The sequence below is a fragment of the Esox lucius genome, chromosome 9 (assembly GCF_011004845.1).
Source record: "Esox lucius isolate fEsoLuc1 chromosome 9, fEsoLuc1.pri, whole genome shotgun sequence".
Lineage (NCBI taxonomy): Eukaryota > Metazoa > Chordata > Actinopteri > Esociformes > Esocidae > Esox > Esox lucius.
The window spans coordinates 12104881-12249059 of record NC_047577.1 but is presented as its reverse complement, the minus strand read 5'-3'; the positions used below and the strand labels follow the sequence as shown (position 1 = coordinate 12249059).

The 144179-nt window shown below is 44.3% G+C and overlaps 7 protein-coding genes across 17 annotated transcripts in view; 2 read left to right on the top strand and 5 right to left on the bottom strand.

Annotated features, from left to right (window-relative positions):
* rbfox2 (RNA binding fox-1 homolog 2) overlaps positions 1 to 3895 on the bottom strand; it is a 29173-nt gene extending 25278 nt beyond the window's left edge. For 2 of the 7 annotated variants that reach the window (XM_029122231.2, XM_029122232.2), the window contains exon 1: positions 2821 to 3892. In XM_029122231.2, coding sequence (XP_028978064.1) covers positions 2821 to 3078 — 258 coding nt within the window. In that variant the 5' untranslated portion in view covers positions 3079 to 3892. Of the gene's footprint in view, positions 1 to 2820 lie in introns of all 7 variants that reach the window. The other 5 variants (XR_003782180.2, XM_029122235.2, XM_029122233.2 and 2 more) reach the window with 5 other exon arrangements.
* Positions 3896 to 4728: 833 nt separating this feature from the next.
* On the bottom strand, positions 4729 to 13580 carry LOC105007384. The gene is made up of 18 exons (XM_029121883.2): positions 12846 to 13580; positions 12574 to 12738; positions 12260 to 12378; positions 12003 to 12159; positions 11817 to 11929; positions 9491 to 11672; positions 9274 to 9398; positions 8761 to 9007; positions 8339 to 8463; positions 8149 to 8248; positions 7849 to 7971; positions 7428 to 7600; positions 7032 to 7129; positions 6672 to 6799; positions 6143 to 6323; positions 5787 to 5934; positions 5227 to 5308; positions 4729 to 4902 (listed from the first exon to the last, which is right to left on the bottom strand). Exons 1-18 carry the CDS (start codon positions 13240 to 13242, stop codon positions 4874 to 4876), a joined length of 4692 nt encoding a protein of 1563 aa, XP_028977716.2. The 5' UTR covers positions 13243 to 13580; the 3' UTR covers positions 4729 to 4873.
* Positions 13581 to 20587: 7007 nt separating this feature from the next.
* On the top strand, positions 20588 to 25065 carry emp1 (epithelial membrane protein 1). Its single transcript, XM_010866295.3, has 5 exons — positions 20588 to 20694; positions 22850 to 22933; positions 23188 to 23290; positions 23698 to 23838; positions 24269 to 25065. Exons 2-5 carry the CDS (start codon positions 22859 to 22861, stop codon positions 24424 to 24426), a joined length of 477 nt encoding a protein of 158 aa, XP_010864597.1. The 5' UTR covers positions 20588 to 20694; positions 22850 to 22858; the 3' UTR covers positions 24427 to 25065.
* On the bottom strand, positions 24926 to 29180 carry zgc:101679 (uncharacterized protein LOC450058 homolog). The gene is made up of 12 exons (XM_010866293.4): positions 29097 to 29180; positions 28703 to 28749; positions 28424 to 28496; positions 27550 to 27709; positions 27374 to 27442; positions 27137 to 27257; positions 26700 to 26792; positions 26506 to 26570; positions 26020 to 26101; positions 25749 to 25795; positions 25539 to 25594; positions 24926 to 25392 (listed from the first exon to the last, which is right to left on the bottom strand). Exons 1-12 carry the CDS (start codon positions 29153 to 29155, stop codon positions 25311 to 25313), a joined length of 954 nt encoding a protein of 317 aa, XP_010864595.1. The 5' UTR covers positions 29156 to 29180; the 3' UTR covers positions 24926 to 25310.
* A 1492-nt stretch (positions 29181 to 30672) lies between these two features.
* On the bottom strand, positions 30673 to 38117 carry LOC105007381. Of its 2 annotated transcripts, XM_029122523.2 has the most exons (7): positions 37967 to 38117; positions 37545 to 37820; positions 36466 to 36492; positions 35706 to 35812; positions 31963 to 32085; positions 31688 to 31798; positions 30673 to 31504 (listed from the first exon to the last, which is right to left on the bottom strand). In XM_029122523.2, the coding sequence occupies exons 1-7, from the start codon at positions 38028 to 38030 to the stop codon at positions 31448 to 31450; spliced, it is 765 nt and encodes a 254-aa protein (XP_028978356.1). In that variant the 5' UTR covers positions 38031 to 38117; the 3' UTR covers positions 30673 to 31447. The 2 variants fall into 2 exon arrangements, with proteins under 2 accessions (XP_028978356.1, XP_010864594.1); XM_010866292.3 differs by lacking the exon at positions 36466 to 36492 and having other exon boundaries at positions 37967 to 38116.
* Positions 38118 to 40664: 2547 nt separating this feature from the next.
* On the top strand, positions 40665 to 46099 carry si:ch211-243a20.3 (uncharacterized protein LOC100151507 homolog). Of its 4 annotated transcripts, none has more exons than XM_034294420.1 (5): positions 41244 to 41413; positions 42717 to 42760; positions 44797 to 44928; positions 45032 to 45161; positions 45492 to 46099. In XM_034294420.1, the coding sequence occupies exons 3-5, from the start codon at positions 44814 to 44816 to the stop codon at positions 45826 to 45828; spliced, it is 582 nt and encodes a 193-aa protein (XP_034150311.1). In that variant the 5' UTR covers positions 41244 to 41413; positions 42717 to 42760; positions 44797 to 44813; the 3' UTR covers positions 45829 to 46099. The 4 variants fall into 4 exon arrangements, with proteins under 4 accessions (XP_034150312.1, XP_034150311.1, XP_034150310.1 ...); XM_034294419.1 differs by having other exon boundaries at positions 42713 to 42760; XM_034294421.1 differs by lacking the exons at positions 41244 to 41413; positions 42717 to 42760 and adding an exon at positions 40665 to 40755.
* Positions 46100 to 50612: 4513 nt separating this feature from the next.
* grin2bb (glutamate receptor, ionotropic, N-methyl D-aspartate 2B, genome duplicate b) lies at positions 50613 to 137423 on the bottom strand. Its single transcript, XM_034294507.1, is given in 17 exon segments — positions 50613 to 55182; positions 55184 to 55926; positions 60159 to 60397; positions 64502 to 64689; positions 66123 to 66283; positions 66512 to 66741; positions 69099 to 69224; positions 69452 to 69605; positions 70713 to 70884; positions 72588 to 72796; positions 73000 to 73114; positions 84033 to 84225; positions 85400 to 85670; positions 86154 to 86297; positions 117635 to 118342; positions 130097 to 130818; positions 136455 to 137423. Coding segments are annotated over 16 exon segments (5481 nt in total). The 5' UTR covers positions 130106 to 130818; positions 136455 to 137423; the 3' UTR covers positions 50613 to 53363.
* Between the last annotated feature and the right edge of the window lie 6756 nt (positions 137424 to 144179).

The following is a 144179-nucleotide window of genomic DNA, read 5'->3' as shown; positions in this document are numbered from 1 at the left end:
CTCACAGCGGGGGGGGGAGAACAATTTTTCTTGCTGACGTTGAATTCTATTTCGGTCGGGCGGACTGAAAGGAGGACTGAAATGGAAGCGAATCTGGATACTGCAGCTCACTGCGCCACAGACACACGGGCTCAAAGAATTCCAAATGTGCTCCATATCCCAAACTACTTAGCACTGAGCAGGCCTGTTGTACAGAAAAACAGAGTAGCCACGGATGTGTCATGCTCACCCATTTGTCTCTGAGGGCACGGCTGGAGGAAATGCTTGAAGCCCGTGAAAGACTTCAGACAGCATTTTAGTCCCGATCGGTGCTACTCCACCTACATTAACGTGGTAGCCAAGACATTTCATGCAGTCCACTGTCACCCCCGGCGTGTCGTTATTAGGCTAGGGAACCCGGGTTCTACGCGGCGTGACATCAGACGCGGGGCGCTCTGCGTTTGGAGTGCAAGTGAATCCGACAACCCACCTCAGAAATCTTTTTTTTTCCTTCTTCTATTCATTATAATTTTAACAGATACACTGGGTTTTCAAATAGCAGTGCACCAGCAGGGTCTGAATATGAAATGGCAGCCTAATCATTTCTTTTTTATTACATAAAGTTAAGGTCTGAGCTCTTTTTGTGGTGGCCGAACGGGTTTAATTTTGTAATACAGCCCAGTACTACAGTAAAAAGCACCAGAACCCTGGTCCACAGCGGTGTGAGAGAACCCAGAGAGAGAGAGAATGTGAGAAACAGATAGGCGTGGCCAAATACTTCAGCACTTTAAGAGGAAGAGTGTCACACACAACGCAACACTTTCCATGATTCACCCCCCCCCCCCGCGCCCCCCCCCCCGTGATGAGGCTGTGGAGATGGGGCGCGAAGTCGCAGAGATTTAGAGAAATGCAAGCGTGCATTCATGAAGACATTTCTTGAAAAGATTAGCACCCCTCTAATTTAAGGAAGCAGAGTTTAATATCTCTTAGCCTACTTTTAGCTGAAATATTAATGGAGTCATCGAGTCCGGGGAATAAGAACACAGCCCCGGTACTTCATAATCTCTTAAAGTGGAAAATGATTACACCTAAAATGACTCGGGACGTAATCTAATAAAGATGAATGGTCTGCATCAGAACTAGTGGCTTGAAAGGCAAAGCATAACGCGATGCAAATACATGTACGCCCCCAGCTGTTGTTTACGAATCAGCCAGAGTGGGCAAAATATGATACTAAGCCGTAACGTAGTGTGTGTGCGTGTGTGTGTCATTAATCCTCTCCCTGTAGATAAGAATCTCAGGGATCAGTGTGTGAATAAGCGGTGATCCCGTTAGCCTAGCAAACAAAGCCTCTTTACTGCTAGTGATATGGCAAATCTGATCCCTACTACTAGAGTCAGGGACAGAAGGGGGAGGGGCCCGATATTTCACCGCTCTCTCTTTCCTTGGACATTTCCGGGCCGCCCAACTCCACAGACGTTCAATACCATTTTAGGGGCTGTAGAACGATTGATCCCCCCCCCACGCCTCACACACACACAAACACACACACACACTTCCGTCCGCGCTGTCTGTTTTAAGTGCATTCGATGCAATAAGCCTGTCTTTCAGTACTTCCGTCTGGGAAAAGCAGTGCTGAATTGCCTCTGGGTCCATTAGTCGCCCTTCTGAGGGCAGCAAACTGGCCAATTCACCTGCATTAGCACTTACAATGGGGGAGAGAATTTTCCTTCAGATGGATCGGTTAACCTGCAGCTGCAACTGAATAATGCAACATAATGATACACTTTGAGCATCACACAGAAGCCCATCTATGGGTTTCACTTGTGGAGTGTACATCTGACATCAACAACTCGGAAAATTACTAGATAGCTGGGGCCAATTTCATTTCAAGCGGTTGTTGTGATACTGCCGCAAATATCACTGCCGCTAAGTTCAACAGACAGCACACGGGGGTTGACTTGCGTTACAGTAGGACTATAGGGCAAAGTACCCAATAAGGCAGTGATTGTAACCCAGTCATGAAATTGGATGTCTTTGTTTACTTTAAAGTCCCTCCCCCTTTGTTACCCCCACCCCCCATGTCCCCTTTCCGCCTATAACCAAATCACACAAGCAAACATTTCACCTCAATTTCAACTATAAACCAAACACACAAACACCAAGACGCCAGACCAAGTAATCTGCGACTGGTTTTAACATAACAAAGGTCACATTTACATACACTGTATTTAAAGACATGCCAGTTTTCACTGATAGAAGAGCGAGTAGCTTTTTGGGGGGTAGGCATAATGTCTAGGGCATCAACCTGGCCGGAATAACTAATTAGACGTCTCGTTGAATGGGCCCACGATAACAAACTAAACCTGAAACATTGTATTGTTTGGTAAGTTTATGAGTTAGCGTCAAATGACATGGCAACATTGAAGCAGTAGGCGTCGATCTGACTGGGAAAGAGGAGAGCGATTAGACAGTTTGGGTCTCCACTCCTATTGTGTGGGTCAAACAGTAAGCCTACGTTTACTGGCGACACGCTAATTAATACCAAAATTAGCAGATTTAAAAGGTCAGGCGATAATTAGCCATCTATAACGAATGCAAGATTGGAATGATTGAGTTAGCATGGCGTTTGACTGTGCGGTGTCGTTTTTATGGCCTACAGAACATCCAATTTTAGTAGCTATAGCAGCCCATCTAACATGAAAACATTCGCTTGAGATCAACGCTGTCTATTAACAGCCCTGAATGTGTTTTGGCTGTAAGGCATGTCAGTGGGCGTATCGATTTCCTAAACCAACAGTACAATTCAACTGCCCACTCCTCTCTCATTCTCTCTCTCACCTGGCCGACCTCCGCGACTCCTCCAGATCCGTCAATACGGGGACGCTTGCACTCTGCCCCGGCCGATTCTACTAGAGCTGCCGATGTCTGCGCGTCCGGCTCAGGGTCTCCTCGCTTCATTCCCCGGGCAGCTGCACCAGGCGCCCCAGTCGAATTAGGATGCACCCCGGCCATTGTGTCCTGCAGCTCTCGATCCCGGTCCATTATAACCCGAGATACAGGCAGCATGATGGATGCTACGTTGGTCGACATTAACATTTAAAAACGCCTAATGTTCCCTGTCTAGTGTTAGAATTATCGCCTTGCTCTTTTTTTACTTTCTCCCTTGGCCTCTAGCGAACTCTTTCTTTGAAGACAGCAAAGACGGGGTTTTAATGTAGTGTTTTTCTGTTTAAAAAAATATAAGGGGTATATCTTAATATCGACTGTTATGCAACACTTGAGATGAAAGACGATTAGATATCTGATTAAGCAATTTGGTAGGAATATCTAATAACTGTGTTCTTTAAAAGAGGCCATTTGCTTCCTGTACTAAAAAAAGATAAGGGTAAGATTAAAAAAATAGCTGCCAATTTTCACCAATTCATATCCTTGTTTACTAGGTAAAGCAATAGGCTACTCACAATATCGAAGGCCTGTGCTATTTATTATGTTAATAAAACGAACTAATTAAAACGAGTCTATTTAATAAAAAATACTGTGCATTGAATATAGTAATACCCATTCACCGCTGACTGTTTATTTGCGCCGGAGACAGAAATATTTTGCGAAAATAAATCAACATCCTACCTCAAGCTCAGGACTAAAATCACAAAACATGTCTTCCCTGGCTGACCGTGCCTTTTCGCAGTCTATTCGCCAGACTTTTTCGCATGTAGATAGGGCTACTGAAAGTCAATTTTCAACAAGAAATCTATCCCCATGTTATTCCTTCGTTCTGCGTTATGAATTCCCAAAACAAAAGACAACGGGGCTGCGGTATTTCCTTCCCTGTCTTCTCTAGTTTTTTGTCCGTATCCCGGTGTATTCTTGCGGCGTGTGCGCTACAGAAAGGAAATTATCCTCCCTCCCCCTCTCTGCTATTCTCGTGCAGTCATTCCCCTTCCCTCCCTCGTTCCCCTTCATCGTGCGCCCTCCTCCCATCTTCCGCTCTCTCCCCTTTGAACACAACACACCACAGCCTGGCAGCCATCAAAAAACGCAGTGTGCCGCAGTGCTTACAACATATTTCAACGAATGAGGGCATGGGAGAAGGCCATATTCGTTTTCACAGCCTTCTGAAGTTCATTGCCTACTACATTGTTCTTTAAAAAACAAGCGGTGAATGACGCATGATTCTTTCGCCCTCGGCGCTAAAACGAAATCCTCTAGTGGAGTAGTCTAACCGGTGCGCTAATAGACTAAAGCGGTAATTTGGAGGAGTAAGACATTATTACTAAGGGCCAGAAAATATGATATTTGGAGGTTGTAGCCTGATCGAGCTTCTATTATTACACAATAGTCAGGTCAAGGTCTTTGGACCCCTCAACTACAAATCTACAAAGAGCCACAGGCAGCATACTACATCCTGGTTGTTTAGATCTTGGATGACACCCAGTGGTCAGAAATGTTACAATCATCAGAAATGGATGACAATAGACCAGTCTATACTAACTTCTGTACGCTGAAGACTTGAAAATGTCATTCAAATCCTTTCAAGGCTTTAGCTTACGTCTTTCCATTCTAGGAAACGTCTCGATACTCCGGACGTTGGTTCACGCCGTTCCCTAGATCCTCTGTGGTGCAAGTCACAGAATATAAACGATTCAACGCAACACTGGCGGAACAATTTGGAGTCGGCTTCATGCCATAAAAACCCAGACGAGGCTGCCTGCGAGCTGAAGAATCACACACACACCCAGTCTCCTTTTAAGGGTTTTTATTAGTGGTGAACGAGTGCAGTCGTGGGCCTTGAGATAAAAACAAGAGGGGGAGGAAAAGAGAAAAGTTACAATGGCCGTGCATGTGCAAGTTCAATCTCTGTTCCACTGGCAGAAGGCGAACATCTCGCCAGCTATCGGTCTTCCGTTCTCAGTCTTCGGTCTGTGGAGATGAGACATGTAACGTGTTAGTCCTCTTATAAATAATTCAAGCAGCCTGAATTACAACTACATACTTTCTGCTGCATGGTGAACTGGAACCAAGCGTCATCCCTGTCTCTCCTTTTCTGGTCAAGAAATTATTCAAAATCAAATGGGGGGGGGGGGGGGTGCATTAGTTCTGAACTGACTTTCCACTGTCAGATGGAACCGCCCCACCCCCCCGAAGAGCACTCCTTTTGACCACTGAATGTAAGCATACAGCCAATATACCACAATATACCACCCTCTCCAGATGCCCTGTTGTACTAATAGGCCAGGATCTTACCATCCCATTCCTGGCCCAGGCATCCCTCTGAACACGGGCCGTCCTGAGGAGAACACACTTCGGTAGAACACATGAAGTAGATCTGAGGGAGAACACGGAGAATGGGAGGCATGGATGAGGGGGGGGGCGAGCGGCAGATAAATAGCAACGGTTAGCCATACATGCAGACAGAGCTATAAGACCAGCTCCTTTCTGGCCCCTGGCCACAGCAACACTCCTTACCTTAACGATCATTAACAGATGAAAGGGATGGATTCTTTTCCACCATTAGTTTTACCCATCACGCTCTGCTAGATCATTGCTCACGGGAGGGTAGCAACTTTGAAGTATTAAAACAGGGTTTTCAAACTGCTCCTTAAGGACCCCCAGATGTTCCATGCATTAGAACCATTCTACCACTAGCACACCCGATTCAACTTGTCAACCAATCAAGGCCTTGCATAGGCGAGCCATAGTTCAGGGCTCGGAGAACAGTGAAACTTTTGGGGATCCTGGGCACCACCGTTTCAAGACACAGCCATTGTCCAGGTTAACAGAGACATAAAGGATGCGGGCCTCACTTCTTCATTGTCATCCACCTGTGCCTGTTCTGAGGGGAGGAACTGGAAGGTGGAGATGGTGAACCGGCGAGTCTGGCCCTGGGATAGGTTCAAGGCCGGAAGAGTCGTAAAAGGGATCTGTGGGACCGGGTCCAGGGGGTTGGGGCACCTGGGGGGAGGCAATGTGCTTATCAAACAACCTCCAAGAGTTCACACTGAGGGTCCGACCGGCTTATCAACAGATCTACCTGGACGACATTAGGAACTAACAGAAATTACAGAATTTTTTTTAAATAAACAAAACATCCAATCCCTCTAACACAACTGAACCCAGACACTGTGGCGCTCTATTGTAGAGGAGAACCCAGGCTACTTACCCGTTGTAGAGGAGGACCCAGGCGGCCTGTCCAGAGCGGGGGTAGGCCACACAATAGTGTACCAGCAGCACAACGCTCTCATCCGGGGGGTTGAGCAGACGCACTTCCAGGTACAACGGTTTGCCCAGTAGCATCTGCAGGGGCCGATGGTACTGGGGGTAGTAGCTGCTGTAGTCCATGTCTGGGGGTGGGAGGAGGAGGGGAAAGCCTGTTGGTTGCTTTAGGAGAAATCTAATATGTTCTTCAAATAATTCCCAGGCATTTGAATGGTTTGACACAAACGTTCTTCAGAGGTCTGAACGTCCACAGGTTCTCCTCCCCCCCCCCCCCCCCCTTAGATTGAGATGTTAAGTATTAAACAGAAAAAGCATTGGGGGGGTTGTGTATTGTGATATCCTCTGTTCTTAGTCGTGGTATTTTGGACATATATCGCACCACCTGGTAACTTATTGCCTGAGTTTAACATCTTGCAAGTGGGAAACAAACCGAGACAGTCAAACCAGTGAGGCATGTATCAAACCCAGTGTACCTTTGGCAATCCTGAGCTGGACTCCAAACACCCCGTGGGCCTGAATGGAGGGGCCCAAAGAGGGGCTCTTCACCATGTAGCCCACACTTGCCATGGAGCTTGGGGTGTACCTGCACTCAACCAGCAGCCTGGAACAGGAAGAGCAGCAGGAAGTGAGGTTACAACTATTCTGGGTTACTCAGCTACACTATGAATCCCTTCACCGAGAACTGATCCTTGCCCACTGAAATCATACACTTCAGCCAATGAAATTAGTGAATGCATTAACCTTTGTTTAATTGGGAGGTTTTCAACAAATTGACAAATTTAATTTAACATGACAGCCTAAAAGCCCCAGTGGATGAATTAAATGCAACTAGCCTGAGAGGAGAGTCTCTGGTTATGGTTCCATAGTTGAGGCTGACGGCCTGGATTCCCTTGATGATTTCCACCATGTAGATGACCGACTGGCCAACCTCCTTTTAGAACAATGTAGAGTTATTATCCGCTGTCCGACAACTAGCCCAAGGCCTGTATGACAACTCCTATGGTTGTCGTCACAGCAAATGGATTGTGGGTAAACAGCCTATGGCCAGGTTGCCCTGCAAAGCCCAGACCTCAAAACAGCAAACAATGGGATTGAAATTCAAACCACTTGCTGTAATCAAAAACTAAGCTTCCAAAGTGCCACCATTCAGTGTTTTTGAGACTTAAAGTAATCGGTAACTGGCCACGAACAGTCTCTGATCAGGAGTAAGACAACACGGCGACTCTTACATATTTGTGAGCGCCACAACCTTCCAACGGCATCTTGAACAAGGCGTAGTCTGGGGTCACCCTCTGAGGGGCGCAGGTGGGGTCGCCCGTGCTAGCGAGCAGGCCGGGAGACAGTGGGGGGTCTGTGATGGAGGCAGGCACCATGAAGACAAAGTGGCGGTCTGTTGTGCATTCTGAAAGAACGATGTAAAGACAAAAAAAGGTTACAGCCAAATGTCACAGCTGAAGGTTGGTGGCGCCCCACAGTTGCGGCCTGGCTAATATTGGTCCCCTACGAACTCCAAATTGACCCCTTGCCCCCTTTTGAACGGGTGTAAATCAGCGGCAACGTGGGTAACAGCTCGGTCTCTTTCCAGTTGCCTTGACGTGAACACGTTACGATCTAGGGGTCCCTTTGGAGCGCCGCTACGGCTTCACTCACCATCCATGGGGTAGTAGCAGGAGGAGGGCTCGTCGCTGTAGCAGCAGCCCAGGGAGAGACACACTTCCCGGGATGGAGGGTCAGGGCCACAGGGGAGGTGCTGCTCATGGGGAAGGTCACAGTCTACACAGGGTTCACGTGCAGGTCATTTCCATTCCGACAAAGAAAAAAAAAAGAAAAAATGTACACAAAGGTAGATAGAATGTCTCCGCCATCAGTGGCCTTCATCTGGGCCGCGCCTCCAAAGTAGAGGAGGACCCTCCACTGCCTATAAAACTTTACCAGCCTATTCAGTCTCACCTTCGTTAGAAGCTGCCATGGAAACTGGGCAGGACAAATGGACCTCTCTCGTTTGACCATGCGGCGTTGTATGAATCACGTCGATGCGGTGCATTCCACCCTGTCAGGAAAAAAAATCATCTCAAATACGGCACGCAAAAATGTTCCTTCGTTAAACGCCGCTGCTTGTCGTGGCTAGCAGAACACCCACCTGAACAGCCATGTGACAAGATTTGAAGGGGAGGTTCAAGGTGATCTTGCCATCCTTTCCCTTGCTTGCCACATACCCACAATGCTTTGGGGCATCATTCAGGTTTCTCTCATTCCCTTTTATGTCTGAAGAGAGAAACCACAATGAATGTAGCCGTTATTGCACAACCACTAAGAACTGTAGACGAAAAGACAGCCCTTAGTTTTCCTACAGTCGTTATTCAAATTTGACCGCTGACATTCTCTTGTTAAACATGGTAAGGCACTGCACAAAACTGACAAATGACTTCCCTCCACCCCCCTCAACTGAAATAAACAAGGTTCTCTCAAGCATGTTAAGAGTTCAGCTCTTGGAGGGATGATGAGAACCATATGCACCTGGACTGCGCACACACGCGCACACACACACACACACACACATACCCCTGACAACAATTCCAGATACAGGACCCGGAGGCAGGTCCACACTCATGTGACGAGCAGAGCAGAAGACCTGAGACAGGGAGGGAGAGGGGGACTGGGTCTGGCCCTGGTCTGAATGGGTGGGGGTGCCGGGAGATGGGGTCACGGTGGACTGGCTGGACGGGCAACGGAGCTCCACAGTGCTGTACTGCCGCAGGGCCGTGTCCCAAAGCCTCAGGGGGAAGGAGAGGCGGTCCGGGTCGAGCGCCTGGTTGGAGAGAGTAAATGTTGAAAGAAAACCAACACAGCCACAAGTTCCCCTTCAACGGAGCACGTTAGAAACAGCGACGTGTGTGTGGTCCGTGTTTGGAGCCAAAATCAGCAAAGCAAAGGCCCGAGAATTGTTAAACTTGGGCGGCGTTCGCGAGCACCACTAACTGAAACCGTTGCGTTCACACGTCCCGTTTCAGAACCTTCCGCAACAGTGTGGATTGATGAATAGGACCCAGAGTCGAGTGGGACCACAGGACTAACCATAGGCTGAGTATGGCAGGCAGGGAGAGGGGAGTACAGGATCACCCCACCGCCCTTCCTCATCTGAAGGATGTATTGGCAAGCCTCCGGGGCACTGGAGACCGACACCCACCCCTTACTCTGATCTGAGACAAAAGCAGTAAACGGTCAGCACAGCAGACAAGAGGCCCATTGTGCTCGACGCAAAAACACAGAGCGCGCGGCAGGGCAGTCAGACCTTTGACCTGGATGGAGTCCGGGAGAGCGGAGGGCAGCGACACCATCATATGTCCAGCTAGACAGTGGAGGGAGGGCTCGGACCCGAGCTCAGGGGAGAGGGAGCGCCGAGGTGGAGGCGTGGGGACAGGAGAAGGGCTTAGAAAGGAGGCCTCGGGTGTTTCAGAAGTAACGGGCAAAGCGGTACGGGGGTTGGGGAGGCCTGGAGTCAGGTCCAGAGGGGGGCTGGGAGTCAAAATGAAGGGAATCGGGTCTTGCGGTTGGTAGTGGGAACCTGGCACAGAGTATGAGTAGGAGCCACAGAAGGTTTGTGCATATGGAGGGCAGGTGACCTGCTGGGGGGGGTGGTACGGTGGGTAGACCGGGGGCATCGTAGAGTCCTGGGGACCTGGAGGGAGCCTCGATGGCTGCGGGACAGGGGGAAGAGTCGGGAGAGGTCCGGTCAGAACTGGGGTTGCCCCTTGCTGGAGTGTCTCCGGGTCGTTTCCAGGTCTATAGGGGCGATGGCCCGGCCCTATCGGGTAGATGACATACCGGCCTGGGTGTCCCTCTGGTTCAGGCTGATAAAGCCCGGGACGAGCTGCTGGACCTGGCTGGATGCGAGGGGGGTGGTACGGTGGAGAAGAGGGCGTGGCTTCCTGGGAGGGCGGAGAGGGCGACTGGGGCGGGCTAGTCGAAACCGGGTCAGGGTCGTTTCCAGAGCTATCGGGGTGATGGCCCAGTCCTATCGGATAGATGGGATGCTGGCCGGGATATCCCCCTGGCAGAGGTTGATAGTGACCTGGGTAAGGAGCTTGGTATGGGTGGAACGTGGACAACAAGGCGTGCTGTGGAACCGGAGGAAGGGCGGACCGCTGTGTGTCTGACAAGGGCGTCTGAGGGCTAGCCAGAGCCGGGATTGGCTCCGGCGAAGGAGGCCCAGCGAAGTCTCCAGGGCCGTAGGGGGGACGCCCGGACCCCACGGGGTGGACGGGATACTGGCCCGGGGGTCTCTCCGGGTGAGGTTGATAGAGACCAGGGTACGGAACTCGACCTGGGTGGAAGTGAGGGGGGGGCGGGTAGAACACGGACAACGCAGGGTCCCATGAACCTGGAGGGAGTGGCTGGGGGGGGCTAGCCTGAACTGGGGTAGGACCTTGAGTGGGCGTGTCCGGGTCGTTTCCAGGTCTATAGGGGTGATGGCCCGGCCCTATCGGGGAGATGACATACCGGCCTGGGTGTCCCTCTGGTTCAGGCTGATAAAGCCCGGGACGAGCTGCTGGACCTGGCCGGATGTGAGAGGGGTGGTACGGTGGAGAAGAGGGCGTGGCTTCCTGGGAGGGTGGAGAGGGGGTCTGAGGCGGGCTAGTCAGAACCGGGGTCAGCTCAGGGTCATATCCAGGGTGACTGCCTGGGCCTAATGGGTAGCTGGGATACTGGCCTGGGTATCTCCCTGGCAGAAGCTGATAGAGACTAGGATATGGTGCTTGACCTGGGCGGAAATTAGCGTGGGGTGGGTAGAACATTGAGGGTTCATGTGAACCTGGAGGGAGCCTGGCTGGCCTGATAGCCGGAGAGTGTGTCTGAGGAGGGCTAGTTTGAACTGGGATTGGCTCTGGTGTCAGTGGCTCAGTATAGTCGGTCTGCTGCCCAGGTCGTGTATGGTAGAAAGGATAGTAGCCTGGGTGTCTCTCTGGTAGAGGCAGATGGGGGCCAGGGTATGGAACTGGGCCCGGGTGAAACTGACCGTAGGGCGGGAAGAACGCTGACAACGCATGGTCCCATGGAAGTGGATGGACCCAGGGTGGCCGAGTGCCTGGAGAGGGTGACTGGGGAGGGCTAGTCGGAACTGGGGTAGGCCCCTGTGCTGGTGGGTCAGGGTAGGCTCTCTGGCTGTATGGGTGATAACCAGACTCTGTGGGGGGCATGGGATACTGGCCTGGGTATCTCCCTGGTAGCGGCCGACGGGGACCAGGGTACGGAATATGACCGGGGCGTGTAGGGTAAGGGAAATGGGGAAGTTGAGACATCTGTTCCCTGGCTGGGGGTGGAGGGTAAGGGGTGGTGGTAGGTGTGGTCACAGAGTCCGGTATGTAGTTGTGCTGCTGTTCCGGATTATCTGGGGACATGGAGGGAGGCGGAGGCTGGGCACAGGAGAAGACAACCTCCTGGCTGTCCAACTGGAGAGGCAGATGAACTCCATTCTGAGAAAAAAAAAAAAAAAAAAAAATATACTTTTGAGATCCCGGACCGCTCTAACACAAACACACTTGGTTAACATGCAATGAAATAAGGTAGAAGGGGATAAATGAAGTCGTACTGGACGACCCCAACGCCCCACAGCTTACATCGACGGTGACACAAGATGCTGTGAAGGGAGCGAAATAGAGGAGGTCGTCCGGGGGGGACGCGACTCGGTACGCACACTCCTCTGACACAAACGACACCCACTCGCCTTCCTCTGTCCGGGAACAAACGGCAGGAATTAGTCGCGGCCATTATCCCAGCGGGAACATGAGCGGACACCACCTTACCCATGACGCGGAGCCGCCCCACGACCTCTGCTCGGTGAATCTGGACGGCCATGCCAAAGTGGGAGCACCGCACCGAGACGGCAAACAGTGGCGGGATAGGGCAGGCGATCTTGACCGGGCTGCCCCACCATAGCATGGGTAGGACGTAGTTACCATTCTGATAGGTCAACACAGGCCGAGGTCATTAAACAAAAAGGGGATAAAGACGCATGAATAGTAAGTGGTTTCCAAGGACAACGGGCCGTGAACACTTCTACCTCCTGCCTGACGTAGCATCCATCGTAAGGTGCCATCATCACCAGGTCTCTCCAGGTGGTCTTCAGGTGATAGCCACAGTTTGGTGGCAGTTGGAACAGGGAAATGGGAGAGGCGTCCACTGCGCAGAAAGACAAGCAAGTGACAAAATGTCCAGAGGTTTTACCAGACCACAACAAGACCTCAACGGGAAAGGCGCCCCTGGTCACAGACATGCCTTAACCTCCAATTCGTGTGAATTCCAGAACCAGTCATTTGTGTTTTCGTACCAAGGTAACAGTATTTTAGGACTAGTGGGTGGGTCTCTGAAGTTTACCTCTATCCACCATTAGATGTATGTATCCCCTGCCAGATGCAGTGAGGGTCATGAGCTCATCTTCACACTGCACCAGAGGTCGCATGGAAAGCCATTCACTGGAGTGATGGTTGTGGTTAGCTGATGGACCATATACCTTTCCTTGTATGCTTTGGCCTTCAAAACCTGAGACACAAGGTCCATATCGTTGGCAATAGAAAAACGCTCTTTTAAAACATACTTCTGATAACTTCCTCGTCGAAAAAATTAAATAAAATTACATTAGTAGTTACCTTTGAAATCTGCGTGATGGCTGCCACCTAAATCCAGAGAGCTTTTCTGGGCAACGAAAGTATTACGCACATTCCAGGGTGCACGCATGTCCAAAGGCTTAGGGGCGAGTTTTGCAGTAGTGATAGCATTCTGCGTCTGGTGTTTGGCATCATCAAAGGTAGTCCGAAGATTACGACTAAGAATTACACGTCCGTCCAAATCTTCAGGTTTGTGTTTGGTGCTGTGTTTTGTTCTCGGCTCTTTGTCGTTAATTGACGCCTTTTCTGGATTTATTTTGACGTCACGAAGACCATTAATAACATCCACACTTGCTGCTCCACAGTTTCGAAAGTTGCAAACCGTTATAATTACAAAACTGAAAAACACAATTATGTTTCTCTTCCGTTCGAAAGACATCGCCGGGTTGATGCTTTTGCTCACATACGCGCGGAGACCAGTACAGAGGTAAATCGATTGGAGGGCGAGCAATTTAGCCTTCTTATTGAAGAAAAATCAGATGGCAGATTTCTGCGACGTCTAATGTCTTACATCTCCCAATAAACCACATTCGAGTTCAAAGTATATTGACTAAGAAAAGTAGCAACATTCCCAAAAAGCACAAATGCAGAAATATTTGGTTGAATTCAAATTAAACCTAATTCTGACATTTCAGACAAACTGTTTTTTAGCCAATTAACCTACTAACTATCACCCCATCCAGTCACATGATCACCCCCCATTTAAATGTCCAAGCTCGTCTGAAAACACTGCGTTTTTAAGAAATAATCTCACCTTGTCACAATCTCAATCAAAATTAGGTTCAGGTGTGCAGCAGGTAGGTTGAAGAGAGGGATGCGCTGCTCTGTCTGTTTCAATAGGCTGAAATGTATTGTCACTCTAGCCTTTGTCTCCTAAACCAATAGCAGATGGAGGGAGTTTTCCAATGGGTGTTCTTGTGACTTAAGGATGTGTTGAACAGTTCAGACATTAGACCGTTCATAATACATTTGTGCTTCACCTGCTAGTTGTAACTTGTAAACATTTATGACTTGCTGTATATCTAGTTGCAGTTCAGTAAATTATCTGGTCGGAAACTAAGAACCTCCAAAATTTACAACCTACTATTTTACTGAATGTGGACCTAGGTTCTGCCTGTGGAACCCTGGTGAACCCACCCAGTGGTCCCCATCTGCTCCAACATGGGTGGGATCAAAGGTCAAAGAAGCAGACACATGTTGCTGTTTCAAAGGCGCGTACTGCCGGCGCTGCGCCACGCCCACACTCTGTTAAGTCTCAGAGGATTTGGATGGTGTGGGAAAGACCAGGGGGAACTTGAAAGAGGAAGGCTTGATGGGGGGGCAGAGCGTGTAGCTTGGTTACTTTGAACCGGGTGAAGGGTAACAGAACACATGGGACTTCTCTGGCGGCTGGGTGAGAGTGGTTGTGGACTGGGGAGGCGGCGGGATTAGCCGTCTCTGCCCTGCTAATGCTGTTGGGTGTCAGGTAGCGTGGGATACTGTTGTTTTACTAAAAGGAGACGGGGGGGGTTGGGTGCCGGTTGAGGTTAATCCGGAAGAGTGCCGGTTGACGTGTAGAGGGTGTGGAATGCTTTGGGGTTGTTGGGGGCAAAGGATCCAGCTTGCCCGAAGATCCATTGCAGTCCTCACTGAGATGTCTTCATACCACCCCCTCGTGAGAGAAGAATGGCTTTAATGACAGATGTATTTTAATATGGACTGACCAAATTAGAATGACAAAAATCCCCAATGGAATCATAGGCACCGGTTGTACACCCATTTATCCCAAATCATTCCAAGTGTACCGGAAACCTGTGTTAATTGGTTTGTTATTGAGTGACATCAGTAGCAGTTTTTGTACTATGGCAGTCCAGTAACTTAAACCTCCCTGTAGTCTCAAAGGTTGTGTGGGAGAACTACAAACACCAGAGGCTCTGTACCATCTTCAGCAGGGTAGCAGCACCAGGATGCTCTACCATACACTGTATCCATTCTCTGAAAAGAAGGTCAGGGGTCAAAGGCTTTGGTCACATCCACTAAAATATATATATTTTCTAAAGATCCCTATATGACCTGGTTTTGGCTGAGTCCCGAAATGTCACCCTTCTTTGAAATTACACTTGTTAAGCATGGATTTATCAGTGGTGAAAATATCCTACAGCTGTTTCTTACCAAAGAATTGGGAATTAAACCGCTAACTTAATAGGATCACCATATTTATACTTATTCAATGCTTGTGTGTGTGGCTAATTGGGATGCAGTCCTAATGGTCATGTTTATTTTCACTTTCATGAGATCTACATCCCTACATCTGTACACACATTACTTAAACAGGACTGAGCCTGGCTATGGTCCCCTCCCCGTAGATCATCAGATCTCTGAACCCAGACATCTATAATAATGTATGTCTCCTGCAAAAGAAAAGGATGTGATTGTGCGCCGCAGTGCTCAAATGGCCCCTATTCTACATGACTAGTTAAGTGCATAACAACAGAATAAGTGAATAATTCACATTCACCACATGTTCAGGAATGATCCAAGACCGAACGTAAACATCACATAGCCAAAGAAAAGTCAAAACAGGAATTCCACACAGGAACAGAACTGGGAAGAGGGACAGGAAGTGAAGAGCGTAAAAACCTCCTGTTGAACAAAGCATCCATTGTAGTGTTATCAGGACCGCCTCTGTCCTAACGGGGTACAGCTTGAGGCCACAGCTGGAGGGCCAAGTCAGACCGGGATGTCAGCTGAGAAATCTGAGGTAACGATGCAAGCAAGAATTAGCTGCATCGTTCATTTTACGTTTACCCAAAGCGACTTACAGTAAGTACAGGGGCATTTTGCCCCATAGTAATGTAGGGTAAAGTGCTTTGCCCAGGGACACAATGACGATTGGCCCAGTGAGGATTTGAACTGGGAAACCCTATATTAAATAGAAAATAGTACAAATACAATATCATATCAAATGATGAAGCTGAAAAATTCATTTAATGTCAGCAACACATTTCAAAAAATTTGGGACAGGGACAACAAAAGACAGGAAAAGTAGCAAAATGCTAAGAAATTACCTGGTGGAACGTATACTAAAGTATGAATTTAGTGGGTCCGTTTTGACACCCTGAATTCTACTTATTACCATTTAAATACTTAAATACTATTTCAATACAAAAATGTTGGGAATGCAATGATTTGCAAATCATTAAAACCCTATATTCAATAGAAAACAGTACAAAGACAACAACACTTCTGTAAACACAGTACGTCGCAAGTTGAAACTCTACCATACAAAGAAGAAACCAGATTTAAACAAGATCCAGCAACGCCGCCACCTTCTCTGGGCCTGAGCTCATTTAAGATGGACTGATGTGAAGTGGAAAACTGTCCTGTGGTCTGACAAATAAAAATGTGAAATTATTTTTGGGAATCATGGACGCTACATCCTAAAGAGAGGGACAATCCGGCTTCTTATCAGCTTACAGTTCAAAAGCCAGCATCAGTGATGGTATGGGGGTGGCAGCAATTGGAGTGACCTCTGTTGGCAATACTCAGCCCTCTTTCAGGGCATTCCTTTTGGCTGCAGCAGGATCGAATGTGCTTTGGAAGACACATACAGTTAGGGCAGAAAATATTTGGACACTGACATTTTTCATCATTTTGTCTCTATACGCCACCACAATGGATTTGAAATGAAACAACCAAGATGCAAATGAAGTGCAGACTTTCAGCTTTAATTCATGGGGTTGAACAAAAATATTGTATGAAACGTATAGGAATTGCAACCATTTTCATACACAGTCCCCTTATTTTAGGAGCTCAAATGTAATTGGACAAATGAATGCAGTCAATTTCTTTGTTGTTTGTGGGTCTTTCTGCCTTAAGTTTTCACTTCAGTAAGTGAAATGCATGCTCGATCGGGTTGAGATCAGTTGATTGACTTGGCCATTGCCAAATATTCCACTTCTTAACCTTAAAAATGTCCTGGGTTGCTTTTGCAGTATGTTTTGTATCATTGTCCATCTGAAAAGTGAAGCGTCGTCCAATCAACTTCGCTGAATTTGGCTGAATATGGCTGAATATGAGCAGACAATATAACTCTATACACTTCAGAATTAATCTGTCTGCTTCTGTCTTCCGTCACATCATCAATTAACACTAGTGACCCTGTGCCATTGGAAGTCATGCATGCCCATGACATCACACTGGCTCCACTGTGTTTTACAGATGATGTGGTATGCTTCAGATCATGAGCCATTCCAAGCCTTCTCCATACTTTTTTCTTAGTTTCATCTGTCAAAGAATGCTGTTCCAGAACTGGGCTGTCTTTTCTTTAGATGTTTTTTGGCAAATTCTTATCTGGCCTTTCTATTCTTGAGGCTTATGAATGTTTTGCACCTTGTGGTGAACCCTCTGTATGTGTTCTAGTGAAGTCTTCTATTTATGGTAGACTTGGATAATGATATGCCTCCCTCCTGGGTAGTGTTCTTCACTTGGCTGGATGTTATGAAGGTGTTTTTCTTTACCATGGAAAGGATCCTACGATAATCCACCATTGTTGTTTTCCATGGAAGACCAGGTCTTTTTGTGTAGCAGAGCTCACCAATGCGTTATTTTTTCTGTTGAACTGTTGATTTGGCCACTCTTAATGTTCCTGCTATTTCTCAGATGGATTATTTTTTGCAGCCTCCGGATGGCCTGTTTCACTTGCATTGAGAGCTCCTTTGACTGCATGTTGTGGGTTCACAGCAACAGTTTCCAAATCCAAATGCCGCCCCTGGAATCAACTCCAGATCTTTTACCTGCTTAATTTATAAAGGAATAATGAAGGAATAGCCCACACATGTCCATAAAACAGCTTCTGAGTCAATTGTTCAATTACTTTTGGTCCCTTGAAAAAGAGGGGGCTACATACACCCACCTAAAGGATTATTAGGAACACCATACTAATACTGTGTTTGACCCCCTTTCGCCTTCAGATCTGCCTTAATTCTACGTGGCATTGATTCAACAAGGTGCTGAAAGCATTCTTTAGAAATGTTGGCCCATATTGATTGGATAGCATCTTGCAGTTGATTTGTGGGATGCACATCCAGGGCACGAAGCTCCCGTTCCACCACATCCCAAAGATGCTCTATTGGGTTGAGATCTGGTGACTGTGGGGGCCATTTCAGTACTGTGAACTCATTGTCATGTTCAAGAAACCAATTTGAAATGATTCGAGCTTTGTGACATGGTGCATTATCCTGCTGGAAGTAGCCATCAGAGGATGGGTACATGGTGGTCATAAAGGGATGGACATGGTCAGAAACAATGCTCAGGTAGGCCGTGGCATTTAAACAATGCCCAATTGGCACTAAGGGGCCTAAAGTGTACCAAGAAAACATCCCCCACACCATTACACCACCACCACCAGCCTGAACAGTAGTGGAGATGAGTGGTACCCGGTGGGGTCTTCTGCTGTTGTAGCCCATCCGCCTCAAGGTTGTGCGTGTTGTGGCTTCACAAATGCTTTGCTGCATACCTCGGTTGTAACGTGTGGTTATTTCAGTCAAAGTTGTTCTATCAGCTTGAATCAGTCGGTCCATTCTCCTCTGACCTCTAGCATCAACAAGGCAATTTCGCCCACAGGACTTCCGCATACTGGATGTTTTTCCCTTTTCACACCATTCTTTGTAAACCCTAGAAATGGTTGTGCGTGAAAATCCCAGTAACTGAGCAGATTGTGAAATACTCAGACCGGCCGTCTGGCACCAACAACTATGCCACGCTCAAAATTGCTTAAATCACCTTTCTTTCCCATTCTGACATTCAGTTTGAAGTTCAGGAGATTGTCTTGACCAGGACTACACCCCTAAATGCATTGAAGCAACTGCCATGTGATTGGTTGATTAGATAATTGCATTAATGAGAAATTGAACCGGTGTTCCTAATAATCCTTTAGGTGAGTGTATAAAAGAGCTATAATTCCTAAAACCAATTTGGATGTAAATACTGTCAGCTTAAAGCTGAGCAACTGCACTTTAAGCCCATATTCCTTATTAAACTTATCTAAATTACCTTATTTAATAAATGTTGGTGTATAGCCAAAATAACAAAACTTGTGTCAGTGTCCAAATATTTCCGGACCTAACTGTAAATTGACATTTGTGTCACAAATGGCATCCTAATACCTAAATAGTGCACTAGTTGACTCAAATTATAGGGCACAATGCAAGGAATGAGGTGCCATTTGGGGCTAAGACTCCCTTAGAATATTGTTGATTAGGACCTCACCAATCCTATTAACCGACAGACTAATGGATCTGGGGTGAAGTGATAAACACTTTTATTGAAAATCAATATGAATTCTTTTTGAAGGTAGACTCAGCAAAATGACGTTGCCATGAGCAGCACTGTAGACGTTGATATGAGCGAGGTGTAAGAACATACCCTCATCCAGCTGTTACAGTGTGGTAACCACAGGAATAAAACAGAGGCACACTTGTTCTTCACGGGAAATTTAATCACCATGCAGTTTAGTTTTTCCATCCACTGTACATCATTTTGCTGAGGCCACTATTAAGCTAGATGCCCTGTGCATTCTCAGAACTGGCAGGTGTTACAGTCCATTAGCACCTGGCTGTACTTACATCTGTCAGTCAGAATGTCTGGAGTATCCGGTCTATGGAATTGGACCGTCGTGATGTTCACACTGTGGAGTAAAAAACACTGCTTCTGGTGTCCAAATCCAGGGTCCAGAGAGAAGATGTTTATGACCATCATTGACATATATAGTATTATTGAAACAGGCTGATTTGAAAGTGTAAGATGGCAGAAAAGGTACGCACTTAAAATAGACCTCCTAATTGATTGGCTTGGAAAGGTGGCTGTTGGACTTTCCCATGATAGACGCCGAACAACCCAACCAACAAAAACATTTGCCCTCCCCAAGACATGTCCAATGAGCTGCTGTGCTGAAACCAGACATTTCTGAGGGAAAGGCTCTTAGGGAAATGCACATGGCACCATTACAAATAAAAATGTGCTTAAAAAGCAAAAACTGTGTATTGGAGCTGACAGCAAATATTCCAAACAGATTATGCAAATGTGACACAGTTGTCACATGTGCTCCTAATTAAGTCAGACAAAACGAAAATCTGGTTGGATTTCATCACTAAAGAGACACGTCCCTAAAAGATAAAATGTAGGAGTATGTAAAACAGAATGACACCTTTTACCCGTGTGAGAATATAAGATAGGTTTTCTATTTGCAAAGGATTCGTGCGAAGTATGCCATTAAAAACATGAACTGGGAATGGGTGGGATTTAAATTTACTAATATTTTCGGTTGCTTGTTCAAAAATGCGTAGGGGGAAACCGGGGTTGTTTACTTATGAATGTGAAGTAAAATACTGTATAGCTTATGGGTCTGGCACACTGCGTATAAGGGGAGGGAATAGACTAGACTGCTTTGAGGGCGGGGGGATGGGGTCTAGAGTGGAGGGCAACATGTTTTGTTTTTGTTTTTAGAGTGAAGTATATACTGAAAACTGGGTTAATTATGCACACATTGTGTACACATCTGTAATTGCGATTCAATTTATTCAATGAGCCCCTTTGAAGATCACAAGACTTCACGCTGTGTTTTGACAGTGGAAAACGTTGCCCATTTTTCTCTAGACTTTTAAAGACCCAGTTTTTTTTTTAGGACAAGAAAAAGTTTGAGGACATGGGTGGGGTTTAGGAAAAGGGGAATGGGAGGGAAGGGGCTGGAGAGAGAAAATAGCCCGATGTGTAGGCTATGAATTCGATGCTGGGTGGGTCTACCGTTTTTCAGAAATCCAAATAACTCTCGTGCGTAAAGGCTCCTTCACAGGTAATATTTGTTAGCCTAATGATGTTTATAATTTCTATGCAATGTGATTGAACTTGTGTTTTCATTGTAATGAAAATGTTTCGAAAGTTCTGTGGGTGGATTTATTTTATTTTATAAAAGGATATATTTAAACGCAAAGAATTGAACTAATTCAGTTAAGAGCGCTTTGAAGAATTCGACGCGTTCTACTTTTGCAGACGGCAAAACCCTTTAAACAGGTTTACTTTGTGCATACACTTATGCCTAAGCTGTAACTGAACTACTTATTTAAGTTTCTATATTGTTTCTGCATATGTTTCACGCACTGACTTCATTCGGGCATTCTCGCGCTCTTTTCTTATAGCCTGAATGGGGCCCGTTGCAATTAACGGGGAATACTGTCCACAACAAACGTCATTATAGTAGGCTTGTGGACTATAAATACATGTTGTATGTTGTACTATTTCACCGTATTGAAACTGACTATAAACTTAATTGTATTTGCTTCATAAATATAAACCAAATTCTACATTATATTCTGATATTTACCCCAAAAGTCAAAGTTTAAAAGAATATCTGAAAATGTGTTGGAAAGTTGAAAAGTTGTGAATCCTAAATTTCGAGGTATATGTAATTAAAGGGTATAGGGGAGCAATACCTTATACTTACATTGTCAGAGGGTAAATTCCTTATGGGATAAATTAAAGGAAAGGTTCCTAGTGGATATTTTAAGTGTCCTTCCAATTGATCCTGTCGGGAATCCTTATGTTCTTCAAATAACTATTAAAATGTTCTTCAAAGAACCCCTTTTTAAGAACATTTTGGAGTTGATTTGTTGAGAGGGTAGGTTCACAAAAGGATTCAAAGTATGTTTTTTTTTTAAATCCCTTTTTTTTAAAAGCATTTAAATAGCATGTGAATAAGCCATAAACGATCTTCCAACAACCCCCTCATTGTTAGAGTGTATGATGTATTATTGATAGAAAGGGATATTACTGGGATACTACTGTGATACTGCTGCATCACAGTAACACATTTTCCATCTATAGGGACACTTCAAATAAATATGAACTCTCATAGACATAACGTCCATAAACATTGTAATTGATGTTGTGTTGCTGTTACAAAATACCAATGAATAGGCAACATTACGCTTAGAACACAAGTAGTCCGATTAATATATGAAACGAATCTAAAAACACACAGGACAAAATGTGAATTAGCAACCGAATCCAGCAATCTGCGCAAAACTTAAAATATGTCCGGTTGACCTCTTATGTAGGGCACTTAACGATGGGAATCCTTAGGGCTGTCGGTGTGTGTCTGACACTGGCCACGCATGAAGTGGTGTGTTAGTGAGACTTACACTACAAGCTTGGACATGCTGACAATCACTCTCGTTTCCTCTTCATTCGTTGTTTCTCAGACTAGGGCTAATTTACGAGGGCTGTGTTTGAACACTGAACGTTACAAAGACCTCTAATCTAGACTTCTGTCCCGGGCCGTGATCAAATACAGAAGCCAAATACTTTGACTGTGTGCGTGATCTATCTTGGGAGTTAGCACACTTGGACCATTATATTGGTCTGATTGTGGGATAGTGCAGTTGAACCAATCGCAAAAACAAACATTTGAAAGTATTTGACATTTATTTGACCCACAACTAGGTTTTAGGGAGATAATAAGCGGAATGCCCAGTGTATATTATAGCGATTAGGCATGGGGGGGTGTTATGTACCACTGGTTAGAGCTGTTTTCATGCACAAATACCTGGACACGCTGCTTAGCTGTGGTGCACTGGAAATATATCACAAGGTACTAACACAGTTAGAGCAGTAAAAGATCTGTGATGTAATACATGTGGTATATGGACTCTTATAAGCCGGGTGGTGTGACTCCTGCATGCTGATTGGCTGCTTGCTGTGGTAAATCAGACTGTACACCACAGGTATGGCATTATATCCCTTTTAACTGTTCTAATTGCATTTGCTATCATTTATGTGAGAGTAACAAAGGCATACCAGAATGTCTTGTGCCTAAGGACAGCTCTTAGTTGTGGTGTATTGGCCAAATACCATACCCACTTGTGCCTTATTTCTCATAGCAATGGCATATGTCAGGATTCAGAATTCAAACCACCTGGTTTATAATACTCCGCAACACTTATCCTTTTCAGTAAATCAAGATGTTGGTTCTTGCTGGAATCGTTTCTCTTCACATTACCACCATCATCCTGCTTTTGGTCGCCACCATTGATAATGTAAGTAGATGTCCCCTTAAATAACCCCTGTTCTTGCTTTCTCGTTTTCGGCTGTATCGCTGCAACTCTAGAGCCTTTATAGACACCACAATAAATACAAGGCTAGGACAAAAATGAGGCCAGCTGTTTACACCCGGTCAGCCCAAAGGAGCCATCAGAGAGAGCACAGTATCAACACACCGATGTGACATGATGTAGCTGTTAGTGGGTTCGTGTGACGTTGATGCTCTCCTCCCCCGTGTTAATCTCTGCAGGCCTGGTGGTTCACAGACACGGTGGCCACGGACGTATGGGGCCGCTGGGAACTGTCCAGCTCAGTTTGGCATTACACCAACCTCAAGGGAGATTTTGATAAAGGTACAAGAGGCTCACCTGTTGTTTTGGCTATACGGTATTACCGCTGTCCAAAACAAGAGAGTGTGCATTGCAAACATGAGCATGCGATGGTATTTCGATTACTGGTAGACAGGGTTAGAGTTAAGTTCTCATAGTTAAACTTGTGCATTTCTTTATGTGAATTTCATGTCGTTTATTTTGTATTTTATTCATCAGTTCAAAATGGTGTAATGGTAAGAAAACAAGGTGACAAGATGCAAATTGTTTGTTTGAACACCTAGAAGTAGAAGAAAACGGACTTCTTGCCAGAATGTGTTAATTGCCCTGCACGCACACACACCATGAAGTGGGGCTACAAAGAGGGTGTCTCTATTCTTTTCTATGGTATCTTCTAATCTCGTCCCTGTTCTCTCGGTCTCCCTCTACAGATTACCTCCAGGTAGTTCAGTCCGGGGCAGTGCTGGCCTGCATCTTCTCCATCGTGGGCTTGTTTGTGTTTGTGGCACAGCTCTTCACCCTGGGCAAGGGCCATAGGTTCACATTCTCTGGGGTCTTGATGCTCATCTCCTGTAAGTAGTCTGACTACCAGTACTTTGTCTTGGCACTGTGTGGTCTCAATGATAATGATAAAATTAACAGTAATGATAATGTTGTTATATAAAGGTCATAACCCATTGTTCTTTTAACCGGTCAATGGAAACATTTTAAGTAACTAATGACTGGTAATTAAGCTGGATGGAATCAGTGTTATTTTAATGGGTTAAGACATGTACACTGTGAGGTTCCACAGGTTTAAAAAAGAGTGTTGTTTGTTGTTTTCATTCCAAGGTTCTTTCTAACCCAGTTGTGATTAAGGCGATTTAATCTATCTAGCTAATTGTTCGAATCAAGTTTAGGCTTTAGCGGAGAAACCTAAAAGGACAGTAGCTCTCCAGGAATAGGGTTGGATAGCCCTGTAGCTCCATGAAAATAATCACGTGGTTGTCTCCTCCCCGCCAGCTGTGTGTGTCATGATCGCCGTCTCCGTCTACACGGACATCTTCCACAAAGAAGACCAGGGCTGGTACGGACACTCTTTCATCCTGGCTTGGATTTCCTTCGCGCTCACCTTTATCCTGGGTGTAATCTATATTGTACTGCGCAAGAAGAGCGAGTAGAGTAACGGGTGGTTTGAGGATTATAAGGAAGGACAGTTTTTAGGAAAGGGAGATATGGACTTGTTTTTAGTACGTTTGTTACAGTGCCAGTTTTTACTCATGAGAAGGAAGGTGGTACAGATGTGGAAGACCCCAAAATTGCATGCACAATCAATTCCTATGCAGATTACTGCATGCATGTACAAATAGATTTGTATTGTTTAAAGATATAGTACTGTATATTTTATTGTATGTTAACTGTTGAACAATCAGCAAACAAGCTTGGATTTCCAATACTGGTTTTTAAGTGATTTTTTATTGTCCTTATAACTGAAGTGTTTTATAGTAATTTGTCATTTTTTATGATACAATTGTAACCATTTGTCATGTGTTTAATTATTTTAACGATTGTTTTTTTAAGTGAATTTTAACAATTTCTGTGATTCTGTGTTTTGGTTGGCTGCTATATCGAAGTACATTTTAACCTGTACAAGTGAAAAAAGTAAACCAAGAATGGAGGTCAACTTGCTGTATTTAATATCACATTAAAAATGCATCAGATTATTTTTTTTTATATTTTACAAATCCATTTGAATTTAAGCTATTTCATTCAGACTATTCAATATATAAACAAAATAAAAACACCACAGAAAAAATAAACTACAGCTTCCATATCTCATCTCTTTGACACAACATTTAAAATAAATAACTATTGTATTGAGACCAAACCACCAGGGCCATCCAGAGGCCATGAATAGGTATTACAGGGCGGAGAGGACGATTCACATCTTTCACAACATTGCGCTTGGTCCAGTTCACAAAAAGCATTGAATGCAAACCCCAACCAAGACAGGGATGTTATGATGCGCGTCATCCCGAGGGGTGTGGCCAGTCGGATGGGGCTACTAGATCCCCTGTCCGGACGGGGTAATCCGCTCCTGCACCACCAGGTGAAGAAGGTGGTTCTGCTCTGCAGACAGAAGTGGCCTAACAGAGAGGTGGAGGACAGGTGAACGGAGAAAGACGTAAATAATGTAGAGGGAAGAGATCCACAGGGGAAATAAAAAGACAGGAAAACCTCAGATTGCAGCTAGACGAGGATCACAGGACTGAGATTATGGCCGAATATTTACCAGAGTTCAGTGTGAAGTGACTTGAGTGACTCAGTGTCTTTCTCCTGGCAGGCCATCTGCAATGCAGTGAGACAGTCTTTATGACATGCAAGGCCAGCGTATGCCTAAGTGGACCACAAGCTAACCTGAATCTGACTGCCTCTCAACGCTCGCAACCAGACTCTCTAATCATTCAGTGAAATGTTATGTGTACGAATGTACGTGACTTACCACGACTGACTGCAGCAGCAGGAACACATTTTCAGGTAAGAAGCTCACTACAAAGAGATTTTTGTAGGGGGGGGGTAATTATTAAACAATAAAAAAGGTATTTCATTCACATTCCAGTAATTTAGCGGACGGCCTTATCCAGAGCAACTTAAAACAGTGAGAGTACATGTCCATGAGCATTTCTACTTCACGCAACATCAATATAACTGTTATCTTCTTCCAATGCCTGACAGTGTTTAAGACATTCGGTTGGACAAAGGGCTGTGTTTACCTTGACTATGAGGGTCGAAGGACTCCCAGGCATATCGCTCCAGTGTCTGGGCGTGCTCCGGTAACAGCTTCTGGGGGGGGGGCTGTAAACGAAGGTTAGGAAATTAAACAATGGCCTCCACTTGGTTCACAGAACTACGTTTACCTGCAAGGCCACAGAAAATTCATGTCAGGATATGGAGTGGGACGTCGTTCTACAGGTGAGTTCCAGTCACAATACGTTTTTCGTAGATCTAAGATGTTTCTATAACGGATGTGGTCTTCACCCTGGTTCCCTATATTAAAAATCACTGGGATTGAATGGAACACCAACTTCTACCTTTGCGAAGGAAACCATTGAATTATGAGTAATTTAGTGGGTAATTTGTGTTCTTTTTCTTTTTAGAAAAATATGTAGAGAAAAGTGCAATAAACAGCAAATTACATTTTAAAGGCATAGATTGTAGATCACAAAAATGGACTACAGCCATGGGCATTTAGAGCCTACCTCAAGTAGCATCAGCAAAAGGACTCGGGAGATTTCACACTTGGCTACAATGTCAAGAAATGCGCCTATGAAGACAGAGCAAGAAGAAGACTGATCACTTCCAGCGCGTGTCATCCATTTCAGATGACTTCCTGCTTCAGCACAGGAAGTGATGATTTAGCCACGAGTGTTGGGCTACTCCGTTATCTCCTCACCGACAGGAGTGTTGGAGCCGGGCAACTGCAGGCCTCTCTCCTGACACAACAGCTGCATTTCTGTCAGCACGGCCAGCGCTCCGTCGTAGTCACCTGACCACACAGAGACATGAAAGGACATGGTAATGATACAGCACAAAGTTCAGTGTCCGACGATGTTTAAAAACATACTGAATGCAATTCACAAAGTCGAGTCATTTTCTGCTCATTTAAGAAATGCGCTGACATCTCTAAAATATGATGTTAAATTAAACTTCTTAGAGGTGGCTTTGTCTCCCCTGTACTGACTCGATCTTCAACTGACATCTGGACCACATGCAAGTAGATCCCCACAGGCAGTTTCTTGGCTCCCAGTTCAACAACCAGTCGGTCACAGAACAAGACCAATGTTCCCCTATTGCGCAGACCCAGCGAGCCCTTCCCTCCAATGTACTCACGGGTGAGGATTTTACAGGTGGCCATCTCTCCCATGGACAGCAGAGACTCAATGGGTTGCTGCGTCTGTAGCTCGGCTGCTCTCTGGTAATGAACTACGGCTTCACCTGGTCTGTTCATCTCCTGTAGGGAGACGAGAGAGGCAGGGAGAGGTGTTCATATGGACCCAATTAACCATACACTGATGTTGGAGGCCAACACTTGCCAATCCATCTTTGGTGAGCAGCTTGGTCCATTACCTTGAGGGCATTACCAAGTTCCAGAGACAGACTGGCGGCCATGACGGGTTGGTTCATCTCAATGTATACCTGAAACACGCGCAAAACATAATATATCGCTGCCTCTTGTTTTGGGGAAAGTCCAAGAAAAAGGAGTCTTTGTTTAGTTTTTTAGACAGTGAAAAATTTGATTGAACCTTGATGGCGAAGCTATAGCAGTTGAGTGCGGCCTGTAGGTGCTCATCAAAGCCTGGGGCTTGTAGTGCTCTGTTCTCCTTCTCGGAGAGCAGGAAGAGTCGGGCAGCATCGGTCAGGGCCAGGGCCTCCCCGGGAGCATTGAACAGAGTCTGCTCACACCTGGGGAGTGAGGTACGATAACAGGTGGAAGATAAAGGTTGTTGTATTTAATTTCAACGTTCTTTGTTTTCAATAACGGAAAGCTAATTTTGATATTTGCCCAATTTGGATGTGGTCAGAAAGTGATGTTTTGGACCTGAATGCTAAAACATTCAGGAGAAAAAGGTGCTCTTGGACCCACTGAGATCCATCACCCTACCATGAGACATCCATGTCTTCATCATTGGAACAAATTAAAGGTTTTTGAAGGAAAACACACACACACGGTAAAACTACTTGATTTGAAAACACTAGTTTAATCCTGTTAATTATGTAAAAATATCTACAAAATGATTTAACGGAAAATAATGTACCAACTCCTAGATTTAAATTGATAGTCATGGTTTGTCAACTTAAAATGCATACAAATCCATGTCATAAGAAAAAAGGGTAGCTGAACTATTTTAGCAAGTGAAACGGTTATCATTGAAGCTACGCTCACGTTTCCTCTACGGCAAAATAAATTATTACACAATAGTAAAAACAGAAAACCTCCTAAAAATAAATACTGTAAATCAACGCCCGTCCTGCCTTGACACGAAATGTTAAGTGATAAGACTGATCAATTACACGAACTTTATTTTTTTATTATAGTATCTACATAATGTGTTCGAATGGAAATCGCTCCAATAAATTATTCTAACTTGATTAACGGGTAAAAGGCGGACGACTTACCTTGCCATTGCAAGGTTACAGAATGCTGCATACTGGAGACAGTCTTGTTGCTTCAGTTCTTTAGCCAACTGACCTGGAGACCGGAAAAATACGAGCCTTTATCAACTGACATATGCAAATGCTTTTATAACAGGGATCATTCCTAAAAAACGAAAGATGGCACCGCTTTATGTACTACTACAGTATATTTGGCATTTTCCATTGACATTAAACGGGTAATATTGCCAGGCTATTACTGAATTATTGTTATTAATTTCATGGGAACATTAATTAACTTACCAAACTGTTCACTGGCTTCAGCAACATTGGGCTTTCGAAGAAAACGTCTACGACAGGCAAGGTAAAAGGACGACACAACACGCGGAATAACACAAATGTTCAGTTAACATACAATTCCGAAATAAGGTTCAATTGAAACAGTTCACTAAGTAATTACAAACGTTTAGCAGTTTCATTAGCTAATCACGTTAGCTATTTGTCAATGTAGTGCTAGCTAATGACTTAATATTTTCTGGCCTTTTCTAAATAAGATACTAGGTAGGTAACGTAAAGTTAGCTAGCTAGTTAATGTACTGTAGCTAGCTAGGTGTACTACAATCCAGGCAACTCTTGACACTCTTAAAAACATAGCGAGCTACCACAATACATCGTCACTATAATGTATGAATCTTACTTTTTTAATTTATTAGATACAGCACGATATCTCATCAGAAAATCCCCCTCTGCTGCCATTGTCAACTAAACATTGAAAAAACGTAAATAAACCGACCTAGGAAGTTGCGTAGCAAGCTAGGTAATTCTCGATTGGTTCTTGTCCCATAAAGTCGGTTAGAGGACGCAGCTCTGTAGATTTCAAATGAGGGCGTCTGAAAGCATCCGTCATTTCAATCTATTTCAATGTAGTCAAATGGGTGTTGACTTCCAACTTCATCCTTCCTAATGACCCAGTTTGACATGACCGACTGGGTGAGAAGAAAGGATCTGCCAATGATGTTGAAAGATGCACGTCACTAAAGTCCTCTAACCTACTCTATGGTTTCTTACATTTTATCCTGACGCCTTGGTACCAACCATTTTAGGGTGGGATTTGCAGTATATAATAGAGGGGTTCAGCTGTAAATACTTACAGTAAACAACTGAATTAATTTGGAATGCGTATTAGAAGTTACACCATTTAGTCTGAAATACTATGATACAAGATTTAATGGGGAATCTAAAAAACGTTTTTGCAGTCAACAAATATGGGCTGCAACTGGAGAAATGTCAAATTCATATACAGCGGTATGGACGCAATGATTGTTTAATCATTGGATCCGAAGCCTATCCCCAAAACCATTCTCAGATTGCCCCTGTATTTCCAAAAGGCAGTTTAGAAATCGGTAGTCATGACGTCATGAAACAGTTCTTACGTTTTACATTTAGGTCTTATAGCAGACACTTATCCGAAGTGACATACGGTAGTGAGTGCATACATTTTCACACTGTCTACTGTATTTTCCCATTTGATTACAGTCCCAAATTCTAGCCCATTACCACCCCAGAACATAGCTAGAATGTTATGTAGGAACCAGCTAGAAAACCTTAGAAAACAAGGATTTATGAGCTATAGCTGATAAGCAAGTCAGATATAACGAATACCCTTATGATTATTAAGTATACTACCTAAAATATACTACCTAAAGACTTTAGTAGTATAGCTACCTAAAGTCTATAACTCACAGTAACCCATATAAATGATATAGCAAATAAGCCCAGCTATCAAAGCAGATGATGTCTAGTGTCAATATTCCCAAAATGCCTTTCTGTGAGTCTCAATGCAAATGACCTTGCACCTCTTATTTGTTCTTATCTTTTCTTAAATGTGATTACATAATCAGTCTAGTGACTCAAAGCAAGCAGAATTGAAGCAACCTGTCTCTAAAAGTTGTTATGTGGTAAAAAAAAAACACATGTATGCATTTCAATCTTTAACAACAGATTGGAATTTATCCTCTGGCTTGATAGACAATAAAGATATTACATGGTGGTGGCTGGCTTCAAAGTGGAGAGTTTAGGTTTTGACAAATGGAGAAAGAATCTGCATTTTAACGTTGGTTGCACCATATGATATTAGAGCCTGTAGAAGTCAGGAAAAAAGCATGTAAAAGAAATTCCTTTCTGGGTACATGTTTTGAAAGTTTGTTCTGACAATATTTCATAATATCATCCCAAACACATTTAAATGTTAATATTTATACTTTTGCTATGAATTACATAAATGCAACAACATTTTTATTTCACACTTCATTACACATTTACCCTTGGAAACACACTCTTTGTTATTGGACAAAAAAATGCATCATGCTTCTCTCACAACCAATGAATATGGTTCCAATATGAGAACGTGTAGACATTTGAAAACAAAAAAGGTTCTTCATATTATTTTGGTAAATAAAATATTATCCTTGCACACATAACCTCAAAGAAAAGCAATGCTGATTTGGCAAAAATAAATAAACTCCCTAGTAAAGCAGAAACCAAGGAATAAAACTTAATAGCACATTAAATATATAGAAAAACGTATGGATTGGGAGTTGCCGCGAGGGGACAGGGTTGAATATTAAGGAATGGATGAACAATGGGCTGAAAAGGATCCCTATCAAACATTTAGGGTAAAAAATACCTAATGTAAATAATAGGTGAATGTTAAGAGATTAACAAAATACCAGAAATGTGATCAGGTAGGGTTTGGGCAGCAGCAGCAAGAGGAATAAGAATTAACATATAGATAGCAAGGCACTGTATCACAAGAGTTACAGCTCCGAAAGAAATTAAGATACCACTGCATTGTTTTCTTTCCTTTCCAAAAAAGTTGAAATGGAAAGTTTTGAGTGAGGAACAGAAGCGTTCAGTTTGCACTGGTCTCTTAATTTTAACCCTTCGGTTCCTCACTCAAAACCTTCCTTTTCAACTTTTTTGGAAAGGAAAGAAAAAGGTTTGGTGGTCTCTTAATATTTTCTGGAGCAAGTACCAAGGTAAAAATATTCAATAATTCTCATAGACAGATTCAAATATTCCTTCCCCTTGTGTTGCGTTCTCCGTCTGTGGGAGGAGAGTGAGAAAAAGGTCAGTACATTGGAATCAGCATTAACTCTCACATTTCCATGACAGGAACATCCTATTTTGTCTTTTCATTTCTGTTTATGGGAATATTTAGAAGAAAATAGAATACCAACAGTGGCATGGGACCAATGCAGTTAATTGTTACAGTAAATTCCCACTGACCAATTTCTTTGACTTCTTTGTCTGTACTTGTGATTTCCTCTGGCCCGAGTCACGGTTTTCTGCCCCTTGGACCATAACCTCATAGACTGATGCTGGCCGAGACTCCAGACTCTGGAAGAGATGGCAGTCCCAGATGAACACATTAATTGATTATAGTATTCTTGTGTTAGTCAACATATACATATTGATGTGTATCAATGTTTATTTTTCAATTCAAGTCATAAAATCCAAGGATTATGAATCACGATCATAAAATGTAGATGCGATGTGCTTACTGCATAAACTGAAACAGAAGCACTAGCATTTATTGGTGTTTGAACTTGCGTCTCTTCCTCTTGTTTCGGTCTTCTCTTCCCTGTGCTTACTCTGTTGTTTTTATTTTTCACTGTAAATTGACTCTAGAAATCACACACAGAGTATTACAGACATTAAGAAATCACACAAACCTCAAAAAGGTTATGGAAATACAGTGTTTGTAAACCTCTACAAAAAATGCTTTTATCTTACCATGGCCACTTATAGGCATAAGCAACAAAATTACAATAATTTCATGACACTACTAACAACAACAGTGTTTTGTTGCAAATTTCTGTACTAAGTATACTAAAGTATGAAATAAGTGGGTCCATTTTGACACACTGAATTATACTTATTACCATTTAAATACTTAAATACTATTTTAATACAAACCCATTTCCAAAAACGCTGGGAATGCAATGATGTGCAAATCATTAAAACCCTATATTCAATAGACAATAGTACAAAGACAACATATTGATACTGAGAAATGATATTGTTTCTTGAAAAATATATGGCCACTTTGAATTTGATGCCAACAACACATTTCAAAAAAGCTGGGACAGGGGCAACAATAGACTGGAAAAGTTGTGTAATGCTAAAATAAAACCATGTGGGATTTCTCACAAGTTAGGTTATTTGGCAACAGGTCAATAACATGATTGGGTATAAAAAGAGCATTCCAGAAAGGATGAGTCTTTCAGAAGTAAAGATGGGGAGGGGTTCACCACTCTGTGAAAGACTGCGCAGGCAAATAGTGCAACAATTTAAGAATAAAGGTTCTTAATGTAAAATTGCAAAGAGTTTGGGGATCTTATCATATACGGTACACAATATCATTAAAAGATTCAGAGAACCCAAGGAGAAATCTCTGTATGCAAGGGACAAGGCTGACAACCAATCCTGGAAGGCTGTGATCTTTGGTCACTCAGGTGTCACTGCATTAAAAACAGACACGATTTTGACATCACTGCATGGGCTCAGGAACATTTCAATAAACGACTGTCTGTGAACACAGTACGTCGCTGCATCCACAAATGCAAGTTAAAACTCTACCATGCAAAGAAGAAACCACACTGTAAAAAATAAATGTGTAGCTGGGGTGTCGGAAAAATACAGTTAAAAAACAGATTTATGTTGTAAAACTACATAGCGTAAAAATACATTCTTAATCTGTAGAAATACGGAAATTGACTTTACTTCAAATAAAGTATATTAATGTAATTTCACAGCAATAATTGATTTTCTCCCCAAAATTATCCCTTTTGTTGCTGTCATCAATACCTTTTTAAAATGTTTGTTCTTCAAGTTATATGCACTTATACATCATTGTATTTTGATGACTGGTGCCTTACCAACTTCAACCAGACCCAATGTTGGCAGAAATATGCAAGAGTCACAGCTCCCTAAGAATTTCATACAAAGCAGCAATCACACAAAATAGAATTGTCTTCTTTTCTATGGTTGGCACACAAACACACCCATAATCCCCAAAAAACATTCCACAGGGTAACACTACATAAAGAACAAGATGGCAAAAAAAACCTTTCACCTTCATATCAATTACAACAAACATAAACATTAACAAAATGAACTCCCACAAAGCATGCTGGGATATCAATAATAAAACATAAATACACAATAGTTATACAGGTTTTTTTGTAAGCTGTGAATCCAAGTCTGTGGAAAAAACTGATAATTCTTATGCTTCCTGATAACAGACTTTTCCAGTTATACAGGACAAATGTTAAATGAAGGTTTGAATGTGTCAAAACAGAATTTTACTGTAATTGTTTTACAGTGCATATACAGTATGTCACAAAAGTGAGTACACCCCTCACTTGTAAATATTTGTAAGTAGGATACAGCTTGTATAACAGTGTACATTTTCTGTCCCCTCAAAATAACTCAACACACACCCATTAATGTCTAAACCGCTGGAAACAAAAGTGAGTACACCCCTAAGTGAAAATGTCCAAATTGGTCCCAATTAGCCATTTTCCCCCCACGGTGTCATGTGACGATATAGTGTTACAAGGTCTCAGATGTGAATGGGGAGCAGGTGTGTTAAATTTGGTGTCATCGCTCTCACACACCCTCATATTGGTCACTGGAAGTTCAACATGGCACATCATGGTAAAGAACTCTCTGAGGATCTGAAAAAAAGAATTGTTGCTCTACATAACGATGGCCTAGGTTGTAAGAAGATTGCCAAGACCCTAAAACTAAGCTGCAGCATGGTGGCCAAGGCCATACAGCGGTTTAACAGGACAGGTTCCACTCAGAACAGGCCTCGTCATGGTCGACCAAAGAAGTTGAGTGCACATGCTCAGCGTCATATCCAGAGGTTGTCTTTGGCAAATAGACTTATGAGTGCTGCCAGCATTGCTGCAGAGGTTGAAGGGGTGGGGGGTCAGCCTGTCAGTGCTCAGACCATACGCCGCACACTGCATCAAATTGGTCTGAATGGCTGTCGTCCCAGAAGGAAGCTTCTTCTAAAGATGATGCACAAGAAAGCCTGCAAACAGTTTGCTGAAGACAAGCAGACTAAGGACATGGATTACTGGAACCATGTCCTGTAGTCTGATGAGACCAAGATAAACTTATTTGGTTCAGATGGTGTCAAGCGTGTGTGGCGGAAACCAGGTGAGGAGTACAAATACAAGTGTGTCTTGCCTACAGTCAAGCATGGTGGTGGGTGTGTCATGGTCGGGAGTTGCTTGAGTGATGCCAGCACTGGGGAGCTACAGTTCATTGAGGGAACTATGAATGCTGTACTGTAACATACTGAAGCAGAGCATGATCCCCTCCCTTCGGAGACTGGGCCGCAGGGCAGTATTCCAACATGATAACGACCCCAGACACACTTCCAAGACGACCACTGCCTTGCTAAAGAAGCTGAGGGTAAAGGTGATGGACTGGCCAAGCATGTCTCCAGACCTAAACCCTATTGAGCATCTGTGGGGCATCCTCAAACGGAAGGCAGAGGAGCGTAACATCCATCAGCTCTGTGATGTCGTCATAGAGGAGTGGAAGAGGTCTCATGTGGCAACTTGTGAAACTCTGGGGAACTCCATGCCCAAGAGTGTTGTTTAAGGCACTGCTGGAAAATGTTGGTGGCCACACAAAATATTGACGCAATTTGGACATTTTCACTTAGGGGTATACTCACTTTTGTTGCCAGCGGTTTAGACATTTATGTCTGTGTGTTGAGTTATTTTAAGGGGACAGCCAATTTGCACTGTTATACAAGCTGTACACTCACTACTTTACATTGTAGCAACGTGTCATTTCTTCAGTATTGTCACATGAAAAGATATAATCAAATATTTACAAAAATGTGAGGGGTGTACTCACTTTTGTGAGATACTGTATAAACAAGATCCATAAATGCCGCAGCCCAAGCTCATTTAAGATGGACTGAGGCGAAGTGAGAGAACTTTTTAAATGTATTGGTGGTATCAACTTCAAAATGGGCATGTATTTTTCCAAAAACAGTAACATTTCTTAGTTTCAACATTTGATATGTTGTCTTTGTACTATTTTCAATTAAATATGGGGATAAATTATGTGCACACCATTGCAAAGCATTCTGTTTTTATTTGCATTTTACACTGCATCCCAACTATTTTGGAAACGTGGTTGCAGAACATAAGCGCTGCTTCCGTTTTCCCCACACATTTATCTAGACCCAAAAGACTGGAGAAGACACTGGTCTTACCCATCTGAACGTGAAGAGGGATCCGAAAACACTGAAGATGAGGAGCGCTGTGGTGAGAACCCCTAACATGATTAAACCTCTTTCAGATGGTTTTTGGTACCTCCTATCTGAAAGAGGGACAGAGAGACAAATAGACACATTGAGAAAGAGACAGGGATGCTGTCAGGCACCCAGAGAAACAGGGACACGAACACATCGACAGACAGAGAAACAGACAGGCACCCAGAGAAACAGGGACACGAACACATCGACAGACAGAGAAACAGACAGGCACCCAGAGAAACAGGGACACGAACACATCGACAGACAGAGAAACAGACAGGCACCCAGAGAAACAGGGACACGAACATATCGACAGACAGAGAAACAGACAGGCACCCAGAGAAACAGGGACACGAACACATCGACAGACAGAGAAACAGACAGACACCCAGAGAAACAGGGATACTAACACATCAACAGACAGAGAAACAGGGATACTAACACATCGACAGACAGAGAATCAGGGATACTAACACATCAACCGACAGAGAAACAGGGATACTAACACATCAACAGACAGAGAAACAGGGATACTAACACATCAACCGACAGAGAAACAGACAGACACCCAGAGAAACAGGGATACTAACACATCAACAGACAGAGAAACAGGGATACTAACACATCAACCAACAGAGAAACAGGGATACTAACACATCAACCGACAGAGAAACAGGGATACTAACACATCAACCGACAGAGAAACAGGGATACTAACACATCAACAGACAGAGAAACAGGGATACTAACACATCAACAGACAGAGAAACAGACAGACACCCAGAGAAACAGACAGACTATCAGATTATCATAAACCATTTCATTGAGGAACTCAGTGAGGTGTGCAACCACATCATTGAAAGACCCACAAAGTGTCTTATGTCCTACCACCCCATATTCAGATATGGCTACACACAGGAATATGTTTCCCACACGCTGTCCAAGCACATGGACAGTTGCTCACTGGCCAGTGATATTTCACCGACACTGTGAATGGCAGAAGCCTGCTTTATCAACAAAGATGTTCTTGTGATGGTTCACAGCAGATCAGTTTGTAGTTTTGATCCTGTCCAGGGACTCTCTGATTTATTCCTCTGCCATGCTTTCTATCCTGCTCCAGATTGAAAGACATTGATTGATTTATTCCTCTGCCTTGCTGTCTATCCTGCTCCATGTTGAAAGACATTGCATTGCCAGTGTTCACATTGTTGTATAGATATCAGTTGTGGTACTACTGTGGATGGCAATCGTGTCCTGTTTATGACAGTATTGTATTGTACATAGGCAATGCAGTGGTCTTTTGTGGCTTGCGCTACTACCACCAAGGTTGTGGGTTTGAATCCCGCTGAGGTCACATACAAATCTATGACCTTAGTGTGGTGATTCTTTACTTTTCAGTCTGACAACTGGCATGCCAAACAATGTAAAATACACACAGTATATTCACCAAATGGTTGAGTGATGATCAAATAGGAACAACAGTGATAGCATAGTGTATATAAACTACGGCATAATGATAGTAAATGGCAGACGCGTCGCTAGGATCACAATACATTCACTTTTTATTTTCATGGTGACAGTCATGCTTTTTGTCATTTGCGGGCCAAGATCTGCAGTACTTTGACCCAGAAAGTTATTTCGAAAAGGGTTTGTCACCATCGTGTTAGCATTTCCTGTTACAACACATGTGTATAATAATGGTTTCACAAGCCTGGCTAAACGTTTTATTTGTTCCTGTTATGTTTCTGTCATCCCATCTTTTGTTTCTTTATCTTCAATCATCTATCATGCACTCACCTTGCACCAGTAGGGCCAAGAAGATCTCATCCTTTCCAAATGTGCATTTGTACTCTCCTGAGTATGAACTATCATGTGCAGTAAATTGTAAAGTAAATACATGCTTATTGTTTGCTTTAGTCTTCCATCTTTGTATCTCCTTCGAGTCCGGAGGGCGATAGCAGACCAAGTAGTCAGCGCTCAGATTCCCTGTGGTGCTCAAAGTGAGTTTGAAAGAGACATTCTGTCCTGCCAGAGTCACCCACACTCTGTCCTTCACAGCCCACTTCAATTGGACTGTTAAATTACAGAAGGGTATATAAAGTAAGGCTCACAGTAACACTGAACAACAAAATAGCCAACCGACATATACTGACTTGCAACATGTAGATATAACCTGCCAAACATACTTAGTTTTTTTCTTTAGATGTTTAGTTAATTACCTTCAGCCTGATGAATTTCCAAACATATCAAGACACTGAGAACCACAACCATCCAGTTACACATTTTGAAGAGACGCTTTCCCCCCTCTCTCCAATTTCTCTGCAGTCACTTTAAATAAGAAGACCTACATCATTACACAAATAGTTTTAGAGGTTTTTTACGAGGTCGCAATACTGGATTTCCTGTTTTACCCTGGACCAGTTCCTCAAAGTGTTGTGACTTGGTGAAAAGCCAGTGTATTGTGAAAAGATAAATGGATTTTCTGGAACATTGCTTTTTGTTGTTTCTCTCAGTTGCTTTACCACATTTGTGGTCACAGAATTCCCTTTTTCAAAACAGTGAACATGCAGTTTAAAATTGAAAGGTCGTTGGCCAAAATTATACATTTTATTTTCAAACTGTATTAAAACTCTGCATCAAAACATGCAACATGTTATTAAAAATTATTTCAATCAATCATGACACAGAGGCAACTTGTATACCGACTAAAACGATCAATACAATACAGCTCTGGAAAAAATGTATGGCAGCCATTCCATTCCAGTGTCTGTTAAATTCCAACACAGGCACGCCTCGTTTCACTTAATGAGGTACTGATTAGGTGATTACCTAAACCAAATCTAATTTAACGAGAGAAACTATAAAAAAACACTGCTGTGGTTATCACTATCCTTTTGCAATAGGACCAGCTGGATGGCAAAAAAAACTGTGCAAGTAGTACCTCAAAGGTAATTGAAAATAAAAAAATAACTATTCAGCATGACAAAAGAGTTGAAAATAAAAGCTTGAAGTGAGGAAAAGAAGGGTTCAATTCTGGCTTTACTGGCAGAGGGATACAGTGAGCATCAGGTTGCTTCCATCCTGAACATTTCAAAGACGGCGGTTCATAAGAACAAGGTCAAGAAACAGACATTGGGGACAACAAAGCTACAGACTGTCAGAGGGCGAAAACGACTGTCCACTGACAGGGATGACCGTCAGCTCATTTGAATGTCACTCAACAACCGTAGGATGACATAAAGTGACCTATAAAATAATTTTCAAACAGCACCTGGTGAAGCGCACGACAAGGACGGTTCGAAACAGGCTCCTCGGGGCAGGGCTGAAGTCGTGCAAAGCTAGAAAAAAGCCCTTCATCAATGAGAAGCAAACAAGAGCCAGGCTGAAGTTTGCAAAAGAACATAAGGATTAGACCGTAGAGGAATGGAGTAAGGTCATCTTCTCTGACGAGTCAAACACCTTGTTGTCTAATGGTTAGACGGAGACCTGGAGAGGCCTACAAGCCACAGTGTCTCGCACTCACTGTAAAATTTGGTGGAGGATCGGTGAAGATCTGGGGATGCTTCAGCAAGGCTGGAATCAGGCAGATTTGTCTTTGTGAAGGACGCATGAATCAAGCCAAGAACAAGGTTATCCTGGAAGAACACCTGCTTCCTTCTGCTCTGACAATGTTCCCCAACTCTGAGAATAGTTTATTCCAGCAGCCCAATCTCCAGACCTGAACCCCATTGAAAACCTCTGGAATTTGATCAAGAGGAAGATGGATGGACACAAGCCATCAAACATAGCCGAGCTACTTGCATTTTTATGCCAGGAGTGGCATAAAGTCACCCAACAGCAATGTGACAGACTGACTGGTGGAGAGAAAGCCAAGACGCATGAAAGCTGTGATTAACAAGAAACCAGGCAAGCCTAGTTCAGCCGGCCGGCAATAGAAAGTGTTGCCACCTGACAATTTGGTCAGAAACATGCACACCAGTATCCTGCTGGAGGTCATTTTGTAGGGCTCTGGCAGTGCTCCTCCTGTTCCTTCTCATACAAAAGAGCAGATACTGGTCCTGCTGCTGGGTTGTTGCCCTGTCTAGCTCTCTTTGTGTAACTACCCCTCTCCTGGTATCTCCTCAATGCTCTTGAGACTGTACTGGGAGAAACAGCAAACCTTCTTGCAACGGCACCTATGGATGTGCCATCCTGGAGGAGCTGGACTACCTGTGCAACCTGAATGGGCTGCAGGTACTGCCTCATGCTACCAGTAGTGACAAGGACTCAAAACACAAAACTAGGGAAGGATCAGTCAGGAAGGATAAGGAGACCGCAATTGCCTGTGGCCACCACATGCAAAACCATTCCCTTTTTGGGGGTTGTCTTGCCGCTTCCTCTCCAGTGCACCTGTTCTCACTTTAATTTTCACCAAAACAGATGACACTGATTCACAATCGCTTATGCTTATTAACTGGACTGATTGATATCCCCCTGAAGTTTAACTGACTTGGTGTTATACTGTGACGATTACGTGTTCCCTCAATTTCTCTAAAGGAGAAAGTGAGAGTGAACGTGAGAGAGAACGAAAGGCGGAATGAGAGAGCAAGAACTAGCAAAAGACACGGTGAGTGAAAGAACAGGGGTGAAAAGAGAGAATGAGAGAAAGACATGAGAGAGGCAGGAAATGAGAGAACGAGGACAATGGAGAGGCAAAACCTGTCAGAGAAAGAGCAGGCTGGAGACCAGAGTCCTGTGACGGAGACATTGTTCATGTGTGGGTAATACTAACCAGGTGTGCAGGAGGTACATTCATGGGCCTCCACCAACAAGCTCTGTCTGTGCGTAGGGGAGAATGGCTAAGCATCACAACCCCTCTGCACACGCCTGCATCCCTTCCCTTCATCAGTACTACAGCTCGCTTATTATAACCGCCTCGTCCTGCTGTCCTCCTCTCATTGGCAGAGCGCTAACCTCAAAGCAGCCACTGCCAGGTACACACCCATAAAGAAATAACATCTGGATACCAGTGAGTAAAGAAAATTTATTTCTGTACCATTTGGCTGTCTCTTATCCCTCACTAGCCTCAGGTATTTTATATTGCACCATTGCCTGTCTCCTGTCTCTCCCTAACTCCCTCTGTCTCTGACTCAAATCACTTGCTACCAACAATGGTACGGAAAATATTAAGCTGGATTTGGTCATTTGCGGTCCTGGACTGATCCGTTTGGACAATAACAAACGGAGGTGGAATGAGTCGTCGCTTGGGAAAATGGGGAGTATTTAAGGATTTTCTGGAACGTGACAGGGAGAAGTGACAGGAAGACTGAAAAGAAAGGTAAATCTGGAGATGAATATGAAGAGAAAGACACAAATCTGGAAACATCTGGAACCCAGAAAGCGAGAGAGGCTGAGCTAGGTGGAGGCGGAGGGGTGTGAAGACGTGTGCGTACCACGAATCCTCTCACAGCTCACAAATAAAGAGTCCTTAAGTGGGTCCGCGCTGCCCAACCCCGTTCTCCAGCTAATCCCATTACTAAAGCCAGACAAGGGACAGGGAGGAGGAGAAAGTTTGAAAGGGGAGGAGGATACTATAGCATTCGCAGTGTGCAGAAGACAGTAGGTGGTAAACTTGAATTTGTAGCACAACTTGGACCTGCTGAGTTAGAACTTAATTCCCAGTATAGGTAAGTAGTGTTTCATTCACTTATTGATAGCATGCAATGCACTTTAATACTTAATATTAACACATGCCTCGGTTGAGTGGCCTTGTGCGGGACGTTTGTGACCTTATTTTCTAGACCTCAGTGCTCCACAAATGCATGTGAAATATGTCTGTTTGTTTCTTGAGGCCTATATCAGCTGGACCATAACATTTTATTTTTTAAATAGGTGTTAATTGGTCTATTCCACTCTCCTTTCCGTCTGTTCACAACAGCTGCAAATTCAGACCACCTTATGAAAGCATTCAGAATACTTATTTCATGAGTCACTAGTTTAAGATATCCAGAACAGGCCAAGTGATTACCAATCCTTTTCATGTTTTCCTTTCTGGCTATAATTTCCCTCTGTTGCTGTTCTCTATAGCGACTCATTCTTGGAAACAATACAATACAACGCCACAGCAAACATTTCGTCACCCACTAATGATGGCGCCCATTACTTTGGCTAATTGAGATACTGAGGGTCCAAAACTGAATCACCGAGTCATATCAAAAGATACGTGTACGTTATAATGCCACCGCATGCATGGGCAATAGAAATGTTCGTGCATACGTTTTTTTAATCAAGTTTTTTCTCAGCAATTTTGTGATATCCAATTCGCTACCTCATCGCAGCCTCTATGAGCATTCTTTACTCTGGGCCGTGAATGTTGAAGTAAGCTTCTTGTACAATGATGACGTCTAGACTGGAATACTGACATACCCGAAAGAACGCGCTCTCAGCCTTCTCCCACGATTGAGAGCACAGGTGCCCAAGCTGCCACAAGGCGTTGCTAGAGGCAAACATAGTCAATTTAATTTGACGTGTTGGGTCATACTAACGGGAAAGTTCACAGGTTAATGTTTGTTACTTTAGATACTTATCTGGATAAGTTATTGCACTTTTTTAATAGATTCAAATGTTAGTGCAGATCGGTCATTCGGTTACAAAAAAGTAGCATTTTAAAATTATTCTAAATTCAAAATAATGGAACCTCCACCATTGGGGACCTTTCCCGTGGCTGAGATATGGCTGGATGTGTACGTTCGCACGGACAAACAGATGGCTGCGTGAACAGACATCGATTCTTGGCCTCCTTTCTGATTTCACAGCAATGATCCTCAAAGTGTTAGCAGGGTTTGTTCAGACACAAAATGTTCGCAGGGTTTGTTCAGACACATGATCCTTTATCCAACATCACTCCAATCTCCCCAAGACACAGGACCCACTGTCAGCATTTAATTTAATTTATGCCTTAAAATAAACTAATTGAGTTTTCCCAGACAGGTCATAAGACTGCCTAGAGAGACTTTTGCATAACAGCACATAAGGTAAGATGTGAAAGGATATTGGTTAAATCACTGTCACGAGTAATAGGAAATGCATGTAGTCAGGAGGAACATATTAAAGCATTACCTTCACATCAAATGAATCAATAAACCCTAACCAATGTAAGGTGTCAAGCTTATCCCTAAAAGTTCCTTTGGGTAAAGCTTTTTCTTCAATGTCCTCTCAAGGTGACAGTTCAACATGTTCAGTGCCCTGAAAAGGAAAAAGCATCTGTACACAGATAAATATCATGTATATTCAATCCTAACATGCTTTTACATTTTTTGAGAAAACATTGCTTTCAGAGAAAAAAATTATAATTATATATACACTCACCTAAAGGATTATTAGGAACACCTGTTCAATTTCTCATTAATGCAATTATCTAATCAACCAATCACATGGCAGTTGCTTCAATGCATTTAGGGGTGTGGTCCTGGTCAAGACAATCTCCTGAACTCCAAAATAAAGGTGATTTGAGCAATTTTGAGCCTGGCATGGTTGTTGGTGCCAGACGAGCCGGTCTGAGCATTTCACAATCTGCTCAGTTACTGGAATTTTCACACACAACCATTTCTACGGTTTACAAAGAATGGTGTGAATAGGGAAAAACATCCAGTATGCGGCAGTCCTGTGGGCGAAAAGGCCTTGTTGATGCTAGAGGTCAGAGGAGAATGGGCCGACTGATTCAAGCTGATAGAAGAGCAACTTTGACTGAAATAACCACTCGTTTCAACTGAGGTATGCAGCAAAGCATTTGTGAAGCCACAACACACACAACCTTGAGGCAGATGGGCTACAACAGCAGAAGACCCCACCGGGTACCACTCATCTCCACTACAAATAGGAAAAAGAAGCTACAATTTGCACGAGCTCACCAAAATTGCACAGTTGAAGACTGGAAGAATGTTGCCTGGTCTGATGAGTCTCGATTTCAGTTGAGACATTCAGATGGTAGAGTCAGAATTTGGCGTAAACAGAATGAGAACATGGATCCATCATGCCTTGTTACCACTGTGCAGGCTGGTGGTGGTGGTGTAATGGTGTGGGGGATGTTTTCTTGGCACACTTTAGGCCCCTTAGTGCCAATTGGGCATCGTTTAAATGCCACAGCCTACCTGAGCATTGTTTCTGACCATTTCCATCTCTTTATGACCACCATGTACCCATCCTCTGATGGCTACTTCCAACAGGATAATGCACCATGTCACAAAGCTTGAATCATTTCAAATTGGTTTCTTGAACATGACAATGAGTTCACTGTACTGAAATGGCCCCCACAGTCACCAGATCTCAACTCAATATAGCATCTTTGGGATGTGGTGGAACAGGAGCTTCGTGCCCTGGATGTGCATCCCACAAATCTCCATCAACTGCAAGATGCTATCCTATCAATATGGGCCAACATTTCTAATGTACCTTGTTGAATCAATGCCACGTAGAATTAAGGCAGTTCTGAAGGCGAAAGGGGGTCAAACACAGTATTAGTATGGTGTTCCTAATAATCCTTTAGGTGAGTATATATATATATATAATGTGTATATGTGTGTGTGTGTATATATATATATATATATATATATGTGCACATTTAAAATATGGCATAATTGTTAATTTCAAATGTATCCTTAAATGCAACCCAGAATTATATTTAATTTTCTTTTTTTTCATTATATTTAATATTTTTTTTCTCTTTACCACTAACTATACCAAACCAACACTCAGACGAACTGTACCGAACCAACAGTGAGACCTACTAATGAAAACCAACACTAAGATGAACTCTACCAAACCAACAGCAAATCTGTTTTCAACTCTTAACTGGGCTTGAGAAACTGTTGGCTTTCTTCTCTGGAAAAACCTGTGCTTTTTCTTGCTGATCTTTAACTCTCTCTCTCTCTCTCTCTCTGACCTCTTTCTAGTTCTGATTTTTCCCTCTCTCTGTGACTCTTTGTCCTGAGCATGGTTGAAATAATTGAAATATGACACTGATTTCTGCCAATGAAATCAGTTTTTTTGTTTTTTGTGTTTCCTCATAAAGGACTGTTTCATCACACCATGGCCCCTCCCACTGCAATGACCTTGCTGCTTCTTGCTGCTGTGGCGACGGTGGCGCAGTCTGTTGGCGAAGAGAACGACCTGGAATATGGTTACTGGAACTACCGTGAGGGAGGTAATAGAGCTAAAAGGCCGTCCAACATTCTCAGTGAGTGAGGTCAATACTGTCGAGGGACAAACAGAACATTAACAACTTGGGTTGGTGGCTGTGTTTGCAGCGGAGAGCGTGAACGTGGCCTCGGTGCGTAGTGTGACCAGAGTCCTGGACGTGTGGGGAAAACGGATCTTCAACGAGATCAAGACCCTGCTCCACTCTCAGCCCAGCACTCTGCTCCCAGACTACTCCAGGTAGGCCTGCCAGAGGGATGTCTTTACCCCTTGTGTCGGTCAACTGAGGCTGGGATGAATACGTTTGTATGGTCGCGTTTCTTCAATTAGTCGTAGAGACGCGCACGCACCCTCTCCGCTTAGAGGTGCTTGTGATCTCTGTGATGAAGTCGTAAGCCTAAGGAGGGTATTTTTCTATTCACAAACGTTTGAAGTGCATATTGTGGACAGATGTTTGCTCACTTCCTGCTCTGACGTACTGACCAGTGGAGAACAACAATTGCTTCTGTCCAGGTTCCTGAAAGTGTGACTTCAGTCAGAAATGCCTCTGTTACTCTGTGCGTCCTACAGGGTGCGCCATCTCTCCGAATCAGTCAACGATCTCTTCAGGGAGGTCTCTCTGCTGCACAGGCGCATCACGGAACTCACCCATCGCCTAGCAACCCTGGAACCGCTAATCCGTCGCCACGGCTACCGGGAAGAGGGGGAGGATGGAGGCGGTGGCGGCAGCAGGGCTCTGGCGCCGCAGAACACAACCGGGTACGCAGCGAGGTCGGCGAGATACCCCGTGAGGTACACGGTGAAGAGGGTGGTCCCCATCAGGGGGACCAGAGTGGTCAGGAGGAGGAGGGTGAAAGTTCACAACAACGGACAGGTTAGGCTGATGGAGAGCGCCGCCGAGAGATAGATGGTGGAGCGGCAGACCGGTGTGAAAGTCACCACTAGGGTCGAGAGTTTAGTGTGAGGTATGAAGTCAAAGTTTAAAAAGCAAGAAATTAACAGTAGAGTCTGAATATATTATGCTGTGTCGAAATCTGATGCCTATTGTATAAAGTTGTCTAAAAAAGTATGTATTCCGTAGCCTGAGTCTGCTTCTATGTGCCGTCATACAAAAAGCAGTGTGTGTCTGTGGCTGTGGGAGCCACGAGAGAGCAATAAAATGCATTCATTAAAACAAACATCTCTCTTAGCTAGCTGTCTCATGTCTGATTTGCTAGCCAACCATGCTGACACAGGCAGCGACAATCACTTGCTCATTCGAACGTTCGTCATTGGTGTCGTCACCGCACAACGGACAGTGTAGCGTCACATTATCCACGTACACGACAGAACGCCAAGCTATTGTTGGAGAGGACATTGCCTATGACACGGCCATATTTTGCAATCTGATATTAAAGCCGGGCTGCTGTATTTCAACCACACGGTGTCACCGGCTCCCCATTCTGTTGACTGGTTTTTGTTCGCCTGGGTGAGGGATCTGTGAAGGACTGCAGATCTTTGCTTTCAGTTCGCTTTAGTCAGGATTGGTTCTCGTCAAGCCGGCAGGTGGGGACTACTATTCAATAACGTAACGACATATTATGTGTGTGTGTTGTGGGCACACGGATTTCACTTTGTGCCCTCATTAAAACTTTTGCCACGCGTTTCTACGGTAACCGCTCCTCTCCTGAATCTTTCTTACCACTCCTCTCCCCTGACTCCTGCTTGTCACACACAGAGCCACAGTGCACCATGTTACCTCTCACGATTTCCACCTGTCTCTTGTCTTCCCAGTCTCTTCTTGGTGTCCTCCTTTGTCTCTCTCAGTCTTTGATCTGTTCTTCCTAATCTGCATTCCGTCCCCCCCATCCGACTCCCCCATCTCCCTCCCTCCCCCCATTCCTCCGACTCCCCTGTCTCCCTCCGTCTCCTCGTCCCTCCCTCCTTCTCTCCTTCTCTCCTTCTCCACCAGTGGAAGTGTGGGTGTTTGGCTCTGGCTGTACTTTCCATTTTTGGTACTGTTTGTTGATTCATTGTTGGATCCACTAAGGCCGTGAGAGCACACACAAACTACAAATCCCCCCACTCTCCCCAATCTCTCCGAAAAGAGCCAGTTGCTAGGTAACGTTAATTGTCAAGAAGTAGTTACACGCGTTGCAATGGAGTGTTGGGGGGCGGGGTCATGTCCAGGAATAGCGTCTGATACCGATAGCGAATGTGTGGACAAGTAGGCCTGGGTTTCAAAATAAAAAGGGATAAAACTGAACAAACCCCAGGGAAGATATTAGCTGTGTTGTACACGTCTTCTCCTTGTTCTATCAGTGGTGTCTACTGCACTGATTGATCCTTTACCTCCCGAAGACATGCAGAATAAGAACAGGGGTGTTGCACTGTATTCTCAAAAAGGGTTATTATGTGGATCGTTGTTTTTTCCCACCCAAATGTCTCCCTTGTTGCTGGTCAGAGATATTTCAAAAAGAAGGATTGAGGAGATTTTGTGAACATCTGAAGAGGAGGATCTGGCGTTCCTCACCACCCCGTGCCCTGACCTACAAACCCGCCTCTCCAACACATTGGGGCACCTCAATCTTATTTTAGCATCCCACGTGTGAAGGGAAAAAACTGACAACGATAAGGGGGATAGAAAAACTGAAAAAGGAGAGATAAGAACAAGAGGAATGGTGGAAGGAGATGAGGCAGACGGGAGGTAACAAGGCAGACAGTAACGGTAGGGCAGTTGGGAGTACAGGGGCTGATTGACCGGGAGTACAGGGGCTGATTGACCGGGAGTACAGGGGCTGATTGACCGGGAGTACAGGGGCTGATTGACACGGTCCATTCAAAGATACACTCAGATACTGTAAATGACCTGGGTGTACGAAGCAAACAGCACATTGAGTGTGTCAATGTCCGCAACAGCGAAGCGTTTTGAACCGCGATGCACAATTTGGACTCTGAATTTGTCCCCGCGGCAAACACGCTGGAAGGCGCGGCATGACATTTAACTTACAAATTCTGGTCATGACCACAAACAACTACACATGTAGCGACAGCTGCTTTTAAACTTGGATATCGACCTCACCCCTCTGGCGTGAATTTGGGCTGCGTCTCCCATTATTCAAGTCTCCTCACGTACGTTCAATCGGGTTCAAGTCCAGGCTTTGGCTGGCCCACTCAAGGACATTCACAGACATGTCCAAAAGCCACTCCTGTGTTGTCCTAGCTGTGCGCTCAAAGATGAATCTTCGCCCATGTATTCTGCTCCTTCCTTTAATTCTGACCATTCTCCCAGTACCTACCAATTGAGAAGCATCAATCAGTCAGTCACATTTATTTTATAGAGACCTTTTTACAACAGAAGTCATCACAAAGTACTTATACAGATACTGAAACCCAGCCTGAAAGAGTGCATGACCACATTGGTTTTGCATGTTTGGGTGACCAAACCCAAGTGGGCTGAGTCCATAGTCTCTGGTCAGAATCCAGATCAGCTGCAGAACCAGGTGGACAGGGACGACCCGTTAGATCTGAAACAGAACCAGATGGACAGGGACGACCCGTTAGATCTGAAACAGAACCAGGTGGAAAGGGACGACCCGTTAGATCTGCAACAGGACCAGGTGAACAGGAACGACCCGTTAGATCTGCAAAAGAACCAGGTGGACAGGAACGACCCGTTAGATCTACAACAGAACCAGGTGGACAGGGACGACCCGTTAGATCTGCAACAGGACCAGGTGGACAGGAACGACCCGTTAGATCTGCAACAGGACCAGGTGAACAGGAACGACCCGTTAGATCTGCAAAAGAACCAGGTGGACAGGAACGACCCGTTAGATCTACAACAGAACCAGGTGGACAGGGACGACCCGTTAGATCTGCAAAAGAACCAGGTGGACAGGAACGACCCGTTAGATCTACAACAGAACCAGGTGGACAGGGACGACCCGTTAGATCTGCAACAAGATCAGGTGGACCCTGGGCTGGGAGAGACCAGGTAGTTCCAAGGTCCGATACTAGCACATAGGTACCCCTAAGAATTAACAAAAAAATGTTATGTCCATCAGCATAGATAATCATTTAAATTCCTGCCTAGTCTTCAGTGTGTACAGGGCTGTGTTTCCAATGTAACAACATAATGATTAAAACTATAAAATTGTACAGTGAAACCTGCTAAATGGCACATGTAAACAAGAGAAACACAACTACCCCATCGCAGTAAATGCAGGCTATAATAGTCCCTGACAGCCTGAGACTAACCCATGCACATGGGCACATGCGACTTGATGAATGTTGCGTCTCCCTCGTCTCAGTATCTGCAGTGCTGCTGACGGCAATGTCATTTTACCATGTGTACCTTTAATGACGAAACCAAGACCCTCTGTAAACTACCGGAAGACGAAGCTGGCCAATTCCACTATACAGAAAAAAAAAACATTCATAATAATGAACTGTGGACAAATGAGAGGCCCTCAGTGAATGTTAAAAGAGAAAAAAAAGAATTTTGACAAACGACAAGAGATTTCATTTTTTTTAATTAATTAATACTCAACACTTTGTTTTATACAAAGAGACAGAAGAGTAATATTTCTTAGAACTTTCACTTACACTGTGTTTAGCTGTCCTTCCTCAAATTATTAAATATTCAATCAAATTTGATATTGTTCTCTTCAACACATGTAATTTCTTCCCATACAAAAATGATACAGTGACTGAAATGTTTTGTCATATATATATATACATTTTCACATTCTGTACAGTTCTTGAGATTTACTCTTGGAAACATAAAATAAAGGGTTGGCAACAAAGAAGAATAACAGATGTTGTGCTTATGTACTAGCCACTAATGTACAGTAATTACCATTTGTTGTGTGACAAAGACAAGTGTCTATGCTGCTCTAAATTAAAGTGAAAGAAAACACCAACTTGCTGTAAAAAATAGTCTCTACTACCTAGAGTGTGCACTTTGTCAACACAGCACAAAATGTACGTGGCCTTTTGTTTCTTTATAAAACAATTTAGTATCAGGACCTTTAAATCAAAGATGTCACCCAAAAGGTTAATATTATCAGCCATTTTGGACACATTTATTAAAAGTGTGTGAGAGAAAGCTAACTAAGTTATTTACATACAGCATTGTAATACAGAACAACAGTCCACTCTTCCACTTGATCTCTTCCATGTGCAGATGGGTGCACGCACACACACATGCACGCACACACACATGCACGCACATGCACATGCACGCACGCACACACACGCGCGCACACAGGCACAAACACATAAACACGCTTCTAAACAAAGGTAATCAAGCATATGTATTGAGGCACATAAAGCAGAAAGAAAAATAAATAAATAAAAGAAACACACCGAAAAATGAGTAGAAACAAGCCAGAACGGTTCTAATCAGAGATGGAAGGATTGTCACTTTATAATAACAAATAATACCAATACCATCACTTCAGTCACAGGCATTTACAACAGAACATCAGAAGGGCAGAGGAGCCTGAACTTCTCTTCTTCTTTATAAAACAGCTCAAACTTTTTTTCCATCAAGTTATGCCATATCAATTACTCGTATTGACAGTCCTGTCCTTGTCTGAGTATTGAACGATGTGAAAATAACAGCAGATTTTTTGTGTCAAGTTTTTTTTTACATTTGTCTATATATATATATATATATATATATATATATATATATATATATATATATATATATATATATATATATATATATATATATATATATATATAGACAAACATACACCAACAGTAATGATCACTGAAATTGATACAAAAATGCCACCGACGTTTGGGCTAAAATAGAGTCTATGTAAAAATTAAAAAACAGGGAAAATTAAAAAATTCCACACATGCATGCTTGTCCCTACAAAAACTCTTACATTGACTCAATACCCTACGCAATGACTCATCAGCCATGAAACAAAGAAAAGTCCTTAAAAGTTTCAATAGGGATGTACAACTATTGATCAACTAATCTATATAATCAACAGATTGTGCTTCGATTGCTAAATTTGGTTTTGCAATAAGAGAAATCACTAATAGCTGTCTGAAATCATGTAATATTTCAGATGGCTATAACTTCAAGTAGTCAATACATTGAGTCAATAAAATGAACACGTGCGTCAATCCTGATTCGTGCATTACAGCAGGGTCATGGGGGTCAATGGGAGTACAGTGGACCTGGATATCTGTCTGTGATCAGTTGTGGCTTTGAGGTCATATCCCATGGACATGATGTCACCAGTGATGTGTCATCAGCAAAAGCGTATATAAACGGGGTGTGGGACTTTATTGTCCACACTATGTGGAGATTTTGAAGATATTCTTTCCATTATGGCATTGCTTTACTTCTCAGCCCCTCCCTCCCAGCTCCCCTCCAGAAGAGAAATGCCATCCATTACGTTCAAACAGCTTAGTAAAGTCATTTGTATATAGTCCCTGGGAAATTAAGAAGGTGTTTTCCTGATTTAAAGCAAAATAATAATTCTAAGTGTTTGGGCATTCTTGCTAATAATGCCCTGGTCGAATTATCTAACCAAGGCATTTCCCATCTTGAAAATTGTCAACATCAAACATTCCATAATCATTCATGGCGAAATGTTCAAAATTACTAATAGTTACTGAAAGTTCCCCCCGAAAACAGTCTTGTGTGGACTCCCTAAAGCGAACACAAAAGCAAATAAATAGTGAGTGATAGTAACTGTTCTCCCCGATCCCAATCTGTCAAATCTTAGGTGACCAACACGCACAATTATTACCTGAATTATCTCAGAAATCAAAACACAATCTTACAGTACGTCCAAACACGATTAGTGGTTTGATCAAATCCTTTGTGTGAATTAAGAAGGTAATACATATCATCAATACATAATCAGGGGTGACATAATATATTACCAACTGAGCCTTTTCTTCTCGCTGTATTTACAGCACACCACGTTCTACTCATCCCAGTCCCGCTCCAGCAAATGTGTCCTGATAAAATGGCAGGCGTAGCTCTCTGCCATAATGATCATTAAAGAATGAGCACAGCCTTCTGTTCATCTCTCCATTCCCAGACCGTGTTCCAAAAGTCCATCATGACCATGTCTTGACTGTAGAACACTGCCGAGGCCAACCGAATCCCTTTCCAGCAACATGTTGGCATAAGAGGTGACGTGCGTACCTTACCTACAGCGTACCGCGTCCGTGCCCGATTTTTGTGTGATTGACAGTTCATCCCTGTGGGTGTGTGTTGGGATTTTAACCGGTAAATTAAACTATTCATGAAAATCTAAAGGATGAGAGATGACAGTATACAATGTTTATTATTATCCGTAAGAGCCTTCTGACATAAGTAAAACTAGCAGAAAACACCAACTCCCATGAAGCAATATTCTCTCTCCTTTCAGTTGGGTGGATTTCATTTACACCAGCTAAAATCTCAGCTAATAGGATTTTTGGAAAACATGATTACCATTTAGTGAGTTTCTAGTTAATAACTGAATTGTCTACAGAATGAACACTCTTTCTACCGATTGGAGGAAGAGTCTTCATGTCTTTATGGTCATCGTAAATTCAGTAAGGCACATCCTGCTCGGTGTCTGAGATCAGCAATACTCCCTAAATACTGCCAGACAAAACAAGAAATCAAAACTACCGCAAATAATCAGCATTATGCCATATAAGGACTTCCTCCTTCACAATAAGATGTCAAGTACCTGGAAAATGTACTCATCAGATCATGCCTTTCACATACACTTTTTCACAGCACTCCAAAAACAGAAGAAAAAAAAAACTTTTTTGAACGTGGATAATCAAGAATTAAGAAGAAATTGTAATTACAGGAACTTAAAAATATTGGTACTTAAGTAACATTTCCTCCTGCCAGACAGTCTACTAGTCTCCTGTAATATGTTAAGTTTGAAAATAATTAACAACAGTGCAAATACATAACAACATGAACTATTTAAAAATTAAAAAACAAGCCCAGACTAAACATCATAAACATAGTAATTATAATCAATAATATCATTATTAACAACATTATCAATACAATTATTGTTAGTTTACCCTGTTATTTCAAGAAAAGTATTCAATTTTTCATTCAATTGATTGTATTTACGTTAGCGAAGCAAAACGTCTGTTTTGGTGTGAGGAACGGCGGGGGACGGTGGTGTGAAGGAGGAGAGGGGAAACGGCGATGTTTCCCCTCCTCCCTGGTCTGTCAGTCTCCGAGTGAAGCAGCAGCCGAATACACTAATTTCCTAATTAGGAGTCGCGTACCTTCCTGTTAGCCTTGACTGGCCTGCGGCGGTCTTGGTCCATTGTCCAACCAACCAGCCTCCCGCTGAGAGACATGACAACAGTGTCCCAAGTGTGGGGCCCGTTCGCTCTCCTCAGACGGAGACAACTGTCATCGCCATCCCTCCCCCTCCTCGTCTCCCTCTCCAACCTGTCCTCTCAGACGTCCGACTCAATGCTGGACAGCTTCTCGTAAACGTGGCCGTTACTCGAGCCATTGAACGGTCTCTGGCCCCCCTGCCCCACCATCCCTAATCCCCCATCCCTGACTGGCAGTAGCTTGTTTCCCCCGAGTCCGGGGGCCCCGTGGTGGTTCCCCACGGGCCCCCCTAGCCCCCCGCCCAGACACAGATCGTTGGGGAACCTGGGCGTTACATTGGACATTACCCCGGGCGTGGCTGACACCGGCATGTACGACGGCAACCCCATGGAGCCTCGGAAGTCCCCGCGGCTGTTGTCGTGGAGACGCTGTGGCGGATGTTGCTGTTGCGGCGACTTTTTGACGTAGTACGGTTTGCCGCCGTGTAACAGACACTGGTCGTCACCGAAGGTTGGGATGAAGGGGTTCTGGGTCACCTTATCTGGGTAGAGAGATTTAGACAAGGAGTAAGTCCCGGGCCCTCTGCCAAAACCGCCCCCACCACCACCTCCCATCAATCCTCTATCCCTGTCCCTCATGTCCTTCTCCCCCACCGACCGGCGGTGAAACCCGCCCTCGCCTCGTTCGCCTCGGAACAAACTGAACGAGGAGCCTCCTTTCGCCCTCTCCCTCTCACTACCACCCCGGCTGAAAATGGAGGGGCTACCCCTGTCCCTCTCCGCGTACTGGGCAAACATTTGGGCGTAGGGGCTAACGCCCTCCATGTAGCGGTCTTTGTCTTTCAAGCTCACGCTCCTGGGCGGGGGAAGCTGCCCCCCTCCGCCACCCCCGCCTCCTCCTGCCCCGCCCGCCCGGCCGCCGCCCCCTCCCTTCTGCAGATCCACAAACGTGTCGTAGGAGTGTTGCCTCCGTAACACCCGCCCGCCCGGCCCTGACTTCCTGCGCTGTGCCTGAGCTTGTGATTGGCTGGCCCCCCCCGGACCACCACTCTTCCCGACTCCGCCCTCGTGCCCGCACTGCCCGCCTCCGCCCCCCCTCTGGCTAAACAGGAGGTTGTCCTCGCTGATGTCATACAGGTTGCCAGGTTTTTTGCAAGACTCGCACCGCTTGCAGGTGGCGGAGGTCGGTCGGCTACCCCCCCCTCCGCCGCCGGCACCACCTCCTCCTCCACCTCCTCCTCCGCCCCCGTGGTGAGACATGGACTTAACCCCTCCCACTCCCCCGCCGACGGCACTTTGGTTGCGACACTCCCAGTCGCCCCCCGCTATGCCCCCGCCCCCCACCCCCGACGCGTTCTTCTCCCAGCAGGTGTGGGCCTGTTGCCCTGACAACCCGCCAACCTTGCCACCCTTACACTCTGACTTCTTGGGTTTATTACCTTTCAGGAAGTCCTCCACGGGCACTAAGCTCTTACAAATGCCACTAGCACTACTTCCGCCTGCTCCTCCCCCACCGCCCATTGGACAAGGCCCGTCAGACGTGTCCACATGCTCCCACTTGGCCAAGCCCTCCTTGGAACGGAACTGCTCCGCGTAGAACTCCCTCAGATTCTCTTTGTCGCGGAACGAGTAAGGTGAAGAGTTACCCCCGCCGCCTCCTCTCTTCCTTTCGGAGGGGGCCAGGGGCGGGGAGGCCGACCGGTGTCCCAGGGGGCCGCGGGAGAAGTGGTGGTGGACGGTGTGGTGGTGATGGTGGGCTCGCCTCCGGTAGTCGATCTCGTCCTGCTCCCGCCTGGATTTGGCCGAGGCCGGCCTCTTCTTCAGGCTGTCCCGGTACTGTTTGCGCCTCTTGGCGTTGCCCTCCAGGTTGCCGTAGGTGACGGTGTGCGAGGAGATGTCGGACACGTCGTCGCCGCCAGAGCCCCCGCCGCCCCCCCCCTCCTCCACCCCCGCAGTACCTGTCGTGACCTCCCCTGTCGATAAACCCCGAACTGGACGCCCCGCCCTTGAAGGAGAACCTCCCGTAGAGGTCGCCAGACTTGAACTGGCCGCCCTGCTGGCCAGAGCTGGAGGCCTGGGCATGACCGGCGATCAGGTCAAACTTATTGGTGTTCCTGTGGGTCAGAGAGGCACCGCGGGGCTGCGTGGTGAATATGGGCGCTACCCCTCCCCCTAAGCTGTCGCAATCGAACATCCCCCCCTCCAGCGAACTGGCGCTGCCTAAGCTATGCGGCCTGTTAGGCGGGGGGCCGGACATACCCAGAGCCAGACCGGGTCCCGGACCTGAGTGGTGGTGCAGGTAATGATCCTGGTACAGGTTGCTGTCCTTCAACGGCAAGTTGCCAAAAGTCCTCTCCACCTCGCTGATGTAGCCACTGAACATGTTGTCCTCCGCCAGGTAGGGCGGCGGGGGGGCCTTGCGCTCCTGGAGGCTGCGGCGGTGCTCGGAGATGTCGTAGATGCCCGGCGACTCGCCGCCGCGGTGGTGGTGGCCGCCGTAGTCCAGGCCGCTGTGCGTGTGCGGCGAGCCGTTGACCCCCGGGATGGCGGTCATGTCCTTGGCGGTGCGGAGCAGCCGCAGGATGTTGGAGTGGGTGTTGTTCATGTTCGCGGTGGCCGACGGCGAGTCCATGACCGACTTGTTCTCCTCGATCTGGACCCCGTGGATGCAACTCCAGATGCCCTGTCGGAGGAGCGGAGAGACATGGGGGGGTTAAGACGTCCGCCCGGGAGGCACGAGGGGAGGAGGGAAATGGAGCGCGAGCGCGGGAAAGAGAGAGAAGAGACACGCACCTTGCGCCGCGGTAGATTGACGAGAGGGAAAGGATGGATGGATGAGCATTTAGGAGTGAATGCAAGGTGAAAGGTGGGGAGAGACAGAATGAGGGAGAGGCACACATAAAGGGAGTCACACGGAGAGGGAGTCACACGGAGAGGGGTTAATGTGGTGCACTGTTTTGTCTGGGCACCTTCTTGTTTACACACTATTAAACAGTGAAAGGGGTGAGTTGATAAATACGTTCCCTCCCGGGGGCAGACAGCTTTAGCCCCCGCTGAGCCTCACAGCGTCTCTCCTCTCACTCATACACAGTGTCGGGGGGCAAATCAGAGACTTGATTGATAATGACAGGAGCACTGTAAGCCTCTGGTTTTAAACAACCAATCAATAAGTTGAATCAATGTCATTTAAATTCAGCAGACAGCGCTTCTGCTGGGGGGGGGTGTTCTCTGGTTCTCTCTCAGTATCTCCTCTGCTCTCCCAAAGGCGCGTCACCAAAATGATTCATGGCGTAACATTCTTTTTTTGAATATTCCAAGAAATGGCGGGTGTGTCGTTTTTCGTTGAAACGCAATGTCATTATCTGGTTGCGATGTTGTTGTCGTCAGGACAGTCATTCCAAGAGGTGACACCTGCCAACGAATTAAGTCATGCGTGTTGGAATCAAGGCCGGGGGGGGGGCTTGGCAGTCTCATGCCATTTCAGCCCAAAAATGTAAGGTCGACGATAATTGCCTGCCAGCTAAAACAAGGGTCACTGTTCATCAGTCATGTCAAAAGCATTTTCTGTCGGGCTCTCTTAGTCACCCCTGCCCCGGTCCCTGAATTCCGGAATCTTCAACTCCTTCTGCTTTTCTCTTTCTGTTCACTCTTTCTTTGTGTCTGGTTTTATCTTCTTGGCCTCCTGGTCACCATGGTGAGGTTTCTTCACCAGCCAGACTGTCTTTCTTTATCTCTCCTACATGCGCTCACGCAATCTCTCCATGAAGGTGACAGGACAGAGGTTACTGGCTCACCGTTCCGGGACGTCTTTGCTTTTGTGCTTCTTCATTCTTCTCCCTTTCAGTGTTCTAATTCCTTTTTCTCAAACATATCTCTTTTTATTCTGCTCATTATGTCTTCTCTTGTTCTCTTTATCAGTCTCTTTCTCTATCTTGCTTTCTTCCTTGCTTTTCCCTTTCAGACCCCTTCACTTCCTCTACATTTTGTTGTGTTATACAGTTTTTTTGCCAATCTACACCCAATACCACATTATGCAAAAGAGAAGACACGTTCATAATATTTATATTAGATTTATAATTTAAATATCTTTTGTATGTAAGTATTCAGACCCTAAATTTGGTACTTTGCCGAAGCACCTTTGGCAGTGATCACAGCTTCGAGTGCTGCAGACAGGGCTTGACATTGGCACCCGCCCACCCGCCAAATGCGGGTAGAATTCGGCTGTGGCATTTAAACGCAGTCACTCTTACAAGCCACTTTGGCGGGTGGCAATCTATATGTCTATACACAGGGTTTTTCCTGCATTCAAAGCTCAAAGCCAACAGCCTTCCCAAAATCTCGCACAGCCTCTGTGTGTTGGCATGGTGAAACATGATTTTGCGCTCATATAGAGAACGAAGGTCAATGAAATCTGGAACCTTGCATACAGGACCACACGGGTCGAGGAGATGAGTAATGTCGGGAAAACAAGTGGATCCAAGTTTTCTTTTACATCCAAGTATGTCAAAATATTCCATTAAAACTTAATAGCCTCAAATTAAATCTAATCCGCATAACATTTTTATAAACTTTTCTGGTGACTTCAAGTAGCCTAAAATTACAGATTTGTTTTTAAAGAGAGATCGCGAGACTAACGAAGATGTCTGGTGAAAAGACCATCAGACTAGGGTATGTACTAATCACCAAAAACATTAGGCTATATATGCAATATATAGAGTAAAAAAATATATAATTAACATATTTAAGTTACTAACAATATAAACATATGAACGTGAAGACGCTGGATAAGCGACAGCAGCCGAGCCTAGTACAGCTGATGGAAGTCAGGGAAGTTAAACGAAGTGGCGTCAAGGCAAGGATGGGGAATAAATTACTTGACAAGGCTGTAATATATACAGCTCTGTTACGTTTTTTATGCAAGTCTATATTAACAAGAACATAGCATAACAAAATGACTGCGACTGTGATTAATTATAAAGCTCATGGGTGATTTCATATTTCTTTTTAAATAACATGTTAATAGTTCTAGGTTATGTTAATATATTTTATGTTATATATTTTGGTTGATATTAGGGAGGACATTCTAGTGTGCATTAGCTGCTCAAGTGGACATGGACAACAGGGCAGATTTAACACTATAATAGTTGTCTTTTTCAAGTGTGTAGCCACATTATATAAAGTATTTCACAGAGGGGTGTCCGGTATAGTGGGGTACCACCTTCACCTAATAGTGATTGAACCAGTGAACAAGACAGGCTAAGATGTAGCACACCATAGTCAGATTTTATCAAATAAAACGTAAATTCTCCAACAACAAAATCGTGGCTAGTGAAAATGCTGAGTGGCTAGTAACTTTGGATAACCACTAGCCACAGTGGCTGGTGAGCAGAAAAGTTAATGTCAAGCGCTGGCTGCAGAGATAGTGGACCTTTTGGCAGGTTGTCCTACCTCAACACAGAAACTCTGAAGTTCTGCTTAAGTGGCCATTGGGTTCATGATTACCTCCTTGACCAAGGCCTTCTTGCCCAGTAACTTAGATGGTTCCATCCAGCCAATTGAATTTGCCACAGGTGTACTCAAATCACGTTCTAGAGACGTCTCAAGTATAATCAATGGGCACTTGAGTATTATGGATAAAGGTCTGAATACTTATTTTAAACGTAATTTCCATTTTCAAGAAATTGTCTCAAAACTTATTTTACCCTTGTCATTAAGGGGTACTGTGCACTTTTTCGAACAAAATGTGGAAAAAGTGAAGGGGTCTGAATATTTTCTAAAGGCACTCTACATTTCCCTTTCTCACCTTGCTATTTCTGTGTATACATTTTCTCTGTCTTGCCATCCTTCTCTTCCCGTCTCTCCCTGTAGATTTCTTCTCTTTGTCTCTCTTTTATTCCTACCTAAATGTGAGCAGAATCGCGTGGCTCTACCCCAAATCATTCTTCCTGTGTCCCTCCACAACTGGAGTGCTAACCCAGGCATGGCCATGTGTAATAGACTATTGGATGAAGTGTGTCTGGCAGGCAGCCTCCGCTCTATAGATAATGGCGTGGGAGGATCCGCATGAATTCTGTAAAGCCAATGACAAACAACGTTAACACCTGCACGCTTGAACCAAAATGAGTCATTGGGACGTCTCTGAAACGCCAGGAGTCGTATCATGGTCCCGCTGATGTCCGTAGGGAGTCCATTTTCTCCGTGAAAAACTAGTATTAGTATTCGGTCAAGTCCTCGCCAGCTCTGGTGTGGGGTTTGGATAAAATGACTTTAGGCAGGTCAGGCTTGCAAAAGACAATGGATATAATAGAGTATTATTCATAACACTCAAGAGTCAATATTATTAAGATGAAATATGAATGTTCTCCCAGGTAGGTATAAATATAACTGCAAACACTGGGTGACTACAAGTGTCTTCGGCTTCAACACTAGCAGGTAAACATTTCTTAAATTAACAATAATTGAGCTTATTGAGCGTGAAAGTAAGAAAAACATTCCACCTCTCATAAAAGGTACCATTATGCAAATAATATTGTTCCTCAAGCAGTTGTTTTTCAGTGCATAAACAACTCCTCTGACTTAAAACAACCGCTGCCATAATAAATGACCCACATAAAAAACTCTAAGAGCTGTCCTCATTTAAAGACACATCAACACTATGAAGAGGTTACGTTTTTAACCCTACGTACAACTAGAATCAATGAGCGTGTAGGTACCACAAACCTAAATTCTATTTCCGTTCACATAGTCTATTTTGCTTTGCTCTTCAGTTGTGTTATCTTTGCTTATACAAATAATACAGTACCCTGACGATTTAGCTATGCTTTTGCTGCCCAACTTAGCATAGTTTAATTAGCTCCGCATAGGCTTTTTAAACGCACAGGAAGTGGTTGTTTGGTTGAATCCCTGTCAACTCACCCTGCTGATAGAGAAGGTGAAGCCCGGCTTGCCCGTGCAGTAGCCCATGAAGCAGAAGCGCAGTTGCCAGTAGAAAGCATGCTCTGCAATGAAGGTGATGAGCGACAGAGCCATGGCCGCCCCCAGCATGTAGAAGACGCCGGCCATGTTGTCCACGTCCAGCTGGCTGCTCATCACCTCGTTCTTCTCATTGTGGCAAATTCCAGTCAGCCACAGAGCTTCCAGCTCCTCCATCTCGCCTGGGAGGGACCAACAGGAAATAAAGGGACTGTACTAGGAGATATGTACTAGGAGGTTATTGGTAAGGGTTAGAAGGAGATACTGTATGCTGTTGGTAGGAGTTAGTAGGAGACAGGTTATTGGTAGGGGTTAGTAGGAGACAGGTTATTGGTGGGAGTTAGTAGGAAATAGGTTATTGGTAGGGGTTAGTAGGGGATAGGTTGTTGATATGGGTTAGTAGGGGATAGGTTGTTGATATGGGTTAGTAGGGTAGGTAATGTAAATAAGGTTATGAGGGTATTAGGTTATAATAAGGTTAGAGGTAGTGGGGGTACAAGGTTGTTAAAAGGTTAGATGTTGAGGAGGTATATGACAGTGTCAGGTTATGGTACTGTTGTAGATTAGGGTTGTGGGGGATTACGGAGGATTTGGTACATTCACCAAATACATCTTAAAACATAAAACACCTGATAACCTGATAAATGAATGATGCCTTGCTCACATTCCTCAGTACAAGAACCAGCAAAGCATCCCAACAGAATGTTCAAATCCTTCCAATATTTGATCGTAGATAAAGTGTCCTGTGGGTTGAATGCTACTGCACTACAGTCATCAATAAACAGTGCTGATCTGTATCTGCCAAAGGGCTCTTGTGTTGTTTAATTAATCCACAGAACCAATATTTAGGCTTCTTTAGATGGGTTTTCGAGAAGGTCAATCACACATGCTTGTTTCTCCTTCAGCAGAGGCATCTTCCTATATTTGCCACCAACCAAATGAACGAACACCCTGCCTACAATCCGTTACAGTGGAGGTACAATAAGGCTGCCGAGTTGCTTGCTAGCCTCTGGTACTGGGAGCCATAAGTGAGTGCAAGATATATCAAATAATCCTACGAAACATATCTTGCCAAACCATTGTGCGTGTTACCAGACTGTTTGCTCAGCCAGGAAGTACTCACCACCTATTCACTTGGAGGTCACATAATCCAGCCAACAACCCCAAAAAAGCTTGCAGGTGCCAAACCAAGAGGTCAGTGTAGCACTTAAAGGCAAGGCAACATCCTCTGACACCAACTCCACTAGTACCTGGACACTGCTGAGACAATTTGTATCACAAGGTATGCCACCACTCCCCCAAGGTGGTCATATCCTGCTGCATCTCCAGTCCTGTCTCATCGCAACAGCTTCCAACAATATCAGGTGAGTTAAAAATCGTGACAGCCTTTCTCCTAGGCATTTGCACCAAGGCATTACGCTTTTTTCCATGTAGCTCGTCCTCCCAGGAAGTCAATACGTGTGAGCTGGAGCATATGACCAAAGAAATCCCTGCTGACAAAGCCTCCCCCTCACCCCAAGTTTGTGCATGTGTGTGTCTGTGTGTGGAAGTCAAATGAACTGCACATATGCTGTAAGTTGAATGATCTGCCAATAGAGCTCAAGCAAAAGAAACCTGTGATGCTTTTAGAATATAAAAGACCGCTGTTGGTTTCTGTTGTTGGTAAACTTATCAGTCTCTGAATCTATTGCCCTAGTTAAAAAATATTTTTATGTCATATTTCTGTCGTATTTTCCTTCTTCCCAACTATATAATCAGGGCACCCTTGTACACGAAAACCCATTCTCGATGTGTGTCCCTGAATAAATAAAATTAAATAAAAGAGTATTTACATGTGCAAATTTCTGCGTACACTCAGCGCAGGAGCAAACAGCATGGCTCCTGGTATGAACAATATAGTGTGTCATGTTGCATTACCTCCCCTCTACACATCCCCGTCACAGCTCATCTTCATTAATAATTGATTATGCAAGTCGCTCACTATCTGGGTAACAACAGCCTCACGGGACTTCTGCTAGTCCCTAGGGCCCAGGACCAAGTACACACGGTGTCATATGATCGCCCAGTCCCACGTTAAAATGTGCGCCCCCCCCGTCCCCCCGTCCCCCCCGTCCCCCCCGTCCTGAAACCGGAGCTGCCCGGTGGTGCCGAGGGAGAAGGACACGTCCAGTGAGATTTGTTTGATGTGAGCCACCGGAGTCTGTTTTTCACCAAAGGGGATTTCGGATTTCCCATTCACCCTTGCGCTTGTGTAACTTAACAGTTTGCTCAATCAATTGCTCTCTGCGTGGTGGCTCGCCAGACTAGCTCTCTGCCCGGGCTGTAGTAGTTTGTGCGTGACTGGCTGCTCAGAGTTCCTACTAAGTAGACCAAAGAGAAAGAAAAAAAATTGTTGGCAGTTGACTTTGAGGTCCTCAAATGTAGGACGCTTTCGGTCGACCTAGATCTCCCTTCTACCTGCCCCTTGCGCGTGATATGTCCACTGGTACAATATGTCTGCCCACACTTGATGCTATTTGCATGGACTCCAGATGCACCAGACGATGACACTTGTAACTAGGACGCTATTCTTGGCTCTCCCATTATCAAATGATGCACACACGTACAGTCACACACACACCCACACAGAATCCAAATTCCTTATGTAACCATGTTGGGTGGACTGCACCCTCTGCTTCCTCCCTAACAAGTGTAAGGTTTGAGGGGAAATGGTAAGCGTTTCCCCTCAAACCTTACAGTTTATATTAGCTTTAAAGGCCCACTATGTTAGCTTTGATCGCCAACTACATTAGCTGTGAAGGCCCACTATGTTAACTTTGATCACCAACTACGTTAGCTTTGAACACCCACTACATTAGCTTTGAACGCCCACTACGTTAGCTTTGAACGCCCACTACGTTAGCTTTGGACACCCACTACATTAGCTTTGAATGCCCACTATGTTAGCTTTGAGCACCCACTATGTTAGCTTTGAGCACCCACTATGTTAGCTTTGAAAGCCCACTGTTATGTGGATTATGACACATTTGAGGAGACATCCTGTGATCTGACATTTGAACTCAGTTCTACTCAACATACAGTGCTGACAAATGTGCATGTAATGGGGGAGCTACAGACACATTTGCATATTTGGGCTACCTATCCGCTCCAGCCATTTATGTTCACACGAAGCAGCGAGTAATTAGGTATACATACACTAGATATATTATAAATTGTTGAAGCCCAGCATGCTCAGTCAAACACTGTTAAGGTATTTAAAATGATTGAGGGTTACGCTTTTATTAAGTGACTTTGATCTGTCAACGCCTGGAGTGATCTTGACCAAATCCCTGTTAAGTGGCTGGATCCCAGGTGAATGTTCTCTCCGCACTGATCTATCATACAGCTTAGGAACTGGTACATGCCAAGGCCATTCACGTCATTGTGTGTGTGTGTGTGTGTGTGTGTGTGTTTGTGTGTGTGTGTGGGTGGGTGGTTGTGGGGGGGTTCCATGTATTAACAAAACATATCTCAGGAGGCTGGAAGGTGACCATCCTGGTGTGTTGTCAGGACTACTCAGTATTTATATTGTGTGTCCTATGCACCACAAACAGAACATGGATTAGACACGTGGAAAAGAAAACTAGGCCAGTGAAACTCAGCAGTTTACCAGTTTCCTTCTGTGTTCGGATAAGGTTAGGGTTAGGATAAGGGTAAAAGGTTAGGAGTACAATAGAGGTTAAAGGGAGGTTTTTCAGCATGTTAGACTTCATTTTTTCCTCACTTTACGTGTTGAAGCGTCATCCAGACAACTGTTTTGGCTGAAGTTCAATTTCTGAGATTTATTCGGGTGTCTAGTTGCATTCACAAGACTTATAGTTCATTGGTCGAACTCAAACACCAATACGTTTACTAAACACAGATCTCCACATAGGCTGCATGGCTACACATACTGAAACACAGACTGAATGGTGTAGCAATGAAAGGTGACGTCAACATTGCACTAGCCTTGAGAACCAGGCTCAGTGGAAATTTGGAGAGGCAGCAACACCAGACTAGGGAAATGAGTTCCCGAGACCAAAGCAGGAAGTAAGCACAGCCATTTACAATGGTAATAGTGGAAATAAGTGACATGTATTCACACACCTCAAAGACATGACACGGTTGTGCGGTTATTTTTTGGTAAGTCCGGACACAGCAGTATGTGGCTTACACAAGCAACTAGACATACATCTCAGAAATGGAACATTCGACTGGTTCTCAGCAGGATACCCTAGGCTATTGCCAGGTTCCAGTTGGAGTTTTACCATCGCCAAACAGCATCAGGATGGCTAGGTCCACTGCTCTCTTCCAGCCCGAGTCCTTCTGGATGGCAATGCCGTAACCGGTGGTGGCAAACACCTTTCCGCTGCCGATGGTCACCAGCTTGCAGCCCTCGTCCCTCCCGGCCATGTAGTTTAGCACCGCCGCGTCATAAATGAAGGCGTCCAGTTTACTGAACAGGAGACGGAAGAAAGGTAGCAGTTTGCCAATTAGTTAGTAGTCATCAGGTGAAGTATTTTGGTGAAGCATAACTGCACTGCTTGAATGACAACTGGGGACTGGAGTATTTCGTGAATGTGTGTCATGCTCACATGACTTAGACAAACTCCTGGCCGTAGTCATGTGATTGAAGGGATGGGTGTTGATGGCAACTATGCCTTGTGGAATCTGAGCATTAATAACTACAATGTGAATTTATGTTTCATTGGAAGTGAATGTGCCTAGATAATGAGAACAACAGAAACCTCTCTGTTTACATTATCTCTCTGTAGGTTGCGCTCTGATAACCAAAGGAATGTTTACACTGACCATTAGGCATGGGGGTTACTGTCTTGGAAACCTGATCTTTGCTAGGTAAGCACGCCTTTCAATGTATATATCAGGTTGTAACCAAAATTACAGTGAGAGGAAACTGAGGTTGTGTATGGAAGACCAGGTCCGTAACCTCATGAACAAGACTATCTAATGCCGCAATAAATAATTTAATTACTCTCTCCCTTGACAACCGTGTATGCAATAATTATTTCAAACTTTATACGAAACGGCTGATTTCTAACAGCTTGTTGATCACTGAAGGTCAGAAAGAGGGTTACGATGTGATCTATACAGGACTTATGGAACTGGTGCCTAGTGTTCATTTGAGTCAGTCTCCTACAGCAAGGCAATTACCATGCAGGAACAGGAAATGTGTAGTGTTATTATAGTTGTATCGTTTTTTTTGTTTTGCTGGGGCTGATACATTTTTCATTAGGGAAAATAAATTTTTAAGTAAGCATTACCAACTTTCAAAGCCTTGTTAAACCTTGAACACACTACAGGATTCCTGCAACCAAAGGTTGGGCCTCAAGTTCTTCCCGACTGCTGTGGATTTTTGGAAAAACTATGAACCAATAAATGAAATGTGTCAAACTCACAAATTATTACCCCCGCAACATCACTGCTGCCTAACCACGCCCCATGGCAACTGTGTGTTGATCTCTGGCAGACTAACAATATAATTGGACAGTGTCAGTGGTAATCTAGCAGTTAAACCATTTCCCTCCCCACCAAGCCAAAAGAACAATCCTCCCAGATGGCTGGCTCTGTGAAGCTCTAATCCATGCTATAACCGTGCTATAACTGTGCTATAAACCTGTGCTTTTATCCGTGCCACAACCGTGCTCTTAACTGTCCGTATTTCGTGAAGACAATACAGGGGGACTGTCACCATCAGATCAGATCAGCTCACAGCCCAAACCGGGCTGCTGCTCGCTGCTATTCTGAGCGTAGGATCTGTGGCAGGAGGCAGCAACCAGCAGTGGCTTGGCTGGCTAAACACCCACACTCCCTACCCTCCCTCTCCCCCCTCCCCCCTCCACACTCCCTCCCTCTCTCTCCTTCTCTCACCCGCCCTTGAGGCTTGCCAGGGCCTCGTCTACGTTCTTCTGGTGGAAGCTGGTCATGTAGCCGTGCATCTCCTTGTAATTGTTGCGGATGTTCCGTTCCGTGCTTCCGTTGGGCACCGTTCCAAAACGGAACGGTGGGGAGAAGGCGTTGGGCTTCTGGAACTGTGGGTGGGAGAGAGGACATTCCAGGGAGAGAAAATGAGTGAAAATTGCAGGGTTTAGCCTGGTGAAGAAGAAGAGGCCCCAGGTTGGATCAAAACCTCCAGGACATACTATCGACAGGCAATAGGCCAGTGCTGTGTTTTAGGAATAACTGGAAATGAATTTAGCTGGAAAACATATGGTCCGGAGGGCAGGCGAACGGACAAAGACACACACACACACACACACCTTATTGTCGCTGAGGCCAGACACCTGGTCAACATATTCCTCCTGGATCATGAAGGCGGCCAGGTTGGCGGTGTAGGAGGCCAGGAAGATGACGGCGAAGAAGGCCCACACGGACACCATGATCTTGCTCGTAGTCCCCTTAGGGTTCTGGACGGGCACGGAGTTGTTGAAAACCAGGCCCCACAGCAGCCATATGGCCTTGCCTATGGTGAAAGAGGGGCCACCGGGTTCTGGGGGAACGAACAGGGGGACGGGCAGAGACAGACCAGAGAGGGGGAGGGGGAAACAGGGATTCGACTGGTTAGATGCTTGGTGTCCTCCATACAACAGCCCTTCCTCCAGCAGTCCCGACGTTGTCTTCCTGTTCCGGCCTGCCAATGTTCATGAACAAAAGGAGTCGAGGGGTGAGCCCCCTGGGAAATATTGGGACGCAAAGCTTTTTGGCTCCTGCTATGCAGGCCTCCGATGCGGTAATATCAGAACAGTTGGCCGCCTGCATGCGCATCCGGGGACACTTGGAGAGAGAGGGCCAGAGAGGGGGTGGGAGACAAAGGGAGGGCAGGAGGGAGAGAAGGAGAAAGAGGGAGCGCCGGAGAGAAAGAAAGAGATGGAGGGTGGAGGTGGGGGTGGATGGGTGTCCAACAGACTGCAATTATGTTACAGCTGCAGAACAAACAGCACAATGCAACATGCTGTTTGTGTGTGAAGACGTGTGTGTGTGCGTGTACGTGTGTGTGTGTTTGCACGCACTCACTTACATAACCTGTATTGGAAGTCATTAAATCATAATATCGTGGGCGCGTAAACAGCTGAGGAACCGACGCATCTCTCTCCCCGTCTCTCTCTCTCCCCGTCTCTCTCTCTCTACGTCTCTCTCTCTCCCTGTCTCTCTCCCTCCCTGTCTCTCTCTCTCCCTGTCTCTCTCTCTCCCTGTCTCTCTCTCCACCTCTCTTTCTCTCTCTCTCCCCGTGTCTCGCACTTGGGCCCTCTTCATCCCTCCCTCCCTCCCTCCTCTCTTTCCCCCACTCTCTTTCAACTAATTCCCTCTCTCTCTCTCTTCTCCACGCCCCTCTCCCCCTCTCACTGTCTTTCACCCCACCCTCTGATTTTTACCAGCGGTAACTTGGGTAAATGGGATGGAGGACAGCGGTGCTGGTGTCAGTGTGGGGCACGGTGATAACCTACCATTTATCTAACCTTCTAAGCTCTGCCCGGCCTATCAGTGCGCACGCATCAATCCCCTGGTCGCCAATTTAAAGCGACAACACAACAGCAGTGTGGATATAAGCCTCCTATGGTTTTATCTTGAGTGGGCTGGAGTGGTGGAAGGTTAATGCATTCCGTTGCATTATATGAAGCCAGCCAGCCAGTGTTAGGAAGCGCGGCATAAAATAGAATCCCACTGCTGCTCCCGCGGAAACGAAAGCGTTGATTTAAAGGCAAGTGGTTTCGAGGGTGTTGACGGCTGTTGGGAACATTGTTTGATTCGGAGGGCGGAGGAAAAGACTTTGGTTTCCGTTGTTTGTTTGGAACATAATGGACCTACAGAAAATGTTTGATGTAGGTAGTTCCCTGAGACTGGAAGACCACAATTACCCCCCTCCCACCCCCCACCTCCCACCCCCCACACCCCACACCCCACCCCCCACCCCCAAGCCGACGTCTAGGGTTTAGCTCAGCTGGTTCTTGTGGCATTTTTAGTAATTTAGCCAACTTATCCAGAGCGACATAAAATGCATTAATCTCAAGAAACTGGGTGGGAAAAATTTATATCAGTCTTAATACATAGATTTTTTCTCAATACTTTAGATGTCTTCAAAGTCAAGACTGGCAGTGATGGGCAGAATTTATGCTACATTTATTTGAATTAAGTACATTTTTAGACTACTTGTGAGAATATATTTATTTGCATTTCACTGTTTTAAACTACATTCCAAAGCGTAAAAAAATGATGTATAGCTCAAAATAATACAATTATTTTCCACAAACGTGACAGAAATGTGGTTTCGTTTAGCAGAAGAGCTTATTAGAATAAAAATACCCAGATTGCATTGCAGTTGTTTATTTTAGAATTGTTTTAATATAGGTATTATAGTGTCCAGAGAGAATGCAGTAAACTACAGTATATAAACAACGACAGATCAGTCATGACAAGCAATAAAAATGATAACATTCGATAGGTTTCATCGCCTGTTATATTATTCCACCTGACAACCCAGGTGTGCGTCCCAAATGACACCCTCTTCCCTGTGCAGTACACTACTTCTGATCACAGCACCCGTGAGTTGGGCAGAAAACCGGAGCAGTGCATGGAGGATCGGGCGCCATTCGGGATGCACGCTGGATGTGTTTCATTTAAAGGGTGCGGAGAGAGTGAGTGTGTGAGGTGTCTTTATATTGTCGGGGATATCTTTCAATGTGTTTCATTTCCACAATGCAGCCACCGCTGCCAGCTGCCAGCCTGGAGATGGATGACCGATTGATGGCTCCTCTGCCTCTTTCTATGTGTACGTCTCTCTGTGTGTGTACGTGTGTGTGTGTGTGTGTGTGTGCATGCGCGTGCACGTGTGTAGACCCTTTCTCTCACCTCGTCCGTCTGCCAGGCAGCGGTTGTAGCCGACCGGGCTGAAGTACTCAAATACAAACACAGCCACCGCCGACACCAACAGCAGCATCACAAACATCATCACCCACACATCAGCACTGAACGGCTCTGAGAGGGGGGGCGGGGAGGAGAGAGGGAGGAGAGATGGGGAGAGGGGAGGAGAGAGGGAGGAGAGATGGGGAGAGGGGAGGAGATGGGGAGAGAGGGAGAAGGGGACAGAGGCTGGTAAATTAAACAAATTCATCAACATCATCCCTCCAGGTATAGTCTGCCTCTGTCTGTATACGAAGCATCTGCTCAACAAAAGCAAGTGCCAGTGTTTCTTAGATTCTCACCAAGGAAAGCAGAGGGGGAGACAGTGCCGTTGCTACGGGAGACCAAGACACTAATCCCAGTCTCGATGAACGGCACAGAGAAGTCAATGACCTCAGAGCGCTCTGCGTTGATGGTCAACGACCCCACCGCCATGTGGGCCTTCTTCTGCTCCACCTGAGTCAGTGAGAGAGATGGGTCAGTGGGAGGTCAATGGGGGTCAGTGTTCATTCAGCACCATTTTGTATCTCAATACGTCGAGTTACTGCACAGCTGGAAATTGGTCTGCTTTTGAACAAAAACGTTCATTTACCTACTCTCACCCTACACTTTTCTTCATTACCCCCCATCATCTCTCTCTCTTGCTCACTCCTTCCTATCTCCTGGGGGCAGCAGGTAGCCCAGACAAATCATCTGACCAGCAACCGACACGCTAGATTGAATCCATGAGCCAACAAAGATAATAATCCCCCGTTCTGTCCTTGAGCAAGGCAGTTATCCCTAATTGCTCTCCAGGCAGCTCACCACATCTCTTCTGATCCAGAGGGTCAAATAGGAAAGCCTATCCCTTTTTACTCCCTCTCCTTCAATCTCTTCCTGTCTCTCCCTTTCCCTCCCTCCCCTCTACAGGTATATTTAGTCTAAAATACGTGTGGCCTTGGGCAGGGAATCAAGTGGGCCACAGCAGGCAGTGTTTATAGGGTAAATACATGGAAGAATGAGCATCATTTCCACCCTCCTCTCCCTCTGACGTTCTTCCTCGTTTGTGTTTGTTTCCCTCTCTCACTTCACCCACCCCTTCTTATTGTGCCCTGCATGTCTCCCCTGACGACGTCACTCTCGCTCCTATCAAATGAAATCATTAGCCGGATATATAGTTGGATGTGAATAGTTGTAAATGCATGCCAGTGTGTCTGATTGTGCCGGGTGTCTTCCTACAGAACAGGTCTTCATACTACCACATTAATCCATTCTGTAGAATCTAAATCTACACATTTCGTCCCCCTCCACCTTTGCGCCTTGCATGCACTCACACACACACACACACACACACACACACAAGCACACAATTATTTAAATCCCCTTTGTAAAGGCTGTATTACATTGTAGAATGTAACAAAAGAAAAGGAATTCTGTCCTTGAGCAAGGCAGTCATACCTAATTGCTCTCAATTCATTGGTATGAATGTGAATGTTTTTTGTTTTTTTTTCTTACCAGGTAAAATGAGGGTAAATGTTTTTCACACAAATGTCATATAAACGGTGAGAACGGTGAAACACCCACCTCCCCAACCATTCCGTTCCAGGTGCCGTTGATCTTCTTGCCATGCTTTCCATTGGTGACCAGGTAGAGGTCATAGGTGAACTTGACCTGCTTGGCGATCTTCTTCAGAATGTCAATACAGAAACCTTTACAACAACGCTTGGTGTAGATGCCCGAGTCCCCGGTCTGGTTTCTGAAAGAGGGAGAGAGAGAGAAATAGGACAATAATGAGAAGAGGGTAATAGGAGAATAAGAAGGAGGGAGTCGAGTTTTGATAAGAATGAAATACAAATACTGTACTGTCTGAATTCTAGCACCCAAACCTGTGACCTGTCCGAGTCTCACCGAATGGCAAAAAGAATCGCTGAGAGGGGGAGGGGAGGCGGGATTTGCAATTAACAGCAATGAAATATGGATATTCATGTCTTAAATCCACTCTGTTCAACGTTCCCAGTGGCTGATCTGCCCCTGCACCTGGTTAACACCACGCATTGATTATAGCGCTTAATTCACACCAACCTAGGACAAGAAATGTCAGGTGGCCTGGGTCGCATTGCTCAGACACAGATGGATTTCAGTGATCCCTGGGGTCAGAAAAAGGAATGGGGTCAGTCTAAAAGTGGAAGAAAAGCGGGAAGATGTGACCATGGCGACCAGGAGAGACCGGAGGGGAAACTAAAACAAACAGCGGTGACAGAAGAGGTGAAAAGACGAGGAGGCGGGAAAGGATGGAACAGTCAAAAGGAATTGGGAAAGGTCAAGTAATGAAAGCCCAGGAGCTCCGGGGAGTTCAGGTGCGCCAGGCAGAGGAAAGAAGTGGGAGAAAAAGGACGCCATTGAGGGGAATCCATTATAGGAGGGCGAGGTAAAGTGGGGAGAGGGCAGGCCAAGTGAAGAGGGAACCAAATGAGAACAAGAAATCAAAGCAAGATTGTCCAGATAAAGCAGGAGGTGATGTGAGAGAGGGAACAGGTAATCAGAAGACCAAGAGCTTGTGAGAGGATGCAATAGATGGATATATAGATAAAAAGCACCAACCCCCATTAGAGAAAATAAGGGTAACGCCGTAAAAGAGCGTGTGTGTAGATAAAAGAAGGGGGACTGGAGATCTGGACAGAAGACAAGAAGTACAACACTGAACCTGCCTACAGTTTGTTTCTTATAAACATAACCACCCACGGTCATCGTCCTCTCGGTTTAACCTGCGGCTATCTTTACTATGGGTGTAAAAACGACTTAAAGAAACGGATTAACTGCAGGCGGGGGTATTAAAACGATTAAATGTGTATTGCTCCCATAGCAACACAGGTGGACTTGCTCCACCCCAACATCAGAACTGGATGTCTGTGTTAAATAGTGGCCTGGATGTCTGCAGTTCCAGTTCCCACAGGATTTTGGGAAACAACGGTAGAGTAACGCGTAAGTAGAAGTCGACATCAGTATTCAGTAGCGATAGGAGTCCGTAGTTCTAGAGTGCCGGTCGACGTGACCGGCACTCTAACCCTAACCATATTGCTGATTCTGACTTTAAAGAGAGACGTCCTTGAGGTTTTCAGAACCTGTTAAAAAGCGATATCCCAAGTCCAAATACAGCGACGCACCAACACTGCAGGGTAAAACTCAACACAAGGAGGGAAGGGCCTTCCAGTCCAACGGTAACCAGAGGAATAATAAACAGAACAACAGAAGAAAACAGCCCAAGAAACAACCGAAAGGTGTTAATGAGGTGAAGCGGAGACTGGAGTAGCAAATTAACCAACGAAACCTCCGCCAAACAGGTTTCCAGCGCGCGTCCGCGTTCAGGTCAGTCATGTCACTTTTAATTGTGAGCCGCAAACACCACACTGGATGTCCGGAGCAGAACGGTAAGCCCTGTCTTAAGTGCCCGGTTCTTACATTATTTTGAGCTGCTTCCTGCAGGGCACGGTGTTCCTCATGCAGGTGCCACTCAGCGGGTCCACGTCCTCCACGATGACGAACGGGGCCTCTTCCAGGGTCACGATGGACAGGTGGTCGTCCTCCCGGGCCTCCCCGTCGGAGAACAACTCAAACCGGGGCCACACGTGGTATTTGACTGACAGGGAGCCGTTCTCCCACGTGCCCACCTGTGTGGTAGACGTTCATACATAATCAGCGGCCTGTTAAAACTCAGGAGGCAAACGAGTCAGAGAGAGGAGGAGGGAGAAGAGATGGACGAACGTTTTGTGCGGTGTGTACGGCGGCGTCCCAAAGAGAGAGAGAGAGGACAACAGAGGGGTTGTCATAGCACGGAGAGATGAGAGCGAGAGAGAGCGAGACGTCTCTTCACCTTGTCCCAGTGTCTCTCCTTGTCCAACAGGGTGATGACCAGCTTGGGGTGCATCTGGTATCCATCCTCACTGAACGACAGGTTGCGGCCCTCAAACGTCACGTTCATCAGATACCTGAGAGGAAACACTGATTACTACACCAAGGGACATCATTCTTTAGTCTATAACTCACAAGACGTCCAATTACCTAGCAGATACCTATTGGGGAACAGGTAACAGGCAACACCAGGAACCGTTCAATATATTGTTACCGATACATGTATACACAGGCAGAACCAGGAACAGCTCACTATGTAGTTACTGGTATAAGAGAATACAGGTAGAACCAGGAACAGCTCACTATGTTGTTAATGGTATAAGAGAACACAGGAAGAACCAAGAACTGCTCACTATGTTGCTACTGGTATAAGAGTACACAGGAAGAACCCAGATCACCATGTTATTACCCAGTACAAACCCTGATGATGACAAACTGCACTTAAATTGTACGTGATTTATTCCAATGAGCTGCTCCAGGGTGAATTATAATAACTGCATTCACATTCACACGAGCAAACACGGGCAACAGAACAGTCTGTGGTGTGTACACTCTGTGTTCTAAATAGGGCTTGTCAAAGTTAAGGCGTTAAAAGCGCCTCAAAGTAAGACATGTTTATCATCTAAAGAAATATACTGGATTACGTAAACCGCATCTAGATTGCATCTGTATTCCTTTACAGAATGCAGTTTTTTTTTTTTAAGTGCAGGTTACTCCGCACGGACCCTTCAAGTGAGACACACAACGACATGGCGTCATTACATCACTGACAAGCTGTGCCTTCAGTGTAAATCACTGAAAAGAATTATTCCCAATATTACTGCAGCCGGCCTGGTCCTTTGTGTTGCAGATCCATGAGTGTTTTATATTACTGTGTCACAGGCAGCGGTGTTTTGGTTCGATAACAAAATACACTTCGGTCATGTTACTCGGCCCGCTAGCAACTTGACAGCTGGACCTGGTTATTAATCTACGCACACATTTGGGCGGCACAGTGAGAGAAAAAAAAGGAAAGACTGAGCTCGTGAAAAATATAAAATAATAAGACAACACAAGAGTGGGGTGTCTACGCGCGACTGAGAGACAATGCGTGTGAGAGAGGAGAGCGTTTGGGAGCAATGGGTGAGGGAGGGGAGGCAAGGACGCGCGTGTGTGAAAGAGCGCGTGTGTGTTAAAGGGGCGATCTTCAAGAACATTGACAGGAGATAATAGGCTTTGTCAAACATAAGCAGCATTTATAGCTGTGCGTTACAATGCCTTTTGTATTATTTATGGTAAATTGGCTTTAAAAACATGCTGATGCAGATCATGCTATTACTCCATCTCTTACGATCGAAGCGTAGTGCTGTATGAATCAATGCAATTGCCTGCTTCATATATCTCCGCGCTTCTCCCTGTTGGCGTTGCAGGTTCTCTTGACAGGGGAGAGACAACGTGAAAGAGTGTGCTGAAATAGCTGTGGGCTAGAACTGAACACGCGCTGCAGCAGTATCTGTGCAATGGATGCAGCGTGGTGGAACGCTGGATCACCCTAGGCGGCAGGCACAGGGTTTTTTTTCTCCCTTTACCCCGTTTTTCTCGCCTCTCTATTTCGATTTCACAATACCCTGGTCACAGCAACTTCAATGCAGGTGCGGGGAGAGTCGGGGGGCGAGAAATGTCCGAGCCGTTCTGCCTCTCATCACACCGCATGCTCATGAGAGCGGCCGGAGGTGAACGCATTCCCCTGGCCAACAACCACGATTGAGCCAGCAGGAAACCGCCCTGCCACAGAGGGTGCTATCAGAAAAGGCAGCACTGTCCGACACAGTGGCGAACTGTGTATACGGTGAATGTGATAACATCGGGAGTTAAAGACGCAGCACGTCATTTTAGGCCAGTGGTTGCAAGAATTGTCACTGCCGAGCTAAAACGGGTCCCCGGAAACGATGCACCATGTCATGTGTGTGCTGACATAAGCAACGAAACGGTAGCATAAAGCAGAACGTCCACAGTGGATAACATTGGTAGCTAAGCAACTATGTGGTGCTAGTATAAACCAGTGTTGGTATCAACCCAGACAGATGGAAAGAAGCTCTGAAGGTATTGAATCGGATACTCTGACTTCAAACTCCTTCCACGAGTCAACTGCCATAGCTATACTTTCATGTTCTCAAGGTTGCTTGGTTGGTTTAGCTATAGCACAGATGACCCACTTTGAGAATCTGTAAAACATATGCATGGCAGTTAAAAAACTCATATCCGAGAGAGTGAGAGAGCAAGAGAGAGAGAAAGCATAGAGAGAAAGGAGTAGAATATGAAACGGAGTGTATAGGAAGAGTTCAGGTATAATACGCCAGTGTGAATAAGTATAAGCATATATGTATGTCAACAAGTGTGTGGCCACCGCCAGATAAACTCAAATCACCTCCCCCACCCCCCGCGACCTGCCACCCTCGCTCATTCTCTCACATTCTCCTGGGCCGGCTGCTGCGACGGCACACGCATTTCCATGGCAACACTCTCATGGCCTCAGAAACAATTCTAGCCCGGGAAATAAATAACTGTCTAAAAATTACATTTCTTACAGTATATACACACACACACAAACATACATACGCAAACATACATACTGTGCCCTTTACAATTATTGGTATCCTTGGTGAAAACAACTAAAACAGCTATGAATGTATGTGTTAATGTGTGTGAGTATAAAGGGAATAAACTTATATATACAGGGCCTTGCAAAATGATTCAGACCAATTCTCTTATTTTACAATGAACGTAACCATGTTGCTATAATAAATTAAGTTGTGCACTTAGCTGTGAATCCTGAAATCTGGGGCCAGTAGATATCACCAGACCATGGGTATCTTTCTGAACTGCAGCCATCTTTAGTAGCAGTTTGTCTGGGGGTATTTTTGCCTTCATTCTTGTCTGCATCAAGTAAAACTGGATTCAGGCTGGGTAATTGACTTGGACCAATCAAGAACATTTCCGGATGTTTGTAGCCATTGTGCTTCTACACGTTGAAATGCTATCCAAAGAGTTTTGAGGCATTTAGTGGTATCTGAGCAGACGAGATATTTCTGCACATTTCAGAATTCATCCTTCTTTTTCCACTGATAGCATTACAGTGTTAGCCTTACAGTGGTAGCCTTACACTGGTAGCCTTACAGTGGTAGCCTTACAATTTAACCTTTACACTGGTAGCCTTACAGTGGTACATTTACACTGGTAGCCTTACAGTGGTACCTTACAATTTAACCTTTACACTGGTAGCCTTACAGTGGTAGCCTTAGACTGGTAGCCTCACAGTGGTACATTTACACTGGTAGCCTTACAGTGGTACCTTTACAGTGGTAGCCTTACACTGGTACCTTTACACTGGTAGCCTTACAGTGGCAGCCTTACACTGGTAGCCTTACAGTGGTAGCCTTACACTGGTAGTTTTACACTGGTAGCATTACAGTGGAACCTTTACACTGGTAGCCTTATAGTTGTAGCCTTACAGTGGCAGCCTCTTTTTATTACGGTGAGTGTCATTTGGTCATCCACTATAGAGAACTTCCTAGGTCTACCAGGTAATTAGCCATTATTGACTTAATCAATGCTTTCTTCCTCCTTCTTAATGTACTGAATGGTTGATTTTGGCTCGCGTAATGTTTTGGCCATGCTTTCCAATCGATTTATTCTGATTCATCTGCATCATAATTGCCAGACACCAGCAGCCGACTCAAAATGCAAATGCTAATTCTGAATAAAGACTAGACATTAGAAGCTCTATTGCACTAATGACGAATAAACAGACCTGCCTAATAAGAGGAAGCCTTTTAGCCAAACACTTTTGCTTCCCTTAACCTGTAGAGTGTTTTTCTGTATCCTGAGGTGACTATTCAGAAAGACTCAGGGGGGTCAATAGCCCCCTCTACTGATTGATTTCCCAGCATGTTCTCAACATGTAGCTAACAAAGGAGTAGATATCTAGACAACAATCAGTCTTAAGAGACAAAAAAGTCAGTAAAAACAGAGACACCCTAGTGGGCAGAGCCAAAACAACCAAACTGACGTCACTGTCCAAATACCTAGTCAGCGATCTATATTGGTATAATATATGGTATAATATAAGTAGCATTTATTATATATATAGGCTATCGAAGTTAAAACGTTAATATTGCGCTATCTCAGAGAGCGGAGCAGCAATGGGTGGAGTTGAGATTCAAACAGAGAGACAGAGAGATCAAGAGAGAGAGGGAATGTACCAGATTCATTGAACAACAAAGGTGAATAAAACAATTGACTGGTGATGAAACGGGGGAGCGAGGAACAGAGCTGTCCTACTATACGCTGAACTGTTACTATGACTACGCAGTGTGTCTGTGGCTGAACCTGACACAGCCAACAGAAAGACACTGAACGTGCTGTATAACAAATGTCTACCTTCCACCATACTCCTCTAGTCTTCCTAACATGTCTATAGTGTAGAAGTGAAGACCTGTACAGTGGTCAGGTGTAAGTGATGCGGTGTTAACAGTTGACAATCTGACATTAGAAGACAGGAATGCCCGCCACCCAAAGGAATACCCACTTGTTGCCACGCGTGTTAACCGAGCCGGCCATGTGTGTAGAGAGCGGCGCAGGACTGGTCTGAATGTGATACGTGTCACGTTGGGTGACGACTTGAGTGTCAATAAAAGCCCCAACAGAGACATCCTCCCCAGCATATGGGGATGTGTTGCCATGGTTCCCACAACCACAGTGATTTTCAAGCAATCTGCTGCGTTGCCATGGGAACTGTAATCTCACCAGAGAGAGAAAGAGAGAGAGAGAGAGAGAGAGAGAGAGAGAGAGAGGTGGAAGAGAGAAGAGAGCTCGAAAGAGAAAATGAAAGAGTGGGATAGTGGGAATCTTTTTTCTCCAGTCTATCACCTATTTCTCTCACTCAGACTGTCAGTTGTTTAGACAGATCAATCTTCCTGTCTCACCACGGAGGAGCAGAGTAGATACACTTGAGTCTACATCAATGGGTTCATCCAGCATTGCATTAAATGGACAGATAAATAGATTGATGCAAACAGTGAATGTTACTGTAATTGGCTGTGCTTTTTGTCATTTTGTAAGTGTGCTGTATTGATGGAACTTTTATGTCTCCTTTGATCAATTTCCATGTCTGAATTCTCCTCGGACTCACACGGATAAAAAGCACAAACAACTGGTATAGGTGCTGTGTCTTGATTTGATCATCCAGGAATTGTCCCATACAGCAGGAACTGGTTTAAAGGTTTATAAAGCCCTTTAGGGTTTATTTCCACTTGAAATTCAGATTAAGAAATATATATATATATAATCCCCTGTAAAAAAATGCCATTAATCATAATTAGAATTTACATTCAAGTCAAGATACAGCAACTGTAGTTAACAAACCTAGTGTGTTGTTAAAGGAATATGGACAGGAAGAAACTAAACTGTGTTATAAACCGAACAGGAACATATTAAGCTGTAAAACAACTGTTATTATGAAATGGACAGGAAGACACCAAGCTATAAAACCAGAGACATAAAATGAACAGGAAGATAACAAACTATAAAACTAGTGTTATAAAATGAACAGGAAGATATTAAGTTGTAAAAAAAACAGTTACTAATATGGACAATACCATACCAAGCTGTAAAATGGCATAGAATTTGTCACCCCACACGTATTGCCTGAATAAGGATTTTGTGCTGTTAGTCCCCAATGACACCTTATTCACTATTGTGCACCACCATTCAAAAAGCTCATAGAGCACTGGCCAAATATGGTACGCTGTCCAGGGAATAGGCTGCTATTTGGGAACAGCCTCTCGCAGCATGACAGGCACACCACTGGATCATGTGAACAGGTTGAGGGCTCACATTAAAGCAGCTGATTCACAGCTACAGTAGGTGGTTTAAGAGAGTGGGATTTCTGAACTTCTCAGTCTGTAGATGAGTGAGTTACTGCACAGACTACAACTTCACATCCGTCTGTCTTTTACAGTTGCACCGTTACTAGAGGCACATGCTAGTGGCTTTTTACTGTACAGCCAGGACAAAGCTGCTTAAGGTTTTAAAGGTCATTATCTTCCTGTCAACATTATTACAACAATAGTTTTACAGCTAATTATTTTCGTATCTACATTATTATTACAGTATTTTTAAAGGCTATCTTTCTGCTTACATTATTATAACAGTAGTTTTAAAGGTTATCTTTCTGTCTACATTATTATAACAGTTGTTTTAAAGGTTATTTTTCTGCCTTTATTAATATAACAATAGTTTTAAAAGTAATCTTTCTGTCTACATTATTACAACAGTAGTTTTAAAGGTTATCTTTCTGTCTACATTATTACAACAGTAGTTTTAAAGGTTATCTTTCTGTCTACATTATTACAACAGTAGTTTTAAAGGTTATCTTTCTGTCTACATTATTACAACAGTAGTTTTAAAGGTTATCTTTCTGTCTACATTATTATTACAGTCGTTTTACAGATACGGTCCATTTAGCAGGGTCGTGTTCAGCACAGAAAATAAAACAAACAAAAATGAGAGTGTTCTTATTGGCTAATTTAAGGAGTACCTCCCTGTTTCACTCCACGTCCTTCCTACTGAACGTGACCCAGAATACAAACTAGTTATGAGCCGTGCTGAGGTAACTGGAAAAACTCACCTAGGTATTATCAAAACGCCAAACTGAATTAAGAACAACAAGAACGTAACATTGAGAGCATTGTCAAGAAACATCCCTGTAATGGAGAACAGCGCATGGCCACACAAACAGCAGCATATTAAAGACACAGCACGGCTTTGCATTTCTGTGCATTACAGTGCATTGATCCGACTGACAGAATTTCAATAAATACAGGACTGTATGGAATATTGACTGATAGTTCAAATGGCCTTTTAATGACATATAGTATGTGAATTAGTCATAAAAAAAAAGAGAGACAGAGAGAAATAGAAAATCATGTTCATGGATTAATAAGTGCAGTTTATATTGTACATCATGGACTAATCGTTTGCCATGATGAAGTACGAGAGGGGAGGGGCAGAGAGTGGAACAACAATGAAACAGAGTGATGGAGAGAAAAGTGAACAGAGCGACAGAAAGATGGAAACAGCGACAAACAGAGAATGAAACAGAACTAGGACCGAGGGTGAAATAGCGATAGAGAAACAGAGCAACAGAGAGTGAAACACAGTGACAGTGGAACAGAGCAACAGAGTGAAACAGAGTGAAACAGAGCAACAGAGAGTGAAAAAGAAAGTTAAAGAAACAGACAGACGAAAAGTAAAGCAGAGCAACAGAGCGAGTACAAAATAGCACTGGAGAGAGGAAACAGAGTGACAGAAAGTAAAACAGAGTGACAGAATGAGTCAAATAGAGCAACACATATAGATTGAAACTCTTGTGATGGAGAAATAGGCTGTGTGATAGAGCTGAGAGAAAGGAGACAACTGGTCTGATTGGAAACGTCAGGGTGAAGGAGGCGATGGCATCTGTCTAACATCCAGTACAAAGCTTTCTGCGAGGAGATGGAGCGGAATGGAAGCTCTTCCCATTAAACTTCCTACTTAGTCAAAGAGCTTATTATCAGTAGGGGAAAAAAAACAACCTGCGCTCATAACGAGAAAGCAGGGGAGTGGAAGTGAATGACATAGCGAGGAGACGGAAAGAGACACAGTAAGGAGCAACATGAATTAGGAAAGATGAATGAAACAGGAAAGCAAGAGAGAGAGAGAGGAATGAGAGAGGGATGAGGGAGGGATGAGAGAGAGAGAGAGATGAGAGAGAGAGAGAGAGAGAGGGATGAGAGGGAGAGAGAGGGATGAGAGAGAGAGAGAGAGAGGGTGAGAGGGTTGAGAGAGAGAGGGATGAGAGAGAGAGAGAGAGAGAGGGTGAGAGTGATGAGAGAGAGAGGGATGAGAGAGAGAGAGGGATGAGAGAGAGAGAGAGAGAGAGAGAGGGATGAGAGAGAGAGGGGTGAGAGAGAGAGAGAGAGGGATGAGAGAGAGAGGGATGAGAGAGAGAGAGGGATGAGAGAGAGAGGGATGAGAGAGAGAGAGATGAGCATGGGCACTCTGACCCAATTCAATAGGACTCTATCAAAACGAGAGGCCATTAACTCAGTAGCCCAAAAGCCCAATGAAACAGTCCACTGTTCTGTTCACTACTCCAATGAACAGGCCAATGATATATTAGCCAACACGTTAATGGCTGTGTAGAGGGAGGGGAGGATCCATGTGAGCGTGCGTACGTGAGAGTGTGTGCGTACAAGTGTGTGTGAGTGTTTGTGTGAGTTTGTGTCCTGTGTGAGCCCAAGGTAAAATCACTTCATATTTGAAATAAGAGAACAACATACCAGCCCAACTAGACGCATGAGAGACCTGCAAGAGTGTCAAACCACCACAGGCATCACATACTGTACTGTAGTGCGTTGAGTGGTAGGGATATGTGTGTGTTGAGTGGTAGGGATATGTGTGTGTTGAGTGGTAGGGATATGTGTGTGTTGAGTGGTAGGGACGTGTGTGTGTGTTGAGTGGTAGGGACATGTGTGTTTTGAGTGGTAGGGACGTGTGTGTGTTGAGTGGTAGGGTCGTGTGTGTTGAGTGGTAGGGACATGTGTGTGTTGAGTGGTAGGGACATGTGTGTTGAGTGGTAGGGACATGTGTGTGTTGAGTGGTATGGACATGTGTGTGTTGAGGGATAGGGACATGTGTGTGTGTTGGGTGGTAAGGATGTGTGTGTTGAGTGGTAGGGACATGTGTGTGTTGAGTGGTATGGACATGTGTGTGTTGAGGGATAGGGACATGTGTGTGTGTTGGGTGGTAAAGATGTGTGTGTTGAGTGGTAGGGACATGTGTGTGTTGAGTGGTATGGACGTGTGTGTGTTGAGTGTAATGGACATGTGTGTGTTGAGTGATAGGGACGTGTGTGTTGAGTGTAATGGACATGTGTGTGTTGAGTGATAGGGATGTGTGTGTGTTGAGTGGTAGGGACGTGTGTGTGTTGAGTGTAATGGACATGTGTGTGTTGAGTGATAGGGACGTGTGTGTGTTGAGTGTAATGGACATGTGTGTGTTGAGTGATAGGGACGTGTGTGTGTTGAGTGTAATGGACATGTGTGTGTTGAGTGATAGGGACGTGTGTGTTGAGTGTAATGGACGTGTGTGTGTTGAGTGTAATGGACATGTGTGTGTTGAGTGATAGGGACGTGTGTGTGTTGAGGGATAGGGACGTGTGTGTGTTGAGTGTAATGGACATGTGTGTGTTGAGTGATAGGGACGTGTGTGTGTTGAGTGATAGGGACGTGTGTGTGTTGAGGGATAGGGACGTGTGTGTGTTGAGTGTAATGGACATGTGTGTGTTGAGTGATAGGGACGTGTGTGTGTTGAGTGATAGGGACGTGTATGTGCCTTGCAAGGATTTTTGGTGCTTTCAAATAAAACCTGTAGACAAACAAATGATCTTCTTCCACCACCCCCCCACCCCCTTCCACAGCTGAACACACAAAGCAACCCCTCGGCGGCTGATCTTCCCAATACAGCAGGCCTCCTGTCCTCAGTGTCAGGGGCAGACAAACAACAGACAACCAACCCTCTAGTCAGAGGTTAACTTGCCCCCCAAAACACACGGAGAACGTGACACACACACACACACACACACACACACAGAAACACTTTCTCCCTGAACAGAGAGCGTGACTCACTGTCCCCATGCCCCCCCACCACCACCCCCCACCGCTGTAGTTCATCACTGTCTGACAGCATGGCATGTAAATCCTGGAGGAGGGAGGTGATGGGGGATATTAGATGGGGGGGTCCAAGCCTCCAGGTTCACCCTCGGGTCTGCTGTTTTTCATTCTAAACTGCCACCACTTATTCTCCCATTCTATACCTCCGCTCAGCCCAGAGATGAAAGGATGAGGTGGGATGATTGGGATGGAAACGCCGCCACCACCCCACAGGCAGGGTCCCAGGTGTGTGTGTGTTGCGTGTGAATTTTGTGCTGTGTGTTTGTGTATATACGCAGCGCGTGTGTGTGTGTGTGTGTGTGCTGGTTGTGACCAGGGTCCCAGGTGTTCTCTTGGAGTATGATTGAATGCTAGTCCCTAACTACCAACTCTGGGTCTCAGTGATGGAAAGAACAATTTCGGCCATTTAAATATTCATGTTGTCATGGTTATGGTTCCGTTGTCGCTGTTGGTTGAAACCGCGAGGGGAGACGGGTGGTCTTCCCATAACTGTATGTGACACCAGAACAAATAAACACGCACAAATGTTACATTCCAACCCAGGTCGCTAGTTAACACAAGGACACGCAAAATAATAACACAAGGCAATGCAGGTTGTCTTAACCCTTCCACCCACATCCAAGCCAAGCACAAATATTAGGCTTATATTTGGAAAAGGAACAAGCAAAATTAACAGTGGGAAACTGTTAAGAGCAAGTTTAGTTTTTCCCAAATATCACTAGCCTGTTATTGTAACACTAGATAAAGAACCATTAGCCAATACCGCAACATTCTAACACACACACAAACACACACACACACACAGCACTCATAACCTCCTGCTGTTCTTTATACCACTTTTGATTTAATCCGCTTGTCCCCAAGCATTCAATTAGTCACAGAACATCTGATCAATGTAGGCACTAAAAGCAAAGCCCTATGAAGTTAAATGGAGATGAATTATTGAATGGATATGTTTCGGAGCGTACTGTAATGTTCTGCATTAAAAAACAAACAAATGAAGGAGGAAAAGTATGTTTTCTTTCATGGCGATTGTTGTGAATGATAAGATAAGATGGAGGCTGTTGTAAAAAGCTATACAGTACACATCCACTGCTCTTTTGGTTCAACTGGGACCTAAAAACAAGCCAATTATCCTTAGCGGCCTGTGTGTTCTGAATACGCTAGTGTTTGAGTTTTAATATGCTTTTGTGTTTGTAACCCCCTCTACATCTAGTGTACACTTCACATCACCAAGACTTACTTGAGCACTTCATTTGAGTTTCCTTGTTTGGAGCCCTTCTTGTGAGGGGTCTCGTTACAGCCAGACTTGAGCAGCGTGTGTTGTCCACGGTCCAGCATCATGGTGGAGGTCGCCGTTGCAATGACCGCCACTGCATCACGCACCCTCGCCTCCAAACTGTAGTCCCATTCATCATACGACACCGAAATGAGCCCTGTGAGACAGAGCAGAGGGATGAGACAGGCTGGGATGTGACGAACGAAGGGATGAGCAAGGATGGGACGACACATAAAGAGAGGTGAGATTGGGTGGGTTGAGACGTATGGAAGGATGAGACAGCGTGGGTTGAGAAATATGGAGGGATGAGACAATATAGAATGTGGTAAAAGGAAGAATGACACCTAGGGAGAGATGACACAGGATTTGATGAGACAGAGAGGGATGACACTAGGTGTAATGACACATAGGGAGGGATGACACAGGGTGTAATGAGACATAGGGAGGGATGACACAGGGTTTAATGAGACACAGAGATGGATGAAACAGGGTGTAATGAGACATAGGGAGGGATGACACAGGGTGTAATGAGACATAGGGAGGGATGACACAGGGTTTAATGAGACACAGAGATGGATGAAACAGGGTGTAATGAGACATAGGGAGGGATGACACAGGGATTAATGAGACACAGAGAGGGATGACACAGGGTGTAATGAGATATAGGGAGGGATGACACAGGGATTAATGAGACACAGAGAGGGATGACACAGGGTGTAATGAGACATAGGGAGGGACTAGACAGGGTGGGATGAGACATAAGGATGGACGAGACAGGGTGGGATGAGACATAATGAGGGACAGTACAGGGTGGGATGAGACATAAGGATGGACGAGACAGGGTGGGATGAGACATAATGAGGGACAGTACAGGGTGGGATGAGACATAAGGAGGGATGATACAGGGTGGGATGAGACATAATGAGGAACGAGACAGGGTGGGATGAGACAAAAGGAGGGATGAGACTGGGTGGGATGAGACATAAGGAGGGATGAGACAGGGTTTGATGAGACATAAGGAGGGACAAGACAGGGTGGGATGAGACAAAAGGAGGGATGATACTGGATGGGATGAGACATAAGGAGGGATGAAACAGGGTTTGATGAGACATAAGGAGGGACAAGACAGGATGGGATGAGACATAAGGGGGGATGAGACAGTTTGGGGTAAGACATAATGAGGGACGAAACAGGGTGGGATGAGACATAAGGAGGGACGAGACCGGGTGGGATGAGACAAAAGGAGGGACGAGACAGGGTGGGATGAGAGATAAGGAGGGATGAGACAGGCTGGGATGACACATTAAACCCCAACCCTTCCCAGTAACCACCTGTTGGAAACACAGCAGGAACATTATCAGAGTCTCCGGTGACCAGCGACGGAACGATCCAAGTGTAGCCATATCCCGTCAAGCCCACAGAGTTGGCCACCTCAAAGATGGTGTAGGCCTCTTCCTTGGTGCAGTACAGCAGGTAGACGGGGCTCTGGAGCTTCTTCATCTGGTTTTGGATCTTAGCGTCTCCGTCGTCCACAGACATGTCTAACAGTAGGACCTCTTCTAACTCCCAGCCCACAAAACTGTTCTCTATGGTGCTGCGGATCTGTAGGGGGAGGGGGGGTTTGGGGTGGGGGGCAAGGGGGAAGTGGTGAAGGAGGGAATGGTGTTGAGGTCGTGTTCCAATGTCCCGACACAAACAAACGGCACTTAGAATGAAGCAATTTATGTGAAATTTAAATCAACAGTTTGTCAGCCAGTCAGGGTCTGTGGTTGTTCTGGAGGCTGACTGGTGTGCTGGTGTAACCCAGGTATCAGCCATACAGCTCCAGCTGAGCCTCGGGTCGTGGATGTTTTCTGAACAACGTTTTAAGACAACGGACAACACTTTACTAACCTTAACTCAATCCTAATCTTAATCTCAATAACCTTAAAACTACACTTAACCTTAGAAATTGGAAGTTTCACCCAAAAGTTAACGCCTAAGCCCGAAAATGTCATTTCATGTTTTACGTAGCTTTTGCAGACATTCTGTCCCCACAAAATAGGTACACCCCCCACACACACACACACACACACCCACACACACCTTGTTGACAAAGTCCTGGTATCCAGGGTAGTAAGTGGTGACGATGGAGAAGATGTACCAGTCATACTCCTCCATGATCTTCAACATGATGGAAGCCTGCTGCTCTATGGATGGGCCGAACTGGAAGAACATGGAGTGGTCGTCCTGGAAACGGAGGGAAAACAGAGCAAGGGCAGGTCACGTCAAAGTTCAGATGAGAAAAATATGTTAAGACGTGCACACACGCCCTCCCACACACACACACACACACACACACACACACACACAACCGACACAGTAGACGTGTATAGGAGGTCCAGGGGGTTAGGGCGATGTTGTTCAGTCACCCGTGACAGGGCGACTGAGTGACTCACGCGGACGGGCAATCTGACATGCATTATTAATGGAACAATCCGGCTGGAGGGGACAGAGTAACTGCGCGGGACGTCGGGGCTCTATATGTCCGCCTGCGGCTTTGTCACTGAGGGAGCGCGCGCTCGTGAGTTCCCGCTGAACCCAAAGTGTGTACGAAGGTATGAGCTCCAATATTGGGACGTTCAATTGCAATAGCGAGACCTTTGGTGAACTGACATAGCGCAAAATCATTGTTTAAACACCTGTTCTCATTGAGACGTTCCTCCTCGCATTACGGAAATGTTCGACAGACAATTGCTTGCGGAGATCTTTCCACTTCACTCCGGTAGCCTATTTATTCATGTAAAGTGGTAACACGTCTCTCCCAATAGGCCCACGCAAAAAAAAACACTTGAACAAATAAAGCAGCATATACCTTAGAGATCTAACATGCCTTTCCGCAAGGAAACTGGATAATTTTTTCCATCTGATCAACCATGGCCTAACAACAGTGGCACAGTCTAGACTACTATACAGCCTGTTCCCTGGCCATGGTGAACAAAGCGCTAGCGCGTATTTATAGCCCGCTCTTTGGTGTAAAAATGTGAATGAGACTGATTTAAGTTTAAATTTCCCAAACTATTAATTGGAGTTAATCGACAAAGACAGTAGCCATTATAACGTATTAATTGAACCTACATTAACTTTGAGCAGGACTCAGCCCAGTGTGTTTTATTGTCCAAATGTTTTTTCCCCAGAACCATGTTATTGTACTGTCTTCAAACGTTGTATGCACCATGTTCTGCTAGCCTGGCTATGAAAGACCCCCACGCCAATATTGGTACCCAATTCATGACACGTTCAATATTAAAAAGTATAGCCAGCAAGTGCAACCAGTCAATAACCCAAGCATTTACATACCCTAGGTCAAGGAGACGTCTATAATGTGTAATAATGTCCTGTACTCTACTGTTTGGTATAGTTTACTTGAGTTTCTTACATACATATGAATTGTGTCTTCATCAAAGGACTGTTATTTCGCCAAAGTTAAGATGGTTAAAGTGACAATACGTAATTAAATGAATTAGATGCATGTAAGATTTTGCAGGTAGTAAAAAATATGCTTATAATTTGGATATTAATAACCAATGGAAGGTTAATCAAGACGATCAATATCTATGTTTTATATTCAGTAGAACATTTGAAAGTTGGCAACAAAAAAAATGGACACAAATGAGCAATTCTTTCCCCAGCCTCCAGTTTCCGCCCCATCAGCGGAAGGAGCTGTATACAATCGGAAAGATTGTCGGAGAGCTCCTGAGTGAACTCGCGTGACGACAACGGTGTGCGCATCCCGTGTGCACGGAACCATGGGCCCCATGTATGACAGCTCTGCATGTGACTGTGTGTTTATGTGTGTACCCATCCATGTGTTCAATGGGACGTCGCCGCACGTTAGTCACTGCACCCCGGCCGCGTTGAACCCTTCCTGGCTCACGTCTACTCGCTCACTCAACGTCGAAAGCCCACGTCCTCCCCTGAGTCATCTCACATCTCCCCCCACGGGGACAGAGATGGCCTCATCCGTTACCTAGTTTCATTTTTAACGGGGTAATCACATTCAGTGTCAATGGGGGGGAGGGAGGGTGGGGGGGTTGGATGTTGAATTGTGGTTGTAATCCTGACACGTTTGCACTCAATATATAGACGTCCTTTTTTCTTTTCTTTTCCTCTCTCTTATCATTCTATTCCCTCTGTCGTTCTCCTTCTCTCATCTTTCTTCCTTTGCTCTCACAACCGACATTAACTTGGATCAGCAGACACTAATAAGAGCTAATCAGTCTCATTTTCTAAGTAGTTTCCTCATCATTTCTCTCTTTCTTACTACCAACGGAATTACTTTCTGAGTGCCAGTGGCCAGTACCGGTCAGTCTCGACCTTAACAGTTTCTCCGTGTGTGCTAGCCCTCACAACTGGCCGTCAGTACCAGAGATACTGACGAGACTAGGCTCACCACATCAAGCCACCGCCAAAATGTTACATATCGAATAGTCAAATACACAATTACTGCTTCCAAAACTAGGTAGCCGCAAAAGACCGTAACAGTAAATATGTACTGCAAATGAATAAACCCAACGTTCTTAACCCATTATCTCATTTGCTCAACATCCATTGTGAATACACCAAGTGAAAGCTTTAATAAACCAAATAAACACATTTTTTCTACTCCTCCTCATTATTGTCCCTCTTCTTCTTCTTCTTCTGCTACTTTGTCCCAAAGGTTAGTTAGTTATCTGAGCGTTGCCAAACAGCACCCTCCTGGGCACGACAAGGCCAGGCTGTGTCAGTGGTAATCAGGCTAGTCTCCCAGTTCGCTCGGTGTTGCCTGGCACAACTGGCTTATGATGTGCTGCCCAGCACCGGTCCATGGCTGAAATGAGAGGCAGCTCACTGGGAATAAAGGATAGCAGAAGGATGCGTTTCACACAAAGTATTCTCTTCTAGCTCTCTGTAGACAGACTTTTGTCAGCACTGTTCTGTTTGAGTTTGATTGTTTACTGTGAAACTGCTTGAGTAGACACTTCTTATGTGTTTTAGTGTCAAAACTTCTGGTGCTCCACAAGTGTGTGCTGCACACATTAATTAAATGAGCCTAGTACAGTACCATAGATATAAATGACCAGTACAGTACCATAGATATAAATGACCAGTACAGTACCATATATTTAAATGATTAGGACAGTATCATAGATATAAATGACCAGTATAGTACCATAGATATAAATGACCAGTACAGTACCACAGATATAAATGACCAGTACAGTACCATATATATAAATGATTAGGACAGTATCATAGATATAAATGATCAGTACAGTACCATTGATATAAAATAGTAGTACAGTACCATATATATAAATGATTAGGACAGTACCATAGATATAAATGACCAGTACAGTATCACAGATATAACTGGCTAGTACAGTGCCATAGATATAACTGATTAACTGCCCATATCATCATTATCATGTTAGCTGTTAAGATCACAGCAACTACCCACTGGAGATATACAACACTGTAACCTGAAGCACTTTTTAGAGTACTTCGACTGTACTATACCCTTATTAACTGCCCTGTACCCTTCCTGTAATGTACTATACCCTACTCTACCCAACTCTACTGTACTTTATCCTACTCTACTGTTCCATACCCTACTCTACCTAACTCTTCTGTACCCCACTGTACATCAATATAACATATTTTACTGTACTATACCCCTTCTATATGATAATGTGTACTACTTTACTTTACAGTACCCTACTATACTGTTATATACCCAACTATACCTTATTCTACTGTACTATATCCTACACTTGTAGGATTACTATTGTAATATACCCTACTCTAATGTATTATATCCTACTATACACTACACTACTGTACTATACCCTACTTTACTATACCATACCCTACCGCACTGTACACTACTTTATTGTACTATACCCTACTCTCCTGTACTATACCCAACTCTAACATACCATACTCTACTGTACTGTACTGTAGTCTCCAGTTACTCATTATATGTGACTAACACAACATTAACATAGTGATTCTAAAACCTAAACACACATTCAGCACTCCACAACACAAATTTATGCACGATCAAGTATACCAGGAATCAAAACATGAACCCGAGAGGCTTCCATTGCTGGCTTCTTTACAGTATGACACCGCATCTACGTGTTGTGGAAGAGGAGCGGTGTTGAGGGCGGCTAGAATTTAAACCTATTAAGACTCTGAAGTGTTGGGGGCATGATTTAGATCAGACTGTCACGGCGACTGGGACCGACGTTGTCGGCGGTGCCTGGCTACTTCCTCTGCTGCATCAGTGTGTATTCTTCGGCTCCGTGGTTAATACGTGTGTTCATGAGGGTTGTCTATGTGTGTGTGTGTGTGTGTGTGTGTCTACCTTCATATAGTTATAATGTGGTGTGTGTGTGTGTGAGGTGGTTAAGTCTGTGTGACTGAGTGTGCGTGCGTTAACCACACTGAGGGCGTACTGCGGCATGGGTGTATACTGTACTTTATACATGCTGTACTGCGCGTGCGTGTGTACTGTACTTTATACATGCTGTACTGTGCGTGTGTGTGTACTGTACTTTATACATGCTGTACTGCGCGTGCGTGTGTACTGTACTTTATACATGCTGTACTGCGGCGTGGGTGTGTACTGTACTTTATACATGCTGTACTGCGCGTGCGCGTGCGTGAGTGTGTACAGTATGTGTTCTGTGTGAGTGGTATTAGCGGGGTCTGAAAAGGATTTGGCAACTCATCTCTATGTCGTGCCAATGAAATGCCTGTCTCCAATTAGATTGGCAGAGAGCGAGACACATCTACCCTCCCTGGTGGGAGAGGATTTAGGGAGAGCGAAAAGACAAAGAGAGATAGGGGTGAAAGACAGACACGAGGAGGAAGAGAGAGGTTAAAAGAGGAGGACAGAGAAAAAAGGGGGAAAGAAGGATAGAGAGGGTCCCAGTTTGGGCTGAGGAAGAGACTCCCAGAGAGAGAGAGAGAGAGATGGAGAGAGTCAGAGAGAGTGACGGACAGAAACAGAGAGAGACAGAGAGAGTCTGCCATATTCACAGACTCAAGTAGAAGCGGCGTTCTAGCAAGAGGTTCTTCAAACACACAGCTTTTTCCACTTCATCATTCTTGTCCTTCTCCCCACATTTCATCCTCGTCCCTCGTCTATCCGTCTCTGTTCATTTCCTCTCGAATACATTCATCTTTCCTTCACAGCCGTGGAAACTGTCAATCTCCTTCCGTGGTTTAAACTCATCACGCCTCAGCCTCATAATGTTTTGCTAATCAAACACACACAGAGTTAATCTAACAATCCTCCTTTAATTAGGAAGAACCCTTTTTTAAAAAAAAACATTTTCCTTCTCTTCTTTGGGGTTTTAATACACTTCATTTGAAGATCCCGCAGCGTCTTGATAGAATTACTCTGCTATTTTCGGTCCAGGAAATGATTACACAGTTACTCACATTTGCTGTGGGGGACGGGCAGCAGAAAATGGACTGAGGACATGGACATTCTGTAATAAAGACCTATTGAAAATGGTGTCACAATCATATGAACTTGATCTAGAGTGCAATAGAACACTGTGAAATTTTATGGGCAGAAATAAATTAATTTCCAAATTTTACCTCAGCTCATCTCATGCTCCAAACCTCCTCTGTTGTTAACAAAATGGGAGGAAAATGACTTTCTTCTGCCATGTGGCAATTACTCTCTCTCACGGTAAGAAGCTGTTAATGGTACGCACAAATCACAAGAAAATACATTTTTTGACAAATAGTGCAGTTTGTGTTATTTATCCAATAAATACTAGTAGCTCTCTCATCTTCCAGGTAGCAGAATAGCAGATAGTGTATTGTTGTGGCATTTGTTTCAATGAATCCTGCGGAAATGAACACTCCTGAGGATTGCCAGGGACCTCAACACACAATATTATCACGATTCTGAGTTGCCAACACAGTTCCATACGAATCTTTGAGAATCTCGCTACTCTCCATGAAATTGTGATTTGACACTGTGATTCAGTTGCGATTCATTGTTCCCGAAGTAGGCTGTCATGCAGCAGTTCAACAGTTGGGACGCAAAATCACCCTGCAAAATCACCATGCAAAATCACCATGCGAAATCACCCTGCAAAATCACCATGCAAAATCACCATGAACCCACACACAAATCCTAGAGGCACACGGTGTTGTACATGAAGACACACATTCAGGCACATGAACAAACAGCACTCATACAGGCACAAGGTACTTCATCTAAAAGAACAGACACTGAAATAAGTTGTATTTGAAGTTTGAAGGACATCATGCCCAGATATAGTCTGATTATTTTCTTTAAAACAAGTTGATTTGAAGTAGCGGGAACGATTCATCCTCCTCCTCTATGACTTACTTTTCTTCCCTTCATCATCTTCTAGTCGATTTCCCATTCCAAACACCAGGTTTTGCTCTCGAGAGATTTCTTAATGATACGCAGAATTTCTAATTAAAATAAATGACTGTCACTGTGTTTAAAAGCACATACACACATAGACAAACACATATACCCACAGACACACACACACGTTTCACTATCTCTGTGGAGCAAAATAATATTAAGTTTAAATCCTATTTTCAATCTAAACTAATGGTAACCTTAAACCTTAATCTAACCTAATCTAAACCTCCATCCTAAAGTTAAACCAAACTCCACCTAACCCTAACCATTACATCCAATCCTAACAATAAAAACACTAATCTTAATTCTAACCCTAACTATTTAACGAAACTATTTAACATAACTATTTAACGCTTAAGCCTGAAAAAGGCTTAAGCGTTTTCTTCAGAGACAGGTGTCACATTGCGGGTGACTTTTCCAAATTTTACTATCCTTTCACAAAACATTTCCCCACAAGTACCTTATACCTGTACACACACACACACACACACAGTTTACAAACGTCTGCAAAAGTTTTCCAACTTTCTGTCTGAAAGGAGGAAGAGGGAGAAGGTCAATTGTCTTAGTGGATCTGCTCCTGTAACGTCCACCCAGTCCTGGCAGGACTCATTTCATGTCAGTCAGGCCCATAACATCGTCTTGATACACACCGCAACGGACTGACGATGAGCGTCAGGAGAATGACAGGGTAAAAGGCTAGTCCGGGACATAGAGGCTGATAGCTGGGATGGGCAGGACGGAAGGAGAGAGAGAAAAATAAAATCCAAGACAATGAGGAATGGAAAACGGAGGGACAAGAAGGAGAAGAGGAGACGGGAAGAGTAGGAAAAGGAAAGAGGAGGTGTAGGCAGAGTTGGGTGGAGGAGGGTGGATGATTTGGAGCAGGAGGAGAGGGGGAGAATGTGGAGGGAGAAGAGGAGATGGTGGTAGAGGAGATGAGGAGCAGGTTCTGGAAGAGGCAGAGGAGTACTCTAGCCAGGACAGTGAAGACAGGAGGACGGTGAAAGGTCAATATTTCCTGTGACCTTTGCCCTGAGGGGTTAATGGAAATGTCCCATATAATGGAGTTGATTAAGCTCGTTAGCATGGAGAGAGTATGCTGAGTAATTAATCACTGACACATTGGAGCACTGCGTGTTGATTAGTCCAGAGCCTTCCCACACCAGCCAATAGAGAGCTGACACTTCTACCAGGTCTAAGCTGATCTCGCCCCAAAGGTGTATTACTAACTAATGGGAAATAAATGCTTTCTCAGTTCCTCTCCCTTTCCTTGTATACATTTGTTTTTAAACTCATTGTATGAGATTGTATTCCCATGGGCAACGGGAGGCTTGTGCGAGGAGGAAGGCATCTGACCATGTCTGGAATGGATTGAATGGAATCCGACACTTTAAAACCATTGTGATGTGTTTGCCACCGTTACAGCCGTGGCTACCAGCCTGTCCGCACCAATAGAAATTCCCCACAACCACCTGTGACGCTAGACTAATGCAACGTCCGTCTATGCTTTAATACAGCGGGATTATGACTAGAGTAGCAGGAGAAAGGCAAGCACATTGTGTATAAAAGCATATCGATCATCAGTAAGACTTGCTCTGCCGACGTTTCAGGCCCTGGTTTGCCGGAGATCAACCCCGTGATAAATGCCACTGGTTTCATGTGGGTGTTTCAGTTCTGACACGAAAGAATGGCGTGCGTGTTCGCGCGAGCTCTCCCTCAGATCCTTCTCTGTCCCTCTCCCTCCCTCGGTTGTCTCTTGAACAAGCACGGGGTCAGAGTTCAGGGTGGAGTCAAGCACAGCGTACAATGGGAGACACACAGTTGACAACCCTGTCAGGGCGGTTTTCGGGCTCGAACAAACACCCCACCCCCCTGCCTCACAGCCAACCCTGTCAGCCTCCACTTAATGCTGCTTCCTTTCCACTGGACTTTGACAGCTCATCCCTCCGTTCTGTTTCCCCTCTCTCCCTCTCTCCCTCTCTCTCTCCTTCTCTCCCTCTCTCCCTCTCTCCGCTCACCATTCACAGCTGAGGATGACTCTGACACCCATTCTCACACTCAATTCGTCTGTCGTCGCCATCAATCACTTCCATTCTTTATCCCCCCCCCCCCTCTCTCTCTCTCTCTCTGTCCCTTTCTCTGTTAATTCCGATGGGACAGATTGGAGGCAGCATGGACACTCTGGTGCCAGAAGCGCTAGAGCAAAATCAATCTCTCCTTCTCCCCCGTTTGCTGCTTTCATCTTCAATCTCTCCTTCCCTCTCTTCATAGTTCACCATCCATTTTGTCCCTAGCAAATTCCCTTACATTTATAAAGCTCTTTTTAATTCATTTTTTCCCGCCGTCATCCCAGTGTTCAACCGTTTTTCTTTCTCACTATGTGAAATGTTCCATTGCCTCTTACTTCTCTGGGAGGAAAACTGCCATCTCTGGGTACATGTCTTGTCGAAACCCAAGACACTTTGACTGGCATCAGCTGTACTCTACTGTCAGATTCATGGAACCAGAAAGATAGAGGCAGAGAGAAAGTGTTAGAGAAGCATACAGAGAGAGAGAGAGAGAGAGAGAGAGAGAGAAAGAGAGAGAGAGAGAAAGAGAGAGAGAGAGGACAATAGAGAGAAATGAGAGACAGATGGAGGAAGAGAGTGAGTGAGGGATTCAAGGAGGGAAAGAGAGAAGGAAAAGAGAGGGAGTGAGGAGAGATAGAGAAAGACATTTCTAATTCAAAGAGACATGCAGTGTTTCCGTGGCAACGCGGTTTCCATCGAAACGGTCTTGCTAAAGATGCTATAAGTGTGAAAAAAAAGATCCACTGACACCGTGAACACGGAAACGCACACACCAATACATCCATAATAGACAATCCACTGCATACACTGATACACACCCCAGAACACACGCAACGAATAACGGCTGAGGTCAAGTAAAACAGCACCGTTACACACACACCACTGTCCATTAGCCAGTCCTAGAAGAGGGTGTGATAGATGGCAAGGAGGTGGTCAGATTCTTTATACCATTACTGTGTCTTTAGTGTGAGTCATGTGTGTGTGTGTGTGTGTGTGTGCGCGCGCGTGTCATACTGAGATGATTTCCTCTCTTAGTAATTAGGCTTGAGGGGCCAAATGCTCCAGACACTGTTCCACTGACTCACAGACCAACCACTCCTCTCCCGTTCTCACTGCACACAGTCCTGGAATAGGACTAGTACATATTGGCTGTACTTGTCAGCATCACTTAAGTCTATGTGAAATTGTGTGCGTGTGTGTGTGCGTGTGCGTGTGTGTTTCGGTGCATTTGTTTCTTGTTGTGTGAGACTCTATGTTTGTGTGTTATGGTGCATTTGTGTGTGAGATGGTGTGTGGGTGTGTTCTGGTGCATTTGTGTGTGTGAGACTGTGTGTGTGTGTGTGTGTGTGTGCTTATAGCCACGTCCTGTTCGCGTCTGAAATTCATGTTTTTGTACCAGCCTGTATCATGGCAGTGTTTTCTGGCGGCTTGGTCCGATTCATGATTCAATTGATGGCATTATTCACAAAAACACAGAGCTAGAGTGATGTCACGCCCTGGTGAACACAGGGAGAACACAGTCCCACGTCCCCTATGTCATCTTTACATCCAGGTAGAGTGATGTCAGGCCCTGGTGAACACAGGGAGAACACAGTCCCACGTCCCCTATGTCATCTTTACATCCAGGTAGAGTGATGTCAGGCCCTGGTGAACACAGGGAGAACACAGTCCCACGTCCCCTATGTCATCTTTACATCCAGGTAGAGTGATGTCACGGCCTCGCCCTGGTGAACACAGGGAGAACACAGTCCCACGTCCCCTATGTCATCTTTACATCCAGGTAGAGTGATGTCACGCCCTGGTGAACACAGGGAGAACACAGTCCCACGTCCCCTATGTCATCTTTACATCCAGGTAGAGTGATGTCATGGCCTCGCCCTGGTGAACACAGGGAGAACACAGTCCCACGTCCCCTATGTCATCTTTACATCCAGGTAGAGTGATGTCACGCCCTGGTGAACACAGGGAGAACACAGTCCCATGTCCCCTATGTCATCTTTACATCCAGGTAGAGTGATGTCACGCTCTGGTGAACGCAGGGAGAACACAGTCCCACGTCCCCTATGTCATCTTTACATCCAGGTAGAGTGATGTCACGCCCTGGTGAACACAGGGAGAACACAGTCCCACGTCCCCTATGTCATCTTTACATCCAGGTAGAGTGATGTCACGCCCTGGTGAACACAGGGAGAACACAGTCCCACGTCCCCTATGTCATCTTTACATCCAGGTAGAGTGATGTCACGCCCTGGTAAACACAGGGAGAACACAGTCCCACGTCCCCTATGTCATCTTTACATCCAGGTAGAGTGATGTCACGCCCTGGTGAACACAGGGAGAACACAGTCCCATGTCCCTATGTCATCTTTACATCCAGGTAGAGTGATGTCACGCTCTGGTGAACACAGGGAGAACACAGTCCCACGTCCCCTATGTCATCTTTACATCCAGGCCCGTGGACGTACGGGAGCCCAGAGCAGACACATCTAAATGGTCTTATTCGGTCTGTCTGACGCTGGAGGGGTGTCTGGTGTGGAGCTGCACGACTATGTGTGGTGTGTGTGCGTGTGTGTGTGTGCGTGTGTGTGTTCGCACGTGCGTGCATGTGATCTGGAACTACAAAGCTCTCCTATCCTCTGCGCACAACCGGTGAGACACTGGCATATACCGCTGTGGGCTTTGGGAGTGATTGTGAAATCAACGTTTCCATTAGAAACTCTTAAAGGCTCTGCCAAATGCTTCCAGCATTGTATGCAAACGAGTTTTGTGAATCTAATGACTTGTTCTTGGAATAGTCCTCTTTGTGTTGGAATGATTGTGCTGTTTGCAGAGTGTAGGAACCAGTAATGAGTGTCTGGCCTATTCCACCTGCAGAGCCCTCTCACAGAAACAAGAAATAGTAAAAAATCTATTAAAGTTGGCACATAGCTTTCAAGACATAATGTACACACAGGTATAAGCTTTATAGATACACGCCCAGTTACACAGCCCAGTTTGAAATAACTGACAACCTCAATAAAATTATGCGAAAATGACTGCGTGGAATAAATGATTCAAAATATAAAGCTATATTTCATGCTCAAAATCACATTACTTTAAACTGTTACAATAATCTGGGTGGTTATGTTACGCCTCGTGAGGGCAACAGCACAGAGTCCCCTACCAAAATGTCTTATTAGTTGGAGAACACGATCCTCAGCTGTCAGTTTCACGCCACTTCAAACGAGCGCAGTCAAAAATTGACAATAAGCCGTCCTTCATCAACAGTTCCCTCCTTTGGCCCTTTGGAAGAACCAGCATCACTCCTGTTTTTGTCCTTTATCCATCAAATCAAGCGAGCAAGAGGCGCCTGCTAACTTAATTTGGGGTTGCTGGCCAGGGAACGCATTCCCCATCCAGCACGCTTGTGCCGGCATAAACCTCCAGACTAAGCAAACAGTGTGATAAGAAGAGGAACTGTTTGTTGAGATGTGACTTAGAAGACACGTCTTGATCTGGAACTCTCCGGCACCAGCTGTCAGGTTGTGACTAGGCAAGCCCATAATCTGCAAATGGATTAAAAAAAAAAATCTCTGTGCGATACGTGTTTGTATGAAACAGCGTAATTTCTCCACTTCTGTTTCAAAACTAAATGTAGCTCAGTATTTGAAATATAAATATTTGTAAAGTAAATCTTTGCTCAAGGTGTCAGTAATTTCCCGACTGTGTATAACAGTAAACAAAAATGCTAAACAGCTTAATACAGTATTTTGTCACATTCACAGCCATAAAACAAAAAAGAAAGTCGTATTAATTTTAGCACAGTTTATTCTATATATAGGCACATCCTCACAATGTGTGGGGGCACAAAAGAACAGAAAAAAAGGTGAATCAACCCACAACATTTTGGGGGATTTGCAGGTTGTACACAAATCAAGCTTCCTTTAGAAGGCTAAGAATGTAAAGCATTAAACTGTCTGTGTGTGTCTGTGTGTGTGTGTGTGTGTGTGTGTCTGTCTGTGTGTGTGTGTGTGTGTGTGTGTGTGTGTGTGTCTGTGTGTGTGTGTGTGTGTCTGTCTGTGTGTGTGTGTGTGTCTGTCTGTGTGTGTGTGTCTGTGTGTGTGTGTGTGTCTGTGTGTGTGTGTGTGTGTGTGTGCATGTCTGTGTGTGTGTGTCTGTGTGTGTGTCTGTGTGTGTGTGTCTGTGTGTGTGTGTCTGTGTGTGTGTGTGTGTGTGCATGTCTGTGTGTGTGTGTCTGTGTGTGTGTGTGTGTGTGTGTGCATGTCTGTGTGTGTGTGTCTGTGTGTGTGTCTGTGTGTGTGTGTGTGTGTGTCTGTGTGTGTATGTGTGTGTGTCTGTCTGCGTGTCTGTGTGTGTGTCTGTGTGTGTGTGTGTGTCTGTGTGTGTGTGTGTGTGTGTGTGTGTGTGCGCATGCTCGATTAGACGGTTGTGTCTTGCGGGTGCCAAGCGTTAGCGTGTCTTGAATGCTTTGCTTCTACTTTTTTGAATCAGAACAGAAGACACAATGAAGAGGCACCAATCAAAGCGCAGAAGTAGGCAGGCTGACAGGCACACAAGTTCCCTCAGAGCGGGTAACGAAGACACCCGGTCTGTGATAACATGCTAAGGGGACATACAGCCGCCCTGCCACCTCACTCGGCCCACACTGATCCACACTAATGTACATCCCATCTCACCATGCCGGTCACGACTGTCTCGTTTGTGGGCATGTATGTGTTTTCACCTCGATAACTGAAGCTTGTGCCGAACGGGTGATGCGTATGCACTTGTTAGATATGTATGTATGTGTGCGTGTGTGTGTGTGCGTGTGTGTTAGACGTGTATATGTTAGATGCGAGAGTGTGTTAGATGTTTGTTTGGCAGATGTGTGTGTTAGATGCGTATCTCATTAGATGTACAGGATAGACAGAGAGGGTGAGACATTCCACCAAGTAGAGACCAGCATCATCCTACACTGTTGTTGTCATGGCGATGTTGGAGGCCATCAGCTGTTAAATATTGGGAGTGTAGAGAGGAGGCGTGTCTTGGGTATTTACTCAGGGAGAGAAAGGTTCAGTTAGCCCTAATTGACTAGCGCATAGGAGGGTAATCGTATGCATTCATCACACAGACTCCATTTGTTTGGACTGAGATGGGGAGGGAGTGAGGGGGGGAGTGAGGGGGGGATGGGAAAAATCATTTTCCTGCCTGATCCAGCTTTTCTCATTCATCAACAACCCCACACTGGAGAATACTTGTGAACGTTTGCGAGCATGTGTGTGTTTGGGTGTGCGTCTTTGTGTTTGAGAGAGTCTGTTTGTGACAGTTGGTGTCTCCAGCAGCAGATTCTGTCCTCTCCAGCTAAGTGGTCTTTATCTACACTTTAAGGGGAGGAGTGACAGCCTGTCAGTGGCACGTTCATTGACACCACACACACACACACACACACACGAACACACTCACCCAGTGGACACCGCTTCTCATTCACGCCCCCTCCTAAAGTAATAATCCTTCTGACATTCACTTACACACTAACCAGCAGCAACCAGATCACTGTCTGTGAGCTAACAGCCTATTCAGCTAGTGGACGTGTCTAATACACAGACTAACACCATTAATCTACACTACGTGGAAAACACCCCACACTAACACTTCAAAGAGTGGACTTGTCTAATACACAGACTAACACCATTAATCTACACTACGTGGAAAACACCCCACACTAACACTTCAAAGAGTGGACTTGTCTAATACACAGACTAACACCATTAATCTACACTACGTGGAAAACACCCCACACTAACACTTCAAAGAGTGGACTTGTCTAATACACAGACTAACACCATTCATCTACACTACGTGGAAAACACCCCACACTAACACTTCAAAGAGTGGACTTGTCTAATACACAGACTAACACCATTCATCTACACTACGTGGAAAACACCCCACACTAACACTTCAGAGAGTGGACTTGTCTAATACACAGACTAACACCATTCATCTACACTACGTGGAAAACACCCCACACTAACACTCCAAAGAGTGGACTTGTCTAATACACAGACTAACACCATTAATCTACACTACGTGGAAAACACCCCACACTAACACTTCAAAGAGTGGACTTGTCTAATACACAGACTAACACCATTCATCTACACTACGTGGAAAACACCCCACACTAACACTTCAAAGAGTGGACTTGTCTAATACACAGACTAACACCATTAATCTACACTACGTGGAAAACACCCCACACTAACACTCCAAAGAGTGGACTTGTCTAATACACAGACTAACACCATTCATCTACACTACGTGGAAAACACCCCACACTAACACTCCAAAGAGTGGACTTGTCTAATACACAGACTAACACCATTCATCTACACTACGTGGAAAACACCCCACACTAACACTCCAAAGAGTGGACTTGTCTAATACACAGACTAACACCATTCATCTACACTACGTGGAAAACACCCCACACTAACACTCCAAAGAGTGGACTTGTCTAATACACAGACTAACACCATTCATCTACACTACGTGGAAAACACCCCACACTAACACTCCAAAGAGTGGACTTGTCTAATACACAGACTAACACCATTAATCTACACTACGTGGAAAACACCCCACACTAACACTTCAAAGAGTGGACTTGTCTAATACACAGACTAACACCATCCATCTACACTACGTGGAAAACACCCCACACTAACACTTCAGAGAGTGGACTTGTCTAATACACAGACTAACACCATTCATCTACACTACGTGGAAAACACCCCACACTAACACTTCAAAGAGTGGACTTGTCTAATACACAGACTAACACCATTCATCTACACTACGTGGAAAACACCCCACACTAACACTTCAAAGAGTGGACTTGTCTAATACACAGACTAACACCATTAATCTACACTACGTGGAAAACACCCCACACTAACACTCCAAAGAGTGGACTTGTCTAATACACAGACTAACACCATTCATCTACACTACGTGGAAAACACCCCACACTAACACTTCAAAGAGTGGACTTGTCTAATACACAGACTAACACCATTCATCTACACTACGTGGAAAACACCCCACACTAACACTCCAAAGAGTGGACTTGTCTAATACACAGACTAACACCATTCATCTACACTACGTGGAAAACACCCCACACTAACACTTCAAAGAGTGGACTTGTCTAATACACAGACTAACACCATTCATCTACACTACGTGGAAAACACCCCACACTAACACTTCAAAGAGTGGACTTGTCTAATACACAGACTAACACCATTCATCTACACTACGTGGAAAACACCCCACACTAACACTCCAAAGAGTGGACTTGTCTAATACACAGACTAACACCATTCATCTACACTACGTGGAAAACACCCCACACTAACACTTCAGAGAGTGGACTTGTCTAATACACAGACTAACACCATTCATCTACACTACGTGGAAAACACCCCACACTAACACTTCAGAGAGTGCACGAGCGATGCTGGAGTCTGGCGTAGTGGCCTAAGCTCGGGGCTGCACACAGCCCCAGGCAACAGTTTTGGAGCCCCGTCGGTGTATATGTCTGTGTCTTTCTTGCATGCACCACCCGCTTTAAGTCCCCCCACAGAATTTCGATAGGATTGAGATCTGGGCCATGGCTCTAACACTCCACAACCCTCCATTTCTTATTTTTCAGCCAATCTGTTTCAGTTTTGCTTGTGTGTTTTGGCAATTGTTCCGTTGCGAGATTTATGTTCAGTAAAAACATTTAAATGATGACCGAAAATTCTCCTAGAGAATTCTCTGGGTGATTCAAAGAGTCAGGTAGGCGTGGCCCTGAGGCAGCAAAGCAGCCCCAGAACATAATGCTTCAGCTTCCATTCTTTACAGTTGGTATGAGGTTATCCTGCTGAGAGCACGTTGTTCCAGTAGTTTCGGGCTTTACCCAGGTGTTGTCTGGCAAACGTCAGTTGTGTCTTGATATCATTTTTTTTGTCTGCCAAATTTGTGGAGCCTCTTTCTGACAGTTGACTCACGTACATAGATTGTGGCAAGAGGGCTGTAAATCTCTAGGTTTTCAGAGACAGTATTGTGTCTAGGCAGAGATGGCATTGAGATGTCCTAGAAGTACAGTGGGCTCCATCATTGTGAAACTTAAGAGCTGACCATCTGGCCAAACCAAGTAACTGGGCAAGAAGGGGGGTGACCAAGAATCCAATAACCACTCCATCAGAGCTTCAGAGTTGTCTGCATGGCCACGTTAAAGCCCAGACTTGAATCCCAGTTTACATCTGTGGGGAGACCTGAAGATCACTGTTCACCAATGTTCCCCATCCAGTCTGACAGAGCTTGAGAGGATCTAAAAAAAGGATTGTGAGAAACTGCCCAAATCTGCAAAGCTAGTAGAGGCATATCCAAGAAGCTAAGCTTACTGGCAAAAGGCACTCCTACAAAGTACTGAATACTTATAAACATGCAAAAGAAATTAACAAATACTACAGTGAAGTCTTATTATTAACAGCTGTGACCCAGAAAGAAAATAGCCTTCAAGTCAGCTGTTTTCTGTTTCATAAACACTGTATGGTTAAACTTTCACGCTTGTCACCCAAATTTATCAAAGATGACACAGATAATTTGCAAACCCAAGCTATATGCTCGAGCCAAGCAGTGATGAACGGCAGAATCAAAACAGCTGGCTGTTGTCTGACAGACACAATCTCCTGTTACGAGAAGCAGACAGATAATGTTGTTAGATTTTTATCATCTTCCATTTTTCTCGTTTAATCGTGTTACTTGCTAATCACCACGCTGCTCATTTGCTCACAGGAAAGGCCAGGTTGTCATAATTCCATTGAGTGAATACATCAGAATGGACCTGGCCGGCCCCCTAAAGCCTTTTTGTCAACCCACCCACAACATAAACGATCGCACATCACTACACTCCTGAGTAAATCAAATACACCAGTAGAGTCTACTTCAGAGACTTCAGGCCTTGTGACTGTGGGTCAACCCAAAGATATCACAAAATATAATAAAATATTAACTTAATAATGTGACATTATTGACATTATCGGTTTAGATTCCGACGTGTTCAGGGAGGTGACAAATGTCTGTGCATGAATAATAGTGCTTTGTAAAGTTTACTAGTCCATTTCTGGTATATAGTGTTCCTTTTTATTATTATTATGTTGTTGTTGTTATTTATTATGTTGTTGTTGTTATTTATTATTTTATTTTGCGTATTTCCTTGTCTTGCAAATAAATGGCTTTGGCCAGGTCATCACTGAAACTGACAATTGGTCTCAAATGACTTCTCTGGTTTAATAACGGTTGAATATAATATACAACAGAATATGTAATACCATTTTATTTTTCCTTCTGAGTGGTCAAGGGTTAAGTTGAGACAAAGGGTTAAAAACGATTGGATTGGTTAAGTTTAGACATCAATTCCAAGCAAATGAGTTTTAAGATTCACTGTTTCCACGGCCATGTGTCTGTGTGTGTGTGTGTGTGTGTGTGGGTGTGTGAGTTTATGGGTCAGTGTATGCGTGAGTGTGTGTGTGTGTGTGTGTGTATGGGTGAGTGTATGCGTGTGTGTGTGTGCGTATGGGTGAGTGCATTCATGAGTGTGTGTGTGTGTATGGGTGAGTGCATACATGAGTGTGTGTGTGTGTGTATGGGTGAGTGCATACATGAGTGTGTGCGTATGGGTGAGTGCATTCATGAGTGTGTGTGTGTATGGGTGACTGCATGCATGAGTGTGTGTGTGTGTCCGTCCAGTTGGGTCAGTACACGTGTCCAGGTGGTCAGCGGTCTGACCCTGTACTCCGGCACGGTTCCTGTCTTAGACACAGTCGGCCAGCGAACTGCGTTCTGGCTGGGGTGTTAAGGGTACTTAACGACGCTGCAGGCTTTTGTCGGGGCATCGTTCTGGATAGATGTCCTGGGTGGGTGGAGGCACAGCCCCCCGTGACGGGTTGGGCTGGTGGTTGAGTGTGGAACAGTTCCCACACCCGTCTGTGATGCAGCAGGTCATAATGATTTCCATGGTGCAGCGATGGTATGCAGAGATGGAGGGGCATGTCACAGGGAGGCGCGTCACATGACTTCAGGTCACCTCAGGGAGAAGAGTGGCTGTTACGTCCTCTGGACACAACACTGGTGGCACTGACGACCCACAACGACTATTCAAAAGTGCTCCAACTGCAGCCCTGTGGATGTGCATTGGGACATGCTCCCTGTACGGCTTCTTAAAGTCAACAGTCATCTACTTTGTTATGCTGACATTGAGGGAGAGGTTGTTATCCTGGCACTGCTTTGCCAGTTTGTTTAACCCCTCCCTGTGGACAGACACCTCCTTAATGCTTAAGGGTTAGGCTTTGGGACAGGCATAAAATACGTGCTCAGTTTCTCTTCCCTAATTTCAATGGCAACTTGCCTCAACAGATTTGGGAGACTTCAAGAAGCCTTTCTCAGAGGCCGTCTACTCCAACCCCTACTACCTTTTTCATTTACATGGGAGGTTGTGTAGGTCACCGCTCGTGATGTCAACCTCACCGGACGACCTCACCTGACAACCCTAACCTCACCTGGTGACCTCACCTGACAACCTCATCTGACAACCTCACCTGACATCCTCAACCTCACCTGCTGACCTCACATGACAACATCAACCTCACCTCATGACCCACCAGACAACCTCACCTGGCAACCTGACCTGGCAAACTCACCTGACAACCTTAACCACACCCGACAACCTCACCTGACAACCTCAACCTCACCAGATAACCTCAACCTCACTTGGCAACCTCACCTGAACAACCACAAACTCACCTGACAACCCTAACCTCACCTGGCGACCTCACCTGACAACCTCAACCAAACCTGACAACCTCAACCTCTCCTGGCGACCTCACCTGACAATCTCAACCTCACCTGACAACATCAATCAGGTTTGGAGGCGCCTGAGCCACCCGAGGCAGTTGATGGAGAGATGAGATCAGGAAATCCCTGCTGACCACTGCTCCCCACTCCCAGGTGATAGCAATCTGCTCCCCCCAGGGTGCTTCCCAGCCACTTGCCAGCTAGTGTCTCAATCTAGGCTCAAGCCTCACCCTAATGTTATAGAAGACACTGCTGTGCTCCCTGAGAGGTGTAAAGTCTAATTTCCAGAACAATCTATAGTTATTACTCTGTTCTGGGACCTCAGCCTGACCTGTCTGTAACACACACACAAAACCACTGGTCATCACAAGTGCCTATCAGAGCATCTTAATGGTCTCTCAGTGTTGAGTTAGCTTAAAGCTGACCATGGGACAATGCTGGACCAGAGCACCTGGAGCTTATACAGTAGCCTCTTAGACTGCGGGGATGATGGACCCAAACAGACAGATTATGACAGTTAGCATTGGGGTACAGAGGAAGGAGGAATATGATTTGGTGGGACATGCGCACTGTCACAAACCAAAGAAGAAGAAGATCGGATGGGACAATGACCCGGTAATACTGTGTGTAGATGTTATATATACTGTTGCATAGGTAGGCTACATGTTAAGAGAAAATGATTAATCAAAATAGGACTTTTTCTCTTATGAGAATTTTTTACAATGCTGGAGAGTCCCAGTATTTTCATTCAGGACAAAACTGTGACATTGGGAGGAACAGGGACAAACACTGAGAGCGACAGAACATCACAGTGACTCAGAAAGAGTGTGAGTGAGTTGCCGTGGTGAGTGAGAGAACGAATGACAGAAATGGGAGGGCGAGGACACTTGCTTCCGCTGTGCTCATATATGTAGCAGATACAATTAGTGCAGGCAGCTTTATTTCAATTCACTCCATCTTCTGGGATTGCTCCTAATTGCAACACGGGGCATTATGAAGAGACAGTGTCTTATCCCATCATGTAAAACAGCGTAACGTAAAGGACAACCTCGGTCGTAAAAAAAAAAAAACACGCATTGGAAACGAGAACAATGGAATGGAAACAATGGTTACTGAATCTGTGGCAAGTTACAATTAGGGCCTATGGTGGCGCAATAGCAACAGATTAGCTGGATTCCAAGCTCCTTAGCAACGAGTTGGTAAGAATATAGTGTGTCAACTGGTGGGCGGGGTTCTACTGACTCGGCTGGCTGAACCTCACCCCCTAGAGGAAGGCCAAAGCCTGATCAATTATGTCTTTAAGATGGAATAGGTCAGTAACAACAGTGATCAATATGTCACTAATTTGGTTTAAAGGAACTGTTGGCCATATGTAAGCCCTGTAGGCAAGAAGGCTGTTTAAAAGGTGTTCAGTCTCATTGTTTTAAATCAGTCCCAGGGATCCCAGAAAAAATCTATTATTATTAGTTTTACATCTGTATCTACTTGCTCTAATCTCATATTCGGCCTCACATTTAAGTGCCCCCCCCAACTACGGTAGCGAGATACAATATTATAGGCACTACAGTAGCTAGATACAGTATTAAAGACACTACCTTAGCTAGATTCAGTATTATAAGCACTACAGTAGCTAGATACAGTATTATAGGCAGTTAGACACTCACAGAATCACAGACCTGGGAACTTGAAACATTATAGACACTACAGTGGATATAGAAAATCTACACACCCCAGTTAAAATGCCAGGTTCTTGTGATGTAAAAGAATGAGACAAAGATAAATCATGTCAGAACTTTTTTCACCTTTAATGTGACCTATATTGTTAACAATTCAATTGAAAAACAAAATGAAATCTTTGAGGGGAAAAATACAAAATAAAAAACTCACAATAACCTGGTTGCGTAAGTGTGCACATCCTTAAACTAATACTTTGTTGAAGCACCTTTTGATTTTATTACCGCAGTCTTTTTGGGTAGGAGTCTATTAGCAAGGCACATCTTGACTCTTCTTTGCAAAAGCGCTCCAAATCTGTCAGATTGCGAGGACATCTCCTGTGCACAGCCCTCTTAATATCACCCCACATATGTTTAGTTGGATTCAGGTCAGGGCTCTGGCAATTATGGCCAAAAAGTTCAACCTTGGTTTCATCAGGCCATAACACATTTTCCCACGTGCTTTTGGGAGACTTGATGTTTGTTTTTGCAAACTTCAGCCAGGCTTGGATGTTTTTCTTTGTAAGAAAAGGCTTCCATCTTGCAACCCTACCCCATAGCCCATTCATATGAAGAATACTAAAGATTGTTGTCACATGTAGCACACAGCCAGTACTTGACAGAAATTCCTGCAGTTCCTTTAATGATGCTGTAGGCCTCTTGGAAGCCTACAGCAACATTAAAGCCTCTTCTTGTAGCAACATGTAGCAACATGGAAGCCTCTTCTTGTCTTTTCATACATTTTGGAGGGACGTCCAGTCTCTGTTGTGCCATATTTTCTCCACTTGATGATGACTGTCTTCACTGTGTTCTCCTGACTGATATATTTCAGCAATGAGATCCTTCTGATGCTTTGGAAGCTCTCTGCGGACAAAGGCTTTTGCTCTGCGCTGCAACTATGAAGATTTCAGGGAAATCCTACTAGAACAGCGGAACTTTATTTGTGATTAATCAGAGTCACTTTAAATGATGGCAGGTGTGTAATGACTTCTATTTAACATGAGTCTGAATGTGATTGGTTAATTCTGAACACAGTCACATCCCCAGTTATAAGAGGGTGTGCACACTTATGCAACCAGGTTATTGTAAGGTTTTTATTTTTCATTTTCCCCCCTCAAAGATTTCAGTTTGTTTTTCAATTGAAGTGTTCACATTATGGGTCACATTAAAAGTGGAAAAAGTTCTGAAATGATTTATCTTTGTTATTCTTTTACATCACAAAAACCTGCCATTTTAACAGGGGTGTGTAGACTTTTTATATCCACTGTATGTCCTGGGATTTCCTATGATCTTCTTTCTTGAAGAACTCCTTACTTTCAAGCTACTCTTGTGCAGCTTTTCATAACTGGGTCCCTCCCCCTTTCTGGATCCGAGCATGCTTCATCAACACCCCTCGAGCTAACCCCCACTAATCACACAGAACTGTTGTCATTAACGGATGCAGAAGAAACTGTAATCCAGTGGTACGACCCACAGAGGTCTGAGGCTCAAACTGTCAATGTTTAAAAGGGGTTAGAAGCGCAGCATCACCGCAGTCCTCAATACACACCACTTAAAAAAAAAAACATACTACAACTTTTAATGGCTTGCAAAAGCCGTGTAGGGCCAAACTAGATGCAGCGTATCTTTCTTAAATGCAAGCATTCAAAAACAAAACCTGTAACACAGGGCTAGAATAATTGCTGTGCAGCAAAGTTTGGCACAAGAAGTTAGAGCGAGACTTAATGTTGCGTACAATTAGGTACCAGAGGTGTCTCCTGACACACACACACATCCACATACATAGACACCAACACTGAGATGTACACACACACACACACACACACATAAAACACACATGGAAACCAATGCTTAACCTGACACAACAGAATCCTCATTAGCAGGGGACTCTGATGATGAAGACTAGCGCTGTGCTCTATTACAGCCAATACAAAACCTTGGTAGCAGTTTACATAAAGGGCAGATTAGCACAAGCGCGTGTTTGCCTGTGTTTGCATGCGTGTGTTCGTGCCTGCGTGCTCCCGAGTGTTGGCAGCCGTCTAAATGAATAGCAAGAATAGCCGTGACGTGTGGGCGCGAGTGCATTGTTTCCAGTATAATAGGGCTACCTGCAGTTGACACCGGCCCGCCGATCCCCCCTAATAGGCTATTCTGTGGGGAAAGGGCAAAGCAGAGGACATGGCCCAGGCATTCCAGGCACACAACCAGCCAATAGCCTCCTCCGATTTGCTCCATGACGTGGCGGCCGGCGAGGCGAACACGACAAATTCCATTCACGGGGCATTTGGCGTTGGAAAGGACATGCATGACGCAGGATCAGGCTGACATTTCGTTTTTTTTTTTTTTTGTCTAACATGTTTTTGGTACGTTTTCTCATGCTTTACTTGGTGGGGACAACGCAGGAAACGTAGAGAAAGGGAAGCGTGCTGAAACAGCAGCGGTCTGGAATTGAACTCATCCCATAGAGGTACATGGGCACCAGGAGCGGCGGCTTAGATCGCCACACCACCCTAGGCCACCGATACCTATCTTACTTTTGACATTTGACATTGGGTTGACATTTCTGCCCGGAGACCATAAATGTTCAGTGGCTGGAAACCAACCTGTTTGGCTGCATCCCAAATGCCACCTATATCCCCCTGGTGCACTATATTTAAACAGAGCCTGTGGGACCAAGGAGCCATTTAGGATGCACTCTGCATTTAGTAATCCTGCTGTCCTCGCTGGACCTATTGAGGGATGGGGTGTAAGGTTGGAGGGCATTTGATTGCCGGTAATGGTGGAGCCTCGATAGGGAACATAACCAACAACCTTCAGGGAATTCAGCTGCGCTTGTACATACACACAGCATGCAGACACTCAGAATATAACAAGCCTTACCCTTCCCTGAGAAAAGGGTCAGACTTTTTTTCAACAAAGAGCATCAAAATCATTAGGAAAACGCAGAGACCCATGCACCTTTGGTTCTAAATTACTTGGCGAAGTTCACAAACTATTGTGTCATGCAATGCTACAAGCAAAGGTGAACTCCACCTGACTGCAAGGTTTAGCTTTCTTTTCAGGTTTCGCTTACTATGTTGCTTGTTTGGGGCAATTTTCAATGTTAATGATGAGTTGAAAAGTCTGAAAATAGACCATGACATAGAATTACCACAATCATTTCAGCTCTCAAAGCTGAAGTTACTAGTCTGCATGTTTGAATGGTGTCTGTGTGTTGCTGACAGGAAATTTAGCAGAACAGTCGTCTGTCGTAAGTCATATAAAATATCGCTGATCATCTAGCTACACTTTAGAACAGCAAATCGTGTTTTGTTATAACTGTTGCATGGTTAAGGCCCTGCTTCATTGCAGCATCCCAGAGAGGACAGTCGATGTTGAGGTATGTGTTTTCTGAAGCCCTTTTAATACCCCACCCGCCAAACACACACAAACCCAGATGGTGATGGTCAATTGCACAGCCCTCTGCAGACCCCTGAGCTGATCTGCATTATCCTTGTTTCTAAGGTTCGTTTCTATTCCAAGCACATACTTCAACCCATAGTATTTCGCTCACTGTTTCATAATCTCTTAGTCTGTATTCCACGGACTGTTTACCAGTTTTTCATATTGTCAGTTTACTATAGTCCGTTTGCTAATGTCTCTTTATAATACTCTGATTTTAATAACCGTATAGTTTATATATATATATCACTGACAGAATAAAGATAAATGGAATGCCGGTTACTTTGACCGGGGGCTTTTTAATCAAGCAACAGTCTAGCTTATCTCATGCTTGGGCACCAGGTGTCCCACTGAATCTATTCTTTTTCAAGAAGGGTAGCTGGCAGAGCCTAATAAATGGTATGTTCTGTGACCTCAGTTTTCTCATGTTATCTGCAAACTGGGGGAATTCAGAGCGATCCCTGGTGCTCTGTGACATCAACTTACGCCTGCCAAAACAATGATCGTTTACATGTCCAAACAGGTCAGAGGTCTCTGTCACGGTTGGGAGGCAGAGACACGAGGCACAGAGCGAGAGAAGGTAGTCATTCTTTTTAAGGGTCTCCCTTCTAAATAACTGAGCAGAAAACAACAAAAGGAGAGGTACACCGCAAACTAAGGAGCACTGCACAACCAGCTATCTCCAAACAATGACCCACAAAGTAATGCTTCAAAAGGGGTACTTAAATAGGGAGACAAGCAAAGGGCCTCTAATTGAAGACAACCAAACCTGCAGCGCAGAGATGCCTAGAGGCACCTCTGCGGTCAGGTCTTGACTATGGCCCACAGGCGCATAGAGATGCCTAGAGGACCCCAGCCAGGACCGGACAGTTCTCGTTCTTTGAGGAACGTGTTTATTCGCTTTTTAAAGTAAATAAGGGGTTTTGATTCAATGATAATGAGATGGGAAGCCCTAAATAAAACAAGACATTGCCTGGCGTTCGTTTGGGATTCAGGCGCAGTAAAAGGACCATGGTAGCATGCTTTGTACTGCACGAATGTCTGTCACAAGGGTATGTCAGCTGATTAGCCGCCTTGTTAAGACAGGCTGCCTTGAGCGTGACAGCAGTAGCATTTCAAGGTATTTTTACTTAACCGCCGGCCGGAGTATATTACTGGGCAAGAGTCAAGGCAGGATAAAACAAGGGACTGTGTGGCTTGCTTGGTTGAATGTTCTTTGAGAAATCTTTAGCATCTCCTAATCACAGAAACACATCTCCCCATCTTTACAAGCATAGAATCAATATGCTTTGACCATGACATTTTAGAACCGGGGTCTCCAACAGATCGATCACAAGCTACTGGTAGCCCACAGCCCATTTATGAGTAGCTTGCAGTACAATTCTGAAGGTACATGTGGTTTTCATGCGCTCTATTTAAACTGTCATAAACAAACCTTACAAGTGTCAGAGACTACAAGCTTCTAACTATTACCTAACCAACCCAACATTCATATTACCCCACTCTGTTTTGTCATTATTGGCTAAATCTGGCAATTAATTTCCAGCATGCTCTCCCTGACTGTCTGTGACATGAGCATGTTTGACCACTCTAATGATCATAACTGTGGATTGTGGCTTGACAGAAATACTCCAGACTTATACTCCCCAAAACCTTCACAAAACTACAAGTCCAAGAGTTTGCTAAGAGACAGTAGATGTCCTACTCGTCAGCTGTTAGTACCAGTCAAGGCTGTTTTGCCATTCTTAGTCAGCGGAGTGACCATTGCTTCCTTCCATGTTTTCGGGACACTTTTCTCTTGTCTCAGATAGGAGTTACAATACAGTTTGTGACTGTACTGACTCACAACAATCCTTTTTCCAACCCCCCATATTCACTCTGCTGACATTGCTTTCATTTTATGATTGTTTGTACGCGTATATGAATATGAAGCCTCATAGCTTTTTGTTGGCATGTCATGTCAAAGTTTGTCAACCTTATCAGTGAAATAGTCATCAAAACATTTGGCAACATTATTAGGTTTAGTGATGAATGAGCCATTTGCTTCAATGAACAGCATAGTTGAACTTGTCTTCCTGCCCATTAATTCATAAAAAAATATTCCCAAGCACCCGTTATGTTCCCATCATGCTTTGTTGTTAAAACTGTTATTTAAAAAAATCTCTCAAGTCTCAGACACTGTATTATGTGGTTCTGTTAGATTTCTGTGTACACTTTGATATTTTTTCCCATAGCCTGTGAATCAGGATTTACAGAATTTTCAAAATGCTGTTTCCTCTCTTTTCTGTTGACTTCAGTCACATATTTTCTCACTCAAAAGTGAGTCTGCCACTGATCAGAGGCACCAGCAGACTCGTCTTGATCTCCAACTCTCCCAAACCTACTGTTCAGGTGTTGCGATGATACAAGACCACATACTGGACTCAAAGAAATTGGCCTGGAGAAATATGTGGCAAACAAAATGGGCAATTGGACTAGCAAATCGCCTTTGGTACCTTGGCTTTTTTAGGATATACCTAGTACATTCTAGTACAATCTAGTACATTCTAGTCATTACATCCAATTAGTGTGAATGTGTCTTTAGGACAAAGTTCTACAGCCTAAGCAAAAATACGAACAGACAGTGAGACGACGACCAGTTTATGTTCAAGTTGCCCCAAAATATAGACCCCACTTCACACATTCACATTCTGACGGTCAGTTTTTGGCGTACTATACATCAGCGCCCCAGAGAATATGCAAGACTGCAGATGGGACCCCTGAAACGCCAACGACGATGCTTCACTTCCTGCGGCAACAGGTTACACTCTCTGAGCCTCACGGGAACATGGTTCTGGACACAGAGTATACAGCAACATCTCCCCGATTTGAATCTCTGTCATTTCCAAAGATATTACATCCCTCCTTATTTCTAAGGGCGCAAATGCAAAAGCAGATGTGGAGGAGGGATGAATTTCATTGAACATTTGCTCTCACTTTAATTCATTTTAAGCGAGCAGTGGGTAATGGTTGCTACATTTGAAATGAGTGATTAACCATGGATACCTGTTTCTCTCGGCCCATTGACTGTTTTCAGGATGAGTAACCATTTAACATCATGGTAATGTCTGGACATCCACAAATTAACATACTAAACTTAATGCTTGTCAGGAAATGGAGCAAAACATTATTATAGATCAATTCACAAGTCCAGGGCGGTGAAACACACAGATGCACAAGGCTTGCACACCAAACACAACACACACACACACACACTCAAGCACAGTTTCTACAACTCCCCCACATGACTCTACAGGCTTCATGTTCCATCTCACCCACACACATCTCTATCTGAGAATCTTCTCTCCACTCTCCCTCCATGTTCCTCCACTTTTTCGGTCTCCTCCATTTCTTATTTATATACCCGGTGCAATAATGTGCACCGACTCCCGTCTTTCCAAAAGCATCAATCACAATTACTTCTCAACCTTTCTTCTCACTAAAAGCCCCAATCGTCGCCCCCCCCACTTTCCTCCCCCAGCCTCGTTTCCATCCAGCCCTCCTTCTGGCGTGGGTTCAGCCTCAGCACCCACCCCAGACTCTCTGCTGTTGACCCTCCTTCTACTCTGTTGGCCACAATCCTTCTGCTCTGTCCAGTTATTTTTTCACCCTCCTTCCTTTTGTCAGAGGCTCGGAAATAAACACCCTCGCTGCCTCCCTCTGAAGCCGTCTTTTATACACACAGAGAAATGTATAAGCAAGCGGTTTCCATGCCAACTGTAAAAGTCACATCCAGCGTTCAGTTCGGTGTCAGTGTACGTGTGTGTGTGTGTGTGTGTGTATAAACAGCAGGGAGAGAGTGAGCATCAGAGAGAGGAAATTAAGAAGGTAAAAGAGAGGAGAACCAAACAGCGATAGTTATTATGAAATGACAGGTAGAAAACACTCCTATACATCTCCAGATGAGCGTACACTTATTCACCTTTCAGCGTCCACCTCTCTCTGCCTCCCTCTCTTTTTCCCCGTCTCTCCACTTCCTTCATTCCTTCAGGTTCCCTCTCCCTCCATCTCTTCGTCTCTCTCTTTAAAAGAGGGGTCATGTGTTTTTCCTGTCCTGCGTTGTGCTGTAGTCGTGGACATGAGTCGACCCCTGACAGTGGGGGTCTGTGGTAATTATATGCTGAGCAGAGTCCTCACTACCTCACACCCGCACACAAATACACTGGGTTATTTCATAACTCTCTCTGTTATGCTTTCACCCATTTTCATTTTCCTACTCTCTCACGTTCTCTCTTTCTCCACCCCATGTTTAAAATATTCTACCCGGCTTTCTTTTCAGTGTTTCTTTTCTGTGGTTCTTTCCTATGGTTCTTTCCTGTGGTTCTTTCCTGTGGTTCTTTTCTGGGGTTCCTTTCTGTGTTTCCTTTCTGTGGATCTTTTATGTGGTTCATTTCTGTTGTTGTTTGTGTTTCTGTTCTTCTTTGTGTTGCTTTTGTTCTTTGTGTTGCTGTTGTTCTTTGTGTTGTCGGTGGCAGTGTAGTGTCTTTTGGAAAGAGAACCGTTTTCAGCGAATTACCTTTTCTTGCCCTCCCTCTCCCTTCTTCTGAGAGGCTTGTATCTCAGCTTAACGTCTTTTTGCAAACCACGGGGTCGACCTTTACTAACAGCCAGAGAGCTTTGTAAGAGACCATCTCGCAGTCAGTGGCCGTTTCACCTCAATCCTTTTTGATTTAAGTTGTTTTCCTTTCATCCATTATAGAGTTCAAGAGGTGTACAGAGACACTGGTGGATTATAGAGTTCAGGAGGTGTACAGAGACACTGGTGGATTATAGAGTTCAAGAGGTGTACAGAGACACTGGTGGATTATAGAGTTCAGGAGGTGTACAGAGACACTGGTAGATTATAGAGTTCAGGAGGTGTAAAAAGATACTGGTGGATTATAGAGCTCAGAATGTATACAGAGACACTGGTGGATTATAGAGTTGGGGATGTATATTGAGACACTGGTGGATTATAGAGATCAGGTGGTGTACAGAGACACTGGTGGATTAGAGAGATCAGGTGGTGTACAGAGACACTGGTGGATTAGAGAGATCAGGTGGTGTACAGAGACACTGGTGGATTATAGAGTTCAGGTGGTGTACAGAGACACTGGTGGATTATAGAGTTCAGGTGGTGTACAAAGACACTGGTGGATTATAGAGTTGAGGATGTATATTGAGACACTGGTGGATTATAGCTTTCAGGAGGTGTACAAAGATACTAGTGGATTATAGAGTTCAGGTGGTGTACAGAGACACTGGTGGATTATAGAGATCGGGAGGTGTACAGAAACACTGGTGGATTATAGAGATCGGGAGGTGTACAGAAACACTGGTGGATTATAGAGATCGGGAGGTGTACAGAAACACTGGTGGATTATAGAGATCAGGAGGTGTACAGAAACACTGGTGGATTATAGAGATCGGGAGGTGTCTACTAGATGGTTGCACAGAAGACAGTCATCGAAAGGATGTTTGAAGTAAAAATTATATATATCTCCATTTCCATTCTGTCTTCAACTAAAATTAGTCTTTTTGCAGTCCAGCTGACACAACCAAGGCAGGAAAGCCTCAGCGCCTTTTCTTTATACACCATTTTATAAAGCAGAAGTAATGACTCTAGACAGCAACTGACAGAGACTTTTGCAAAAGGAGGTCAAAACATCATCCAAGATAGAAGAATCGCCCCAACCCTCAAAGCTTTTCCACTATGTTCAGCACTGCTCAGCCTTAATAAACAGAAGAATGGCCCCAACACTCGAAGCCTTCCCACAATGTTCAGCACTGCTCAGCTTTAATAAACAGAAGAATGGCCCCAACACTCGAAGCCTTCCCACAATGTTCAGCACTGCTCAGCTTTAATAAACAGAAGAATGGTCCAAACACTCGAAGCCTTCCCACTATCTTCAGCACTGCTCAGCTTTAATAAACAGAAGAATGGCCCCAACACTCGAAGCCTTCCCACAATGTTCAGCACTGCTCAGCCTTAATAGAAACACATCATACTGTTCATCTCCCTCACTGCAGTTCGTCTTTGGTTCATTGGTCTATTATTACTCTGCATGTTATAAAAGTCGGGGGCATTCTAGATGCCATTCCATCACTCCTCCATCAACTCCTCCATCGAGCAGCGCTCTTATTCGACTTGGCAAACGTTTCATTATCTCAAGCTGTGCGTATTCTCAGGGCAGAGCAGCAGTGATGTCAGAGACACGGTCTGATTGTCAAACAGCCGAGGTTCCATCTGCAGTCCGCCACACAGGGCCTTCAGTAGGGCACCGTTTGGGATGCGGCCATTGGCGTGATGTACACTGGGTAGTCAATTAAAAGCTCAATCAATCATTGAGAGACACAACCCGAGATAAGAATCGGTAGAGTGCATTAGGACACAGTGCTGCTCAGAATAGAATGGCTAAAACTGTCATTGTTCCCTTGGTCTTGGATAGATTTTAATGGATTCGCAGTGCTGTACATTATGTGAGTGGTATATTGTAGCCGATCGACGACGTCTGAGGAAAGCATCCAGAATATAATGTATAAATGCATATCATTAATCTAAAATCTTCTCATCTCTTTTGTTAACAAATCAGAAATATTCTCTTAGGTATTTACATCGTATGGATCACCACATTTCTTATGGTTTGTATTCGATAGGTTTGTGTATGGTTTGTGTACCGTAATGGTGACTGCAGCTCCGTAGCTCGTTTCTGTGGTCCTGCCGTAGCTGTGCCATTAGTCAGACAGCCCTCATATAACACGCAAAGACATTCATGACTGGGTATGTGAGCAAAGCTGATGGGTGACGAGAAAACCTGTCTCACCCGTGTCCAGAAGTCCACCATCGCCGGTGAACCGCCAGCTACCTTTTCGAGAATCAGAGTTCACCAGCCATGTGCGGTGACAGAATAACGCGTGACCACAGCCGCTGCGCCAAAACGCTTTTCCCCTGTGCCGCTCGGACACCGGCTTCCAAGACCACGTGAAAAAGTAACGTACCTTGGCGGCCATGACCATGGCAGAGCCCCCCCGGATGCCAAGGATGGGGATGTGCGTCTGGGCAGAGATGAAGTCCAGGATCTGGGCGATGGCCTCCTGGTCTGTGTCGTCCCCGAACACCACGCCCTGCAGCCAGGTGTTGGTCATCAGGGCGCAGATACGGTTGATGATGCTCTTGGGGTCTGTGTCGTTCATGGTCTCCAGCTGGACCTTGGTGGGGTGGGGGACATGGAGGAACTCCTCTTTCTCCACGTGGGAGGACGAGACCTCGCTAGAGTTGCCCACAAGGATGACCGCGATGCTGAGCGAGGAGATCACTTTGGGATTCAAGGGATGCCCGGGGAGCCGGGCGGGCGACACAGGGAGGTAGTGGGGGGGGTAGTGAGGGGGAATGAGGGATGTGCCCCTCTGACCTCCTTTCTCGCCTCCTGCTCCTCCCGTCCCTGGAGCCCCTCCTGGCACTCCCCCACCCTGGCCAGCCCCGCCCCTCCCAGCCGTCCGCGCCGACTCGGCAACAGGTAGGAGGAGCAGGGAGAGGAGGAGAAGGGAGAAGGCAAAGAAGGGGACGGCGGGCCGCGGGTGCTGGTGAGGGGAGGAGGACTGTTCGGACAGGGGAGGGTGGAGGGGGGAGGAGGAGACGCGTCTGTCCTGGAGTGGGGAGCGGGAGGCGAGGCTGACAAGCATCATGGAGGAGTGTAAATTCAGTCCCTGCAGAGAGAAGGACAGAGGGGAGACAGACCATTAACATCATGTGCAATTAATCTGATCCATAATATTTACTGACATAGGGCACCTTCCTAACACTGTACATCTTCAGAAAGGGAACACACCGGACACACAGATTGCTATTCACTATAGTCAAATAAACCGCTAGAAAAGAGTCTAGTGATGCTCAACAAAGATTAATCCTGCTTTCTATTTAGTTCCGCTTTGCCTTCCTCAGAGGGACCTCATGGCATGACTTGAAGGACAGTTTAGAGTGTGAGTGTGTGTTTGTGTGTGTGTGGGTGCGTTTGTGTGGTGAGAGAGGGAATGAGAGAGCTGGGTGTGTTTTGACAGACTGACGGGTTCTGGGCTTCATGGACTCTAGCTGTCAGGCTAAGAGCACTCAGGCACTCACAAAATGGACTGATGGATGCTTTCCCTCTCCACCCGCCCCTTTCCCTCTCCACCCCTTTCCCTCTCCACCCGCCCCTTTCCCTCTCCACCCTCCCCTTTCCCTCTCCACCCCTTTCCCTCTCCACCCACCCCTTTACCTCTCCACCCTCCTCTTTCCCTCTCCACCCTCCTCTTTCCCTGTCCACCCGCCCCTTTCCCTCTCCACCCTCCTCTTTCCCTCTCCACCCGCCCCTTTCCCTCTCCACCCTCCCCTTTCCCTCTCCACCCTCCTCTTTCCCTCTCCACCCTCCCCTTTCCATCTCCACCCGCCCCTTTCCCTCTCCACCCTCCCCTTTCCCTCTCCACCCTCCTCTTTCCCTCTCCACCCTCCTCTTTCCCTCTCCACCCGCCCCTTTCCCTCTCCACCCTCCCCTTTCCCTCTCCACCCTCCTCTTTCCCTCTCCACCCACCCCTTTCCCTCTCCATCCTCCCCTTTCCCTCTCCACCCGCCCCTTTCCCTCTCCACCCGCCCCTTTCCCTCTCCACCCGCCCCTTTCCCTCTCCACCCGCCCCTTTCCCTCTCCACCCTCTTCTCTCTCCCTTTCTCTGTGTCTATATCCCTATGCCTCTCTTTCAATCGTTCCTTGTCTCTAGTTCTCACTGTCTATTTCTCTCTCTGTCCTTTGTCTCCCGTCAACCTTTTGCAGACTACACCTCGGCAGTAAATAGGTAAAAACCCTACGATGATCATTTGTCTGAATTTATGCAATGACAATAGATAGATTGATACATTTATAACAATGTGTACTACAGTTCATTTCTAACACCCTTTAAAATACTACCTCAAATTGAGTCATCAACTGTCCCATTAATATTTCAGACCTTTTACTTCAATATTATGGTCTACTCATCGTAAGGAACGCTATCAACAAAATAACAGTAAAAAGTGTATATGGTCAGTGATAACCGTAGGCTTATGTAGGTTTTTTGCAAAATTATTATTTATTTTTCAAATATTCAGAGCACACTTGGAATGGCTATAAGAAAAACTAAAATATAACCTTTACTAATATCACTATTATTTTCTGCTGCTTTTATTCAAAGCAACACAGAGAGTAACAGGAGGAGAAAGAAAGAAGGGCAGAGCAGAAGAAAGGAGATTGGAATGCAGGCAGTGACACAATTAGTCATAGCTTGATGTGAACATTTTAGTTACTGACTGTGAATGTCTGAGAGGACGACAAACGATGACGACAGCACATTTTCAACGATACAGTATGTAGATAAATATATATCACTCTGATATATTTTTTCACTCTGAAATCATGTAAAAGAGAAAAATGAGACAGAGACATACAGAGCAAGCAAGAAAGAGAGAGACCAAAAGTGACAGAGACTTGGTGAAAGACAGAAAGAGACATATTTGCCAGCATAAATACGTTTCCCGTGCCAGTGTAGGCCATTCAGTTGAAACGGTATTGCTGAGACTGAGAGAGACAGAGATATTCTAAGAGAGAGACGGAGCGAGACATCCTGAGAAAAAGACGGGCCACAAAATATGAACGACTGCTCTTTTTTCATTTTCTTTCACAACACCTTTTATGATCTTTTATTTATCGAGACTCCTGCTGGAGGTGATCCAGACAAAGCCACACGAGAGAAGCCAGACTACAGAAGAGGGAGACGACAGGACAAAAAAATGTGGACTAGGGAGAACTAGAGGAACAGAAAGCAGAGAGGAGGAGAATGAACAGAGATTGCGGGGTTGTTGCAGCGGTTTTTTACTAAAAGGAATTCTGTAATGTTTATGTGGTCGCCTTTTATGCGGACAAATGGTTGGACCAATTCTGGCAGCTTACACAATTTATATTGGAGGGATTTATTACGGTCTATTTTGTGATGTAACCCAGCATTTTGAAAATACCTACAGGACCATTAACACAGGCTGAAATAATAATTTGTTGTTTCTTTAAAACAATAAATATGTAAATAAGTTGACCTTCTTTGATGGGCGGGTTTTTGTCATGCCATTTCACGTCTTGCTGAGAAGTTTTGTGCGTAGCAGTGGTCCGCATTTAAGTCGGACAATATCGCAAACAACCAAAAGAGACACAAAAGGGATTCTGCTAACTAGTGTTGCTAACACAAAGTGAAATATCTTCCACCAAAGCTAGCTAGCTGTCAGTCAGCACCTGCAAGCTAACATTGTTTATGCATTTTTATTCTGCCTCATGTCTCGCTGCCACAGCGCCTGCAGAAGCACGTCAACTGTTGCTGTGCACAGTCGATCCAAAGTAGCAAACCCAGTCTTACACTGCTAAAAATGGCCCATCTAAAATGTCTAATTAGTGTACGTTTGTCAGGCCTAATTGCAGGTACACATACTAATTGTAAACGGCCTCAAACCTCTGTGAGGAGGGATACTGCTGAGAGAAGAGGAGGAGAGTGGGAGGAAAGCAGCCAGAAAAGAGTTGAGGCGATGAAGAGAGGAAGGGAAGGGAGAATAGAGAAACACACAAAAGATGGGGAGGAGGAGGAGGTAGAAGAACAGCAGCAACAAGAAATCCAGTGGTGGTAGTGGAGGTGGGGGTGAAAGAGATTAACAAAGGATGATTAAAGAAGAGCATGGCATTAGAGGAAAGGAAGGAGGGATGAAGAGATGAAGGAAGGATGAAGGGGGATGAAGAAGGGAAGAAAGGGGGATGAAGGACAGAAATGGAGGGGTGAGGAAGGGGGAAGGAGCGATGAATGAGGGATGAAGGGGGAATGAAGAAGGGAAGAAAGGAGGATGAAGGACAGAAATGGAGGGGTGAGGAAAGGTGAAGGAGCGATGAAGGAGGGACGGTAGCAGTGCGAGGAGCATGGGAGGAGAGTGAGATGGTGAGGCTGACATCGAGGGAGGCAGGGGTAAGGAGCCTAAAAGAGGGAGAGGGAGAGAGAACGGGCGCTCACCGCTCAGTTCTGCGTTTCGGAGTAACGCTCGGTTTCCATGGCAACAATTCAAATATGCCTCCACAATGCATCCTGATAGACAGGGAGATACACTGTGACAGACACACTGACACACACACCAACATATATAGGGATATTCAATACACTGGACACTTGTGTTTAAACGGACATAAGAAGAAGAATTATAACGTAATAACAGCTCAAACAGTCAAGCGCACGCCTTGCTTTAAGGACTTTTCAGGACTAACATCTTTTCATATGCAAACCTTTTTTCTCAAACATCCAACCCTATGAATATACCTAACCCTAACCTTAATCTAACGCTAACGTTAATCCAACCCAATATTTGGCCTTAACCCTCACCCAATTGTAAGGGTGAGGGTCAAGCCAAAAGATCCTGCTTTCCCAATGTGTTCCCACACAAACAGTGCAAAGCTCAATCCTGTCCTCACAAACTGGTCCACACACATATACAGTAAATGTATCCAGTTTGACTGAGAGAGAGAGAACAAGCCTGACATTTAGGGTAATCAGCACTACACAACATCACAACTGGTCATTAACAACGCCATATGAATAATATTACATGGAAAATGTCAAGAGCCATCCACTGCAATGGATCATTTACTTTAATAGGAAGAAAATATAATGTTTATAATCATAACTGACGGCTGACAAATCTGGACTGAGCATTTACATGCCCTTGTATGTCCATTACTATTTTACTGTGCAATTACAGAAACAGAACGTTGACGTTCACATGAAAGGAAAACACAGTGTAAGTGCCTACTATATCTATACCAACACACCCCCACACAGCGAAGCATTCTGCTACCCAGGGATTCGAACACACACATATACACACACACATAAAGAGAGAGAAAACACAGACTCTCCCACGCACAATCACACTCACAGAATCACACACCCTAACACACCCCCACACACTGACACACACACACACACACACCAAGACACACACGTTACATCAAAGCGTAGCTGCAGCTCAGGGGTCCAGGGAGGACCGGGCGGTGTCAATAGGACCGGCGGCAGCAGCTTTCGCTCGGACTCGCCTGTTAGTGTCATCACACTTAACATTTACAAAGAGCATCGATCGAGGAACTCCCCCGGCTTCACCACAGACCACCAGAAGAAATACCAGCGCCCCCCCCCCTCCCCCACAATTTATGTCCTTAGAAAGGGAGCTACACATATATTATCATAACAATTTGAATATACTGTAGCCTGATAGTAACGTTGAGTAAATGTAACGTAACGCTGAGTAAATGTAACGTAGCGTTGAGTAAATGACGATCTCACTGTTCAAACTACAGTCATGCAGCCAAATCCTCTGGATACCCAGCGGTTTTAATTCAAAGGTAGAGATGAAAACAGAGATGGTGGGAGGAGAGAGAGAGAGAAACACAGAGAGAAAGACAGAGGGAAGGGAAGAAGAGAGGGGAGAGGGATGGAGAGAGTAGAAGGAAGGGGATGAAAGGAGGAGGAGAGGGAAGAGGAGATGGTACCATGCCTTGAGGAGGAGGTCTCCTCAGCCAGTTCATCCCCAAGATAATGTCATCATCTATTATGAGTCAGTTAAACTACAAGTGGTCAGTATTCATCTATCTGTAGTATTCGTCTATCTGAAGTATCTATCTATATGTAGTATCTATCTATATGTAGTATCTATCTATCTGTAGTATCTATCTATATGTAGTATCTATCTATTTATCTATCTATCTATCTGTAGTATCTATCTATCTGTAGTATTCATCTATCTATAGTATCTATCTATATGTAGTATCTATCTATATGTAGTATCTATCTATCTGTAGTATCTATTCATATGTAGTATCTATCTATCTGTAGTATCTATCTATCTGTAGTATTCATCTATCTGTAGTATCCATATATCTGTAGTATTCATCTATCTGTAGTATCCATCTATCTGTAGTATTCATCTATCTGTAGTATCCATCTATCTGTAGAATCCATCTATCTGTAGTATCCATCTATCTGTAGTATTCATCTATCTGTAGTATATATCTATCTGTAGTATCCATCTATCTGTAGTATCCATCTATCTGTAGTATCCATCTATCTGTAGTATCCATCTATCTGTAGTATCCATCTATCTGTAATGGAAGGAAAATCACCAGATTACTTAAAAGGTATTAGGTGTGCTTGAGTTTGTCCGAGGGGCTTGTCAGTACTTATTGCGGCCAAAACACATATCCGTGTAAGCAAGTATGCGTACACACACACACACACGCACCATCTGAATAATACAGACAGTCCCATATGGTCTTCAATGCCTCATTGAAGTCATTTATTCCATGGAGGTTCTATCTCCTGGACATAATTTAGCATCCAGGTCTCATGGCTCCTAGTGGCCCTCCTGACTACAGGATATTGCGGGGGTCCTGGGTCCTCTGATTCATAGCACTAGACTGGACCATAACTACATTAGATTTTCTCTAAAACTGGATGTCTAGACTAAACAGGCTCCATAAATAGATCATAACTAGACTAAACAATCTCTATAACAAGACCAAAACTAGACTAAATGGTCTCTATAACTAGACCACAACTAGAATAAACAGTCTCTATAACTAGACTAAACTAGACTTACAAAGCATGTAGAGGTCTGTAATTTTTATTATATGTACACTTCAACTGTGAGAGACGGAATCTAAAACAAAAATCCAGAAAATCACATTGTATGATTTTAAAATAATTAATTTGCATTTTATTGCATGACATAAGTATTTGATCACCTATCAACTAGTAAGAATTCCGGCTATCACAGACCTGTTAGTTTTTCTTTAAGAAGCGCTCCATTTCTCCACTCATTACCTGTATTAACTGCACCTGTTTGAACTCGTTACCTGTATAATAGACATCTGTCCACACACTCAATCAAACAGACTCCAACCTCTCCACAATGGCCAAGACCAGAGAGCTGTGTAAGGACATCAGGGATAAAATTGTACACCTGCACAAAGCTGGGATGGGACCACAGTCTCTGGGACCACAGTCTCAAAGAAAACCATTAGTAACACACTACGCCGTCATGGATTAAACTCCTGTAGCACACGCAAGGTCCCCCTGCTCAAGCCAGCACATGTCCAGGCCCGTCTGAAGTTTGCCAATGACCATCTGGATGATCCAGAGGAGGAATGGGTGAAGGTCATGTGGTCTGATGAGACAAAAATAGAGCTTTTTGGTCTAAACTCCACTCGCTGTGTTTGGAGGAAGAAGAAGGATGAGTACAACCCCAAGAACACCATCCCAACCGTGAAGCATGGAGGTGAAAACATCATTCTTCGGGGATGCTTTTCTGCAAAGGGGACAGGACGACTGCACCGTCTTGAGGGGAGGATGGATGGGGCCATGTATCGCAAGATCTTGGCCAACAACCTCCTTCCCTCAGTAAGAGCATTGAAGATGGGTCGTGGCTGGGTCTTCTAGCATGACAACGACCCGAAACACACAGCCAGGGCAACTAAGGAGGGGCTCCGTAAGAAGCATCTAAAGGTCCTGGAGTGGACCCAATAGAAAACCTTTGGAGGGTGCTGAAAGTCTGTATTGCCCAGCGACAGCCCTGAAACCTGAAGGATCTGGAGAAGGTCTGTATGGAGGAGTGGGCCAAAATCCCTGCTGCAGTGTGTGCAAATCTGGTCAAGAACTACAGGAAACGTATGATCTCTGTAATTGCAAACAAAGGTTTCTGTACCAAATATTAAGTTCTGCTTTTCTGATGTATCAAATACTTATTTCATGCAATAAAATGCAAATTAATTACAATGTGATTTTCTGGATTTTTGTTTTAGATTCCGTCACTCACCGTTGAAGTATACCTATGATAAAAATTACAGACTTCTACATGCTTTGTAAGTAGGAAAACCTGCAAAATCGGCAGTGTATCAAATACTTGTTCTCCCCACTGTAACTAGACTCTGTATAATAGGACGTCTAGACTAAACGGTCTCTATAACTGGACCATAACAAGATTAGATGGTCTCTATAACTGGACCATAATTAAACAAAATGGTCGCAATAACTGCATCAACAATAGAAGGTCTCTATAACAGGGAGCCTAGACTAAATGGTCAATTTAATGGTCAATTTAACTGTACCGGAAAGCTCCCACAGCATAATTTCCCCCGCACCAAACAAACAACATTTCACCATGAAATCCAAAAGGTTTCTGAATGTAATCCAAAATGTTTCTGAATTAAATCCAAAATGTTTCTGAATTAAATCCAAAAGGTTTCTGAATTAAATCCCGAACAGAAACTACAGATGCGTGCGTTCCACACAACACAGCTCCACGCACTGGGAAACAAGAGATTAAGGGCATCATTAATTATGGTGAATCAACAAGTGTTGTGTGCATGTTAAAATGTCCCCTTGACCTCTGCGTGTGGAGGAGACCGTGAAACTCTTGAAAACACTAGTGAACACCAAAGCGACATTGGGACTAACGACACACCAAGCCCGGTTGCGATTTACTTCCTCATAATTAGTCGACATTACGATTTACTGGCAGTGAGAAAGTTGAACATCCATGCAGGGGAAAACAACGGGATACACTCCTCCTTTGGAGAGAGCTCCACTGGATCCAATCATTAAAAGCTCGGCAGCCAATTGGGATGAACTTGGACTTTGAAGACCATTTTTGTGATCAGAACCTACACCTATTATGTTGATCTTTTATATCTAATCTATCGATTTGAACACTTGCTCTTAGACTACATATATCTGGGATAATGCCCCTGACCCCATTGTCAAAACGTTGTACTGTGTTTCTTTTCTAGGTGATACTTAACATTGACCTTTTCCTGGGAGAATCAGGGTGAATAAATATAGGATCATTACATCAGATCCAGTAATCCGAGGAGGACATTTGTGAAGGTTAAAGATGATTTGCTCAGTGCACAGGAAATAAAGAACCAGGAGAAATATGTTCAGCAGTTACAGAACGTGGTACAGCAGTTACAGAACGTGGTACAGCAGTTACAGAATGTGGTACCTCAGTTACAGAATGTGGCACAGCAGTTACAGAACAAGGTTTATACACAATAGTAAGTCATGGCTGAGTCATCACGGTCATTTCTATACTGTACCTCCATACCTCAATGTATTCTCTGATTCACAGCTTCTTTAGACACATCTTGGACCCTGCGAAAAACTACTGAAACCCAGAGGAACACTGAACTACTTTTGTCAGTAAAGATGTCTTTTTTGGCAGGTCGGAAAGTTTGGGGGGGATGATTCACTTCAGCCTACCCCCCTGAGGGCACTAGTTATGACATGCTTCGCCCCCCCACCACCACCACCATAATACCCCCTACAGCTCTCCTGCCCCTCCCACCTCACGGGTCATGGCTAATTAATGAGCAAGCTGTTCCCAGTAGGCGGCCAATGGAAACAAGCCCTGTGATACTGGGAGGACTCGGGAGGCAGGTTCACTTCACTCAGTAGTTAGAGACTGAATGGGTGATGCTAATGCCACCCCCTGCTGGGGTTTTGGCTGCGGGTCAATGGCCCAGTCGTTAGGACCGGGAACTGACCCATTCCGGGGCGACCTCAGGCAAGGGTCTGGACGACCCTTCGTTACACAAATTACAATAAAAGTCATCGGAAGCTCTAGTGTGGAATTCTGTCACATTCTATCCATGAACCCCTTGAAAGGTATGTTTTATAAATTAGCTATACTCTTGGAATGGAAAAGAGTGTCACAGGTTTGAAACTACAAAGGAGACTCCTGATTTATCTTCTCGGCATGCACTCTGCTGTAGCCTTGTTAGATCACACACTCTTTCTTTGAATTCCATCCTCTCCCTCTCTCTCTCGCTCTTTCTCTTGATCCTAATCAAATCTAATCAAATCTTCCTTGCGCGCACTCTCTCACCCTCTTCCTCTCCTTCAATGAACATGCAATTATCCTCTCAACATGTTCCTTCGCTACAGAGCCATCTGCACAACACCATATGATCCCAATACTTCTTGTCCCGCCCCCTTAAGTAATTCGTCAAATATTCCTTCCTTTTCTCAAGAACCTGTTCGGGTATCAAACCCCCGTCCATCAGAATCTCTCAGCGTCCTACTACTCCAGACCCACACGGCTCTCTCAACCCGCCACACTCTCCTTTCATTCTGTGATCTTCCTCTACACATAAAAAAACTCTCTCTCCCTCTCTCCCTCCTGCTCTCCCACCACACCTCTGTATGCCTGCTTGTCAAACGGCGGCTTCAAAGGGAACTCGGGCCGGCGTGACAGGGAAAAGTGACAGTTTCAAAAAGAGTTTTGGCACGCCGCCCAGACGTTGTGATCATGTCATTACAGAACACAACGCCAGAGATAAGGGATCAGTAACCAACCGACTGCACTCTCACTGTGCTGCGCTGACTGGAGTCAAAAGAAGCTGAGGTATTTCGACGGAGACACACGCTGAAAGCGCTGGGTCCTGTCCCATCAATTCTGTCAAAGAAGCTAACGTAGGAGGATATCAGGCGGCCTATTAAGAAGGGATAGGTGTTGGAGGCATATTAATACGAACACGGGAGGGAGAAAGAACGGCACTTCAGTGCCTAACATATAGCTGTGTGTCCCCTCTTTACTATTCTTAGACTTTCACTCTTTCCCTCAAAGAGAGAGACGCGTGGCTGTCTATGGAGGAGGCAACAGAGGGGGAGCGAGACGTTTGGAGAGGCAGAGACGTTTGGAGTGCTTGCCTTTATCAAGGCGTGAGTGAGAGGGAGTCGGGAGATGGTTCCAGGAAGGGCGTTGGTGGATGAGTCCTTGTCGACGGGGTGAATACACCCAGTAGACGCTGCGGAAAGCTCCAGACCATGGAGGAGGAAGGCAGCATAAGTTTGGGCATTAGCACGGGCAAAATCTAAAATGTGGGGGGTGGTGGGGGATCGGGGGGTGCCAACTTCACATTGGGGAAGATTGTGCCTCTTATAGACCCTCCAACACCGCTTCCCGCAGCTTCTGGGCTCCCACGCAGAGACCAAGCATCCTGAGCTGCTGAGGCCAAGCCAGCGGCGGGAAGCACGGGGCAACGCACACACTCCGGTCACAAGCTACCGATCACAGCAGGGGCCCGCCGCGCCACCAAGCCTGACAAGAGAACGGGATAAACTGGGAAGAGGGCACACAGTCTTACCACCTAATCCAACACAGCACCACAAACAACTTCCTCCTGGGTCTCCCGGCTTCCAATCTATCTGGTAGAGTTAAAAAAAAAAAAAGGCACTCCATTCTGTATTTAATGTCCAATCTCTCTCTCTCTCACTTTCTCATTCTCTTTCCCTCAGTCTGGGTCTCGTTTGGTGTCTGTCTGTCTTGCTCCTTGGTTACCTGTCCATCTATTTCTCCAAACTCACTTCCATTCTCTACTTGCCATATAAAACAAACTGCCTCTGCCTCTACCCCCAGCCCCCAACCCCCACCCCAATTCTGCCGCACACAGGCATTCTTCCACACTCTCTCTGCCTTATTCCCAGTTGTTCCATTCACTTTACATGTCCCCTTATCAGTTTTACTCAGGTTAACCTCAGCCGCTGGCTGGTTGGCTGGCTGCTTGGCTGGCTGCTTGGTGAGACTGTGCAGAGAACACCAGATCGGAATAGATAAGTTACCACAGCTTCAAATGTAGTGCAGGCCTGCTGTTTCTTGTACCACGCTGGGACATCTCAGTTATTGGTCATGTGCTGCTTATTGAAACCCCTCCCTGGCAATCCCCTATCCCATATCCTCTCGACAGCCCTCCAAAAATGCAGGAATAGAATCAAGAGAGAGAAGACAGTGTCCTATACACTCTTCTAACTACTTCCTTCATCCTAATTCTTCTTCTCTTTCTAGTTTCTGTTGTTTTCTATTCCACATCCTTTCTCTGAATTATTACTGTACCTTAAAACAAACTGTTTAAATACACAGCAAATCCCAAAAGCTATGTCCAAAATGTACACACAGGTTGAGGTACAGTACTGATTACAACACTGGTTTCCTCCATTATCATGTCCCAGGGAGCAAAAAGGAGGTCAAACCGATAGGCTGCAAACAACAAAGACACAGGTGCTCACGTTAGCACAGGCGACAATAACACAACATTCAGTGGCAGGCAGTTACATATCAAGCTTCATATGGATATCACACCTCACACAGAGCAACAAACCTCTCTTTTGGATCAAACCTGGATTTAGATATTTATGCAGGTGCCTACCAGCTAGGCTCCCCTAACAGTTAAAGAATGATACATGCTCATTCCCTCACAACAGGGAATTATCAAAAACTGCAATAAAAATGTGCGATAGAAAGTTTGATTAAATTCCTGGTCTAAGACATGTTGACTGTGTTAATGAGGCAGTCAAGACCAAAGGGGTCTTTTGAGGTCCTACCTTGTACATTGCCAGCCCAGATCTCCTCTCTGCTCTTCAGAACTGGCATGATGGTGTGGTCTGGGTTTCAACTCCTCCTCTCATAGCCTCGGATGGAGGGAAGGATGGACAGATGAAGCCGTGCAGAGGGTATTAGATTAAAAGAGGGTTTACAGAAAGAGGCATGGACACCTGGGCTGTATAGCGTCTCAGATTGTGTTGGAGAGACCAGTTGATTATAGTAGCTGGAGTGTATTGTTGAACTAGCGATGGGAAAATATACTAAGAAATGTCCAATTATCAAGTATGGAATAAATAAATATAGCGCAGCTTTGATTCGGTGTGTTTTAGATTTTGAGAAGTCCAAATTCTAGTGTGTGTGTGTGTGTGTGTGTGTGTGTGTGTGTGTGTTTTACTGGGAACTCAGCAAAGAAAACTATAGATGACTAATGTAGAAAGACATGGAGAAGGGCGAGGCGCTCTCTCGTTCGTCTCTTGCCGCCCGATCATCCTCCCTTCTGGGTGAAACAGTGCGACGAGGTCTCCTCCAACAACTCCGTGTGTAAGTGTGTGGTGTGAACTCGGTTGCCGTGGCAATGCCGATATTGGAGCGCGTCTTCCTCCTTCCCTGCTTTTTCTGTTTCTTCTCTCACACTCCTCGTTTATTTATTCATCGTCATCCGTTTGTCTGTATGGCGGTTCTTCTGTTCTTCTCTTTGGAGACGAGATGAAGCGTCCGTTAACTACACACAAGTAGACAGGTTGAATGTTAGTCTCATACATGGTGAATGGTATTGCTCATATTGTCAGTTCCGTAAGAAGGCAAGGCTTCACAGCAAATGAATGCCCCGTGCTAATGCTTATACGCTGTACCGAACTGGCTGCTGTCACATATCATATGTCATAAGTTCCATATAAATCATAAGTTCCATATAACAAATTACATTCTTAGTTTAATACAAGACATGAACAGACAGTACGAAATGGACGCACAAAAAAGATTGTTCTTCGTTCATATTGTCAGTAAAACGATTAGTGGTGGTCGTATTCTACTTAAATTGAGTCACCAATTTCATATTTTTTTATGCGTGCAATATTAATTACATAACTTTCAAAATAAACCTGGGAGTCAGGCAAATATAGGTTCTGTGTTCCTCGCGGTATGACACTGGAAAGAGTTTATTAGGTTACAGATTATTTAACTTTACCGGGCTGTACAATTGCTCGGAAAAGAGAGTATTATGCTCCTTTCTAAAAATTATCCAAAGTCTTAGACTGGTGACATTATGATTGATACTGTTGTTAGACAAATAAAAATGCTCTAGCTCTTTGTCATCTCATGTAACACCCTGGTGCCAGGACCAGAGTGGGCATATTCGTTTTTAAACGCAGCTGTTTGTGTGACAAAAATATCAGTAGAGCTGGAAAGAGCGATACAAATATACTGAACTTCAAGACGCCGAATGAAAAAGTAGGCCTATTTACGTTATCATGACCTGGTTTAATTTTCATCATGCTTTCTAAATACTCTCGTAAAAATCCTACAGAATATCTACAGAACTAAGAACATTTGGCATAACAAACCGGAAACAAATTCAAGACACTTGATTACGTCTCCAAGATATAGGCATTTGACTTAAACGCCCACTAGTCTCTTGATTGTTTCTGCAATTTAGGCTATTCATTCTTTCATGCCCTCATCCTCACTTCACAATGTAGGCTATTCATTCTGCCCTCATCCTCACTTCACAATGTAGGCTATTCATTCTCTCATGCCCTCATCCTCACTTCACAATGTTGGCTATTCATTCTCTCATGCCCTCATCCTCACTTCACAATGTAGGCTATTCATTCTCTCATGCCCTCATCCTCACTTCACATTCCTTGTGATGGGCTGTGTCCTGTATTGGCCCTTCTGCCCTCTAGGAAGTGTGTGCGTGATTGTGAGTGTGATCGTGTGTGTGCGCGCGCGCTGGTTCGCGTGTGTCTGTCTGTGTGCGTGCGTGCACATTTCTGCCCTAGGAAATTTGTCAGAGGACATGACGGCGTGGGGAATTTTAATCCTGTCTGGCAGAGTGATAAATTATATATTCAACACATTTTATTTACCAAAGCCATCTTTCTCTCTGGCTCTTCCCAACTCTAATCAGCCCAAACTTCTACAGTATTATTTAAATAAATGTAATTTTCACCCGGGACAGAATATGAGACTGGGCCACTCAGGACCCCTCAAAACATCTTAGAAAGCCACACACTGTTTGAATGTTATCATTGGATTGAATGGGCGTTATCAGTGGTTATCAGCCTCATAGATATGGGTCAGAAGGTGCCTGCTACGCCTACTGGTAGGCTCAGAAGGCTGTTATCATCCATTTGCATGGTAAATCACGGATAAATACACGAGAAGACTCCAGATCCAATCCCAGACGAATTCAGGTCGCTGCTACAGGTAAGACCATTAAAATGGGTTAGGGTTAGGGTAAGTCAACTGGGTTAAAATGAGAGCCTTTAAACTGTAATGATTTCGTCAATACTAAATTATCTAAATACTAAAGTAACCATGCGAATGGATGATAACAGCCTTCTGAGCCTACCAGTAGGCTAGCAGGCCCCTTCTGACCCATATCCATGAGGCTGATAACCACTGATAACGCCCATTCAATCCAATGATAACATTCGAACCGCCTGAAAGCCATTCGTTTATGACTCTGACACACAGATTAGTCAAAAATATACCTCTAACCCATGGTTGGTTTTTTTCTGAACAATGAGGCAGGTTTTCCTTTAACTACTTACCTGGCCTCTGCCCCTTTCATATTTATCTTTAACCTGACCAACTCTCCCAGTCCCTGTGGATGACTAGTATGATGCTGCCCTCATATTGCCTTTAGAGTTGTGCAACGTTGGTCACATAACGACATGTAATTCACAGCAGTGTTTGCCATCAAAGGTGCTTCCACTGAGTATTAACCCTTGGGTGTGGAGACGTCCGCCACCAGTACCTGCTCATTCTGATTTGTCCAGTCATCTGGAAATATTTTTTTCCTCTCGATTTTTTCACATTGAGAGAGTGAGGTGGGTTATGTAGATCTGTCAGGAAAGAAATGTTTGAGCTCTTTTTCGATTTTACGGCAGTAGAATGGGAAGACTGCAGGTGTGGGGAACTTACACTAGCGGGTTTACTCACCCACGTTCTCAAAATATACACATCCCCAATAGGGAAACTCACAAAGCATAACAGTTACTGCTATACAATCGAAAGCCATTCCGAAACAAAGCCTAATAATACAAAATTAATATATATTTAATAGACTAAATAACTAAAATAGATGTCAAATGTTTTTGGTTGGTAGAATTGGCAATAAAAATCCAGCCGTACACTACTTTAACACATAGATAATCTCATTACACTGGACAGCTTCGTTCCAACATTAATCCTTTATGGACTTGAATGGGGGAGGAGACGGTGGATGGATGCATCCTTTGAGTAAGAGGAAGCAAGACACCACATTTCCAAAACAGACCTTGTGTATTATGAATAAGAGCTCACCTCTCAAAACGTATTTTACTCGCCTAGCAGAGTGACATCCCTCATCACCGTGCCGCTTTAAAAGCCTATCTGAATCATTTAGACAGTTTGGGTTTATAGAACAGTACCCTAACATTAACCCCATTAAACTTTGAGCCTACTTCATCTCTGATAAGGTAGACAAAGCAAAAAAAAAAAAAAAAGCGTTATGTAAGTCAAGACTTTAAAATTATATAAAATTGAATTATATTTGGCATCTGTTAAGACCAATTGACATTCATTTAGCTATGCTCCAATCTTTCTTCATCCACTGATGATCAGAATCAGAGTTGAAACTATTGGATATTTTGTATAATCTTAGAAAATATGGAAGGTTGTTGATCAAATATAACTAAACTGTGGCAATTATCTATGAACACCATAGGGACCTAGATTTGCCAGTTGTTGCCATACATTATTACAAACGCATTTTTTGAGTAATATTTTAAAGAATCTTTGATTGATGATTCATAGAAATTATGTAAAAGGGGCTTTAGAATACATTTATGTGTTGGCCAATGGGAACTGTGACCAAGGGATTATTATGGGTTAGTACCTGTCATCAAGAATCAAGCTTAGAGTAAACTACCAGGAGCAAACAACCAAGAGTAAACTACCAAGAGTAAACTACCAAGAGTAAACTACCTAGAGTAAACTAACAAGAGTCAACTACCAAGAGTCAACTACCTAGAGTAAACTAACAGGAGTAAATTACCAAGAGTAAACTAACAAGAGTCAACTACCAAGAGTCAACTACCTAGAGTAAACTAACAGGAGTAAATTACCAAGAGTAAACTACCAAGAGTAAACTACCAGGAGTAAACTACCAAAAGTAAACTACCCGGAGTAAACTACCAAGAGTAAACTACCTAGAGTGAACTAACAAGAGCATTCTCTGGATCCAGCCTAAAGATATGCACTTGTTAGGGAGGTCCAAGCACCCCCTCTGACTGGTGCATGACTCACTCACATGAATCCTCACAGTGACCGTAGAGAAAAACTGCAAGGGGATGAAAAAATATAGCTAGTGTAATACATGAAAAGATAACAGTGATCAAACAAACTAGCGATAACGCAGCCGAAATAGACCAATTACATTAAACAGTACACTCTAACTGGACATGCCACTATCTGCTGGAGCCTATTAATTGAGTTACTGAACATAAAACAGTGTTCGTGGATTGAGAGATGAGGGGATGGGCTGACTACACACTATGTCCATAATATATCTGCAATAATAATGGAATGGTGTTTCACAATTACTCGCCAAAACATACTTACAAGGCCACATCCTAAAATACTTTGTCTTTTAGTCAAATGGAAAAGGTACACCCTCATCCTCCTCCCCTGGGGTCAAGAAATGTTACACCGTCACCTTGCCTCAAACAATAGCAGACACGGGCAAGCAATATCCCTCACTCATTTCCTGATTGCTAGCATTCAGTTTGATTTCTGTTTAAGCTAGGAAATAAGCATTGAATAGTGTAATCACATTTTTATATTTTTAAGATCTGGTTTATAAAAAAAAAGCTTTTGTAAGTTGGTCAACCAAAAGTGAGAGTGAGTTTAGCGAGTGCGCTGTAAGCAGAGAGTTGGTTTAAATGTGAACTGGTGTAGCTGCAATTCAGCAAACTTTTGCAAACTAGGAGCTAATTGAAATATTATATTAATTACATTAAATTGTCATTTAAATTTCTTTACTCATTAAACCCTCTATATATACATATATATGTATATATAAGGGGTGTCAATGAGTTATAACATTTAAATAAATATACATATATATATATGTATATATATTTAACACATAGACACACACACACACACGGGGGCGGTAGGTAAAATAGTGGTTGGAGCCTCGGACCAGTTACTGAAAGGTTGCTAGTTTGAATCCCTGAGCCAACAAGGTGATCTGTTGATCTATTCTTGAGCAAGGTAGTTCAGTCTAACTGCTAAAGTTTCACTGTCAACAATGCCTAATCCCTGGCTGTGAACCAACTCTCCAAGGTTGTTTCAAGGGGAGAGGGATTTGCACAAAATAAAATCAATTGCACACCGGCACACTTGCATGTGTGTGGGTCAGGACAAATATAACCACCAGGTGTTTGACCTTTGACCCACACAGACACACACACGCACACACACACACACACACACACGTACATCGACTTACATGCAAGCATGTAAACAAACACACGCACTCTCTTTCCAAAATGTTACACATCCAGTGCGAGAGAATTCGCTGTTATTGTTTAAAGCACTTTGGAAAAAGACTGATGTGCTTTTCACTGTAGAAACATGGAATGGTTAATGAAATACTACATGTACATCTACTCATTTGAAATGTTTTTCTTGATAGTATATTTTTTGAGAAACTTTTAACTGTATATGTACCTCTCTCTTAGACAAATGGGTTATTTTACATTTTTTAGTAAAATGGAAGAAATACCTATATCTTTTAAAAAAAAAATATGATACAGTAAAAAGTATGCACTGAGATCTGAATGTACATAATTTACATTTTATATTTTAGTCTGTTCTTTTCCAGAGCCATTTAAAGTTAATTCACTCAAGATCGCTACATCACACAAGGATGTGAGTTAAATAGATAATGTACAAACATTTCATTCCAGCTAAAAATGTATGGTTTTAATACACATATACAACCTATTTATAAAAATCTGAGAATTGCAGAATTTAACATGCACACACAGTGTAGTGTTTTGAAAACTTTTTCACACACAGACAAAATATACACACCCCTACATGCAAGCAGACTTGCATATGAACTCAGTTCAATCCACTACTCACCTAAATAACTTGTGTCTGTAACTCATTATTAATTTAGTGGTGATCAGAGGAGCGAGACAACAGTAAAGACAGAGCTGTCACTTAAAAACACAAAACACGTAGATCGTTCCTTAGTCCTTCACGGTGAAATCCCAAACAAAGAAATAAACACGGGGCACTTGTTTGCATATGAACCCCTTTCGGATCCTCAAGAAAAAGGAAAAAATGCTAAAGTTGCAGATGTAAATGCCATTGATTGATCGGAAATATGTATTGTAAACTGAGTGTTTCCAATGATTACATGAGAAAGTGACTCTTAATTAACTGGGGATGGTGATGTCTGAAGAGGTAGGCTCACCCCCATGGGATATGGCACTGAGATGCAGGGTAGAAGCATCATGAAGAAAAGAGGGGAATATGACAAAGAGCGAATGACAGCAATGAGATGAACAGTAAATTCTTCTGCTTGATTGCTATTCTTATCAGTCTAAGTCTGTCACTATCTCCAACCTAGACACACATAAACACAAACACACACACACGCACAATCAAAACAGTCACCTTATGTACGTGTTACTATTATAGATGGAAGATGAGATGAAAAACAACAGAAAGAGTGGAATCGCTTTGGGAAAATACACTGAGAATTGTCCACCTTAAAGAAATAAGGAGAGGCTTTACTGCATGACAGACGCTTGAAACACGTCAAATTTAATATCAAAAGAGAAATTGTTATGTGAGGTATATGGGGGCAGTGGAACACACATGACCGACTATCTGAATAAAATAAATCATGAATGACGCATTAAAGATGATGGTCTAATATAATATCTCATCCAACTATGGCAGCTTTCAAGTAAGCAGTCCTAACACACTGCCAAATCACAGACGTCTAAGTCAAACATGATGATAACTGACGGCTAAACGTGATCATCTTGTGCTCATGTTCCAATAAAAGCATTAAGTGACTTTAGACAACAGGTACATATGAAAAATTAAATGCTTTCTTTCATATATATGTAAATACATATGTAAGCTATATATAATATTATTAAATACACATAAATAAGGTGAGACAGAAAAAAATTATGAAATTACAGGAGAGACGGATAACTAGATTCCTCAAAGACAGCAATTAAAAATGGATGAAGTTTGTCTGAACGGACGTGGAGAAAGAATGGGTGGATGATATGAGATCTGATCAACCAACTGTCTGAACACCACCAAATACATTTTCTGTCCTTTCACCATGGTTTGGCACGTGCGTGTGTTTTATGTATACGTAAAGCACACACAAATACACACAGAGAGACAGGAAGACACTAAACAATTGTAAACCTACCTAGAATTACCTATAAAGAATCCCGCAAAACTGTGATGCATAGGATGTGGGTGAGAGGGGACCAAAAGAAGAAGAGGAGGAAAAGGGGGAAAAAAGGAGTCATTGATGAAGAGTTGTTGTTTAGTTGTTGTCTCTTTGTTTAAAAAAAAAAAAAAAAAAATCAGTCCAAGTTCATTTACATCTGAGTTTAGAGACAGAGACTGGAACAGGAGAGGAATGGCGTGAGGAGAACAGAACTGGTGGAGAGGCTGAAGAGGACAAATATAACAAATGGGAAAAGGGTTGAGGGTACAAGTAAGGAAATAAAGGTGGAAAGGTATGGAATGATTTTGAGGGAGGAAGGAAAGAGTGGAGAAGGGAAAGCAAAAAGGCCAATAAGAACTCCTCCCTCTGTCTCTTTTCTCTCACTCATAAATAGAGGAAATTGTACACCAGGTAGATGGAGAAGTAGATGAGCAGGCAAATGATGGAGAGAGCAAATATATGAAAAGATGAAGCACCTCCCAGCACCACGATCAGGAAGAGAAAAAACATAAAACGAAAGAAAAAATTGAATACTCCAAAGCCTTCCGTTTTGGCTGTTTGAGTAGGGTGAAAGCAGGGTAATTCGTAAGCTCCCCCTCTCCAACTGTTAAAAATCTTCTTCCTTTTCCTCCAGAAACAGGAGCTTTCCAGTTAGATGAGATGTAAGCCTTCTCCAGCCCAACTATTAAATGTGTCAAATAGGCAGCATGGTGAGGTAGACTAGAGAGAGTGTAAAACTGGCACCTCTATTTGCCTTAGAAATGCAGAACTCAGACTGCGCTCATACACTCTCTACCCCCTCCTTCACCAGAAAGAGAGAGAGTGAAAGAGAGAGAGAGAGAAATGTGGAGGTGGGTCCCTCTATAGGATTTTTAATTAAAAAAAAAAGGATTCAGGGTGACAAACGTAGAAGGCAACCTCATATAATTTAGAAGAGAATGTCTCCCCCTATTGTCAATAATAAACACCTCCTACCTGCTATGTGTTTTCTGTTTAGGTAACTGCATTTCAATAAATAACCCCAACACTCCTCAACCCCGCCCCCACCCCCCCCCCCCCCAACTAATTACAGTTTATTATAACAGTACCCCACCCAGGCCCAATAAGTACAATTGTGCAAATATCAGATCCTTTTGGGAACCATCAGGGCCTTCTACACCTTCAGAGATAAAAAAAGAAAATATCGATTTTTTTATATTATTTAATAATTTGTATTGATTTAATCTTTTCAATAATTCTAATGGTCTTAAGTTTGGGTCAGGGGGAAGAATATCAAATAAGATTTTTTTTTCATTGGTGGTTTCTAGGCATCTCAGCCATGGTTAGGTCTTCAGGATCTTGACAGAAAGAATCTGCCATTCAATAGTATTAGAGTGGCATTTTCAAATGAATCAACTGATCACAGTTTGACTGGGCTAGGGGTTTCCTTGTTTGAGCACGCTTTTTGAGCTGACTGACATTGGCAGGTCTACAGCAGATGTTTTTTCTATCAGCCAGGCAGATCTGTTTTATAGAATGTGCCTAGCCTATTTGGAGTGGATATGGTCACAGTTACTTTGGGAAGTTAGTGATCACCTCATTTGTGTCCATAAGTGTTGTAGTTATGTTGGTACAAGTGTTTCATATCTTGGTCAGTGCACCTTATTCTGAGAAAGGATACTGTTGACTTGGTGCCAAATCACAGGCCGGAGTAGGCTGTAAGTACAGTAAATGATCTGCATCCCATAAAAACAGTTGCTAAGCAACCACATGCTGAGGTTAGATTTAGGGTCAGGTTAAGGGTTAATGTTAGTGTTAGGATAAAGGTTAAGGTAAGGATTAGCAGATAGTTAGTTCAAATCTGTACTTCCACTGATCATGCACATAGCACTCCTCTCCAGGCACACAACATTCTTTTCCTCACTATGCAAAGAATCTATCCCTGTTGCTCCATACAATAAACACAAAACAATTTAAGAAACTACTTCTGTAATTATTTTGACTACCATTTGCTTTTGAAGCAGGCTTTCTGAGAAAAAGCACTCCCTATTTCAACAGCAAGTCATAGGCTGTGCTGGTGATTAGGCAAACTGTTAAAATGCTCAGCACTCTAACCAAATTACACACTCCACACCAGTTCCCATGCGCTCGTTCTCTGGCTATGGCTTGTTTGATTAATTTACAATGTCCTAAAAAAGCTGTGATTTACTCATATTAGAGCTAGATAATATGTCAGGTACATTAAGTAAATGAGTAATTCTGTGATTTTTTCTAGAAAAAATTATCTAGGCATTTCACCCAACAGAAGCCCGAAGTCTAATATTCATGAATAGGCACTGTTTGGTCCAGTCTAGACCAGACTTGATTTGACCTAAATAGCAATCTATATATTACAGAGTTTTAAGAATGTACTGTAATATTTGTAATAAGAGTGGTGCCGTGACCCAGATTGTCGGTTTGGCTGGTTTGGACTTCGACATATATGTTTCACAGGTTTGGACAGCAGATCATAGCATATTGCCATGCAGCACAACAATGAAAAGTAAGTACAGCACTGTAGCGTTCAGCACAGTAAAGAAGGTTATAATACAGCTGTAATGTTCTGTATTGTATGCCCTCAACCTAACTGTACTTCAAGCGTACTGTACTCTATTGCATAAAACACTCACGGAAAACACTCGAGGGCAGCAGGTAACTTAACAATCAGAGCACCGGACCAGTAAAAGAAACGGATGGATCAGATTTCTGAGCCGACAAGTTGAAAATGAAGTCTGTCCTTGGGCAAGACAGTTTAACTCTAATTGCTTTTGGGTTGGCAAGAAAAAAATATCGGATCCACTGCTTGTGATCCCACCTTCCGAGGGTGCCTCGAAAATTGACAAATAACACATTTCTGCATTACATATAGAGTAATACAGCTAGTACATATGTGAAATAGGAAAAAAAAACAGGCTGTCATTATTATCATATTGAACGCTACTGTTGCAATAACATACCAAAGAGTGTGATTGTGTACTGTGCTGCTCAAACTTGTCAAACAAAGCCCATGTACTATGACTTGTGCAAATATGGTCTGGTCCAGGACAAGCAAATAGATAACTTACAGCCATGGCTGCATTTTACATATTGGTGGTCCAAACAATTGAATTCATCACTCTGGTTAGAAAGGCCATGTCCTACCAACTAAGCTAAATACGACTATAACACACTACTCAAAACTTTTTAATCAAATTGATTAAAAAACAGCAAGAAAATTACATTATACTCAAAACCATATTATTACTCATAAATTATGGTTTGCCCTCAGATGCCACACAAAAGCATCAAATACAATGAGACTACTGAATACCATTGCACAGAGCTGAGAGGAATACAAACTTTTTTCTTTTTTTTTAGTATTAATGAATCAATAACCATAAGAAGATCCCCTACTTATGTTGCACTTTAAACATTACACATTATACACTACAGTGGAAATTATGTCTAGATTATATGCTGAAGTGTACTGAAAATACACGTTTATTTATCATACATTTATTTGCATGAGGGATTTTGCACTGTAATTTGCAGACACTTAAAATTGTCATAAAAATAAATGCTTATTCTGCCTCAGCATCCAGTCTCTTATCTACATTTTTATATGTAGCCTTGAAAGTCTGTCTATGTACCTTGAAAAATGCTATTGTCTTGAATTATTCATCTGGACTGGCTTTCACTAAACGTCTAAAGTTGTTTTTGACAAACATGTTCATAATGGATAGTTCTTGGCCTTAGAAATCGTGAATGTGCAACCACCATTAACTGTGGTTTTCTAATTCTACATAAAGGAGAGTAAGTGCATGGCTACCATATACATTTAGATACATTTGACAGAATATAAATACAATTCATCAAACTAGTTTTTATTATGTTAGCAAATGTAAGAAAACTTCAGACAAAATGGGCCAAGTAAAATAGAATTAGACCTTGAAAGGGGTGCATGGTCACTATTTGTGTATGGATTGTGCCAATTTGGTGTGGTTTGAGGGAGTTTGTGCTTTGACGGCGTTTACCTGATTCGTTTTTGAGCTTTTTTTTTCACTTAAATTTGCATAGCCCAAATGTGGAACTTAACTGTGATTGCTCAGACGTTTTACATCTTATTTCAGAACGTCCCTCTTTCTGGAGAACAGTCAAGAAACCTACAGGTCAACACTGGGGAGTGCTTCTACTTTGTATTTTTCAAACCTCTGATTCATGTTTAAACCAAAAAGTATATCAAAAAATCTAAAAAGTATGCTATTGATTAGAATTTTTACAAGAACTTATTATTTAACCTAAATTATTTAATTGTCCAGAGATTAAAAAAACATTTCAAGAAATTCAATACTTCAATTTAGATACTAGAATGTAGCCTACTTACTGAAATGTAATTAAAACTGCAAGTAGCACTGAGCAGGTTTCAGCATTCGGCTGCTACGACCCTTATTGCACCACGTTTGTGCTGAGAGGCGCATTCATTATGTCCTTATGTCACGTCGCATTGATGTGTTTTCATGTTCAACATTCCCAGTGTGGTGAGCTTGTAAGGAAAGCCACTTAGCATGGCATTGGATGAGAGGTTGGTTCTCTTGTATGCCCATGCATGTTTGTGTCATTTTGTGCTTTTTTATTTCACATAATATTGCAAAACAAATACTTTAACGGTATACTATTATTGACAAAAATTACAATCATCATTTTAATAATAGGTGGCTTCTAGTTTTGGGAGCTGACATTAACGATGCTTGGATGGTTTAAAAAAGAAGAGCCTAAGAGTGTTTATGCTTTGTTTCAGTTATGCGGGGTTGTGTGTGCTATTTTCAAGCCCTATAGTGCAATTCAAACCAAACTTTAAGTAGCCCTTTAAAAGTAATTAACCCTGTTCAAATTCTGATCATCAATATCGCTGCAGCGTCAGTAGAATGATATGACCATGCCACTGACCCAACCCAACCAAATGACCCAACCACCCCAGCACTCATCGATGGCACTGAGGTGGAGTGTGTGTCCAGCAGCAAATTCCTGGGTGTCCACATCTCCAAGGACCTCTCCTGGACCCTCAACACCTCAGCCCTGGTGAAAAAGGCGCTGCAGCGCATGTACTTTTTGAGGAGGCTGAAGAGGGCCCGCCAGTCTTCCAAGATTCTTGTGAACTTTTACAGCTGCACAATCGAGAGCATTGTGACTAACTGCGCCACAGTGTGGTTTGGTGGATGCTCCATAGCCGACTGGAAGGCCCTGAAACAGGTGGTGAAGACCGCCCAGCACATCGCGGGTACCCAGCTCCCAACCATTGTAGACCTCCAGTGCAAGCGGTATCTGCGTAGGGTGCACGGCATCACCACGGACACAAGCTGTTAGCCCTCCTACCATCAGGCAGGCAGTACAGGTCTCTTCTTTCCCGCACCAGCAGGCCCAGGAACAGTTTCTTCCCTACTACTGTAACCCTGCTGAACTCTGTACCCAACACTAACCAGATCCACCCGCCCACCGCTCAGTATTGCTTCTCAGGGACCTTGTTGCACTACTCCCTCTGTCCTACTGGAGTCTGACACTGCTTTGCAAAGTCTGATAAGGATGTTTTCTGTTGCTACATTTACATGTCTACCTTGGGAACCTCACTGCTGCTATGCCTGCATTTCAGTTGCATGTACTACCTTCAATATGCCTTCTTTGCACATTTAGTATTGCCATTTCAACTTGCATTTTCCTTCATTGCACATCTATACATCTCACTTGTTACATGCATTATACTTAATCCTTAATCATTTTCAGCCCTCTATTTGCACTTCTGGTTAAATGCTACCTGCATTTCATTGTACTGTACTTGTACTTTTCAATGACAAAGTTGAATCTCATCTAAAAACAAAACCTCTATACTGCACCTAGAAAACATACCTTAATTTCCCAGATAGACTCATTTTATGGCTTATGATTGTATAAATATATATATTTTTAAATGTAGACCAAAAAGCTTCCAGAACTAAAACAGAACCAGACTAGCCTAAATGAAATCCTTATAAAAGTGCCATATTAACCAGCTGTCTCTTTTCCCTTCGACAGCTTTTCTGGGAATTCTTTGAACACATCAATGCACCAGCTGTGGAATTTCATGCTTCTGGGACATATCTACTGGTGCTTCATACATAGCACGTCTTACAGACAGGACAATGGCGGCAAATGCACAAGTGCGACCCTTTCATACCACAAGTGACACTCTAATGGATGCGTGGAGGGGGTGGACATAACAGCTTATGTATGCTTTGAAGGAATACAGATTTATTGGTGGTGGATTTCTGAATGTCTGCCACCCTCCGGATCTCTTCTGATGCAGCCTCAGAAACGTCTATGAAGCAACTGCAGGTGCCAAGACTTTTTAA

What these genes read in the sequence shown, in the direction of transcription:
- emp1 (XM_010866295.3), top strand. Translation starts at nt 22,859, where the DNA reads ATGTTGGTTCTTGCTGGAATCGTTTCTCTTCACATTACCACCATCATC. An exon ending in CAAGGGAGATTTTGATAAAG is followed by an intron (nt 23,291 to 23,697) that starts GTACAAGAGGCT and finishes CTCCCTCTACAG; the next exon opens with ATTACCTCCAGGTAGTTCAG. An exon ending in GGTCTTGATGCTCATCTCCT is followed by an intron (nt 23,839 to 24,268) that starts GTAAGTAGTCTG and finishes CCTCCCCGCCAG; the next exon opens with CTGTGTGTGTCATGATCGCC.
- LOC105007381 (XM_029122523.2), bottom strand. Translation starts at nt 38,030, where the DNA reads ATGTGTAACTGGATGGTTGTGGTTCTCAGTGTCTTGATATGTTTGGAA. An exon ending in CTTCTGTTTCAGTTTATGCA is followed by an intron (nt 31,799 to 31,962) that starts GTAAGCACATCG and finishes CATCTCTTCCAG; the next exon opens with AGTCTGGAGTCTCGGCCAGC. An exon ending in CAAAGAAGTCAAAGAAATTG is followed by an intron (nt 31,505 to 31,687) that starts GTCAGTGGGAAT and finishes CTCCTCCCACAG; the next exon opens with ACGGAGAACGCAACACAAGG.
- LOC105007384 (XM_029121883.2), bottom strand. Translation starts at nt 13,242, where the DNA reads ATGTCTTTCGAACGGAAGAGAAACATAATTGTGTTTTTCAGTTTTGTA. An exon ending in CCATCACGCAGATTTCAAAG is followed by an intron (nt 12,739 to 12,845) that starts GTAACTACTAAT and finishes CTTGTGTCTCAG; the next exon opens with GTTTTGAAGGCCAAAGCATA. An exon ending in GGGGCGGCTCCGCGTCATGG is followed by an intron (nt 11,930 to 12,002) that starts GTAAGGTGGTGT and finishes GTTCCCGGACAG; the next exon opens with AGGAAGGCGAGTGGGTGTCG.
- zgc:101679 (XM_010866293.4), bottom strand. Translation starts at nt 29,155, where the DNA reads ATGGCAGCAGAGGGGGATTTTCTGATGAGATATCGTGCTGTATCTAAT. An exon ending in TTTTGCTGATGCTACTTGAG is followed by an intron (nt 26,102 to 26,505) that starts GTAGGCTCTAAA and finishes CTTCGTTTACAG; the next exon opens with CCCCCCCCCCAGAAGCTGTT. An exon ending in TCACTTCACACTGAACTCTG is followed by an intron (nt 25,393 to 25,538) that starts GTAAATATTCGG and finishes CCTCTCTGTTAG; the next exon opens with GCCACTTCTGTCTGCAGAGC.
- si:ch211-243a20.3 (XM_034294421.1), top strand. Translation starts at nt 44,814, where the DNA reads ATGGCCCCTCCCACTGCAATGACCTTGCTGCTTCTTGCTGCTGTGGCG. An exon ending in CTGGAACTACCGTGAGGGAG is followed by an intron (nt 44,929 to 45,031) that starts GTAATAGAGCTA and finishes CTGTGTTTGCAG; the next exon opens with CGGAGAGCGTGAACGTGGCC. An exon ending in CTGCTCCCAGACTACTCCAG is followed by an intron (nt 45,162 to 45,491) that starts GTAGGCCTGCCA and finishes TGCGTCCTACAG; the next exon opens with GGTGCGCCATCTCTCCGAAT.